At 40.2% G+C, this 139,894-nt stretch overlaps 12 protein-coding genes, 2 long non-coding RNA genes, 1 other non-coding gene and 3 pseudogenes across 26 annotated transcripts in view; 10 read left to right on the top strand and 8 right to left on the bottom strand.

The window, feature by feature from the left end:
- The window catches only part of LOC115755906 (NAC domain-containing protein 2-like), a 15,313-nt gene extending 1,238 nt beyond the window's left edge, over positions 1-14,075 (top strand). The window contains exons 2-4 of one of the 3 annotated variants that reach the window (XM_048271982.1): positions 12,664-12,788; positions 12,910-13,187; positions 13,299-14,075. In XM_048271982.1, the coding sequence (XP_048127939.1) occupies positions 12,664-12,788; positions 12,910-13,187; positions 13,299-13,742 (847 nt within the window). In that variant the 3' untranslated portion in view covers positions 13,743-14,075. Of the gene's footprint in view, positions 1-46; positions 360-12,513; positions 12,789-12,909; positions 13,188-13,298 lie in introns of those variants that run through there. The other 2 variants (XM_030695501.2, XM_048271983.1) reach the window with 2 other exon arrangements.
- A 5,050-nt stretch (positions 14,076-19,125) lies between these two features.
- LOC115755943 (ATP-citrate synthase beta chain protein 1-like) lies at positions 19,126-24,941 on the top strand. 2 transcript variants are annotated; one of them, XM_030695570.2, is made up of 17 exons: positions 19,126-19,285; positions 19,912-20,030; positions 20,149-20,251; positions 20,726-20,791; positions 20,877-21,000; positions 21,149-21,283; positions 21,490-21,550; positions 21,644-21,720; positions 21,950-22,105; positions 22,191-22,319; positions 22,487-22,619; positions 22,724-22,851; positions 23,052-23,157; positions 23,246-23,322; positions 23,424-23,494; positions 23,587-23,871; positions 24,444-24,941. In XM_030695570.2, the coding sequence occupies exons 2-17, from the start codon at positions 19,931-19,933 to the stop codon at positions 24,517-24,519; spliced, it is 1,827 nt and encodes a 608-aa protein (XP_030551430.1). In that variant the 5' UTR covers positions 19,126-19,285; positions 19,912-19,930; the 3' UTR covers positions 24,520-24,941. The 2 variants fall into 2 exon arrangements, with proteins under 2 accessions (XP_030551430.1, XP_030551429.1); XM_030695569.2 differs by having other exon boundaries at positions 19,192-19,285; positions 19,887-20,030.
- Positions 24,149-39,809, top strand: LOC115755942 (fatty acid amide hydrolase-like). Of its 5 annotated transcripts, none has more exons than XM_048272223.1 (21): positions 24,149-24,338; positions 32,654-32,773; positions 32,962-33,071; positions 34,592-34,652; positions 35,051-35,238; positions 35,536-35,665; positions 35,878-35,955; positions 36,044-36,191; positions 36,464-36,576; positions 36,848-36,923; positions 37,033-37,104; positions 37,215-37,266; positions 37,534-37,605; positions 37,754-37,834; positions 38,038-38,141; positions 38,236-38,328; positions 38,466-38,534; positions 38,618-38,682; positions 38,756-38,817; positions 38,919-39,014; positions 39,194-39,809. In XM_048272223.1, exons 2-21 carry the CDS (start codon positions 32,674-32,676, stop codon positions 39,254-39,256), a joined length of 1,833 nt encoding a protein of 610 aa, XP_048128180.1. In that variant the 5' UTR covers positions 24,149-24,338; positions 32,654-32,673; the 3' UTR covers positions 39,257-39,809. The 5 variants fall into 5 exon arrangements, with proteins under 5 accessions (XP_048128180.1, XP_048128181.1, XP_030551427.1 ...); XM_048272224.1 differs by having other exon boundaries at positions 24,149-24,340; positions 32,659-32,773; XM_030695567.2 differs by having other exon boundaries at positions 24,149-24,348; positions 32,655-32,773.
- LOC125312782 lies at positions 24,455-25,137 on the bottom strand. The gene is made up of 2 exons (XR_007196836.1): positions 24,635-25,137; positions 24,455-24,572 (listed from the first exon to the last, which is right to left on the bottom strand). It is a non-coding gene; the product is annotated as an uncharacterized LOC125312782 (long non-coding RNA).
- An 842-nt stretch (positions 39,810-40,651) lies between the features above and the next one.
- On the top strand, positions 40,652-40,737 carry TRNAM-CAU. Its single transcript is given in 2 exon segments — positions 40,652-40,689; positions 40,702-40,737. It is a non-coding gene; the product is annotated as a tRNA-Met (tRNA).
- Positions 40,738-41,513: 776 nt separating this feature from the next.
- LOC115755941 (far upstream element-binding protein 1-like) lies at positions 41,514-50,367 on the bottom strand. Its single transcript, XM_030695566.2, has 8 exons — positions 50,045-50,367; positions 49,395-49,726; positions 47,526-47,711; positions 46,394-46,495; positions 46,162-46,233; positions 45,933-46,049; positions 42,996-43,566; positions 41,514-42,271 (listed from the first exon to the last, which is right to left on the bottom strand). Exons 1-8 carry the CDS (start codon positions 50,232-50,234, stop codon positions 41,805-41,807), a joined length of 2,037 nt encoding a protein of 678 aa, XP_030551426.2. The 5' UTR covers positions 50,235-50,367; the 3' UTR covers positions 41,514-41,804.
- A 698-nt stretch (positions 50,368-51,065) lies between these two features.
- On the top strand, positions 51,066-58,668 carry LOC115755892. Its single transcript, XM_030695477.2, has 10 exons — positions 51,066-51,616; positions 52,180-52,300; positions 53,016-53,101; positions 53,914-54,298; positions 54,403-54,503; positions 55,253-55,319; positions 56,189-56,416; positions 56,906-57,367; positions 57,563-57,635; positions 58,324-58,668. Exons 1-10 carry the CDS (start codon positions 51,180-51,182, stop codon positions 58,566-58,568), a joined length of 2,205 nt encoding a protein of 734 aa, XP_030551337.1. The 5' UTR covers positions 51,066-51,179; the 3' UTR covers positions 58,569-58,668.
- Positions 58,669-58,672: 4 nt separating this feature from the next.
- On the bottom strand, positions 58,673-60,245 carry LOC115755918 (annotated as a pseudogene).
- Positions 60,246-65,712: 5,467 nt separating this feature from the next.
- Positions 65,713-70,149, bottom strand: LOC115755895 (magnesium transporter MRS2-F-like). The gene is given in 6 exon segments (XM_030695482.2): positions 65,713-66,184; positions 67,595-67,730; positions 67,923-68,068; positions 68,529-68,657; positions 68,947-69,057; positions 69,672-70,149. Coding segments are annotated over 6 exon segments (1,203 nt in total). The 5' UTR covers positions 70,071-70,149; the 3' UTR covers positions 65,713-65,902.
- Positions 70,150-74,194: 4,045 nt separating this feature from the next.
- On the top strand, positions 74,195-79,323 carry LOC115755893 (diacylglycerol kinase 2). The gene is made up of 8 exons (XM_030695479.2): positions 74,195-74,358; positions 74,985-76,154; positions 77,030-77,405; positions 77,489-77,565; positions 77,892-78,011; positions 78,096-78,260; positions 78,467-78,604; positions 78,892-79,323. The coding sequence occupies exons 2-8, from the start codon at positions 75,078-75,080 to the stop codon at positions 79,039-79,041; spliced, it is 2,103 nt and encodes a 700-aa protein (XP_030551339.1). The 5' UTR covers positions 74,195-74,358; positions 74,985-75,077; the 3' UTR covers positions 79,042-79,323.
- Positions 79,324-81,771: 2,448 nt separating this feature from the next.
- LOC115755894 (ultraviolet-B receptor UVR8) lies at positions 81,772-91,729 on the bottom strand. 2 transcript variants are annotated; one of them, XM_048272144.1, is made up of 15 exons: positions 91,282-91,729; positions 90,140-90,216; positions 89,035-89,113; positions 87,415-87,474; positions 86,489-86,590; positions 86,319-86,412; positions 85,391-85,433; positions 85,248-85,293; positions 85,085-85,131; positions 84,895-84,997; positions 84,035-84,097; positions 83,834-83,997; positions 83,703-83,739; positions 83,432-83,511; positions 81,772-82,232 (listed from the first exon to the last, which is right to left on the bottom strand). In XM_048272144.1, the coding sequence occupies exons 1-15, from the start codon at positions 91,541-91,543 to the stop codon at positions 82,107-82,109; spliced, it is 1,383 nt and encodes a 460-aa protein (XP_048128101.1). In that variant the 5' UTR covers positions 91,544-91,729; the 3' UTR covers positions 81,772-82,106. The 2 variants fall into 2 exon arrangements, with proteins under 2 accessions (XP_048128101.1, XP_030551341.1); XM_030695481.2 differs by having other exon boundaries at positions 83,834-83,900; positions 84,043-84,097; positions 91,282-91,727.
- A 9,999-nt stretch (positions 91,730-101,728) lies between these two features.
- On the bottom strand, positions 101,729-104,340 carry LOC125312812 (annotated as a pseudogene).
- Positions 104,341-104,982: 642 nt separating this feature from the next.
- On the bottom strand, positions 104,983-106,693 carry LOC115755944 (F-box protein At3g07870-like). The gene has a single exon (XM_048272778.1). The coding sequence runs from the start codon at positions 106,617-106,619 to the stop codon at positions 105,441-105,443; it is 1,179 nt and encodes a 392-aa protein (XP_048128735.1). The 5' UTR covers positions 106,620-106,693; the 3' UTR covers positions 104,983-105,440.
- Positions 106,694-107,864: 1,171 nt separating this feature from the next.
- Positions 107,865-109,994, bottom strand: LOC125312823 (annotated as a pseudogene).
- Positions 109,995-113,329: 3,335 nt separating this feature from the next.
- Positions 113,330-121,861, top strand: LOC115755914 (probable magnesium transporter NIPA6). 2 transcript variants are annotated; one of them, XM_030695516.2, is made up of 9 exons: positions 113,330-113,839; positions 113,938-113,994; positions 114,222-114,312; positions 114,431-114,591; positions 114,720-114,829; positions 114,968-115,105; positions 116,114-116,206; positions 116,314-116,431; positions 121,248-121,861. In XM_030695516.2, the coding sequence occupies exons 1-9, from the start codon at positions 113,719-113,721 to the stop codon at positions 121,376-121,378; spliced, it is 1,020 nt and encodes a 339-aa protein (XP_030551376.1). In that variant the 5' UTR covers positions 113,330-113,718; the 3' UTR covers positions 121,379-121,861. The 2 variants fall into 2 exon arrangements, with proteins under 2 accessions (XP_030551376.1, XP_030551375.1); XM_030695515.2 differs by having other exon boundaries at positions 113,332-113,839; positions 114,702-114,829.
- A 4,039-nt stretch (positions 121,862-125,900) lies between these two features.
- LOC115755917 (aspartic proteinase CDR1-like) lies at positions 125,901-127,289 on the top strand. Its single transcript, XM_030695520.2, has one exon. The coding sequence runs from the start codon at positions 125,901-125,903 to the stop codon at positions 127,287-127,289; it is 1,389 nt and encodes a 462-aa protein (XP_030551380.2).
- Positions 127,290-132,155: 4,866 nt separating this feature from the next.
- Positions 132,156-134,256, top strand: LOC115755913 (ammonium transporter 3 member 1-like). Of its 2 annotated transcripts, XM_030695514.2 has the most exons (4): positions 132,157-132,576; positions 132,607-132,889; positions 133,217-133,502; positions 133,646-134,253. In XM_030695514.2, the coding sequence occupies exons 1-4, from the start codon at positions 132,230-132,232 to the stop codon at positions 134,161-134,163; spliced, it is 1,434 nt and encodes a 477-aa protein (XP_030551374.1). In that variant the 5' UTR covers positions 132,157-132,229; the 3' UTR covers positions 134,164-134,253. The 2 variants fall into 2 exon arrangements, with proteins under 2 accessions (XP_030551373.1, XP_030551374.1); XM_030695513.2 differs by having other exon boundaries at positions 132,156-132,889; positions 133,646-134,256.
- Positions 134,257-138,569: 4,313 nt separating this feature from the next.
- Positions 138,570-139,206, top strand: LOC115755915. 2 transcript variants are annotated; one of them, XR_004017170.2, is made up of 4 exons: positions 138,570-138,583; positions 138,716-138,793; positions 138,901-138,960; positions 139,058-139,205. It is a non-coding gene; the product is annotated as an uncharacterized LOC115755915 (long non-coding RNA). The 2 variants fall into 2 exon arrangements; XR_004017169.2 differs by lacking the exon at positions 138,570-138,583 and adding an exon at positions 138,586-138,630 and having other exon boundaries at positions 139,058-139,206.
- Positions 139,207-139,894: the final 688 nt, after the last annotated feature.

Genomic DNA, 139,894 nt, shown 5'->3' with positions numbered 1-139,894 from the left:
GAAGCATTCCATTCACGATGATTCACATTGACATTGTATCACCAACTGGCACGGGGTGATCAGTCAAGACAATCTCTGTCTTGGACTAATTGCTGATGTGGGGCTACCGACAAGAGTTTAGTCCTAGGATTTTGCTTTGCTGGGTTTTGCCATGGAGAGAAGCAGAGCGTTGAGGTGCATCCAGCCGAAACAGCGAAAACCGTCTGTCCGGCTCTTCATTGGCAGAGCGACGATGCGGCGGTAGTGCCGCGATCTCGAGGGGTCTGTGGTGAACGGCACAGATGGTGTTTAGGATCGTGTCACCTTCTATGGCAACCTGTAAAAAATATCTGGTGAAAGTCTCCAGGGAAATTACAAGACGCAGGATTGTTGCCAATGATTCTGCTGCGGGGAGATCGTTGCAAGGGAATCCAAATTTGAGCCTGTCAATATATTCAGTTGGAACTACATTTATTTAAAAAACTTAAGCCAATAAGTTGTAGGTTTAACTTGCATATATTAAATGCTCAATATCGTATTAATTTTTCAATGTGAAACTTCTTTAGTGCATTTTAACAGATTCAATTGAATCGAGTTCAAAAGGAACAGTTTTGTGGTCCATGGAGAGACTAATTTTCAAGTCAAACGGGTGATAATTTCTTGTGTTTTTTTTCGAATTTCCTATATATGGAAATATCGTAATAAATATACGAGATTTACTCTTTATTTGATCCAGACTGTTATTGAGGGTCGGGAGGCTGCTGTCCAAGGCTCCTTCGAGGACACATGCATTCAAAAGTAACGGTGCAGAGGAGAAACCAGTTACATTTACGGGTCGAAAGCTAGAAAATTTTGTGCTCGTAAGTCGAGAGATTGCTCATAAACATTAGGGATAATGATGCGAAATGGTCCATAAATTTTGACTCAGTATGTAATATGATTTTTAAAATTTAATTTCTTCAATCCGATCATTGAACCGTAACTCAATGTACAATATAGTGCTTGAACTTTTAATTTTTTCAATATGATCTCCGAACTTTTGATACATGTTTAATTTAGCCTCTGAAACAATTTCAATATGAAATTGTTTCATGCCATTCTTCCATGAGTTCAAGTCCATAGATAACATTGAAGACATTCATATAGTTGAAGGACTAAACCGAACATGCACCAAAAGTCCAATGACCATATTGCATATTGGCCTACTTAAATAAATTATTTGTTCAGAAATGATATTGCATATTGAGCTAAAGTTTAAGCACTTTTGACCCCCCCAAAAAAAAAAAAAGGAGTTCAAACTTTGTTTGTGTGAGTTTCTCCGAAAATAGATAAGTAATGTGGGACAAGAAGAGAAATGTAAATAAATAAATAATCCATTATTTAAATAAAACACGCGTTTCATTTCACTTGGACACACCACACTTTTCAGTTTTCGCACAAAGATGAAATATATTAGTCTGCGATGATTTCTTTTTTGTTTTTTTTCTAAAAAAATACTTTTCTTACAATTCTATCAGAAATAGCGCAATCTTAACCGCAAATTCATATGTTATTATTGTATATTTTACATAAAGTATTCATTAATTAAAAAATCTTGTGATAAAAAATAATTAACAGTACGGCCCGGCCCACGTGTAAAATCTATTAACAGAAAGGTTAATAGCGGAATTCGAAATTTGGTACGCCACATGCACGGGTCATTAACATCATGCACGACGTCGCCTAGACAAGACAACGGTCCATTCCTAGCCGAATACGAAGCTTCCGTGGATACTTTTGCTTTGAGTGGAAATGAAAAATCATAGATTTGCTTTTTTTTTTCTTTTAATCTGATTAGGGTTTTGTTGTTATTAATGACGTGAGGCCCGAGCAATCGCTTTTTGCCATTTTGACCGGCTGCTCCCGCTTCCGTCGGCCTAATTGGACTAAGCTTGTGCTTACATCATAATTCATTTGTATTGAACCACGTGTCGTTATTATCTTTTGCTTTTTCATTACTCAAAATCTTACTATCCCCGCATTTTTTACTCTATTTTTATTAAATCCATGGCACTTGATTTTTCACAAAATTTGATTGTCGACCCTCATATTCAGGTGCATTTTTTTCTTTGATAATGTTCAGGAATTCGCATGCTATTTTTAAATTTTTCACTTAATCCCAAATAAATAGGATCATCATTCCTCTTTAACATAACTTTTTTTTTTCAAAATCGACTGTGACCTCACTAATTTCTTCAAGACATCATAATAAGAGATCTAGAATTCCCTAACTCACTACCGACTGAACTTAATGTATTCTGTCCCACCTAATTCAGCTATCAACGTTAAATAGATCAATCTTGCTAGTTTTAGTTCAATCGAGACGTTGATATGTTGACATTCATTCGCCTTAGACATACAGGATAGTCGTGGCTCTCTTTTGGTTCCAACGGCAATTACGACGCAATTGTGCGAAAAGATTTTGAATTCACTGAACTTCAAGGACGTGATTGTTTGAGAGGTTTCTTGATCAACCCTTCCCACAATTTGGCCAAGAAGGGAATTGCCCTTTTTGGTTTACTCTTCTTACTACTATGATACGTAATTTCGCTAGCTAACGACAGAGGTGACGTTGGCTTGCACACGTGTGCATTTGTGCCGAAACCGAACCTCGTTTCATCATTGATGAGGGTTGAGCCATTGCTTTGAATGTTTTCTAGAGTCACCTTAACATAATAGATCGCTTACGTTTCGAGCTACAAATGAATATTGTACACTACAAAATGCCTTATTCGAATATTCAGCTAGAATTTGTGCACTACTTTCATAAAATCATTGAGGGTGAGCATAGTTCCAGGTTGAACCTAAAACCGGACCAGTGAAAAACCCGTCCGATTTCAGATTTCAAAGTTTGCAAGGTAGGTTATAGGTTCCAAAAATTGAAAAACTTACTCGACGAGCAGCTTCCCCGCTTTAGGAACCTTGAACTTGAAACCAAGAACAAGTTTTTGTATTTTCCTTGGTATATATGTCTTCGCGTGATACTGCGATATTCTATGGCGTCCGATGATGAATGTGTAACTTGGAACCACTAGTGTGAGTTTCCATTGCCGACGATATTTATGATTAAGATTTTTATTTTGTTAATGTTTTATTTTATTTTTCGTGCGTTTAAATATGAGTTGTGGTCAAGCGGATTGTAATAACAAGTTGTAGTCGTTAAATGTGATAATCACCGCAATCATTCAATTAAGAATACAAGCGAAACCCGGGTAGACCCTAGAATCAACCTTGGAACCTATGATAGGATAGGTTCTAAGTTTCAGGATATGCATGGTAGGTTTCAAATTTCAAAAAATGATGAACCTTTTTAAATAGGTAGGCTTCAGATTTCGGGTGGAACCCGAACTCGAAATTTAGAACCACTCACCCCTGCAAATCATATGTACACTTCATGAGCCATGCCCGCCAATCAACTATGGCAATCCTGAAGGGTTCGGTATCACGTGGAAAAAAGTTACAATCATAGGTTGTAAGCCGAAAAAATTGGATATTACCTTGACCAACCTGCTACCCAACCTAGAGCCTTGAGCATTGTACAAGGACGTGCTATAGGAATAACCCGTTACCTTCTGGTCATTATTTTTGCCTATCATCTTTCATGCCCATCCCATAGGGCATAGGTCGAGTGATTCCTCATAAATATGATTATTAAAAGATGCTCAAGATATGGTTTATAAAATCGGTATACCAAACATTAGGACAATCTCCCATTGGGTAATTTAAATACGGAAAAAATAAAATGGACAAGCAAGGTGGAATGATGTGAGCAAAGATAATACATTAACATATACTGAGGATAAGGTGGAATAATGTGAGAAAAGGTAATTTAAAGCACATGGTTCATTTCACTTGGACCAAACCTCACTTTCGATATAAAGATAAAAAATTGTTGTTCGTAGATGTGATGTTGGCGGCAACCTTCACCATCCATTAACGTTGGTGTCTCCTTTTATTGGTTACATGAACAAGTGATTTCGACCGACTTCACCTGAAAATTACAGTGTTTTTCATTTTTGCGAAACCAAATTTCCACCATAAATGGACAATGTAAATTTGAATGGGTCACGTTCCTATGGAAGAAAGAGGCCATCTTTAGCTTCGATTGTCATATGTTAAATCTAAGGATAAGGGTTCTCCGTTCTGACCCGTGAGGTATAAGTCGTATTGATTCGCGCCCCTTGCGTGTCGCATCCGCTACACACATTTCGGTCTCCCAAAAAAATTTTTTTGCATGACTTGCTGGCGTGGTGCGACATGTCAATTTTATCGAGCACTTTTAGGTCCTACCATTTATGCCACGTCGGCCGGATAAAATAACGATTGCATCAATCATATCAATAGAGCCAATGGTACTAGAAAAAGTTGGATGCTCTACAAGACGTGGAATAAAAGCGTGTCTAACTCTTTTTTTTCTTTTTCAAAAAATTGAAACTTTACAAATTTATTGGTTACTCGAAATAAAAATATGAAAATTCATAAAATTTTAAGTGAAAACATCTTTCTTTCTTTTTTCGTCATTGTCGCTGGCTGGCGAAATAAGAGGAAATCACAAAAGTCGTGTGGGGGGTCCCATGATTACTAATAATCCACCCAAGTAATAGAAAATAGAAATCGGGCGACGAGGATCGATTGATTAATTAATCAATGAATTGTCGAATGGGAGAAGATTCAGATTCGATTCGACGAAAACGGTGTTCTTGTTTTGGGGGCCGCACAGCCGCCGGAATCCCGGGTGAAATGGACGTCCACGTCACGAGCCTGGTTAATCAACGTCATGCACGACGTCACTCAGACAAGACAAAAGGATTTCCTTCCATGCTTACAACATATGTCTTTGTTTGGACCAAAAAAAAAAAAAAAAACATGTGTCTTTGTTAACTTTTACTTCCCAATTTTACCGGCTTAACTATATTACAAGTGCCAAAACTTATATACGACGCTTACTTTAATACCAAAAATTTTAAAATAATCACTTAAATGCTAAATTTTTTGAAAAATAATTACTTCGGTATCAAAACTTTCAAAACGATTATATAATCGTCATTTTTTTTAAAAAAATCGCTTACTTCAGTGCCAATTCCGACAAGCCACGTCAACTCAAATCGAAATTGGCACCAAAGTGAGCATTTTTTTTTTTTAAATTTGGCACTTAAATGATTGTTTCGAAGGTTTTGACAGTAAAATGAGCGTCATATATAAGTTTTGGCACTTATAGTGTATTTTAACCCAATTTTATATGTACTTATTTATTTATTTAGTTAATCCAAAGTACTTAAATTTTCACGAAATATATACATATCTTGAAAGTAAATTATACATACAATTTCAGTCATTCCGGATAATACTTTTTGTTTTTGCCCAAGAAAATTGTACTCTTTACTTTCACTAAATCTTAAACAAATAAGCCTTTCATTCTTTACTACTCCGACCCTCGCCGGACCATTTCCGGCAATAATCTTTGATGATCGAAATGCCACCTTCATTCTTCCGGACCCAAAATCTCAATAATGACGAACATATACATAATACAAAAATTCAGGCAACGAAGTACATTATCGGAGATTTGACTAATACAGGAAAAAGGATACCTCAAGTATCAATATTTGTGTCTGACGCTCACTTTAGTGCCAATATTTTTTAAGAACGATTATTTGAGTGCCAATTTCAGTGAGCGCCCGTTGGAATTTCTCGTCGTTGGCACTAAAATAATCGTTTTTTTTAATCCAATTTGGCACTTAAGTGATAAAAAAAAAATATTGACACTAAAGTGAACGATATACACAAATATTATCATTTGAAGTGTCCTTTTGCCCATCCCAAACATATAAAAAAAAAATAGTCGTTGGATCTCTTGTGGTTCGGATGGCAGCTGCAACGCAATTGCTGACAAAGAGGATGGATTTCCCGAGTTCAAAGTTGGTACCTTTTTTGTTCTCTTATTTACAAGAGAATATTGTCCAAATAATTATATTTTCACGAGATAAACGTAGGCAAACTACATTCCTAGGTAAGCTTATCTCATGGAACACGTCAGTACCATCAACCTTCACAGGTCCTAGCAAGACAATGGCTTCCTTCAAATTTTTCTAGGATCGACAATAACTGGTCAAACCAGAAGTTTTGTACATCAATATTTCTTCTATACATTTTTTGTTTGTATTTATCTACTTCCTCGCATTCGATATATCTAATGTTGATTGACATCATAAAATGATACATACATGATCATATTAAAATATCTAATATAGTATTTGGGCCACGAAAGTATCAATTTTTCGCACTCGGTGACCACTATCAATTATTCCCAACGACGGTTGCAAAAAAATACATTATCCATCTGCTTCTATTATCTATAACACTTATCTAGAAGAAGTTACAACAATCATAAAATAGCGGCAACAAAAAAAAATCACGCACGGGGTATACTCACGTCTATTGCTCGTTGTCAATGTTGAGGACTTCGTCGATTAAGTTCTCTTCGAAAACTTGTGCCTCGATAACTTTTCTAGCGATTCGTCGATTCTTTTTAAGTTTTCGATAATTATGTTCATGAATTGGTGAAGTCTTGTATGTTCAGAAAATGTTAACACACAAAATTTCAAAGGTTTTAAATCAACGGGGAGATTTACTATTTAATTGAATCAATAGTTTCTAAAAATCCTTAGAAATGCGTGTTCGCAAATATCCTGTGGTCGCGGGGGTAGTTGCAAAAAAAATTGAGAAACCGGTTACAATCCTAGATCGAAAGCCGGAAAAATTGAATATTTCTTTGACCAAGGTCATTATTTTTGCCTATCTTGTTTCATGCCCATATGTCGAGTGATTCCTCATAAATATGATTATTCAAAATATGCTAAAGATGTGATTTATGGAATTGGTATACCAAACATTATGACAATCTCTCATTGGGTGATTTAAATATGGAAAAAAGAAAATGGATAAGGAAGGCGGAAAATTGTGAGAAAAGACAATAAATTAACTAGTAATATAAAGCACATGTGAACCATTTCACTTGGACCAAACCACACTTTCCGCGGAAGCATAAAAAATGTTGTCCGTGATGTGATGCTTGGTGGCAACTCTCATCATCCATTAGTGTCTCCTTTTATGGTTACATGAACAAGTGATTTCGACCGACTTCACCTGATAATTACAATATTCTTTTTTTTTGCGAAACCGATTTTCCATGATGGATGAATTATGTAACTTTAATTGGGTTGCGTTCCTATAGAAAAGAGATGATAAGTACACCATAAGTGCCATAACTTTTGTACGGCGCTTATTTGAGTGTCATAACTTTTTTTACTCACTTGAGTGCCATATTGGAGGAAAATCGTTCATTTGAGTACCACTTTCGGCAAATAGTCATATATGGATTGTCATATGTTAAACATTTCGATCTCTTGAATTTCTTTTTAATGAGATTTGCCGACATGATGCGACATATCAATCTTACAGAGTACGTTCACGTTCTATCATTCATGTTGAGTGAATCAATCAATCGGCTAAAAGGACAATTAACGACAAGAAGACTTGATCGCATCGATCGGTTCGATCCGGAGAGTCAAGGGCATTAGAAAAAAGTCTGATGTTTTACAAGACGTAGAATAAAAGAGGGCATAACCCTAGTTTTTACAAAAATTAAACTCTTTAAATTTATCAGCTATTCAAAATAAATATATGAAAATTTATGAAATTTTAAGTGATAACTAAAAAAAAAAAATGCGATGACTTGTCATTTTCGCTGGCTGGTGAAATAAAGGGGGTCCCATGATTCCTAATCATCCAAGCAAGTAGTAGAAGGTAGAAATGGAGTGATTTAGAATTATGATTAGTTAATTAATTATGGAATGGAAGGAGGTTCATATTCGATTCGACGAATACGGTGTTCTTGTTTCGAGGGGCAGCATCGAGGTAGCTTCCAAGGGAATGGGGCGTCCACGTCACGTGCATGGCTTCAACGTCATGCACGACGTCACTCAGACAAGACAAAAGGTCTTCCTTCGTTCCTAGCAGAACCCGAAAGCTTCCATGCTTACGTGATATGTCTTTATTAACTTTTTACTTCCCATTTTTATCTATCGAAATTTTGCGACTCCCACATATTTATTTGTCTTAATCCAAAGTACTTAAACTTTCACGAAATATATACTTGAATGCAAACTATACATATGATTTCTGTCATTTTGAATAATACTTTTTGTTTTTGTCCAAAAAAATTATACTCTTTACTTTCACCGAATCTTAAGCGAATAGGCATTTCATTCTTTATTTTTTGCCTAACTTTTTCCAAAAGAGGTGGTGATGTTGTCCATCTCTTCGTGACATCAGAACAAGAGGTCTTGAGTTCGCAATTCACCGACTATCGAATTTGACCATGTTTCATCTCGCCTAATTTGACTATAATCTTTAAATAAACTCGTCCCTCTTGATTTAGTTATCCGAGGTCCTAGTATATCATCATTCATTGACTCCACACGTGTCAAAAATGGTCGTTGGGTCTCTTGTGGCTCCTCGGATGGCAATTGCGAGAAAAGACAATAAATTCCTTGGACTTCAAAGTTTGTAGTCTTGCAACTAACCCTCCCTCCAATTTGGCCAAGAAGGAAATAGGGTTTTTGTTTACTATTCTTGCTAATTGCGAAATGTCGTTTTGCCGGCTAGTGACAGAGATGACGTTCATCTGCACACGTTTGCATTCGTGCCGAAACGGGACCCCGTTTCATCAAGACAGGGGTCAAAGCCAACGTGTTGAAACGTTTCTAGAGACAGCTTGAAACGGCTCCAACAAAATCATGTGGATTTGCTACTAGGGGCATAAAGGTCATTTGAGAAATAGGTCGCTTAAATTCGGGTTTCGAATTGCCGCATTCGCGCATTCTCTTAGAGCCGCCCCAAATAACATAGGCTTGAATTTAAATTATACACATAATAAAAGTACTATGTTAAATATTTTTTTTTTGGGGGAATAGTTCATCCCAAGAGGTTCACAACGCCTTACTTTTAATAAACCCTGATGTTTTAAAGTCTTAATTAATATCTATTCAACACCATTCTTGTTTATTATTCTTGCTATTACGGTATGCCATTTCGCTGGCTTGCGGTAGAGACGACGTTCATCTGCACACGTTTTCATCACGACAAAGGTCATACCCGCTGTGTTTAGAGGTTGAACGTGACATTTTGTTTTGCAACTAAGCCTCCCCCTCAATTTGGCCAAGAAGGAAAATATGATTTTTGCTTACTATTCTTGCTATTGCAAAATGTCCTTTCGCTGGCTAGCAACAGAAATGACGTTCATTTGCACACATTTGCATTTGTGCAGAAAACGGAACCCATTTCATCACGACAAGGGTCAAACCCAATGCGTTGAAAGGTTTCAGGAGACAGCTTGAAGTGGCTCCAACAAAATCATTTGGATTTGCTACTAGGGGCATAAAGGTCATTTGCAAAACACCTCACTTAACCTCTGGGCTAGAAACGCGTGCTTCAAAATGCCTTACTCATTTGAGCAAATATGCTACCATTTGAGGACTACTTTATAGATCATATGGTCGTGTTGCTACAGAAGTTCGAGAAATAACTTGAACATCGCCCGACGCCCTCAATCAACTATGAAAATCCCCGAGGGAATTGGTTGATACACCATTTCTACTTAAGCGATAAGTGTGTTTGTCTTTCTCGTTCAATATCTGAGTTCAACAAATTGCCGCATTCGCGCATTTTCCTAGAGCGACTCCAAATAACATAGGCTTGTGTGTCTTCGGTATTTTCTCAATGTGTTGGGGTGAAGAATCGTCGCATTTTTTAGAATTTGCTTGGGTGCTCAAAAAGTTTCAGATACCCATTAATGTAATAAATGTACTATGTTAAACAATTTTTTTTTTGGTGGGTAAGTTGAACAAAGTTTGAGGGTGTCGGGACAAACACCACGCCACTAATGAAGGGTTGTATTGCAAACCGATTCGGAATGATCTCACGGATAATAGAAGAAAAATAGACGTCGCACGGTTTACCCAGGTTCACTCCAGAATAGGGCTATGTCATGCAAAGAGATTTCACTATAATTTTAGGTTTACAGCCGCATAACTCGTTACAATGATCAGCAAAAAACGAGCATATATATATATATGTGTGTGTGTGTGTGTGTGTGTGTGTCCTAAACGGGCCCAAAACCTAATCTATCCGAAACTTCTTTAGTCCCTCAACAAATGGGCTAACTTAGACAAAAGTCCAAACTCGTTGAGGTTGGAACTCCCGTCCGCCGACCGGGCAATGGGACACTCGTGTCGGAGGCGCGGCCCCCGAACTCCCGCATTTAGTGCGCAGGGGTCACATATTGTCGGATCATATTTCAATTTTCCTAAGCTCACGTGGGCGTGCCCGATGTGAGAAACAAGGGTCCCCGAAGTATTCGCCAACTCCAACAACTAACACGTTGAATCTATCTAATAAAGCCATGGAATTTTAGAAATCGAATTTGCTCAACTAAAGAACTATTTTGGTCCCACAATGTGATAATAAAAAATGGCCATGGGGAAAATTAAAATAATGGAGTACTTGAGATATGATTTTATATATCTAGAATATCACAATATTTAATTGCCCGGCCAAATAAGGTTTTACCCGAGGACGATTGCTTCTCCGTGCGAACGAGAAGAGGGGAGTAAGAGTTCAATTGCTTTTTCTTCTTTAGGTAATACTGGGCACGATAAATTGCAGGAAAATAAAATGAACACAATCTAAGGCTCTGTTTGTTTCGCATAAAATGAATGATTTAGAAAACATATTTAAGAAAATAATTGCTTGAAATAATTAGTCAATTTTTTTTTTGCATTATCTACGACAATTATGTTTGAATATTTTCGCGAGACGATAAAAATTTATTAAAAAAAATATTTTTTTTAAATTATTACTTTTTTCACGAAACAAACAGAGTATAAATGGATTCTTCTCTAATGTTTATCCTCACTGTATTTGCACATTCCCATGGAAGCTTATCTCATGGAAGACGTCACTCACATCAACCTCCACTGGCCCCAGCCAGACAATGGCTTTCCTTTATATTTATAATATTAAATATTTACTGTATTGAATATTTTAATGTGCAACATTGGTCAAATGTAGTCTAAATCCCAACCCCTTGTACCTTTGTTTGACAATCCCCAGTTAATTCGCAGGAAAAACTGGAAAAAAAAAAAAATCTTCCTCCTTTGACTTCGATGCTGTCTATTGGGGTAGTTCATATAGCTCTATCTACTTTGATGATGAATGATCTCTGCTCATATAGCTGATTTGGCAAGACCTAGCGAAAAAAGACGATTGGTCGAAAATCGCGATGAGCATGAGATGGAAAAGAGAAAAAAGAAAAAAGAAAAGAACAAATGTGCAAATTCACTTTGCGGTTGTGAGTTATTGTTTTGATAAAGTTTGACTCGACAACGAAATACATTTCATCGAGAAGAGGAAAAATGTTATGCGACTATTCTAGACGGGAGTTATCACTATAGCACAAGGGAATCGATAAATATCTTTCAATGGAATTTATCCATCGTGCACGACATTTAATACTGTAATTCAATCAACAATTAAGATAACAAGAATATATTTTGTCAGAATTTAAACAAACATATGAAAACTATGGTTAAAACACATGCTGGACTATAATCGATAACGAAATATTTGAAAACTATAGTCACAAACTTACAGTACATGATTTGAAAGATAAAAAACTGTGTGTTTTTGCGAAGGTTTACAAATAGTACGATGTGGCTATTTACAACAATCGTCTTTAGAAAACTTATTTATAAGAAATTACAACAACAATAAAAATAGCGGCAATCGATGATTTCGTCGATAAGTTCTCGTCGATAATTTGTGTGACTTCTTTGGCGAGTTGTCGATTCTTTTCAAGTAACTGATAATTTTGTTTATAAAAAGCGAATTTTTGCTCTCATTGACTAAGTTCATAACTCATAGAAAATAACTAAAAGCTAACCATTTTTTTTTTTGGAGTAAATAGTTTATGTAAGTGAAAATTTTAAGCCGCAAATATTTATTTATTAGGTTTTTATGTTACCTTTTAAACATAGAAGGTTGGACTTTTTTTTTTTTTTTTTTGACGGGAAGGATGGACTTAATGAAGGGGCAAAAGGGCAAAGGTGGAGCGACGGTCAAGGAGGCCCAAGAGATGGATTAATTACCATTACTGCCACTCCCCTCCAACCCATTCAACGAGTAAAGACAAGCTAGCTGACGGACGCCATGACGTCACCACAAAGTCCTCCGACACCTGTCGGCCTGTGATTGACCAGTGGACTGAAACTTGTCTTGGCTGCGCTCACCACCTGCCGCTGAAGAAGCTTGAGACCCACGTTTTTGGATCCAGACACAATCCGTCCCGTCGTGGTGCGGGGATCTGTCCACCTCACGTGTCTGAATTACCCCACTTGGCAGTGTTCGTGTCTGTATATAAACCCCCTTGGTCGTCTCATTTCTCTGTGTGGATTCCAGTTCTAAAAGTTCGAAGCTTGGAATTGAAAAAGCACGGACCAGAGAGTTGCAGAAGAACAACAGGGTTGACAGAGTTGAGCAGAGAGAGAAGATGAAGAAGGCGCAATTGGGTTTACCAGCGGGGTTCAGGTTCCACCCCACGGACGAGGAGTTGGTGAACCATTACTTGATCCGCAAGTGCGCTTCTCACCCCGTCTCCGCCCCCATCATTGCCGAGATCGATCTCTACAAGTTCGACCCTTGGGACCTTCCAGGTACTTTGGCACAGCTTCCTCTGCTTCTCCAGGCTCTGTTCCTCAAGACTTTCTGTTTCTGCTCGTGTTCATTTTGGTGATTCTTCCTTGATTTCTGATGGAATTTGGGTTGGAATTGCAGAAATGGCTCTCTACGGTGAAAAAGAATGGTACTTTTTCTCTCCGAGGGACCGCAAGTACCCAAACGGGTCACGGCCGAACCGGGCAGCTGGAAATGGGTATTGGAAGGCGACCGGGGCGGATAAGCCAATCGGCCGCCCGAAGACGCTTGGCATAAAAAAGGCGCTAGTGTTTTACGCCGGGAAAGCTCCGAGAGGAGTGAAGACCAATTGGATCATGCACGAGTATCGCCTTGCCAATGTCGATCGATCTGCCGCCAAGAAGAAGAACAATTGGAGGGTAATTACTCTCTCTCTTCTTGTAACTGTTTTTGGTGTTACCGCACATGTAATTGGACGAGTTCATAAGGAAAACTCAATGATTAACATCGATCCTTGCTGTTTATTACAGCTTGATGATTGGGTTCTATGCCGGATATACAACAAGAAGGGCACCATAGAGAAGCATTTCCCCTCCACGCAAAATAAACAGGCAGAGTTCCCAGAAATGGAGACAAAGCCGCAGATTGTTATGCCGGTGGCGCTGAATCCATACACACCTCCCCAATACGGGCATTCGCCAATGACTACAGATCACATGTACATAGACTCGTCGGAGTCGATGCCAAGGCTGCACACGGATTCTAGCTGCTCGGAGCACGTGTTGTCTCCGGACTTGTCGTGCGAGAAGGAAGTGCAGAGCGAGGCGAAATGGGACGATTTGGAGAAGGCCCTCGATTTCCAGTTCAGTTCAATGGATAACTTCTTGGACGACGTGTTCGTGCAAGGACAATTCCAGTTGGATCAGTTCTCGCCTCTTCAGGATATGTCCATGTACTTGCGGAAGCCATTTTGAGCGAGTCCGTGGAGAAAACAGAAGTGGGTTTTCCTTTATGGCGACTAGAGAGTCAGTCCTAGGATTTTACTCGGTTTTGCCAGAGGGAGAAGCAAGTTTTCGGGTGCATCCGGCAGCGCAGTGAAAACAATTTGGGCGGCCCTTAATTGGCTGAGCTACGGACACGGTGGAAGGGCCGCGATCTGGGCGGTCTGTGGTGGTCGGTTTAGATAGTGTTTAGAAATTGCATTCCCTACAGTCATGTCCTGTAAATACCTGATGAGTCTCTAGGAAATCGTTTGCTGTAAGATCGTAGCAAAATTGTTTCAATACTTTATATAGTGAAGGTTATTTCCATTATCATTATTGCTTGAGATCCCTAGCCTCTCGATAACCGTTGGATGAAATAAAGAGTAGATCTGGCTTGTGGATCGTAAAATCTTTAAAATTCTGACCCGTATCGCATACTTCTTGAACAAGATCAAGCTCATCTGATGCTGTTGTTAATCATTTCCAGTTATTGCATTGTCCTCGACTCGTCCTCCCCGCATATCTTCCATATAATGCAATTAGTTTCTCTGCCCGCGCTCTGGCAACCATTAGCCAATGCGAGTTTGGCTAGTATTGGTCAAATGTCTGCGAAGGAGCAAGCTGATGCATTCATGCTGTAACTAGAGAATTATCGCTAACAGAATATGGAGATCACAATGAACAAAGAAAGCAGATAGGTGACAAGTAGCACCAACCGTATCGGGTTCTCAACAATCGACGTGCGAGCTGAAGAACCATCCAGTTGTTGAGTTTAAATAGGCTATAGCCAATAAACCAACACGCAACGGCCAATGAGGACGGGAGTGAGGTGAATTTCTTTAAGGAAAAAACTGATGAATACTACGGGGAGAGTTGTTCCCTTCTATAGCAACTGAACTTGTGGCGACCTCTGCTTAGAGTGAATTGAGACCCACCAGAGTCTTCTTAGGCAGTAGAAGAAAGGCGGCGAAGAGATATTTTCTTACGAAAGCAAAGAGGATCGGAACAGAGAGGCGGCCCGTGCAAGCAAAGAATAACAAGAAAGCCAAGTCTTCGACTTCTAGAACTTTTGGGAAGCTGCATGGCTTAACTGTCTGCTAACTTCTCAGTACTTCTGATGACTTTAGGAGCTAATCCAAATGCTTATGATAGCCAATACCACATAAAGGTCCTGGATTCTGGAAGGAACTACGTGATACCCTGCGTAACATTCCTGGAATGAGAAGGAAGGATTGTCATGAATTTACTGGGGGAGCACATATAACCCCGTATCGTTGAACAGCTCAATACCTCCGGTACGACCCATGATGTATCCAATTCTACACGGATGAAAACTAATACTACGAGGGAAAGGGGAAAAAGAAAAGGCATCAATCTTGCAGAAACATAGTGTTTTTCCTATTCATGGAGCTGAATTGAAAGCACAACAAGCGCGCTTGTATATTTGGAAAAAAGACGGTAGACTTGTAAACTTAGGACAGTTGAGAATGAATTCAGCAGCATCACTTTAAAAGTTTAACTCTACTGGGTACTTCAATAAAAGAATGCATTGCCATTTCTTGATACAGAACTACATGACCACTCATTCTTGCAGCACACTTCTTTGGAATTTAGTATCATCTACTTACTCAGGCATCAGTATGGCCATTAGAGCGCTTATCTTCCTGAATTTAGAATTTTCTTCATGCTGCTCGTCCGACTCTGGAATTTCAATATCAGTCCTAGCTGCTACATTCCCTAAAACAAAGTTAGGAGAAGATTACGGGGCACACACATGCCAGTTGAATACCAACAACAGATGCGTGGTGGGAGTCACACAACTGGCGAAGAAAGGCATGACTAGGACCTATAAAATTTCTGCATTTGTTTCTGCGACTTTAAGCACAAGATCGGGATCCATTTCGTAAACATGGACTCGGCCTTCTTGTGAAGTCTGCCGCTTCATTTCCAGGACTTCACACCTGCCAATGCAAAGTGGGAATGTCTGCTAGTTAAAATCAGAGTCATTTTTTTTTTTTTTTTGTTGTTACCTTTTCACGGCGCCGAGGTCGCATTCTCCATCTTGGAGATGACTCGTGCAGAGGTTTTTTTTTTCCTTTTCCCACTGATGGTGAAGAGAAGCATGACTGTGAGTTGTGCAGCAACTAATGCCTACCGTGTTCCGTGAATTGATGCTGAAGATGATTTTTGGATCCAAGATAACTGACATTCTTGTATTCCGCCTGTTTGCCCCTTTTCTTAGGGAGTTCCTTCCCGGAACAAATGGGCCTTTTCTATTGTTCAAGCCCAACAAACGAAGTCCATGAGATCCAATTCCCATCTCTTACACCCATGAAGCCCATGAAGCTGCATCTTCGAAGCCCAACAAACGAACTTCCTTCGACCTATTTACTATCGTTGTAGCTGGTCTGAGGGGAGAAAAAGACTAATAGAAGAGACGAATAGGCATACGGCCTTGTTAGTAAATGGATTGGAGGTAAGGATATTAGTGTCATAGGTGCGAGAACCGGCTCCCGCGCTCTTCAAAGAGGCAAAGCAAAAATCTGAGAACTGAAAGTTAGATATACGAAAGTCTCTTCCCTTATATCAGAGTTTGAGAATCAAATTTCTCTAGATAGGAAAGTCTCTTCCCTTTCATATAAGAGCTCGAGTATCGGATTTCTCTATAAAGGAACTCTCGTCAGATTCACAAATCCGTGCGTAATTGCTCGACCACGAATTAAATTTTCGTGCAATGATGAATAAAAACACAATCTCGATTGACGAAGGTCCATATTTATTAAATTAGATGCTTTCATGCAATTTTTATTTCCACATGGACGACAAAACAAAAAAAGAAAAAGAAAAAGAAAAAGGATGGCAATCCATCATGGGACACGGGCCGGTCAAATCTCCACATGCTGAGTGGGTAGTCAATAGTCAACCAAGAGGGGCTGCACCAACTCCATGCAAGCCAAAAACTTTGGGTATAACATCGTTGACCATTCGCAGCTGTCGATGTTTGAATGTGAAGGAAAAGAATTGATTTCTTGAAGGAATTAAAATAAACGACGTCGAAGCAAACCAAGCACGACTTTTTTGACAATTGAAAATGATTTGTACTATGGTTTTGCCTTCTGTCTTTGATTCAACTCTGATTTGGGTGGGAGAGGGTCGTACTGGTTCAGCTTGACTCCTCAAGAGTACCTTTTGAGTGAGTGAGTGAACAACCCATTTATTCAATTGACGGATTGATTGTATTCATTGACCATGAATCAGGCCTACGTATCCCACCTCGTTTGTCAACGGCAGGGGTGTGCATCGATCCCGATCCAACTCGGGAATCGGATCGGACCAGATCGACCTGTTTTATGTAGTTCTCAGGGGAGACGGTCCAGTTCCCGGTTCCACATAAGGAGTTGGACCGATCGGACCGCACCGACCAATCGACCAATATTTCTTAATTGTTTTTTGTTATGAAGAAAACTCTCATTAGTGAATTACTCTTTTCTTTTCTTTTCTTTTATTGTTGGAAAGCTCTCACCTGTAAGGAATAGAAGAAAAGGGAAAAAGAAGAAGAAATCACAGGTTCCGGATCTGACCCCGGAACCGTAATAGACCGAGACAGTTCCCGGTTCCAGAAGTCGAGAAACAATATTAGAACCAGAATTTGTTTCAGTCTATTTCGCGCACGGTTGTTAATCCGGCTTGCATGTGAGAAAGATACCCCCAAACAATTGGTTGCACTCCTATTACTAAATTTAGTCAACCAAGGTGTAGGAAAAGATGGCGCCCGCCTTCACAACTGGAGTCAATATATGGAAAACGGCACAAGTATATTCGAAAATACATTCAACTGAATTTATCATATATATATAGAGGGAGACAATTAATTCGATTGCATTGATGGAGAAAGTAGGCCGTCGTTGAACGACTTTGGTCCAAAGCACGACAAAAATGTGTGATATTGGACTCAAACCTAATAAGATTGAACACAAGTAAGAAGCACCTTTCAGAGCATTAATTTACGGACTTCGCAATTAACTTAATTCCTCCGTCGACGCAATGGGCCAGATAAGATGCAAGTCGGAATTTGATTGCTTTTCATATTGGAAGCATCGCGTTTCCGGGTATTTAAAAACAATGATAATAAGCGTAATGGAAATTCAATCTGCTCGAATATGTTTTTAGAAGAAACTAACAGCAGTTTACTTTAAAAAGGATGGAATTAAATTGAAACAACAAAAGAAGCATCATACCATACTAAAATTCTAAAATAATTAGCAAGAGTCAAGCCAATTAGACAATTATTAAAACATTCTTTGACAAATTAGATAACTCCCTTTGTTGTTTTTTCGGATAATTTCCTTAATCTCCACCTACTACTGTCAACTAGAATCCTCACATGTTCCTAAGGGGGGCTCGTAATCTGATTTAATGAAGAGTCGCATGGGCTACTGCTCTGGTTTACCCATAGCATCACCTCAAATTACGGCAAAAAATCAATTCCTTCTTTGAGGATGAAATTACAATCTTATCCTCATGGGCACTTTTGGACTTTCTCATGTTTGTACCCCCAAACCCGATGTTGGATTTCCACTATTAAATATTAGAAGGCGAATCGGCAAATTTCCGAAACTACGCCCCGCTCTTATTCATTTCCCATATGATAGGTTCGAATTTTTTCACCATTTACCGCCGGCAAGGGCTTGTCACCCTCAGCTGGAGCAGGCGGAGGCAAGGGCTAGGACAAGGGGGACCTCGCTCATTAGTAGCGCCTGACCTTCCCCATCACCTCGTTGCTCGCTCCAATCAATGGCGATGTTGCCACCCTCGTCCTTGCCCTCATCCTCCGATCCCCTCCTCCTCTCCTTTCATTTTGAATTTTCAATTCATTTCTTCCTTTTTTTTTATTTATTTTTTAGCACGAGGTGGTTTGAAATTTGAATGCACTTCGTAAGCTTATTAACAGTTATTTGGATGGAAAAATGACTATTAAAAAAATTATCACCTTGGACTCTTTCGTCCATTAAAGTTAGACCAATATAATGGAAGGACTAACAAAAAGGATGTCGACAAGTTTTAGGACTCAGACAGACACATGGAATGAAAGTCCAAGGATTCGAGTGCCGGATTGACACAAATTTTACAACTGCTAAATCGTGTAAGGTACTTTTACGGTTTTACCTATGCATATAGATTGTGTTAAATCCTCATTGCCAAAGTGAAAGTACATAAAAGGACATTCCTAGTCAACGAAATTACCGAAAAACCAAATTGGGTAAACTGGGTGGTGGTGGTAGGCTAACTCGCGTGCGCCACGTGCGTGACGCATCTCTCTCTCTCTCTCTCTCTCTAAGTGGTAGTTAGCTCTAGCTGCTGCTGCTGAGTCTCCGTCCTCCCTCTCTCTCCCTCCTGGTATTTAAATCCCGTCTCTCCCTCTCCTCCATTGCCATTCCTCCCTCCCGGACTGGAAGAGCAGCAGACTCGTTCGCGCTTCCCGTCTCTCTCTCGAGCTCGAGCTCTCTCGGCGAGTGAGTCCCCTGCGTATTCAGGTCACGATTCGCGCGCCCAGCTCTCGTTTCCTGGAATCTTCTGCACTCGTGTTTGATCCCGTTTCGGCTTGTTAGATCTGTCGTGGATTGCGTTCCTGTCGTCTGTATTCTGTTTCGTGTCCGATTGTTTCTTGTCCTTGATTCGTCGATGTTCCCGAGAGGCGTGATGCTCTCCGCCTGTCGTTTTGCGGGCGGGAGTCGCGGATTTATGTCCCGGGTTGGTTTAGTATATATTAAGCGGCGAAAGATCTTGCTTTTCTTGGTGTGGGATTCGTGGGTTGATTTTTCCTGCTGCGTTGCTCTCTCTGCCTAGCCGCGCTACTTGTCTCAAGATCCGGTGTCGTGAGTATGAGTCTAATGTTTAAGTTCTGCTTTTGAGAACGCTCGTGTGATCTCTGGATCAACCTCGACCTTGTTTTGGTAAATGATAATCTGCTGTGTGTAGGATTTGGAATCGCGTCTCTTTCGAAAAGAGGAAGTTAACCACACGCCTTTTTAGTATAGATTGCTTCTTTTGTCATGTTATACACTCAATCCATTTTGAGAAGTGCCTGTCCTTGTCGAAATCTTATTTTGACGTTTCAGTGGCTTGTTATTCTAGAGAGTGACGCCTGCAATTCACGCAGGTCTTGTTAATTCGACGCCATGGCCACTGGACAACTCTTCTCCAGCACCACTCAGGCTCTGTTCTACAATTACAAGCAACTGCCTATCCAGCGGATGCTCGACTTTGACTTCCTTTGCGGTGTGTAGGAAAACTCGAGCTGCTTTTTCCTAGATGTATTTTTTTCTCAGGATGCTCTCCAGGACATTCATTGTATGTAGCAGCTATTGATATTATTCCGGATTTCCTGTTTTGATAGGCCGGGAAACCCCATCAGTAGCCGGTATTATCAATCCTGGTTCTGAAGGATTTCAGAAACTGTTTTTCGGCCAGGAGGAAATTGCCATCCCAGTTCATTCGACGTACGCCATTCTCTTGCCCCCTTCTCTCTTTTCCCTCATAGGACCCAAAACTCTTGGAACAGGGTTTCATTTATATATATATATATATAAATGAAAGGAAGCAAATGAAAGAAACAAAGATCTTTTTTTTTTCCCATAGTAACTTGATTGTGCATTAAATGATGGAAAAACATACGTAGATTCTCTGGAAATAGTACATAACCTTACTAATCAGAACTACTAATTGCTGCTAATACTAAGCCTTTTTTACTTGAGCTTTTGCAAAAATGGAAGGTAAAAGTGGAACTTCATTTCCTTTGGCCTACAAGATCACATGCTTCTGCCCATCAAGCGGACCCTCCCAATCCATCACAATGGTTTAGAATGATTAGTTTAACATCCACGTAGAATGCATTTGATTATACATTTTAGCCCGAACACGATGACTGCATTTTCTCGAGTGTGCACCTTACAAATATCTTATCATTCTTGCAGTGTTGAAGCTGCCTGCGCAACACATCCTACTGCTGATGTTTTCATCAACTTCGCTTCATATAGGAGGTAGGTGCTGATTATCTAAGCTTTAACTCTGCTTGCTGGAATTCTTGTGTGGAGTCTAACCATTATCACCTTGTTGTGCCTTTAGCGCTGCTGCTTCATCAATGGCTGCACTAAAACAGCCAACTATTAGAGTTGTAGCCATAATAGCTGAAGGTGTTCCGGAGTCAGATACCAAACAGCTAATTGGATATGCACGTGCAAACAATAAGGTGAGAAAAAGCCTAAAACAGTTGGACCTTATGAGCGAGAAGGCAGCACGCACCTAGAATGTGAAAGCATCTGGAGACAATCTTGTGTTACATTTCAAATGATGCAAACGTTTAAATGGCTCAGCTTCTTATTCTTGTGGTGTTGCAGGTTGTTATTGGCCCTGCAACTGTTGGAGGCATTCAAGCTGGGGCTTTCAAAATTGGAGACACTGCCGGGACAATCGACAACATCATTCATTGCAAGCTGTACAGACCTGGATCTATTGGTTTTGTCTCTAAATCTGTATGTAGTCATGCCTTTTGCACTCTCCTTCATAATCACACTTCAGTCATCTTGAAGCAACATGTGGACATTATTTGCTTTATGAATAAATTCTCAAAGTGATGTCATATCCTATGAATTTTCGTGCAAAACTTATTGGGTAAATTGACTTATACTTATATTGATTGTTGGCAATTTTCAGCAATTGTTTGCTTCTTTATTTCCAGGGTGGCATGTCTAATGAACTTTACAACACTATTGCCCGAGTTACCGATGGAATTTATGAAGGTTTGGAGGAGATCTGCTTCTATCTTACATCGAATGTACTCTCAAGTGGATTGTCTTTAATTCAAAAGTTGACCGATCTCTGTCCTTCTCTAGGTATTGCTATTGGAGGAGATGTCTTCCCTGGTTCCACTCTCTCTGATCATGTTTTGAGGTTTAACAACATTCCCCAGGTATATGGTCTTTTATTTCGCTTCATAGGAGTTTTTTGCTTTATAGTTCCCTTGGATGATAGAGCAGTACATGTCATGTTCTGCGATTATTATTTCAAGACCACACTAATGATTGTGCACCCAGTTTGTTCAGCTTTTACTCGCATATTCAGCACATCGATAATGCTGTTTAAGCAATTCATAGCATTGCATGAGTTCATTCCCTCATATGTTCATCAATCTGTGTCAGGTTAAGATGATTGTTGTACTCGGGGAGCTTGGTGGCAGAGATGAGTACTCCTTAGTTGAAGCCTTAAAGCAGGGTAAAGTTACTAAACCAGTAGTGGCATGGGTTAGTGGAACTTGTGCGCGCCTCTTCAAGTCTGAAGTGCAGTTTGGTCATGCTGTAAGCGACTACATGGTTCCTGACCTGTCTTAATTCTGTAAATTTAATTGGATCAATCTTTCTTACTTTTTTTGTTTCATCTCAGGGGGCAAAAAGTGGGGGGGAGATGGAGTCGGCGCAAGCAAAGAATCAAGCACTAAGGGATGCTGGCGCCGTTGTTCCAACATCATATGAAGCCTTTGAGACTGCAATCAAGGAAACATTTGAGAAGCTGGTTAGTGTTCCGCTGTTTCTTGTAAATTATGCAGTAAATGTCAGGTCACTGCCATAGATTTTGCGAACCACGACAGCTGCATTCACACAATTCCTCGAGGCTAGAGCACTAAGAGCAGGCCACATAGATCTTGGCTTCCTTGATGCTTACTGCTGATCCTCTTTCAGGTTGAGGAAGGGAAGACCACACCAGTTAAGGAAACCACACCTCCTCAAATTCCTGAGGACCTTAACACAGCAATTAAGAGCGGGAAGGTTCGGGCTCCCACGCACGTTATTTCCACCATCTCCGACGATAGAGGTTGAACCATCGCTATTTACTAATTGAACAAAGTGTTTTAGGTGCTAAATGGAGCAAGAAATGAGTAATCACTTGCGCTATATTTATCTGTTATGCACTTGCAGGTGAAGAGCCATGCTATGCTGGCGTGCCTATGTCTTCCATTGTTGAACAGGGATTAGGCGTGGGTGATGTCATCTCTCTCTTGTGGTTTAAGCGCAGTCTTCCTCGATATTGCACAAAGTTCATTGAGGCAAGTTTCCTTATCCATGAATGTATTAGAAAAATACCCAACTTGTCAAGGTGTTGATGTTGTCCTGAGATTATCAGAAATTCTGTTTTCTCTTTTTGTTTAGCTTGTGCATTTTTCAACTGCAACTTGATGAATGACTAATAATTTGTGAGGCATATAAACGCTCCATCCTTTTGACTAATGCATCTGGCTATGGGCAGATATGCGTCATGTTGTGTGCTGACCATGGTCCCTGTGTCTCTGGGGCCCACAACACCATAGTTACGGCAAGAGCTGGGAAAGACCTTGTTTCCTGCCTCGTGTCGGGTGAGCATTATTGCCATTATTTTTCCGATTGCAATAGGTTCGTAATAGCTGCTTTTACTGAGCAGTAAATGATGAGCTCCTGAAATAGGTTTGCTCACAATTGGTCCTCGTTTTGGTGGAGCTGTTGATGATGCCGCCAGATACTTCAAGGATGCTTATGACAGGGTAAGATAGTTCAGATGGATTAAGGCGCCTTAGAACATGTAGCCTTCGTGAGTGCTTTGGTAGTTGTATACATGTGATGATTACATAGTATGTCTCTTCAGGGTCTCACTCCTTATGAGTTCGTTGAGTCGATGAAAAAGAAAGGAATCCGTGTGCCCGGAATTGGACATAGGTATGCAATGCCTCTAATTTTCAATATAAATGTCATGAATTTCTCCCTTTAAGCAACTAGTAATTGGAAGTTGTTGCTTCTTTATCAAAAAGGATCAAGAGAGGAGACAACAGAGATAAGAGAGTTGAGCTGCTCCAACTTTTTGCACGAACAAATTTCCCTTCAGTGAAGTACATGGAGTATGCTGTCCAAGTTGAAACTTACACCCTCTCTAAGGCAAACAATTTGGTCCTTAATGTAGATGGTGCTATCGGGACCCTCTTTTTAGATCTCCTTGCTGGAAGTGGAATGTTCACCAAGCAAGAGATTGACGAGATTGTTGAGATTGGATATTTGAACGGGCTGTTTGTGCTGGCACGTTCCATTGGTTTAATTGGGTAAGCAGGATTACTATTTTAAATAATTCTGTTCTGGCCTATATTTCATATGCTTGTCTAGGTGTGTCCTGTACAATGGGTCTGCATTGAGCATATCCTTTATAATTTTGTCGGCATCCATGACATGATTGAAACCTCTTGAACCAATCGAGGAAGGACATATTTGATGAAAAGGATGAAGGTAAAGTAGTAAGTTAGACACACAGGGCAGTTATCTCTGTCCTCCGCATGTTTTTTTTTTTGGTAAGGAGTCCTCCGCATGTTTAATGACCCTATTCTTTATATTTGCGATCTATTACTATTACTAGTGCTTATTGCTGCATCATTTTGATTCCTGATTTACTCCCGTCCATTTTTAAAGACAATTAAACCAAGCTTCATGGCCTTTTACTATCAAATGGTGTTGAATTCTCTTGCTCAGGCACTGACTATCCAATAGCTTTCGGATTGTAGAGAGAGAGAGAGAGAGATAAAGAGTTTTTGTATCTCGAATGTGCTTCTGTTTCATTTGTTAGTATCTTTATATTGTGTCATAGGGCTTAATCTAACCGAGAATCTTGCTTCAATCTCAGGCACACCTTCGACCAGAAGAGATTGAAACAGCCTCTCTACCGCCACCCATGGGAGGATGTTCTCTACACCAAGTGATGTAACATCAACCACCGGGTGCACTGACCAAACTGTCGTCTTCAAGCTACTTCCTTTCTCCAAAAAACGGTATTCAGTTGTTAGCTTATGGTTCGTAGGCAGTGGAAGGCTTCACACCCTTATTCTTGAGTTCCATCCAGAAGTCAATGGACAGTGAATTCTCTCTTGATTATTTTTGTCAATGTATGTCCATTTTTATGTTATTACTGATCATAAACGTATAGAGCACTCGGCCGAAGCGCATGCAAAAAAGTTCAACCTATGTAATAGCGTCTGGCGCAATATACTCATTTCTTGCTTTAAGTGGAAGGACATGAGGCTAAGTTCAGTTCAATAGAGCGTGCCATGATGTATTCGTGGTTGTAAGTTTTAAGCGATACTTGTGATTTGTCTGTTTATGTAAGCAAAGGGCTTTGTTCGGATGTGACTGCTTGGTAACAATAAAAAAAAATTTTATCCCTCGCACAATTTAATCTCAATGGTCTCTGAGTTAATGTGACTGTCCACTATCAACTTGCATGTTGGTGATTGAGGATGCAGAATTATGAGATGTCGGAAAAAATAATGTGTATTTTCTCACCTTTCTTACTCAAGGTCTTGGTACTTTTAGTTTGTCTAGCCGAGTCACGAGTGACGTGGATAAAATTTTGGATTCTCTAACTTGCCTACGTTGACTAAATTTTGCCCCGATGTTCATGTGGGCATATGCATATTTAACAATAATCATATTTCGGCATCGTCCTCTGGCCAGATCAGCTGATTTTGGTCATATTTGATGTGGGGAGGGGTATGATTAGAGCATCTGTGAAAGTGGAAGGACTTGAACAAATAAATAATCAAAATATGAAGACTTTGATTAGTAGAAAGACGAAAAGCAGAAATTTCTCTCTACATGTCCTTCAGACACAGCCAAATGGATTGTGATCGAACCTTGGTATCTTCGTCGAGATTCGGACAGGACGATGAAGGGATTCCTCCCGTTGTGCAGCCTTGTCTTTCCTCGACAGGAACCAGACATTCTGGTTCCTTTCTTCTCCTTGTATCATTTTTGTTATAAATAGTTTTGGTCCCACATCGTTGGCCCAATATTCCTCCAATTGATTCGATTGGACTCACCCTATCAGCAACCCAATTTGGTAGCCAAAATGAAACCTTTTGCTGATTGGTGTTAATCTTGCCTAGTTCCAAAATCCATGGCATCATGTGGCACCAAAAGATCATGCAGCGGAACAGTGGAAGTCAGCTTGACGGGAAAATTGTCCAAAAATTCATAAAGCTATTGCAATTTTGCCATTCCAATCCTAAAACTTTTGATACATTGTCTATTGAGTCAATCCGGCCAAATTTTGGCTGAAAATTGCTAATGTGGACGCAGACCGTCTTATCTGGAGAACCCAACACCGACGTGGACAATTTCAAATAATATTTTGCGAATTGTTTATTAATTTTTTCCTTTCTTTTTTCTAAAAATTTGGAAAAATATTAGAATATTATACATCAGCATCGGTCATGCCATGTAGGACGGTCGGCGTCCACGCTAGCAATTTCTAATAAAAAATGATCGGATGGACCCAATTGGTAAAAAGTGAAAATGTTTATGACTCAATTGATAAAAATGCAATAAATCTAGAATTTCTTGGACAATTTTTGCCTGACATGATGTGTATGAGGGGAGAGGCGAACTCAAAGTGTCCTAAGACATGGGGCACCCAGCCCACATCAAACTCAATGTCTGCCCCATGTCGGGAGGGCAAACGAGGGCAGTTAACAAATTAAGAAGAGTAGTTGGAGGAGGATGTGGATCGAAAAGCTTACGTGTTTGTGCAGGTGGGTTTGCATCTAAAACAAACCAAATCAACTTCAAAGGCTCCTCGTCTGCCTGTGATGAATGGCTTTGGTTGTCCATTAGAGCTGCGATTGATTTGATTGATTTGGTAGGGTTTGACCAAGACAGTTGTTGAAGGGAAGAAAAAGGGTTTGTGAAGATGATTGAATCGATGATGAGACTGGAGATCTCAACTTCCCGTCGTATTTGATTCTTGTGACTCGACTCGAAGACGGTATTTAAGTTTCGAGTTCGACTTCTTGCACTCTTTTTTAATCCATTTGCGCGTCTTCCTTTGTTTATATGTTTCGAGTTTCTACGAAGTATCAATACTAAAGTAGAATAAAATTGACATACGATATTAATTTAAGTGGTTAATTGGACATCTAAGCAAGCCGATTGTATTCAATTGCTCAATGTAGAGTGACCCCTGGCCACCGGCAAAAAGAAGAGGGGAGAAAAGAAAGGAAAAAAGAGAGAAAAATTTAGACAAAGTTAAAGCAAATACAAAAAAGTCCACGTTAGCCCCGACCATTGCTCGCAGGCCGGCTAATGTCCACGTCAACCATGTCCGATCAAAACCGATCGAAAGGATTAAATTGGCAAATGTTAAAAAATTTATAATTAAATTGACACAATTAAAAGGTTTAGAACTGAATTGGCTACTGTCACTGTCAGTCTCAACATCTTAATGTTGCGCATTCTATACGTTGCATTTTCTTTTTTATCTACTTATTTAAGCTTTTCGATTGGATTTATACATTATGGAATAACTTCAAATAATTGTTCGAGAGGGAAGTCTATCGTAATTGTAAAGCTTAGTGACCTATCGCTAACATGTCAAGTTTACTTGTCGACTAAAGAGGTCATAGCATATCGTGCAATTTTGTCCCTAAAACTTTTAATTTATTCAATATGATCTTTAGTCCAATATATGTACAATCTCATCCTTGAAATTTTAATTTGTGCAATGTGGTTTGTGAACCTTGGCCCATTGTACAATTTTGTCCCTAAAAATTTTAATTTATTCAATATGATCTTGAACTATTGAAAATATTTAAAAAAAGAAAATTCAAGGACCACCATTGAACATTGGATGAGGAACCACATTGAAGAAATTAAAAATTTAGGGACAACATTACATATTGGACCAAAGTTTAAGGACCACATTGAATAAATTAAAAATGTATAGATGGTATTGAATATTGGACCTTATTGAACAAATTAAAAACATATATACGACATTGCACATTAGACCAAAGTTTAGGGACCACATTATACAAATTAAAAGTTTAGGGACGACATAGCACATTAGATCAAAGTTCATCGATTACATTGCACAAATTAAAAGTTTAGAGACGATATAGTACATTGGATCAAAGTTTAAGGACAACATTGAACAAATTAAAAGTGTGAGAACGACATTGTATATTACATTAAACAAATTAAAAGTTCAGGATGACATTGCGCATTGGGCTAAAGGTCGGAAATCATTTGTGTTATTTTTTCTTGACTAAACTAGTCATTTGATCCTTTCCACGGGGTAACACGATCATAGAGATGTTCTTCTACTTCCTCACGACCTAGTTGAGCCCTGGCAACACACATGCTACCAGGAAGCGGACTATCCTATGCTAAACATGTCACAATCACAAAATGGAACCCCTTTGTATATCCAGACACATCTCAAGCTTTTGTCTTTTGCTGCATTTGTGTTAGCTAAGTAATGAATTCCCCTTAGATGAAGTTAAATCAGATTAGATTTGCTTGTTGGTGCACCAAACTCAGAAAACCCACACCTCCTTTCTCCAACATAAAATATTTGGAACCGTTGTTAAATTCCTGTTCTACTGATTGAGGAAACTTAAATCAGGACTCTCCCACCAAACCTCCCTCATTCTTTGTTTTGACTTGGGCTTAAATCAGACGAATGGGAGCACCGTGCAAGTTTAATGGTCAGTCATTCTGACCCTTTTCTATTGTCAGTGAGTATTGAGATGGTCTTGGAAGAAATCCCTTACTTGATCAACTAGGGTTTCCACAAGATTTTGAAATTTCTGGTAGTCTGTGCTTGCTTGGTTTCTTATGAGGGTTCATTCAGAGTCTTGTAAGACTAGACTGACTAGTAAGATGTCTAGGAATTCATGTCCGACATCCTTTATTGTTTATATCATGGTTTAACTTGTTTCCTTTTGATTGCTCTTCTTCTTCCACTGAGGTTCACCCATTAAATGAACTTAAAAAGTATATACATTATATGTATATAAAAGGGAGAAGGATATTAGAAGTGTCAAAAGTTGTGTACGGCGCCCCCATTTTAGTGCCAAAAGTTTTCGTCGGCTTACTTAAGTGCCTTCGACGAGAAATTCTGGCCAAAAAATACGTGGCATTTGCAATTAAAATTTTTTAAATGACATCAAAATTTAATTTTTTTTTCCTTTTTTGTAAGTGACATGTCAGTTAATACGTAGCCTTTCTCTTTATCTTTTTTTCTTTTATTTGTTTTTACCTTCTTCCTCTAGTCAATCGTCGGACCGACAACTAGCTATAGGAAGAAGTTAGAAAAAAAAGGAAAAAGAAAAGGAAAAAAAAGACTGGAGAAATATAATAAATGATGTCCTTTTAAGCTTTACATGCTGATTGGACCTGCGGCGAGCCACATCGGCTTCAGATTCTAATAAAAAAAAAAAGGCCACATCAGATTTCCGATCAAGCAGATCAGACTTGAAATTTAAGTTATCTTTTAAAAAATATTTAAAGACTAAGTGATCCAAAACAAATTTTTTTTAGTATTAAAGTGAGTGTCGTACGCAACTTTTGGCACTCTTGATGTTCTTCTCTCTATGTAAAAGATAAACAAAAAATTACGAAAAAAAAAAAGCGAAGAATGATGGGCCAAATTTGCTGTGAATGAAAATGAAGTGAGGGTAGCAATTAGTCCTCATCTTGAAGGGGACATTTCTCGAAACAAGGGTGGGCGCAACAATGTGCATTAATGCCTCGTGCATGGACAATAGACTTGGCCCCAAAAAATTGAAGTCAGCTGACATAATAATTCGCCGATGCTTTAGCTGCGTTTGATAAATCAAACTCTCTCAAATTTCACGAAGAAGTGTTGCGATGGGATGAAGTGGAAGCACACTTTTTCATCACCATTTGAGCAAGGAGGAAAAGAGACAACTCCTTTTGTTATTTTAGGGAGGAATGAGTCTTACGTTCATTGAGGCTAAGTTATTGGCCATGACTCCTCCCGTTTCCTTCCCAAAAGACCGACGAGCAATGAGACCCACGAGCCGAGTCTAATGATATCTCGTGACGGGGCACACAACAATTTAGTACGTAAATTTCAGACTGCTTACCAATTTAACTATACATTTTCGAAAACCAATGAGTTCAAGCTATATCGTACTGGGGAAGCACTGCAGAAGCCTAACACCTCTATAACGAGGACATCCTATCGAGAGCTCACAACTTGAATTGATTATATACTTAGTTGGATCGACTCGAGAGTTTAAGCCATTGAGTTGTGAATTAACTAGGTATTATCAATTGGTTTTTTTAGCTCTAGGTATCCAATGTAGGAACTTTTTTTTTCACACTACTCACGTCTGCACTCAATATATCCCGATAAGAGTAAAATTCACGTTTGAAGAGTGCAACATCAGCTTCCACAATAGTGCTTAGCCCTCTCCACTTGCAAAAAATAGTAAAATTTGCCATTAGAAGCAAGTTATGCTCTACTTATCCATGGCCTAGGCAATTCTCAAAGAATCTAGCTCAATTCCAAAAAGTTGTACTTGAGGCATATTTCCGACTATTTTAGAATACATGCATGAATTTAAAGAAATTTGTCGAAATCATCTCATATGTTGCACGAGATAATTGAGTCGGTGTCCTTCATGTCGATCGATCCGCCGGGTACATATAGCTTATGAAATTATATTCTAAAGTTTGTCTTCCTAAGAGGCCAAAAAAGTTAGGTCGTGTCGGGACTGGCATAAGTGGCAATGCGATCGGGCACAAACTGGAATGCTTGAAGACAAGCGATCCACCCCGTTGAGGAGGCAATTGCAGCGAGAGATTGGCAATTCAATTGGGCATAACAAAAGACAATCATCGACAAAGTCACTCTTGTATGCGTCTCCAACTATTCCATCATTGACCCCATTTTGGAATTAGTGGTGATATGTTCCGGAAAAAGTAGTAAACATTTCTAATCATATTGTATTGGTACCAATTCAGTTATAAACATTTTAATTAGCCCAATTCAGTCCTAAGTATTTTTACATTGGTACAAATTGAGTTCATCCGACTTATTTAGGCCGGAAATTACTGATGTGGATGCTGACCATCTTTTATGGTATGACTGACACTGATGTGGATAATTATTTAATTATTAAATATGTTTTTTAAGGTTTTTAGTAATTTTTTCTCTTCTTTTTCTTCCATGGATTGTGCCGACCACCGATACAGGCCATGGCAGGCGAGAATGGCCTCTCCCGAGTGAGGGTTGCCCTCGCCTAGGCAAGGTGCAGAGGCCGACCTTGGCTCGGGTGAGACTAGCCATCATCATCCATGGTTTGTGTTGGTGGGAAAAAAAAAACTTCAAAAAAATTATTAAAAATATCCACATCGGCGCCGGTTGTGTCATGTAGTACGGTTGACATCCATGTCACAAATTTTTAGCCTACATATGGACTCAATTTGTACCAATGTGAAAGTTTTAGGAATAAATTGGTCAAATTGAAAGATTTAGGACTGAATATGTATCGGTGCAATAGATGTAGGATTTTTTGGATACTTTTCCTGATTTGTTCCTAATATCAATGGTACCCTTTGGTTCAAATTGATATGACTTTCTTGTTGTGTGGTTCGACCACATTATGCAAAGAGAAGCATACTTTACGATTATGTACATGTATATGTACTCACTTATCTAGAGCTCTCATTTTACAAAAGAATATTCCGATTTCTATACTCTTAGTTGCGCATAACAACTCATACAAGTGCTCCGAGTTATTCGTTAATAACAAAAAGGAAAATAAAAATCAAAGTTAGGGACAAATTAAATTAGCATTATGACGTCGAGCTCATGCATTGTGGGTCTTGTGGTGTTATCATACCTACTCTCTATCGAACAAGCAAACGCCAGTGAACTTTATCTGACTCCCCCTCTCCATCTTTGACAAAGTTGGCAATGTTCATCATCTAGACACTTAAATGCGCAACTCCACCTTTTCCATCACCATGCTCATGCCGAATCCTCTAGTTCTATATAGAACATAAATGCGTAAATGGGCGCTTTTTCCACGCTCGTTTATGTTTAGACCAAAAGAAATTGTCCAATCGAATATTTCTCTCTCTCTCCGACGAGTTTCGGTAGGCCAAGCCAAATCATATTTCGCGAGGGAAACAATGGATATATTAGACTCATAGACACTCCTAGATCACAACTTTAATGAACATAGAATGCTATAAAACTTCTTCTTTCTTGGTAAATGACACAAAATGCTACGGCTTTCATGAAGCTCGACACATTGTCTTTTGAGGAGTTACCGGAACGGGAAGTTGCTTTCAGCTTCCTAGCAAACTGATCTTCTCATGTGGAACAACCAAGTGCTATGGAAACTGAGTTAGTGCTATGAATATGGATCGCGGCCATAGCCTTAACCGTGACCCTCACGGTTGTTGGCGAGGAATGTTGCGAGGGCTAATATCGGTGCATAAAGAACGGAAGTAAGAAGCATTAAAGGGCTGTCTTAGGGTTTGATCACGTGTGATTAGTTTGAGCAGCAGGTAATGGTCATTGAAGGGTTTCTTTCGGGATAGGTGAATTCATTTAATTTGATGAAAACGGACCCTAAAGCTTCTCTCCTCCAACTATCCATCCCTAAGCAGCAATGCCTTCGTGGTGACGGTGATAGAGCCGTCAGGAAAAGCCTCCGTCCCTCTCAAGCCCTTAGCTGCCCAAAGAGATGGTCTGAAAGCTCAAGAAATCTGTGAGCCTCTTGGAAGAAACGTCAACTTTTGTACTATTCTTGAGCTATAGAAGCTAACGTATACCATAACCCTACCAAACACCTCCACCACTTACTTTTATCGTGAAATTTTGGTTCTTCTTGTTCGATTGTTTCGTGGGTATTCGTTCATGATGGCGTTCTTGCCTTCTCCGCCTAACTCTTGTACTATAAAGGACCCAGCCTTTCGGTTGTTTCAGGACCCTTTTCTTGTGAACTTCACCCACACAAACACACTCACTCTCTCTGACCTTGTGCATCCTCTCTTCTCCTTCTGCAAATTCATAGAGACTAGAGAGAGAGAGAGAGAGAATGGGGTTGTTTAGAGACAAGGGAGTGGTTTACAAGGCGGTGGAGAAAGTTGATCTTGGCCCTCACAGTGATGAATTCTATCTCCAAGCCAATGTCAAAGGTTCGTTTCTTCTTCATCATCATCATCATCTCCATCATCTCTCTTCCATTATGAGAGCAGGAGACCTGATGAAGAGCACAAAAAATGGAAGAAAAAAGAGAGAATCTTGTCCGAAAGTTGGCTTTATACGTGTGTATGTTCTTACCATGCTGCCATACTTAGCCTTGTTTCTGCTTCATCACTTTAAGCTCCTCGCATGGCCGGACTCCTGGTGAAGATCTTCGTCTGGTTCTTGGAGTCTAGGATATTCGGACCGGTGCTGTTATTCTTCCTCAAGAAAAACAATCTCATTCACAAGGTACTTGCCCCCTTTCCTCTTCCTTTTCATCGTTTTTGGCCATCGGAATCTTTCCATAGAAACAGATGCAAACCCTCGCTAACCACTACCTTCATCCATTCCACTTCAAGTATTAAGGGGGACACTCTTTTTCCCAAGAAAGAATCACATCAACTTCGTCTCCGACCTTTCGCACTATCCCAAATGGGCGATGTCCCGAACTTTCTTCGGTTATACCGTGTCACCTACCTAAAGCGTTGCCTGTTCAAACGGCCTTCTTGAACACGAATCCGAGTTTTACACGCGCGATCTCCTCTTCTGGTAGCCGATCAAATTTGCGACACTGAAATTGGAGATTGGAGAAGAGGTTGCATTCCTAGGTTTCGACTGAACCACTGCATGCAATGGCTGCAATGTGTGTGGTTCCTCAAACTTTATGGAACAATTATTTTGGTCCGGCCATAAGTAGTATATATGCTGGAAAAAGTTACACATGGCCAGTTGAGTTTTCATATGGGGGTCTAATATTAAATTCCGTTGTGCAAAAAAAAATCTCCTTGTCCTGAATCCTGACAACTTTGGGAATATTGTACCTTGGACCTATGAAACAAACCATTAGAGCATTTGAAAATTTGCAGAGAGTTAATAAATTTTAAGAAATTGTCATATTAATGCTCGAAATTCACTGTGCTACCAACCAAGGATTATAATTGAGTTGCCAATTACCTACATGTTTCTATGTAGGCCCATGTTAATTTAATGCTGGTCATGTGGGGCTCGACCCACATTAATTCTTCGGAATATAGTGCAATTAGAAAAAATAAAATAAAATAAAATAAATCGAGATACGTGGCAATGAGTATTCCATTAGCGTGCTCCACGGTCATCTCCAGCTACACAACTTCATTAATTGTCTCAGCAGTAGCGACGGCGTTCTAAAAGGTGTAATGAGTCTCGCTGTTGAAGTTCGGGTTTTTTTTAATTAAAAAAATTAAAAATTTAAAGGGTCATAATTGAAACAAAACTATATACAGGCTGCGTAAAACATAAATTGAAGAAGTATTTGGGTCTTTTATCAAATGCCACAAAGTTTCGATTTTGGAAACTATTTCGTGCGTGCGTGTCGAAAAGATCCCTAGGAATTTTTGCGCAAGCCGTCTATAGCATGAAAAATCAACGAAAATGTCGAGGGATGGGAAAATGCAATCTCATTTACAGACCAATGTAGCAATTATAAAAAATAAAAAAAATGACCTGCCAATATTGAGGAAATGTGAAAATAATCAGGTACGGTGACTGGGATTTTTCTGCAATTTGTTTATGCTCAGCTTGAACTTCTTCCGGCTGAATTACTAAAAAGAAGAGGCAAACATAATTTTCTATTTTTTTTTTTTTTGCACAATTTGACTTTATTCTTCTATCCAGATCTCATGCATTCGAAAAAATTGATGTTATTACCATATGATTTCATAATGATTTGGGAGTTGTAAATCATATCTTGCACTAAGGTTACAAAGTTGTGATTTTTTCGAAATTTGCAGCTTGTTTCAAATGCAGAGATAGAGGAACCCCCAGTCTTTGTTCCCTTGCACCCATTTGAAGGTATGATCTTTGCACCTAATCATCAGACTAATTTGAGTTTACAGTAACGTCAAGCAAGTGGGTATCCGAAGACCGAGTTAGAAACTTCGTATGTTAATCAATTCGCAGAGTACAGGTACAGATTCGAACAAGCGAGCAATTTAGAATGCTCGGTAAGAGTCTGTGGCGTCACTTAGCGTGTCGATAAATTAGACTCGGTATCCCTCCATCACTCGATATGTACTTGCTCTCACTGAGCTCATGTAGACAGATTCCTGTTAAAAAGTTAAGGGATTGTTGATATTGATAGCTGTGATATGAATCCAAGTTATTTTGAGTGTTCTTACATTTCTAATCATGCCTCAAAAGAGCTGCAACAAGAAGAAGCTGTGACTGTTCCAGGTGACTTGTCTTTGCAGAACTGAACGAGCAAGAAGTGATTGAGATAGATCCTAATCTGTCCGTGCCGGAAAAGGTTCAGAAAGCAGTGAATGCAATAGCTCCGCCGGTTGAAAAATTAGTAGATAGCATGAAGCCTTCTTTCCGCCGATGGACTATAATGGACTACTCGAGAGCCTATAGCTCAGGAGTGCTAACTCCTCTCAAGGTAAATCATTCGATCAGCTTATATATAACCGGCTGAATTTCTTTTATCAGTGACGGAGCATGCCGATAGACGAGAACACGTGGATATTGTCCATCGTGGAACCCCGTATACAATATGTTTCTGGTTTTTTCCTCTCTGCCTTGCATGTTAAAACAATGCATGAGTGACCAAGGCCTAAGACTTTCGGCTAGATTGCACAAGCAAAACAAGTCAAAACTAAAATTTTGCTTCTTTCTACTGTCTGGACACGCACCCACCTTTGAAATTATTGAATCTAATCTCTCATATGTTTGGCAGGTGGCACAGAGATTTATAGCTGCTGTCAAAGAATCTTCCACTCGACCGTTGCCAATGGCCTTCTTCATCAACTGCGACTCCGAAGATATTCTGAGGCAAGCTAAAGAGTCGACCCTCCGTTATGAAAGAGGTAGCTTTGTTTGCCAAATGGTATAGATAACCTTTAACCTTGAATCAGAGCGTTACAAGTGTGCAAGCCTACAAATTAGTACGTATTGTATCTTAACTTTCGAAATAGTCTGATTGAGCTTCTTGCCTCTGAAATATGCTTGCTGTGACATTGTTGATCTAGCCAAGTATTCCTCTCCAACTATTTGTCGCAACCTGTATCTTCTTTACCAGGAGAGCCAATTTCTGCATTGGATGGAGTACCGGTCGCCGTCAAGGATGAGATAGATTGCTCTCCATACCCTACCACAGGTCATACAGAGTAAAGATCACGTTCTATCAGAGGTCTCTAATTCTCCGTGCTGAGTGCTTTCTCAGACCTATGGATTGGTTGTCACAGGCGGTACGAAGTGGTTGCACAAGTTCAGAACTTGTCAGGGGGACGCATGCTGCGTTATGCGCCTCAGGTCTTGCGGAGCTATACTTGTCGGTAAAACAAATATGCACGAGCTCGGCGCTGGAACAAGTGGGATAAATCCTCATTATGGGTAGGAGAACCTTTTACCTGCTCATCCTCCTTTCCTCTGAAATCTAACGAAAAATGCACATACGGAGATGGAACTAAATTGCCTCCAACATTGTCTCCCGGCAGCTATAGCTCTCTGATAGTTCTTCTCCAGGAAGAAATGCCTATTGATTTATGTGTGCCATGCTCTTGTTTCTCTTGAGCAATGCATGGTTGCTTCAGGAAATCATTATTGGCAGATGTTATAGCTTCAAAAGGACCTTTGACATCACTCTGCATTTTCATACTCTGTAGAACTGCTAGGAATCCATATGATAGCAAAAGGATCGCCGGAGGTTCTTCGAGTGGATCTGCTGCTGTGGTTTCTGCAGGATTGTGTCCTGTTGCTCTTGGCGTTGACGGGGGAGGTGAGCTCATGATTCTCTGATGTCATTTTCTTTTGGCATGTGAATGACATTGCAAAACCGGAAATCCAACCAAGAAGGAAAGTTTTGACTGGACGAAAGAGTTCAGCTGATAAACATCAACATAAAAAGTCAGGCATCACACAGAAAATCTTCGTGTATTAGACAAAGAGCATGTGACCAAGTCAAGATCATCCTCAACTATTTGACTAGATAATTCTTTTACTCTGGTAGTTTTTCTAATAAACCCAAGTCTTTTGCAATGTTTCTTCAGGATCCGTGCGGATGCCTGCAGCTCTTTGTGGCGTGGTTGGTTTAAAGCCGACTTTCGGACGTGTGCCACATGAGGGGTAAAAACCAGTTCGTCTGTACTTTATTCCCAATTGTGTCGAGCCTCAACGTGTTAGTCTCTTGAGCAGTTCTCAACGTCAGTGTTCTGGTTCTTGTTTCATTTTGCAGCGTTCTTCCTCTGAATTGGACAGTTGGGATGGTTGGTATACTTGCCGGAACAATCGAGGACGCTTTCATCACGTAAGTGGTATACTTTTAGAAGTCTCTGGCCTTGGTTTTTGTTCGTCGTCATACTTGGAGGAATCTTTGTCTTTCTATTAATGCAATTGCCCATTGGTTTGCTTTTCCAGTTATGCAGCAATAAGTGGCCAACCTGTTCCTCATAGTCCGACCCTCCCATCGGTAATGTCCCAGATTGATAGCAATACCAGCAATAATTTCTGTTCAGCATAATATGGAGTAGGCAAAGATTTGAAGAATTGCAACAACTCTGTTTTGAAGAATTTTCATTCTGGTCCCTTGTCTCTCTCGTTTTCATTCTGCCATATTCAATGCCTCTCATTTTTCTATCTTTCTAAAGAATGCATCTTCTGTCCTTGTGGACTGCATTGTCGACAAAGATTTCACAACTCCATCTGACTTGCAATCTTTGCTTTTCCGTATGAGTAGCCAAAAGAATACTATCCCTTATTGAAGCCCACTACGCCTATTTCCGGCATCAGATTGGCAAAGTACAGAAAGGTTGGTCACTGTTTTCTCCTCTCTCTTACTGTCACATGCGCCTTGTGAGCTTAATATACTGATTCAGTTAATGGTATTAGATGACTATCCGGAATATCATTGTCTAACTGCTTTTGTCCTTTTATGAACCACTAATTAATCCGATTAGTGGTTCGATGATTGCCGTGATGAAATCAAGAAATGTTGTTCACATGCATTGGACCAGCTTCACAAACAGTATGGTTGGGAGGTACTTGAAAAATTCCTACTCTTTGTTCCGATTCATAATTTATGTCATGCCTCCTTTGTTCTCGAACCATAACAGAATGATTCATGTTTTCATGCCACAAGTGCAAAAATTGAGAGACTACACCTGATAGTTGTCATCATCAGTTGAAGAATAGTGGGTGATTCCTTGCTAACTCGGCAAATTGTTTTTTTTTTCCTTTTAAGACTCTGGAGGTGACTATACCGGAGATAGAAGTGATGCGACTAGCACATTACACAACAATCGCGTCCGAGTGCCACACAGCACTCAGTCCATATCTAGAGAAACTGTATGTCTCCTGATCAAGCAGTAACGTCTGCTCCTAAGTAAGAGAATCCATTTGAGCAACTATAGATTCTGACATGACAACTTCGATGAGTTAGGGATGTCGCAGAGTTAGGATGGGATGCTAGGGTGGCACTCGGCGTATATGGTTCCTTCAGCAGCCAGGAGTATATTAAGGCCCAGAGAATTAGGTAAAGCCCCAGCCATTGTTGGTTCCCTCTATGTTCACTAAAGACCTTAAGGTTGTAGCAGTGAAAATGAACAGATCTTCTATCTATTTTTGTTTGGTCTTATTAGTCATCTAACTGGCTTGCTCATATATCTGCAGGAACCGGCAGCTGCAATTTCACAGGAAGATATTTGCTAAAGCAGATGTCATTGTGTCACCAACAATAGGGTAATTATTCCCAATTGAGTTATGTCTTCTTTGTTATAAAACAATAAAGAACAAAAATGACAAAGGATACTCAAATTTGACAGGGTAACTGCATATGAGATCTTCGATGATGCTCGCGAAACTGGTGAACTCGATTACATAAATGGAGGTACAGAAGACTGACCTAGTGTTGGTTTTCCAATTGTTGTGATGTACTAAACTGAGCAACCTCATTGTTTCAGCTGCACTTGTGCGTTATTCAATAGCAGGAAATTTTCTAGGATTGCCTACCATTACGATCCCGGTACGAGCACATACTTCTTAGCACCTCATAAATTTATTGTTGTTTCAAGCTGAGGTACTGAAAATTCAGCTAATCCGATAATGCTTTTCGTGGATCTATAGGTTGGATATGACAAATTGGGGTTGCCAATTGGCCTTCAGTTTATCGGAAGGCCGTGGTCTGAGCCGACATTGATCCATGTAGCGCATGCCATGCAGGTGATCCTCTTCCCTCTTCTGTTTGGCCTAGTCAGCCAAAATTCATGACACAAAATTTTCTATTTGAGGAATTCATTCTCCCAGGGTTCTGATAGGCAATAACTTATTATTACACAGTACTATGCAAGAAAATCTGTCATGAGGGTTCACTAACATAACATGAACTTACTTTGCTCTAGGCCCTGTGCATATCTGAGTGCGGAAAGCCAGAAGTATTCTATGATCTGCTCAAGGAGAACTAATTAATGGGCAGAGAGATCTTTATGCACCCGCTTGACGCTTCTGTATCTGAAATCAGCGGAAACAGTTTGGTTTTGGAATAAAAATTCCCTTGCACCTTTATTCGGCGATACACCATCGAAAACTTTCCCTTTGCCTTTCATAATTGCTGTTTACGTGATGAAATATTCCAGTCAGGGACCGGGAAGATGGAGTAAACTTAGCATGGCCCTCGAACACCCAACAAAAACAGTATGGCTTTTGCAAGTGACTAGATGTGTACAGAATTTTTTTTTTTTTTTGGCTGGCAAGAGTGACTTTGAAACCATCCAATGTCCTCATTTACAAAATGACTCCTCCATGCCGCAACTTTTCTAATGGATAGTTTGATTCAGACTATAAAAATGGAGAAGAGAACCAACAAGTACATGACAAGTTCCTGGATACGGGTCGGGTCATACCTACGTGCCCTCGATCCACCCTGTTCCGATAAAACATAATGTTCCTACAATTAACAAGCATAAATAGATACCTTCATGTAATCTTGATAGTTCTTTTATGAGATTATGACAGTTGATATTTACATGAGGCAAGCCTCTCTTCCTTTTCTTGCCCATGGAGTCCAAAATGGTCATAAAGGCTAACCGCACCAAAGAGAGCAAAAAACAGGAGCATTTGAAAGCAATATTTTTGAAGTTCCTTGTGAAGTGACACTATCAGGGTACCCTAATGAAGACCAAGATCTCTCTCATTGAGTGCGTTGCTTTTTACTTATGTTGATAATCCTTAGGCACAAATGACAATGATCGTCTTTATTTTGCATAACATTAAAACGACAGAAAAAAAAAAGCAGGCACAACAGAGTTCAAGGTATTCGGGATATATGAAATCGGAATCGTGTATTTCAAAGTGATCCGAAGAGATTGTAGGTACGCTTAGGCTCTGAAAGCCACATTGAAATCGTGCAAAGCCATACGACTAAATGTGTTGGGTTACGAGATTCATGTGCAAATATTGTTGGAACATTTACGAAAGGAGGAGAAAAACCAAAATTGATCAATCCATGGACCGGAAATGATCACGATCCATGTGAGACATGTCGCTAGTTTCAACAAAATGTAAGTGATTGGGTTACAAAGTAATACTAATATGAGAGCTCATGTCAAACATGGGATTGTTCTACTTATACTAGGATACACTCGAAACAATTTATAAGGTCCCGATTATGGATTTTCAATGAACATAAAAAAAAAAATGTCTGACTGATAAATAATTGAAAGTAGATGAGGTGTGAGGTGAGGTATTCTATTTTCTTTGCCATAAAAGAGATATATATCTTCTTCCTCCGCCAATTATGAAGATGGTAGATGCATGCTTAAAATTAATAAGTTTGCTCATGATTCGTCTATCTGCGCAGAGGGGTGGTGGCGCAGTTGGCTAGCGCGTAGGTCTCATAGCTTTGCGAGTTATCCTGAGGTCGAGAGTTCGAGCCTCTCTCACCCCATCATCCATTCTTTTTCTACTTTTATTTATTTATTTATTTATTATGATCAGAATTATTTTGACTGTAACTCAGGACGAGTTTCTTCCAACTCTCTTTCGGAGTCAATCCAATTCTGGTTGAGAACATTCTTTTGCCAGCTTCCTTGTCTTTAGGATTGACGAGAAGAATTTCACGAGACGCCAAGGGCTTTCTTTCTTTTTTTATGAGACTGACACAAGCAGACGAGAGAAGTAGAAAGCGCATAATTCCGATTATATATGTGACTACTAAGAGCTCAGCCGATCATGATGTCCAATAGGAGGATAACCAAATGCAGAAGACTCTTACAATAACTAAGCACGAATTTCGGATTAGAGTCCAATCTCGGTCTTAATTTCAATAACCTCTCCCTTTAATAAAGTGTGGGAGCATAACTTTAGGACATCTTATCTCTATTTATTTCACGAAAAACGAATGATCTAAAAAATATCTTCCGTAAAGAATATTTTTTGTTTCGGATGCCACGTATATCTAAGAATATTTAATGACCAAGTCCTGACAGACATACAAAAAAGTACCAATCGAAAACGGTATAGGGAACTCCGTAAGCAACAAGTGACTAACCATGGAGTGATTGACATAAAGCATTGGACATGCTCCAAGCTAGAGAGTAGAAGTTTAACCCAATCTCTCACAACTAGGGTTCCATATGCACTTTCCGTCCAGTACTACATGTAAAACCAAAGATGGTGATTTCATCATCATTTCTTCACTTGCGAGCGATTCTTGATTCCCGCAACCAAAAACAATTGAACTAGACAATGTTTGATAGCTACAAAATAAAGTTTAAGTAATTTCCATGTGATCACGCAGTTGTGTCATCTCATAACCAGTGCAGAGAAGGGAAAGATTTCCAAAAGCAAGAGAGAGCGCTACGCCTAAATCGAGACAACATAGCTGGGTCATCTTCAACTAAAGCCTAATCAAGTTGGTCTGTTCAGAAAGAACAAATAACCGATATAACTTTCCCCGTTACTAAAACGCTAGACATAACATACAATCGTCGAAAGACAAGAAGAAAACAGTATTCAGCGCGCACCATAGACCTGAGTAGAATCATACTGAGGATAACTGGCTTGAGCACTCACAGGAACACTACCATAACCACCTGACTGTGCAACTGATTGATCATAGCCCAGTTGGGCGGTTGGCTGTTGAATGTAGCCCGGCTGAGCCTGACTGCTCGGAGCGGCAGCATAAGCAGCACCTGCACCCCCACCATAACCAGCATCTTGTGGTGCTTGATATCCATATCCAGGATTGGCTGCAGCTGGCTGCTCGGTGTATGATCCATATGCCCCAGCAGTAGCAGGTTGACCATAGGCAGGAGGAGCTTGTACTTGCTGTGGATAGACAGCGCCAGGCTGACTTCCATCTGTGGTAGGTGCAGACGCATATGCGGGATATGTCTGCTGCACGGACCCACCTGCTGGGTATTGGTACACCTGCTGGGATGGCACACTTGAACCATACTGTTGGATTGGCTGACTGGACCCTGGATAAGGCATATCAGGTCGATTAGCTATCACTAAGGGGTGTTCATAAAACACCTAAAACTGACAAGCCGAGCCAACATACTGAACCACATAATAATTTCGGTTTACCGGTTTAATGGTTTGGTTGAAAAAAAATATTTATTGGTTCAATCATTTGGTTTTCGCTTATAACTTCGGAAACTGATAAAATCAAACCAAACCGACAAGTTCAATAAATAAATTCATCTTCCTTTTGACTAACAAAATTTTTAGTTTAGCCAAAACAAGTTCATATTATCTAAAATACCCCTAAACTATTAACCAAAAGATATCTGCATCTCAAGTTAGCCATTATTAATTGATTTTTAATATCAATTACTTACAAAAGCGATTTCTACGATCTTTTGTATATTTCTGTTAAGTTAAACTATATTTTTTAATGTTTCGATAATTTCATTTGATTTATTGTGATTATATTCCTTTTTCCTAATAAGTAAGTAGAAATAGGTGTTTTTATGTTAATTTTCCATTGCATGTTGAAGTTAGATAGCCTAGATATTAAACTTCACTTTTAAGTCGGCTTGATGCTTAATGGGTTGAAACCGACCCAAACCGATAACAAACCTAAGTTATTTGCATGGTTTGAGTATACCTCCAAACCAAACCATGGACACCCCCAGCTATTGGAGTGCCATGAGACTGACCATGCATTCCTAGTTGGGGTATCCTATGAAGGTGGCTCACCATATTGTTGTGCATAACCAGGTTGGGAAACAGCAGCAGCAGCAGCAGTTTGAGAGTAAACCGGCCCTGAGTTTTGACCTCCATATGAGGGGTGCACTGGAGCATTATCGTACTTGGTTTCGTCATATCCATGCCCGTAATTCTGCTGAGGGTTCCCGGCCTGAGAGTAAGGACCCGGATGCCCATAATTTGGACCTCTTTGCTGCCCGTAATTGTAACCTGCTAATGACTGCGGTGGGCCAGATTGGCCAGCAAAATGTCCCGAAATGGATCCTGAGTGAGGCATACTTGCTGGATGTCCTCCATATCCACCAAAAAAGTCATAGCTCCCACCACGAGGTGGCCTTTGCTCCCAACCAGGGCCAAAGCCACTCCTTGGAGAGGAATAACCACCATAGGCTGTAGGAGGATATTGTGCATTCTGAGATTGATATGGTCCTCTTTGTTGGTAATCATATTGCACTGGATGGGAAGAATAAGGAGCACGTGAACCCCACTGTGGACCCCCTGGCCCCACCGATCGATGAGTCTGCTGACTAAACCCACCAGACAGAGGTGAAGGTCTAGGAGTCTAGGTATAACAAAATACAAAAGAAAGGCTGTCAAAATGAGAAAGAAAATACTATGAGGAAGCAAGGTCATGCAAGTTGATTAAAAGTGCATATGAGGAAGCCACTCGGAATGAAACAACAAGAAAGAATCCTTACGTAAAAGCTTCCATAAACAACCAGTATAATATTCCGATTGAACCACGAAAATAGCAGAAGACATATCCATCATATCAGAATCAGCCAATAGGAATTCAAAACCACTACCAGAGGAAGAAAGTCAGCAATGATTGAAAAGGTATACAACCCTTAAACAAGAGATGATGCATACGACATTCACAACCCATAAGAAAACCAATGGAAACAGAAAATAGTTCCACGAAATCGACATTACCCACCATGTTAGACTTTTCCAGGCTAACGGTAGACAAAATTCTCCAAACCTACTTTCCTCTATTCATTTTCCTCCATTCATCGTCATATTCAGGAAAGATAAAATATAGGCAAGAACAGATGAAATCCTTAACAAGTGCTTCAAAGGATCTTATAACTTAGAGAAACGCGATGCTTTCTTCCTAAAGCAGTTTGAATAATCTCTTTCTTTATCCAAGAAACCAGAAAACAGAGGATGGGAGGTGCATCCCAAGACAGCAAAAATGAATGCTCACATAAATACCAAAATGGAGAAATGAATACATGTAAGATAAATAAATAAATAAACAAATAAGATAAGAAGCCAGAGAAAGTTCATCGACAGATATGTGATATGACATGAATCAAGATAATTCATTAATCAGTTATTAGCAAAGCAAACTCCACTTAAGCAGGAACTCCTGACAATAAAGTATTTATGAACGTAATTGAAATGATGATGACCATAGATATGTATACAATACTGTTGCCAATACTGCACCACAACATGCTAGTCATCTCACTTCACACTAATCATGTCTTATATACAACAGAAACCCTCCTGACCCAAGGATCTCTGCAAATCAGGCTGGAGGTACATAAACCACATGCTCCAATTGTTGCAGCTTGCTACCGAAAGAAGGTTTCAAAGCATGGCATGGTCGCACAGGAATTCAAACAAGTTTTATATGGAACATCCCAGTAACTGAAGATCACTAAGGTTAACAACTAAACATAGTATAGGCTCACTGCATCATTTTCGCTTTTGAGTCTCAAAGCAATCTTACCAACTATTAACATTCTGCCACCCCGAGATATAATGTCGGATACCTCTCTTCAATGGATGAGAGAATAGAGTGGTCGTATTTTGCTACACCAAGAAAGCAATGCGAACACCAAGGGAGAGGCAATAGCCCAATCTGCATTTTATAAGCCAACCAATTCGAAATTGGCACTTTCAACATTAAAAAAATGATGGCAAGTGGCAACCGACATCGACCTTGGCACTAATTGTCTTTCATTCATTAACATGGTAACTCTGATAATTGCATTCTTCACACTTCTTACTCCTTGATTTTTCTCACAATCCAGAAAAGGGATCAAAGAAGCAACCAGAGGTGATTCGAACAGGCAATCATGTTAAACTTCTGGATATAAGGACTAGAAAATCTGGAGGATACAGACGAAAATACTAAAGAAAGAAACAGTTTTTCTGCCCTGAAAAATTACATCAACTAGTTTTACAGATCTATACCCGTTCTTATAATCAACAGATTTCTCTTTACTTTGATCTAAACTTCAACAATTACAGTGTTAATGTTGTCATCTTTCTCTCCAAGGCATCAATCCATAAATCATAGTTGGATATGAATTAAAATGAATCGCAACCCCCAAAAAAACTGCCACAAATCCTGCATCCTGCTAATCAACAGATTTCTCTTTACTTTGATCTAAACTTCAACAATTACAGTGTTAATGTTGTCATCTTTCTCTCCAAGGCATCAATCCATAAATCATAGTTGGATATGAATTAAAATGAATCGCAACCCCCCAAAAAACTGCCACAAATCCTGCATCCTGCTACTAGAAACGTATAGAAGAGTCTACATCAAAACACAAAACACAAAAGGGCCCGGTCTATATTCATTCAAACTCAGGACCAAGGGCACATTAAAGTCTACAAATAGATGATTCAGCACATGGCGCCCAAAAAATTCATGAGAGCTGTAACTCCAGGAAATAAGCTGGAGGTTCAACAATAGACAAACGCTCCTCCATCTAATAATCGATTACTTACTTCAGATCAGGCCAATCCTAAAAGCCTACCACCACAATCATGAAGGAAGAGCAGTTCAACTACCATTACTGTAATCAGTCTAGGAAGGAAAACCAACAATCTAATCATAGATCCAATCCGAAGAATGCAATGAAGTAACAATTTTTTTTATTTTCCCAAATAAACAGATAACTAGCTGACCTGTTTCATAACTTCTTTTATCATCTGTGTGGCAACATCAATTTGCCTCTTATCACCAGTAATTCGGACAATTCTTTCCTTGGAATCATCTCCCTCAGGAAGATGCTGAGGTATTAACTACAGGAAAAACATATTTATTGGTGCTTGTAAGGCATGATACTTTACTATAATGTCCCAGAATTAGATGCGTATCTGGCAATGTAAGAATAAGGTACATGCTATCAAGCACCTGTATGCGGGCCCCAGATCTTGTCTGCAGACTTTTGATAGTATCTCCACCTCTGCCTATTAGTATACCGACCTGCACAAATAAATAACCATAAGACATGATAGGGAAGAAATTGTTCATTTGAAACAGTTAACATGTTTCCAGATGATATGGGTTTTTGCGAGAATGCTTCAACCAGACCAGTTTAATCATCAATTAATATAGATGACCAAATAAAGCCTCAAAGTATAACCTTCTCATTTGGCACTTTCAGTTCAATTTGTTCTGCAGACCCAGGAACCTGTGCAGTTGCAATGCCTTTGGCTACAAGGGAAGGGGAACCACCAGCATCAGCCTGCAACCAAATTCACCAAAGTAAGTGACTGTAACAGATAGTTTGAGATTCAGAGAACAATAATCTTGCTTCTAAAATAGATGAAGTTAAATCACGAAGTTGAAATCAGATCAAAAACAAAATCAAAACTGAACACATTCCCATGGGTTTCCACAGCCTAGACCTCGTAACCCTTTAGAAAATCTACAATTATACTCCTGTCAACAGGTGAATACGCATTTACACACTTTCGGTAGGATACGCATCAACACAAGAAACTCTGGAAGATCTTTAATGTCGCTTCCATCATAACCAAAGTGACATGTTATAAGTCTCTTGTCACGTCACCATTGGTTTATCTACTTCAACATTTTGATTATCTAAACTAGCAAATAGGCACACTGGTGCACTGATGCGTGTGCAAATTCAAAAAAACAGAGGAAGAGAGAGTATCGCAATTATAAAATGTAAAAGCATAAGTAGGGAATGACACTCTCACAATCTGTTTCGCTTGGAAGCTTACTCGCTCGCTCTCTCCCCCTCTTCCCCCACCCCCACGCAAAAAAAAAAAATCAAAATTGAAGTTTCTTCACACTTGCTACATCCTCATTCCATAGTCCCTCCCTCCCTCCCTCCCTCTCTTTGTGAAAAAAAGCAGTATACTTGGGGCACTCATGATGTTTTCCAGTGATCAAGTTGTATTGATGATTGGCTTGTGCTAAAGGCCTCGTCCCCACTAGAGGTTCAGATATTTGAGTTCATTCAATTTGCAAATTAACAATACAACCTCAAGGGATCAAAGAATCTTCTCCCTAAGTTTCTTAGATGCTGAATAATAAGGGAAAAAATTCTTCAAGAAAAACTATCCTCAATTCTCTTAATAAGAAGTAGACATAATTTAGGACATTGCCAGAGCTTACATCAGTGTAGACAATTCAAAGGAATAGTTCTATTAATTCAGCATATTAAATACTCCTCTAACCTCACAAAAGCAAACTAGGGCAAAAAGGACAAATAAAGAAAGTGACGTGCCAATAGAATCAATACAAACCTCTGCTATGACATCCCTAATAAGGTTCTCAGCCTTGCTAATATTCTCCTTTGTTCCTGTTAGTTCCACAGGTCTTGTTGCAGATGACAAATCAGCTTCAGCATCCCTCACGATCTGAATTTTCACCCCAGAATTGTACTGCAGGTACCTTATGGTATCTCCATTCTTACCAATAAGAACACCAACCTGCACATGTCAAACCCCAAACTTGTCTCTCAGCACATATTTTGATGAAAAAGAAAAACAAGAAGCACTATCCATGCAAAAGAAGCCGTAATCAGCTTTACTAGTCAAAATATGAAAGGTTCAGTGTTAGAAGCTGAAATCTATCTCTATATAGTTGATACCAGAAAGGACTTTTTCATAATGTTAAATTATGCATGCTTATGCTTCCATTTCCATATCACTTTTTTGTACATTGAATCAAGGGTTAATATCACGAAAAACCCCAAACTGGTATACCTGCGACAAATTCACCCCAAACTAATTTTCCGACGACAAAAAAATTCAAACCGGTACGCCAGTAACAAATTTACCCTCCACTAGTTTCGGTTAAATTAGGTTAATACCACGAAAAATCCCAAATTGGTATACTTATGACAAATAGAGGATAAAAATCCCAAATAGGTACACTCGTCAATTGCCATGTAAAATTGAGTTTAACACCACAAAAGATCCCAAACTAGCACACCTATTACAAACGGAGGGTAAAAACTCCAAACCAAGACACACGTCAATTGCCACATATCATCCAATTCAACAATTTGACGGTAAAATTTAACCGAAACTAAGGGAGGGTAAAATTGTCACAATCGTACCGGTTTGGATTTTTTCATGGTCAAAAAATTAGTTTCGAGTAAATTCGTCACAGGTGTACCAATTTGAGATTTTTTGCGGTATTAACCTTTGAATCAATCCGTATAACAATGCACTTTTGAGGTTGTGGATTTACATAAACCAAGATAATGTGATCCGATTACAGCTAATCACGCTTCTTCAAAACAATTCAAGCATTCTCTTAAATAGTTAATCATTGAAATTGGTATGTGGTACTTTTTACATACATACACACCGCTGGTGAAATAGAAGTGTTTCACAAGTTGCCTTCATCACAATCGTTATGTAAATTGGAAATACCCATAATCTTCACATCTTGAAGTATATAGGTTTCGGTTAACTGTTACATATACACTCACTATAACAAGAAATTTTCAAAATTCTCGCGTTAGTATACTACATTGTACATCAAAGTAAGAAGTTCGTTTTATGGTCTTGTATGTGAAATTTAGCCAAATCCATGCCCAAGCCCCACACAGATATAAATTATTGATTAATTATACTTTTTCAAAAGTACAAATCTGCAGTTTAGTCAGACAGGTATCAGTGGCTCCAGGATTCTCCACCAAGCATTTCTCTTCAAAGCCAAGCTTAGCAAACCCACCATCTATTGGACATGTGATTACTGGCAGAGTGCAACTAACAATGAGTTTTGACTAAGCTTAGGACTTTTTTTTATCTTCAGCCCTACGCAGTTCTCCATTACTTTAAAAAAAAGCAATTATAGTATTCCGTGCTAGCAGATGATATGGTTTTAAATTTTTGAACGTGTTAAATCATAATTACGGGTTAGTTCCAAGAATGGTAACACATATCACCATGTCACAAACATTCACAGGTATTGCTGTACGTGACTTGTCCCATTTGATTTATAGTATCCTATCCTTTTCCAATTAAATTGTATGATTGCCTTTATGGCACCTCGACAATCTTGGGTAGAAAAGTCATCCTAACCACCTTTGCTTTAATCAGGATAATTAGATGAACATGTAGTTTAACGAGTATTCCATACAAGCAATAGAGCAAACACACCTTACTGTTAGGAACTTGAATTTTGTGTGTCAAAGTATGACCATCATCAGATGCTTGCTGCTGTTGGGCAGAGATTTCCTGTTCATTAACGTCCATCGTCAGCACAACTTCTTCCTTGGAAGTTCCGTGGGCATTGTCCTGAGATTCCTTGTCAATATCTTCCGCACCATGATATTTCACGGGCGTTTTCTCGTCATCTGCAATTCGTTCACTCTCCTTTGACTGGCGTTGAGCCTCCTCAACCTCACTACTATCCAAAGTTGTTGCTATACCATTTTCCTGCCCAGGCTCATCTCCCTTCTCAACTTGGTATCCATTTCCATTAGCTATTTCTATCAAACAAATAACAATTCATTACGTGGAAATGATCGTTAACCCTGAAACTGAAATTGCAGGGCAAGACACATCTCCAATCACATTTCAATCACCCATTCACGTATTTAACCAAAACTTCACCATCAAGACATCAAATCCCCAGCTTATATGTTCAAAGGACACAGAAGGAACATAATTGAACAAAAGCCGCGAACTTAACGAATGAATCAATAACAACACCTCCTCTTCCTACTTTGACTACTCGTGGAACTCGAGGCAACACAAATAAGATCACAGAGAAGCCCTAGGTAAGATGATACTGAGGACTGAAGTACCCGAAACCTCGGGGTCGCCGTCGTGGCGAGGACGCTTCGCATCTGGTGCATCAGAAGCCGCCACAGGCGTGTAGTCATTGACAGCATAGGGTTCCTCAGCAGGTTCTAGGGTTTGTTCGGCCTCCACATCATCGAGCTTCCGCTTGTGATCCGAAGGCGGTGAGATCGCCACAACCTCTTCATCCGCCATTGTCGTTAAGAGGGAGCGAACGCGAAAGGCAAGGCCTCGCGATCAGTGCGAAGCAAATTGCTTCTTCCACAGAGAGAGAGAGCGAGGGAGAGAGAGAGAGAGAGAAAGTATGCGGAGAACAGGTGAGGGTTGAACTGAGAAAGAGATACGAGCGCCTTATGATATTTTTGCGGGGGTGCAAAACGGGTCGGGCTGAACCGGCGCGGCCCGGCCCGCTACATTGCCCCGGAAAGGAACTGTGGCGGGCCCTGCCTGGCCCATCCCAGACAGTGCCCCGTGTCGGTACAGCTCATCGAAAAACGAATCGTGCCGTGCTGTGCCGTGCTCGTGTCAGATTAACCAGCTCATGGAAAAGAGCAATTGCATGGCCATTTATCGGAAGCCTTTCTCCCAATCGCCGATCGAAACAAATCTATACAGTGTTTAGTGATAAATGATCAACCAAACTTTCTTCTTTATATTATTTTCTTTAGAATACCAGAAATCTCAGCACAATTTATGTTGTTCGGATGTCGGTCTCAATCATACAAATTCGATCCACCGTAGGCTTTAAAAATCAGTTTTGTGGTTACAAGGAGGGACGTAGGATTCTATTAAGACATGATATTCATTCGATGGACCATAGGCTTTAGAAATCCGTTTTGTGAGGTAGAGTATGAAAATTTAAGGATGGTGCTTGAAGTGACATAAAAGATCAAATAAAAAAAAAATTGCTGACCACAAATTTTCGATGAAATTACTGGAATGCCCCTTCGTCCTGGAAGCAGCGTGACCACCCATTTTCACTGTGCGGAAACGACAAAGCACGAGAGCGGGGAAAAAACGGGTGGCCAGAATTAACGGTCGAGCGCGGTGCTGTGAACTGAAACATACTCCCAGTCCTCCTCCTGCTCAATCTCGAGATTTTCGACTCCCACTCGGCACTCACTGAGTCGTCGAGTCGCCATGATCACCTGCAAACCATCCCAGCTCAACCTCGAAGCCCTCTCCAAACACCAGCTCGCCCGCCGCCCCAGAAGTAACGTTTCGTCTTCGCACCCCAACCACCCTGCTCTGCGCAGCCAATGCGCCGTCGTTTCGTCTTCACGACGGAGTAGCAACTCTGCTGGAGTTTGCAGCGTGAGGAACAGCAGCGGCAGCAGAGGGAAGAAAGAAGGTGGTGTTAATGGTGGTGGGTATTGCGAGAGCAGAGAGAGGGAGGGAGTGGAAGGAGGAGGAGGAGGAGGAGGAGAGAGAAAGGTGCATTGCGAGGTGGAGGTGATATCGTGGAGAGAGAGGAGGATCAGGGGTGAGATCTCGGTGAAGGCGGACGTTGAATCGGTTTGGAACGCTCTTACCGACTATGAGCGCCTCGCCGATTTCGTCCCCAATTTAGTCTGCAGGTGAAAATTGCATCTTTGAGTTGGGGTGGTTTGATGCTCAAGAAAGAGACAATGCTGGTTAATTGTTCTCGTATGGTATAGTTCTCTTGAATGTTTAATCTTTGAAATGTGATGGTTAATTGTACTTGTAGCCCACTTTTCTGAACGGTTCATCCCATCATTTTAGTCAATTAGTTCTTAGTACAAAGAGTTAATCATGCCTTTTGCTTTCTTTGTTAGAAGAAAGTTCCTTTTGGAGCACTTAGATTTCAGGGAGAACCGAAGCAAAATCGAGTGAAAATGGTGCAAAAGGAGTCATAGACCCGACCCAACTCGAATGGATGAGGCGTAGTTGTTTTAATTGTTGTTAATGTCATCAAGCATTGTTATCACAATACATAGCATTACTTGATGACGTACAGAGTGGTTAGAACTTACTCAGTGTACGGAGATGGACTAACTTTTTGGGTCATCCGGTCTTTTTGCAATACTTCATTTGAAGTTATGTGCCGTCCTTTTGTGTTTCATGGTTGGTGCTTGTCATCTGAACAAAGAGGCTTTTTTTTTTTTTTTTAATTGCGTAGTGGGAGAATCCCCTGCCCGCATCCTGGGCGGATATGGCTGGAGCAGAGAGGCCTGCAGAGGGCGTTATATTGGCATATTGAAGCTCGTGTTGTCTTGGACCTTCAGGAGTTTGCCAATTCAGTGAGCATGCTCAAACTTTCTTTTTTTCCATTTCTGTTTGTTTTAGTATGAATTTTCGTGCTTCTTGATTAAGTAGATCAAGGAAAGAGAAAAGTAGTGGATCAAGCTGAAAACCCGATAGCACCATTGTAAATTGTTTGGGTCCTAGTACGACAAATGCTACATGGATGATGATTCAACATCGACCCAGCTGAGATAACATGCTTCCTCTTTCTGCCTTGTCGTATTTGTGCATCTCCCAAAAAAGCCTTCACACATGTATATTCTATTTTGCTGAACTTCATTCATTGTATGTTGGACTGAAAAATTAGTTGACTGGCATTGTAGCTTTGCGATCATCACTGTCTAAATTTTCCTTTATATATATAACATGTGGCTCACTCTCCAACATGTGGCTTGCATGAAATGATATCAGAATATATGCCTTCTGTCAAATGAATGAATGGATATATTTGAAGACATTAACATAAGTTCTCTTCTGCTAGAGTATGTCCAGAACACACGAATTCCAAAAACTTTTATGATAACAGCAGTAGAGGATGGTGTCTCTCTCCTTTTAGCTACCATTAAATTTCTGAACAAGCAAGAAACTGAAACATGCATGTGGGGCTGTTGGACTCAATTACCTGTGTTGCATTAACATTACACTCGCAATAGATGGGTGGAGCTTCATCCATTACTGAGACTAAGTATTTGAAACAACCTTGTGGCGCAGGCTAATGAGCGTGAACTTCACTTTTCCATGGTTGATGGAGACTTTAAGAAGTTTGAAGGAAAATGGTCCCTAAAATCAGGGCCTAGGTGAGATTCTTAGTGCTTGTGTGCAAAACCTTGTTTAGGTGTCTTCATTCTGGCTCTAGACTTTTGTATCTGGAAAGCATTAGCCGTCAAGTTTCTATTTTCTTTAATAGGTAAGTTAACACCAAAAGTGTGGGTTGACGAGACACACTACAAGCCAATTGTACCAATGTAAACCATCAAACCAGCCGCATTAGCAGCGAATACATGAATGAATGTACATTGCCACAATCTGCAGCTGATAAAAATGAGCTCACCATGAGCTCTTATTAGTGGAACTCCATCAAATTTTCCCCTCCCTGAGTTATCAATCAAAAGAGTGCATCCAGTAATTTTCCTGTTTAAATAGATTTCCAATTTGCATGTTGTCAGTGATTTCAAATAACAGAGAATTCTTCTTTCTTTAACTGGGAAATTCTAAAAAGAGAAAAAGAAGGTACAAGTGCCACCGGAATAACAGCTATCATTATGCTGCGTCTTGGCCAGTCAGTCCTATCTATAGTTGCCTTCATAATCTCTCTCATTGTCTTACTTCAGTCCAAATGGTCAAGAAGCTACTTCTGTCTCATTACATATGTATACTATCTGGATAATTGGAGGATGAAGGACTCTCCAATCCGTCTGTTAAATGCTTTCAAGATTTATTATAATGACATCTGGGGGTTCAATGGTCTTATGCGACTAATAGGAATTATTCTTATATACTAGTAAACAGAGAAGAATGCTGTAACCTGCATTTGATCTTGTGCAACGTCTCTGCAATTAATCCTGTAGTAACCTACCTAATTTTCTCTTTTGATCTCTCTGCTATTCAGATCCTCAACAACTTTGTCATATGAGGTAAATGTGATACCACGCTTCAACTTCCCAGCTATTTTCTTAGAAAGGATCATCGGGTCAGATCTCCCAGTAAATCTTCAAGCCTTGGCATTCAGAGCTGAAAGAAATTTCGAGGGAAATCAGGAGTTGTCTTCAGCGATGAGTTATAGAGACAGAGCAATCAACGGTGCTGTTACTTCCATTGGCCCTGACCTGGACAATAAAGTGCAGCCTAAAGACATCAGCAGTGCTAATGCTAGTCAACTGCCTGCGTCATCGACTGAGCTGACTAGTAATTGGGGCGTGTTTGGCAAAGTTTGCAAGCTTGATCGGCCTTGTGTGGTGGATGAAGTTCATCTCCGTAGACTCGATGGCCTATTGGTAACTGAATGACAGTTTATATTAGAATATTCTGTATTGGGTTTTGTCTAGAAAGACTAATTTTGTTTAGGTGAATTCTGATAGAATGCTGTTTTGGGCTGAAGGAAAATGGGGGCGTCCACCGATGTGTCATCGCTAGCATAACAGTAAAAGCTCCTGTTCGCGAAGTCTGGAATGTCTTGACTAGTTATGAAAACCTTCCTGAGTATGTATCTCTTACTCATGCTTCTTATTAATTTAGTTGGATAAGGAATTTGACTCTTGTTCTCTCCTTTCTGATAGTACTTGTATGGTATCAGTGTTTTCACATTGCTTAAGCATTTAATGCAGGATTTTTTGTACGTCTGATTTGCATACTTAAAAGTTTATGAGGGAGTAATATTGTAGTTAGTTATCTTTCAGCCCCGAGTGAAAACCTAGAAATCCTTCATCACATAAACCATTAGCAAATCAAGATTCTAATTTTGAAATTTTTTTACACTTCATAAGCGGAGTGGACATGCATATGTGACTATGTCTTCAATTGGAAATTAATATGCACGAACAAATTTTTTGGACAGTTCAGTATCATTTCGTATATGTAGGTGCTTGGCAATCACTATTCCAGGGACAAATTCTGGCCTGATCTGAATGTAGTTCATATCAAACTTATTATTTGTAGTTTGCTGTCATTTAATTATCAATGTTCAACTGTCCAAAGAATAATATTTAACTAGCAATATGACAGTCGATGAGCTTACATGCATGATCACAAATGAAGATCCAGCAACAATAAGAAGATGAAAAAAAGAGAGAAATACAAATTCATGTATAGGACCAATGAAAAAACAAAACAAAAGTGGGAGAAATTAAATGGAATATATTTTATACAGTTATATACTTCTTTGTGCTCTAAGTACCCCTCTCAATACGGCATCAGCCTAAATTGTCTTCCTGTGCTCTACTTTATTACAGGATAGTTCCAAATTTGGCCATCAGCAAGATTTTATCCCGAGAAAACAACAAAGTTCGAATTCTTCAGGTACATAGAAGAAATCTTTTAGTCTATTTGGTTCAATAGGTAGAAAATTGATTTGGAAGCATATTCAACATTTCAAACGATGGATGTTCTGCCCCAGTTTGTAGTTGTTTCATGTTCAAACTACTTAATAATATCATTGATACTGTGTCCATATGACAAATGAAATCTGTCAAGTCTACTTCAAAAGGTTATGTGATGACACTAAGGTCCACGTATCGATAAAAGTGGACATGGTTATATTGGGTCTATTCTGATCCCTATAAAACTTAGCATTTCCAAGCTGGATATCTTTCTAATGAAAAACTAAAATCGTAGGCAAACTTTTTGAGCTGAAACTGTTACTGGTTATTTATATCTGTCTTTGATTGGTAGTAGACGCTAAAAATTAGCAGCCAAGATATGTCATCTGGATAGTATACATGCTTTGTGCTTAAAAAACGAGATGCAGAAAACAATTAATGTAAACTAGGACAGACATAATGACTTCAGGAAATTGTTGGTTTGAGGAATCACTTAGATAATCGATGGTTCAAGTGAGAAAACAGTTTTTTATGCATCATTCCTTTTAAGAAATTGTCTTTCTCTGATTTAATTCATCAAAGAAATGGATTGGGATACAAGGTTACATCATCAAGCCCCATAAAACACACAACATTCAAAAGGAACATAGACAATACCTACTAACAATTGAGACACTGCAAAGTATTAACTGGGTGACACTTTTGATATAGACATCTTCAACAGACCCTTCTCCAATGAGAATGTTGTGGCATGGTTGATACCTATAAATTCTGTTATAGCTTCCGTGTCATGTGCTTGGAATTACACGGCTTTCTGCTAAATGCAACTTTCCTTCTACATGAATGCAGGAAGGATGCAAAGGTCTGCTGTATATGGTGCTCCATGCCCGTGTTGTTCTGGATTTATGTGAACGTCTGGAACGAGAAATTAGTTTTGAGCAGGTCGAAGGGGACTTTGACGCCTTTCAGGGGAAATGGATCTTTGAGCAACTAGGAAATCAACATACGTTGCTGAAGTATACTGTAGAGTCAAAAATGCACAAGGATTCGTTTCTTTCCGAAGCTATTATGGAAGAGGTTTGATATTACTACAAATACTTCATTGCGTAGATGTTCTTTTTTCTTTGCCGAGATCGATAGATGGTCCAAAGCTACTGTATTATTTAAAGTTCTATGATTGCGGTGTCCTCCATTCTCAAAATTAGGGAAAACAAGTTCAGGGTGTTTGGTATGGTACCGTTCATTTTAGGAAGTCTTCTGAAGGAGCGAAAGCCTCATTTCTGAAAGCGGCTTTTACTTTCTTTCTGTCAAAGATTCGAATATGTGATTGTAATGCAACCACAGAAGATACTGAGACTAGAATAACCTTTTTTAATTAGAAACATTCACCAATCATCATTATCAACACAAACTTGCCATCAAAGAGAAAAAAATCTTTTGTTCTCTATCCAATGAACAGTTCTGTTGATGACTCATCCCCAGTTTGAGGGTCATATGTCTGTTGATACCGCCTTCCTCCTCAGAAGATGTGAAATGTACTAATATGCTGGTTTTCCAACTCCTTAGGTTATTTATGAAGATCTCCCTTCAAACCTATGTGCAATTCGGGATTACATTGAGAACAAAGGTGTAACAGCAGCTGACTCGGAAACAACTGGTGAAAGTAGGCTCTTCAGCGAGCAAACTGCTTCACCTAGTGTGGATGAAAACACTTCTTTCAGAGCTACAGCTGAGGACTTCTCCAACTATGATGATGACTTATCATCAGAAAGACCGAGAGTTCCGGGCCTGCAGAGAGACATTGAAGTTCTGAAAGCAGAAATTGTGAAATTCATTTCGGAGCATGGGCAAGAAGGATTTATGCCTATGAGGAAGCAACTTCGTTTGCATGGTAGGATCGATATCGAGAAAGCAATCACACGCATGGGTGGATTCAGAAGAATTGCATCATTGATGAATCTTTCCCTTGCTTATAAACATCGCAAACCGAAGGGATACTGGGACAACCTTGAAAACTTGGAAGAAGAGGTGGGTTAAGCTTGTCCTATATTCCATTAGCAGACTTCATTTCTTTCATTTGAGGTTAGGATTTTAGTTGTTGTAAGACGAACATTGTGAAGAACCGACTCTTTGTTTCCTAGGTTAGAGAAGATGCTTTGACTCACTTGTTAACTTCAAGATTATGCTACTAATTTGATTAGGATCACTTTCTTGTACTTGCAGGTACGTCGATTCCAGAGAAGCTGGGGAATGGATCCCTCATACATGCCTCGTAGAAAATCTTTTGAGCGCGCAGGTATGGACCGCAGAATGACTGATCTCTCATTATTTTTGCTGCATTTATCTGGAGATACCATCATACAAGCAAATTTATAGGTGCCATGAAAGTGCTAACTGATTTCTTCTTTTCTCTTGCAAGCTTTTATCTGTCTCCCCAATCTTTCCACATTAACCTAGTAAATTGAAACCATAGTCTGGTCATTAAAGCGTAAGGACCTCTTTGAGAACTAGTCAGATCAGCTGTAGTTCTTCTTCTTATTGCCATAGTTTAGGACTTCCAGTTATTTCTCTTTAAAGATAATGGATTTCCAGTTTCACCCATGACTTTTCCCATGGGGAGTTTTGAACAATAAATATCAAGATGACATGCTAACTAATAAAAGTGCATTCGAGGAAGTTTCTGGTTAGGTTAGATAGGTCTATGTATAAGAAACTGGTCGATCTTATAATCTGGTGAATACGGAAGAGCCAATCCGCTGGACGCTCGTAGAAAAGCTGCAAACAAGACTAGTGTCAAGTCATCTATACCCAGTAAAGTCATCGTGAATTATCAACACGGTGAACCGTGACGGCATTGCTCTATTCCGTGACTCATGGTAGTGAATTTCTATTATGTGGTGGTACAACTCTAGTGTACATTTAGATGCTGAATAAACTCGGATTATACCCTTCTCCCATCCTAACATGCTACAAATATTCTACAGGGAGATACGACATAGCACGCGCTCTAGAAAAATGGGGAGGCCTCCATGAAGTATCTCGTCTCTTGTCCCTGAAAGTTAGGCGCCCAAATAGACAACAGGGACTTGCCAAGGACAAGAGAGCGGATTCTGTAGCTGCTACTGATGTAGAGGTTGGGGATAGGACGATATCTAAACCCCACGTTTCGCAAGATACTCAGAAGTGGCTTTCTCAACTTAAATATCTGGACATTAACTGGGTTGAATGACAAGTGAACCTTGCCCCCGCTTTTAGTTTATCGAACCCGAAAACGGTTTTGGACAGCTCCATTTGATCTCCCATTATTTGACCTTCACCTTGTTTTCTTAGAGAGGTCGCTTACACTTTCTTCCTCAAATCCTCCGAGGAGCATATCAGCAATCTTTATACTAGTAGTTAATACAATGTGGAAGTACTCAAAGATCTAGCGACGCACAATGACACATTTCCCCCAAAAGCACTGATGGTTGAATGCACACTCAAGCACTTGATTCAAGGTTTGGCTTGGCTTCGCTATAGCTCATGACTTGGTATAGAGTCCATGTAGTAGTCGGCCTTCTCACCAGAAAGGCCTTTCATATAGTAGTTGGCCTTTCGAATGCCTCCTTCCTTACTTTTCTGAGAAGCCCTTTACGACGGTAAAGGACGGGGACTCACTCACATACTCAACAAGTTACTTGCTCTTTCTTTGTTACTTTGTCGGTGTTTAGCTATGGAGTGGATGGCGCGGTGATAGATCTCTTATTCCTTAGCGTAGCCTATGCAAAGAAAGCCTAGTCCCAGAAGACTAGGTTTGGTAACACCCAAAACAAATGAAAGGAGATGGTGGGTCCGCAAAGGAAAGGTAACCGGAGCCCCTGAGCTTCTTTGGAAAATTCCCTAGCGCCCGAAGCAAGGTAGGAATGTGACGGGGACCGAGGGTATTTCCCATTTAAGTTTACCATCCTATCATAGGCACGCTAGGAAAGGATTGGTCGAAAAGGCTTCACCAAAGACTTCATGGCCAAAGGAGAAAGCAAATGAGCAATCAAGCCAAGAGGCAACGAATAGCGATGCAAGTCTTCATCAAGATGAAATCATCTGTTTGCGACACAACGGGGGAAATGTTTGGAAGAAGTCTTCTACTGAGGGAAAGCCTATTGCGATATCACCTATGCCTTTATCGGGTGGTAAACACGAAGTTTCTTAATTTGTGATATGAAACTCTCCAATAATAAACATGAACACCGCGTTTTGGCTGTATTTGATGAACTCCTTCCAGTGCTTCCCAATGCTCATCTGCAAAGGGCTAGGCCAATGCAGGTAATGCCCGAGCGGGAGGAGGGGCGAAGATATTCGCCCGCTAGTATGCTGCTTGCCACTAAATGAACAGGAACTAGGGCTGGCTCGAAGAAGAAATTACCTGAGCAGCCTCATCTGAAGCATTTCTAGTCCATAGAGCTATCTTTTCTTGCTTAGCTCTGACAATGACAACTGCTCCGCAAATCTCATCTCCATGGTCGAACTGTTCACCAACCATTGCTAGCAACTGTTACACAGGAACAAAAGCATGTGTCAAACCGAGCCCACGCCTAAAGGAAAATTCAAACAGCTTCAGTCATTTGGGGGCAAAAGGGCATACCGTGCATAGCCAGGACACACCTGAATTCCCTCTGGAGAAAGTTGAGAAGCAGCTTCCCTCCGTTTGCACAGACAGGGTCCTCCCACTTTGGCTCCACTTTGTTCTTGAAACAGTGGAGGTCAGCTCCCACCACCAACTTGCTCGGGCGATGTAGGTCGTTGTAAATGCTGAATTCCAAACATCGTGAGTTCTTAAGATCTCAGAAAACTGTACAGCAAGCCTTAATTGTCATGGAGCATTAAGAAATGCACTCTATCGTCCTGGCATCATGCTATTACTCGGCATAGAATCTGAATACAAACTTCGTACTAGGATAACATCAGGCTACTAAAGTGGAAATTGCTTTGATGCAATAAACAAACATTGAGGCAAAGAAGACGGCGAGAGCAACTAGGACTCCGGCAACAGGTCCCACAAAGTTTGGGTCATACGAAAATTAGCTTGAATGAATAGATTGATGGGTTGGTCAGCTTGGCCAGGGACCTTGATCTTGTCCTCAACATCGTCATACTGTGACGCCGTGCATCCATACACGGTCCATACCACGAGACAGATCAAGTAGTACCACACCCACCACTTCGGAATCCTCTGCAAATAATCGAGACCAAATAGTGTCGTGTGGAAACACATGCCCTGATGGTCACAAGAGAGTTGAGATTTCGAGGACTAAAAGGAACTCACTGGTTTTGGGATGAAGAAGCTGGAAATAGTTTCATTTGCCGGGTGGCTCGATGGTTCTGCAAGTACACTGCAGTGGATACAATTAAGATTCTCTTCTAATTGATCATCAGGATTTTGCTTGTACTGATGATTGATTTTAATTGATCTTCTTCTCCACAACTGCACAATTTTTGCACCACCATGATCAAGGTCATCTCTAGCATCCTGTAGAAACTAGCCTCATCGGCTGTTGAAGAAATTCAACTGGCATGGGGCGTCAAGGATGACCAAGAGAAGCTCAAGAGCACACTAGAGATGATCCAGAAGGTGCTCGCCGATGTTGAGCAGAAGCAAACAAAAGAGGAAGCTGTGAGGCTTTGGCTGTCAGAGAGACTTCCGCTATGATGCCGAGGACGTGCTGGACGAATTGGAAGCCAGGGCTTTGAGGAGGCAGGCGAGGTCGGCCGAGCACTTGACCCTCGTAAGGAAGGTACGCTACTTGTCCTCGTGGATATCCTCTGAAGTTTAGATCAATGGGTTGTGAATGTCGTAGATATACAACAAGGTCCGCTACTTGTTTAAGAAAACCAATGGAAACAGAAAGATTGTCTCAGTTCTTTCATATTATGTGCCATCTTAAACTGGAAAATGAAGTTGGATATCCACGAGGACAAGTAGCGCACCTTCGAATTCGTCTAACACATCCTTGGCATCAGAGCAGAAGTCTTTAAGCTTCGACATCCAAAGCCTCAGAGCTGCTTTCTTTTGTTTGCTTCGGCTTAGCGTCGGCCAGCACCTCTGGATCATCTCAGCGTGTTCTTGAACTTCTCTCGGTCATCCTTGATGCCCCCATAGCAGTTAAATTGTTAAATTATGTCTCGAGTTGAGCTCGGATATCAGTTTGTTAAACTCAATCAGTTAAAAAGATAACAATTTCTAATGGACTACTTTCCTATTTTGGATTAGAATTCTTACCGTGAAGGACACGCGCGAATTAAGTGGGAAAGAAATAATAATATTCAGATTTGACCAAGTTGACTTCATGAACTTAATTGCAATTTTTTGGAAGTTTTAGGATTAAATTGCACTTGCATGACAAGTTTTAGGACTTCCAAAGTACTTATCTTCTCTCTTATTATCTTCTTAACTTCGAATTCTACTAGCACGGATAACCAAACTTTGTGATCAAAATGTTAGTTCACCCTATCATCATTGGATACCAATCTAGCGAGAGTCCAAGAATTGGAACGACTGCCATCGCTCCAGTTCCCCAATCATTTGATCTTATCAATAGCTTTATCATGCTTTCCTTTTCTTCGTTTCTTTCCAATCACATATGAAGGGGGCGCAAAACAATGAGTTTCCCTCAGCGAAACTATGGTCTTGTCATAAACGTCACTCGACAAGTTGAACTGAGTTGAGTGCTCGGTCGACCTCGCTCGTTTTTTTTCTAGACCGAGCCATGAAGTTTGTCATCGGGTTCGTGCTGCTACACCACAACACTTACTGCATTATTCACTAAATTCCTTTTTCGAGATATTCACTGTACACTAAAACAGATTGGGGGTCCACCAATCTATCATCGGCTCCGATATCATTTGTTAGAAGCACACAAGAGAAGTCCGATACCTTCATATAGGGAAATCGTCAATAGGGATCCCGGCTCCGAGCCCCTCAATATATCCAATTGAACCCACATTCACTTAAAAGATTAATCCAACGAGTTATGGGCCAACTAAAATATATTAATTGCTCAACATCATATAAATTCTAGGACTTTTCTAACACAACTTACACGTGCATCTCAACATTTAGTTGAAAATAAACAAGATGCCCACATTCATGCATATAATCATGTTTTCGAAAGGAAACTAACGGCAGAATGACACCAGAAGTGTCAAAGTTTGAGTATAGCGCTCATTTTGCTACCAATAATTTTTTTTAATCACCGAAGTGCCAATTTAAAAAAAAACGATTATTTGAGTGTCAACTTCGATGAGTTTTGCCGAAAATCTTACATGGCATTTTTTTATTAATAACCTAACCCTCCATGGCTCGCCGTAGGATCCCACCAAAGAATAAAAAAAAGCTTAAATTTAAATAAAATTAAAAAAGAAGCTAAAAATAGAAAAAAAAAAAAAGGAATGGAAGAGTTGCAGCGACGGGGGCTAGCGCCCCCCCTCCCCCCGGGGCCACCCCACCATCACTAGCAATAGCCAGCAAGGGTCGTCAAGCCTTGCTAGTGGCCGACGACCCCCGCCAATCACAGGTGAGGGATTGCGGACCCTCGCCTAGGTTCGTCAAAGGGCCACCACTAGCGGGGTCGCCGGCCATTGCCGGTGATGGTGGAGCGGTGGTGGCAAGGGCTGTGCAAGTCCTCACCACTGCAACCCTAAACCTTACCTTTTTTTTTTAGTTTTAACTTTTTACCTTATTTTTTTAATTTTGTTTGAAAAAAATGTAGCTTATTTTTAAGTTTAAAAGTTCATGTGGACTAAATTTTCAAAAAAAAAATTTGCCACATGGATTGCTTTTTTAGTTATAAATGCAATGTCGCGAAAATGTTTTAATTATAAATGCGACGCATATTTTTTTGGCCGAAATCTCTTGCCGTTGACACTTAAGTGATCATTTTTCTTGGATTTGGCACTTAAGTGAATCGGCTAAAAAATTTAGTATTAAAGTGAACGTTGTACATAAATTTTGGCACTATTGTTGTCCTTATGCCGGAAACTAACATTATAATCTAAGTGGGCAAGTGTTTAAAGTGGATGGTAAAGTGTTCATGAATTTTCATGTGATTTTCCACATGATTAAGATTTGAGCCTTTTGAATCGAGTATGAAAAGAGTATTAATGAGGGTGCGATTCAAATCTCTCTGGCCAATTCAATTTGATGTCCAAAGGCATTCCCCTCAGTCATCCACAAAGAACCTAGAGCAACAAGTAACTTCTAGATTTTTCCAAAAATTTAAAGGTTTCACAGTCTGACTTGAAAATGAACAATTACGTAGTTATATTAAATACTCTTATGAATGAACAGATGTATCTTTTCCTTCGAGAGATGTCTCTTAAGCATAATTGTGTCTGGTCATTAGGTTATAAGTCAGTATATGATATATTTTATCTTATCATGTGTTTGATAACTGTCTAGAATATGATAAAATGGGATATAGCTAGGATAAAAAAATCCTAAATAAAGGGGTGAGATAAATCATAATAGAATTTCTTAAAAGAGTAGACACAAGCGGAATTAGGTTTTCCCAACAGCCACCGCCTCTTCTCCGCATTGGCCCGACTCTCCACCAAGCCAAGATGACAACCATCAAGTGTGACGGGAGGCTGCCTCTCCGATCGTAGCAACCATCAAGTGTGGCCGCTTCTTTGGTAGCGCCAGGCTAAGGTCTCTGGCTGCAAAATCGGGTATCTTCATGATCTTATTATTTAATCGATTGTTTGGCGTGATATGAGATCACGTCCTTCGTTCGTTAACCGCTTGAACTTTTCTAACATTTCACATTTAAATACGTGAAACCCTTGTGTATCAACTTATATATCGATGTTTGCAAATAAGTTTAGACGTGTATAAAAGTGTCTTGTTGACATAAATAACACGTGTCTAGGAGCCTCCTAAACGGATTAAAAAGGTCAATCCCCACATGATGCTTTTATTATCGGTGTAAAAATGGGCTAATCCATTGTGACGTTAATCCGTTTTGCTAGGCTCGATGCGAACATCCTTAATTACGTGTCGTGTAAATCGATGGTGCCTAGAAGTAGAAGTTGCTATCCCCAGCATACACACTTCTCCCTCGGAGTGCTCCAAAAAATCGTATCTGCAACTTTTTCACTTGGTAATTAATGCAAGTTTAGAAGCACTTGAAAATCTTGCCATGCATCGACTGCACATCTCCCTTCGAAGGACCGATGGTTCCATGCCCATGAAGTACTAAATGCAATCGGATTTGGCTTTTGGTGTGAAAGTCAAAGAATGCTTTCCTGATATGCCGACGGCCCTCATTGATTGCACGGTCCTATGCTTTGGCCAAGGCATTTTGAACTCCAATTGTGAGAGCACTTGCCTGTCCCTAACTCAAATGACAGACAGATAAAAGCTATTAGTATCAACTTGACAAAAGCAAACTGAGTCGATTAAAATCGTGAACTTACCTTGCATGTTTATTTTACTCTCTTGTGTGTGCCTGTCGCTAAACTAACTTTGACAGAATATCTGATATTCCTTAACCATGAGAAAATGAGAAATCATTCTAACTGAATCTTACATGAAATTACTCGTAATCCGACCAATAAAGCTTATAGAACGGGTAACACATGTTGTTAGCCCACCAGCGAGGCCCACCTCGATTAGCCTTCTCCAGCCACCGGCAAGAACGAAAGCAAATAATAATAATAATAATAATAAATAAGCAGGAAGAAAAAGAAAATTTTAAAAAGTCATCCATATTAGCATCGGTACTTGACATAGGACGATCGGCCTTAACTAGATAGTGACCTTATCGTTTTCCGATCAAAATAGACGGGATAGACTCAATTAACAAAACGTGAAAAGATTTAGGACTCAATTGGGACAATAGAAAAGTTTAGAACTCAATTAACAAAACGTGAAAACATTTAGGACTCAATTGGCCAAAGTGCAATAGATTTTTGACTTCTTGGATAATTTTTCCGATCATCTACTCTAGCGCATAGTAAACCATATCTCCTTATTTTTTTTCAGATTGCTAAGATAGCTCCTTTGTTTTGTGAAAAATGCATGATTTTGATAACATTTTTCTAAAGTTGATAGCTTATATTGCTCTATATAATTAACCAATGAACAACATATTCATTATCAATAAAAATTTATGTCAAAACATTTGAGTTCATTCTTAGTTGAGTTTTGCTATCTAATCTAGCTTCAACCTTCCAACATTTGACCACAATTCTTCAAGATTTCCAATCGTTCTGTGCAATCCGCTGAAGTCTTGTGCATGGAGCTTACAAGCAATGTTGAAATTTATAGCCAACGAGTCCTCGATCATCAAGTGGAGCAGGTACACTCTCCGAAGAATCTAAAACATGTATCAGGTAAATCAGAGCAAACCCTAATACTTGCAGAAGAATCTAAAAACATGTAAGAAAGCAGTCTCGTATGGTCATTCTTCGGTCATTCCTTTTCAGTCAGTGCCATTTACAGACGACAGTGAAACAATCAAATGCCAAGTGCAAAACAGTATTCTAGCAAGATTAGATGTGGCAAGCTTCTGCTTGAAGGAGGGAGCTCTATAAGGCCAAAAGCTTTCTTTTCATACCCCACCCAACAGCTAACAGATAGACCGCAACACAACCTCCAATGGTGCCGATGGTAGTTTCCCAAAATTTAATGTAATGAGCATTGAAGATGTCGTTGTGTATGTTCATGCCAAACAATCCGACCACCACAATGCCCGCATTTATGATCATGTTTGCAGTAGAGAGCATCACTCCCATCTGCAGCAGCTGATTCTGCTTATCATCCAACATTATATTGATGCAATCCTCGGTATCATCCACGTCTTCATTCATCTACACAAACGGAAATATGTCTTGTTAGACATCGTATGTCCAGCAAATGTGTAACATCCAAAAGACATGAGAAAAGTATATGTGAAATCAGACGTTAATGCAGGAAAAACATGATCTTTCCCATATTCCCTCTTTCATTTCCATCGCTATTGACAGACTACATGGAAGGAACTGGACCGTCAATCCAACTTCATTGTCATAGAGAAATGGGCAGGCACAGTAAGGGCAATTTTGTGACAGCTACCCTTGCTTTTAAAGTATTGCTGTTAAGCCAATTCATCAAAAAGCCTACACAAGTTGCATAATTGATAAAACCTATCACGGAACTTGAATCAAAAGTAATATGCTTCCTTCATTTCATAAAATGGTAGAACAATTAAACTGATAAGAGTTAAATATGTTTTGTCCACTCAGCTATGAGCACAAAATTGTGAAGTCATGCATCCTACTTAATGTGCATTTTTCGGGATGGATTCCATTCGTGAGCTTCTTTTTCAACCAACATTCCAAACAGATAAAGGGTACTTCCCGAATGCTATTTCACAGTCAAGGTACCTCTCTCAGGAGGTAGCCTTGAGATCATTGCGTGTGCACATCACAACAGATTTATTAATTAATTTGTATGTAGTTTCATGACAGAGCCAACAGACTGATGTAAAAATAATTACATTCAGATGAAAAGGCTTGAAGAGGACTTTTATTACAATGTCTATGGAAATGCATTAAGACTTTCATCACTTAATTCATGTAATGGCTAAATGGAGGATTTAGCCTTCTAGTGTGTTATATTTAGGATAGGGAGATGCACAATATGTACTCGGATAGATAAAACAAGGTAAACACATTTTCACTGATGATGTTTTTACTTAGGAGGATTGGGCGTTCACTTGTGGGACTGATTTTATCCCAGAGAATTGTGTCTCCCCAAGTTTCAGCCGAAGGAATCGCTATTCCTCCGCCTTTTTGTTCACACATATTGAAGAATGTCCTCTCTTTTCTACTTCCTGCAGTTTATTCTAAAGAAAACATTGACATTTTGTTATTCCTCCACGTTATTTCTCTCTACAACCAAAGGAATTTGGATGCTCATTCTATTCCATGCCATTCCTCCTCCCATTCCATTCCTTCCTTTGTCTCATTTCATCATCAAACATAATTATGTAAATTTCAAATTATAAACAAAATGAGAAAACATTTCCTCGAGTTCTATTGGCTGTATGAATAGAATTTAACTTAAGGCAGAAAATCATAAAATTTCCAAAGTGAATTATCTTATTTAGATAACTATGATAGTCAGTGGTCGAATAACGAGGCACAATCATATATCGATGGTTAGAACATACTAGTGAGCTGAAAAAAATGACCCACCGAATTCAGCAATGCATGTTGGGAAAGCACATAAATACATACATCTGACAGTTTTTGCAGTGTGCCATCAATTTGGACAAAATATGCTTCTAAAAGCATCTCAAGCTCCTCGATGTTAGGCTTGCAGCTGGTCAAAACTACAGAATCTAATTCATCTTCTTTATCAGAATCTTCAGTGCTGTCATGGCATATCATTGCAGAGAATTAAACCATCACATTATACAAGAGAAGCTATAGACAAAATACAAACACAGGAATTGTGGATCGACACGACACATGTAAACTGGTATATTGTTGCCAGTGTGTAACAATCGAAGGGGCCGGACAGTACGAGTCAGTAGGCTTGTAGTTTTAAGTTGATGTCAGTCACCTTTTATCATCTATTTCAGGAGCGGCATTGTCTACTTCCTCTCAGATTGAAGCATTATCGAGTGAGCGAGCGAGAAGCTTTTCTGTCAAATACATCTCGGTCATATCATTATCGTCATCCAGCAAATGTTCAAGCTCATCTCTCACCTATGTTTAAGAAAACATACAAAGCTCATCAGGTAGAATCCATTGCTAAAGAAAACACATCATTATGCTAACCAAAAATAAAACACTAGACAAATAAAGTTTAACAAGCACAATTTTGAACATCAGATTAATGAGCAGAGTGCTTCTTATGGGTCTTCAAAAATTTGAAATGAAAGATGCAAGCCTCTTCTTAATTTCCTGTAGCACCTTTCACTGTTGTATGTATAAAAAAAGATTGTGAGGAGAAAGGGCGGACTCGATTAGTTATCTCCTAAATTTTAATTAGAAAAGATAAATGTTGGACGTGAGAACTGTAGCACTGAAGTTATCTGGAGAACTCTTAAGGATGAATAGCTTTGGATAATGAGTTTGTGCTTTTTTATGCTCGGATTGATTCAACCCTGAGAGCAGTCCCTCTGCCTTCCGCTGATGAGAAGAGCTGTGGCATAGTGTCAATTACCTTCTGTACTCGGCCAGAGATGGCAACTAGACGACTCTTTATTTGTCTAACACGGTCAAGGTTAAGTGTACTAATTTTGGAAGTTAGTTCATCTAAAGCTGGATATGCCTCATCCTCCAGAGTCTTGGTCTGACAATGTCACAAAGGAAAATCATTTCAGTTACAGTCCAACAGTAGTAAAAATTTGAAGCTAAAAGTAAAATGAAATGAGGAGAAATTTCAGAGAGGCAGTTCTTAATGATGGAACACAATACATCAACTTGTTATTGTTGTATACTAGGAAAGGGCTAGAAATTCCGGTTCTATATCATAACCAACTGTGTTTAGATATAAACTAGCCAGAGAAGGTACAACATCCTCAAGAATTGTTTCATTTTTCGAATTCACTAGATTCAACATACAAGTGCATCATGCATACCTCTGATTCAAGGCACCGGCAAGCAGATTCAAGACAAGATTCCAGTGCCCTGAATTCGAATGGCAATGTCTTGTGAACCCCACTAGCAGGCGATGTCTTGCCATCAACTTCCTTAGAAAGCAAAAATGCAACTATTAATCATGACAGGCTGACCAAATGGCGGGACAAGTTGCGCACTTGTCCATTTGCTAGAGCTCTATCAATAATATTCATTTACAACTACTACCCAAGGACAAATAAGGAGTAAACCAGTGAATGACAGTTAAAGTGATTTCATAAACAAACTGAGCTGATCAAGCAATTCAATGAAGCAATGACAGACAAATCAAATGCGGGGACAACTTCTTTCAGCAGGCACTTTGACATTAGGTAGAAATTCAATCAGATGATGCATACAATATAATTCATTTAACACTACTAGCAGAGGCCAAATAAAGAGCAAACCGGCAAATAACAGTTAACCGTGATTGACTTTATAAACAAACTGCACTTAACACGATGACCGAGCGCATTTACAATGAATCCCACAATACCAAAATACTTTGAAACCTCAAATGACGGTTGATTGATACTACTTGCAAATTTTAACAAATATTTCTTACAACCCATAAAATGTCATGGAGATTTTTCATATGTCCTTCAATTTCGCCCCCTAACTTAAGGTTTCTACAAAAGCCTCCGACCACACGGAATTGAAACCATCTCAACTCGGCCCAAAACCTTACCTGTTGAGACGCGCAATTTGAGCTAGAAACCCGGTGCTGGAGGTCTTGGACGAACTGATAAACCAAAGGACTGTTGGTATTGATCATCAAGACCTCCTTGGCAGTGATTATGGCCTTAATGTGCTCCAAGTTTACGACGATCGCCCGCTCTCGGCCAAGAATCGAGGACGGATACGATAGCACCGGATCGAGCACCCTGAGGTCGCGCGCGGGGAGGCCGGTCCTGCGCATGATGCAGTGCTTCTCGATCTCCTCGACGTGCGACTGGCCGGACTCGGATACGATCAGCCAAACCCTAGTTCCGATTCCCTTCCGCCTCGGCTGCTGCGCTTGGACCATCGCCGCCCTGCCGATTTCCTCCTCGCCCGTTCCATTCGGCAGCGGCGACAAAGACGCCATCGATGCGAGAGACTCCGTGGAAGAGAGACCACATTCACGAGCGAGCGACTCCTGTCACTGAAGAAATCTGGAGAAGGATGACGAATCGTTTTGTGTGAAGGAAGGTGAAGCATTCCCGCGGAAATCGGAAAGACGAGATGACGTGGCTAACCCCGGCTCAAAATTGTTTATATTTTTTCAAAAGGCGGCGCTATCTCCGCTCTCGTTTTGATTAAGGCATTCATCTTTTTAATCGATAGGTTGAAATACCCTTCTCTATATTCCCTCTCCAAGTTATTGTTTTTTTTTTTTTATCAATCTAACCAATATAACTGCCCTTATTTCTATTTTTCCTTTTAAATTTCAAATTCACAATATAAATGTCAAATTACACCTAATAAAAAATCATTATATAATGCATCATGTTATCACTTTCCTAGAGAAGTTCGTTATTCTTAATATTAGGGGTGTCAACGGGCCGGGTTTCGGCCCGACCCGAGTCGGCTCGAAACAGAATAGTACTGAGCTCGACCCAGCCCGACCTAGGCCTGGTCGGGTCAAGTCGGGCCGGATTTTGGTCCGATTCTTTTTTTTCCTCCTTTTTTGGAATTAAAATCAATTAACAAACACATCAAATGAAAGAATATAAAAAAAATTAAATTAAATTAAATTAAAAAGAAAATATTGGTGTTAAAAAAGGTAAACCGGTGGGCCGGCCCGAGTGCCAAACCCGACCCGAAATTAAGTGAGTTTTTGGGCCAGGTCGGCCCGTCCGGCGTAGGTCTTTTTGACACCCCCGCTTAATATATGATCTCATGCTTTTAATTAGAAAAGCTATATAAAATGTTAGAAATTTCTAATTATAACAACTTATGAACACACAATTAACTATCTATTTTTTATGAAATAGTTTGAGGGAACTTATTTCAAAGTTGAAATTTAAAATCCAATGTAACTATCAAGCAGATTTTGATCTTGTGAGTAACTTTCGAATAGACTTGTAAATTTCTAGAGTTACAAATTGCTTATTTGTGCTTTTTTTTTTTAGATTTCACATTTTAATATGAATTGCAAGATTGGGTTGAAATTTTGTTTACACATTTTGCACTTTTAAATTCACGAAAATTGATCCACTTGCTAGGAGATTGAATTTACAATCGATATTAATTCCTTTCTTTGTATCAAGAGTTAAACAACACTAAATTTCATTTTTTTTCTTTTATGTGTTTATCCTTTGTTAATACATATCTAAATACAAATATGTTCGACATTTTATAATGCTTTTAACAAATTAATCTTTTCTATTTTTTGATCAATTTTACTTTTCCATTTTTATCAAGATCGACTAAAAATAAAGGTAGATTTGTGGATTAGCATAGTAAAAAAAAAGAAACATTTAATTGAATAAAAAAGATGGTTTTTTAGTAAATTAACTATTAAAAATGAGTGTTTTAGTCAAAATGAGAGTGGAAATAATGCCGCTCTTTTTTAAAATGCCAATTTGCTATTTCGATATCGAAAATTGCAAATTCTATGAAATGTCGAATTTGCCCTTGATTTCTCTATTGATTAGTATTTATTTTCCCCAATTAATCCAAATTGCTTCAATTCACTCCCATGTGCGAGTCTCCTCTCGATAACATATTGTTTTTTGACTCCATTTGTTTAGTGAAAAATTAAAGATTTTAAAAATAGTTTTTAAAAAATAATTATTTGTCTTTTTTCAAATGATTAGTCAAAGAAAAATATTTTCAGTATCAATAACAATTTATAGCTAGATTTTTTCATGGAAGATGAAAATATTTTTCATTTATTTATATTTACAAGCAATACTAGCGATTATTTTTAAGAAACCGATTTTCCACAAAAACAAATAGAGCCTTTGTGAAAAGTAAATAACTTAGAAAACACTCACAAAATGAACGGACGAAAGACTACTTTCAATATCTTCGAAAATGTTTAGGCATAAATAGTTATCAATAATGAAAACATTCCTCATTAACTAATTATTTCAAGCGATACGAACAATCATTTTTAGGAAAATATTTTCTAAATTATTCATTTTTCGCGAAACAAACTAAGGCTTAACATTACTTGTATTTCACGTGATCAACAATCAACGTTGTGAATCAATTGCATCTATGGTTGATTGGTTCTCAATCCGGTCCGATTCTCGAACGATCCAATAGAACGGGTCAAAATATGCTTGAAATGCATATACACATTTTAAATGTGTAGAAATACCCTTAATAATTTAAGAGTTTTAATGCATTTTTCAAAGATTTTAAGAAATAAAATTTAAAACTAAAAAAAAATTGCCTGTCTAGTCCGAGCGTTTCCACCATTGGAATCAAGAACCGAACCCACAATTACTAGCTCCATTTTTAAGGAATTGAAAATTGGACTGGGGCTCCCGGGAACAGGACCAAATTTGTCGGTTTGGGCGGTTCCACTCCGGTCGGTTTTTTTTTTTTCTCACCCCTAATTGTATCTATCATATTCTACTTAAGTGCATACCTTGGACATTTATCAACCGGCAGTGATTTATTTTAAGTACCATCCATACTACTTACATCTTGAGTTTTTCACTTTAATATATCGAGTTACATCCTTACAACTCCACTTATCTACTAAGACCGTGATTTTCCCTCGCAAATTGCCCTTCCCAAAAAAAAAAAAATTGATAAATCCTAGCCTCCATTTTTCTCTCCTCTACTATCTCTCTCCTACTCGTCACCGACTAGCCGTTGCCTCTCCCCCTAGTTCCCCGCAAATTCGCCGACCTTGAACTCGAGGCAGGTGACGGTCACACCCCATGTTGTGGTCCAAATCAAGGTTGGGCGACCTGATTTGGATCGGCGAGCTTTGTCAATGAGCTTGCCCGAGCTTGTCGCTCGCACAAGCTCGACCTCTCTTGGCCTTGAGCCACGAGCTCTATGACAGAGAGGAGAGAGGGTGGGTCATTGAGGCGAGGGGCTCAAACAATTGGATTAGGGGCGGCATCGGCAATGGTGGAGAGAGAGAGAGAGAGAGAGAGAGAGAGGGCTTTGCATGGGTGACCGAGTGAGAAGGAGGGCGGAGGAAGAGAAAGGGAGAGGGGAAAGGATGCATGGCTTGGAAGTAACTGTTTCTTTTCAATTTGGATTAAAAGATAATAAATAGATTATAATCACTCATTTAGGCTTGCCAAATATTCGATTCAAGAATTTTTCAAATTTGAATTTGGCTCAAAGCTACCTAAACTCGAAAAGAATCAAGATAAGTTCGAGCAATATTTGAGTCAAACTCAAGTAAAATTGTATTTAACTTTACTCACACCCATATCACAAGTTAAAGCAACGCATTAAAGTAACTATCATTATCACAAGGGAGTTTTCTAAAAGAGAGAGAAAAAAAAAGCCAACTTTCCTTTAAGCCGAGGGATAAATTCGAGCACCATTAAATTTTGCTTATGTGGCGTCCAATTTGTCAAACGAAAAGATGATGTGGCCAGTGCAATTTGACTTTTGACTCTTAAGAACTCTCAAACCTAATGTTTGTAAATTCTTCCCTCTCTGGATGATGCCATTTTCTTGAAAATATAGGGCTATGTGGTTCTGAATGGGAATTTTCACCACGCTGGTCGACATGGCATTCGTCATCGGGCGACGTACGACACCGCTTAAGTAGAGTCTTGATGGCAAATCTAACCGTAGCTAAATTGCCTTTTTAGGAGACACTTTCGGGTAAATTTGTTTTCACGGAGGAAAATTGGGATCTTGTTCGGGCAAAGTAATGATCATTAATCTTCTTTTTAACGTTGATGTTTCGATTTACCCGGACAGAGATGCCTTGATTGTTGCTATTTACTTCTGATTTCCCCAAGGGAAAAGGAGAGAGAACGACAAGTGGAAGAATGAAAAAGATCCACCCCCCGGTCAGAATCTCCACGCGGAAAATCCCCAAAAAGGGGCGGCCAAGATCGCCTGCCGACGCCGCACGCCGTGGGCAGTACGGTAATTTCGCGAGCGCGTGAAACCCGAAGACATCGGAGCCCCAACACGGCTTGGTCGGGCATTCCGTGTTTCTCTTCGTGGGCCCCACAAGCCCCTCCCCCTCTCTCTCCTCCTTTCAAACTCTCTATGAGTCTTCACGTTGAAGAAAGAGAGAGAGCGGAGATCACCGCGGAGCGAGGGAAAGCGCTCTTGGATTTCTTCGTCCCCAATCCAAAGCTCATCCAGAAAAGCAACAATTCTTGGACCCCCTCCCTCGCTCTTCGATCCTCCTCTCTTTCCATCCGCTTGCTCAGATTCGTACCGTCGCCGTTCAGGTCAGTTTCGGTTCGTCGTTCGGCTCCATTGTTGACTCGTTCTTCTCGCCGATCTGGACATTTGGGGTTGTTCCCCGTGTAGTTTCGACCTTTCCGCACGTTTTTCCTCTCCTTTTGCTGGTTAGCCGTGCCGATTTTGGACGGAATGTGCGTAGGGTTGATGAGCGTGATTCGAGTCGCGGTTTTCCGTCGGATGACGTAGCTTGAATCGATAGGCTCTCGAGTTGTGCGCTTGAGGATGTGCTTCCCCACACCTTTTGGTGTTGTTTAGACGTCGGAAATGCCAAGGCATTCTTCCCTTGAGATTAATGAAGACAGTCTCTGGGGTTATTGGTCATGTATCTGTGTCGGTCTGTCTATTGATTTTCCGGCCGCCGGTGGATATCTCTCTTGTTGAGTTCAATTAATCAACAGAGTTAGCCACATTGCTTCGTGATTATAAGTTGAACAACTGAAAGTTAGCTCCTCATTTCTTGATGCATATGGAGTAATTAATTAATCTCATGTATGTTTGTATGTATGTAGTAATAGTATGTAATCATGGGAATGCGAAGTTGTGCTTCACAACGCATCGTAGTCTTGCGCTTCGTTATCCAGGGGTGTCATGTCTCTCTTTTGTTTTGCAGTTTTTGTCCACCTAACCCTTCCGGGGATTGAACGTCCAAAGATTCCATTTTCAAGAGGAGGGCTGCTGTTGAGAATGTTTGATTAGTTTTACAATGATCGAATTGGCTATATCACTTGCGAGGTTGCTTTCCAGCTCCAGTAGTTATGGCCCATTTATTTTAGGGTGGACGGTCACTTTTGCATTTGGGATTGTAGCTTTTGTGTATGCATTCCTCAAATGGCAGAAGACTACGTCGTTGCACTGGGTGCGAGCTGCTGCCAAGGCAAAGAAAAAAGTCTGGAAGAAGCTAAAAGTTCCTCTGTCATTTCATATGTGGGTAGAAGACTTTTCCTATGATGAACAGTCATCCACATGCTGTGTCTGTTTGGATTCACTAGTACCTCATACATTGGGCACAAAAGTGGCATCTTGTAGTCCTCTCCACAGGTGCTGTGTCTGTGGTGTTGCTGCTCATTCTGGTTGTTCTCAGCTTGCTACGAAGGGCTGCAAGTGTGTAGCTCAAGCTGGTTTCAGCCATGTGCAGCATCACTGGTCAGAAAGATGGGTTAACATGGACGAAGCTCTTGAAACCTCTGCCTTCTGTTTTTACTGTGATGAACCGTGTGGAGTTCCTTTCCTGGATACTTCTCCTATATGGCATTGCTTATGGTGTCAACGGCTTATACATGTCAAATGTCATGCCAAAATGTCGAATGAATCTGGGGATGTCTGTGATCTCGGTCCTCTTAGAAGGATTATCCTCTCCCCATTGTGTGTGAAAGAGGTCGATGAGGATGTTTCTGGGGGTGGAACACATGTAAGAAGAAGGCGCCACAGAGGTAAAAATGGGAGCGCTCGTTCTCTTAATGGTAAATTGCTTAATGCTGCTGAAAGTAATTCAGCCTTGGAGTATATGTTCAATGGGTTTGTTGGCTTGAAGAAGTTGAGTGGGGAGAAGAATGTCGATCCTTTCATTAAAAGGGATGGCCGGCTACTTGGTATGCGGGGGACATATAGCAGGTTGTCGCAGAAAAAAGGTGAAACCAACTATGGACAACTGAAGAAGTTTTCCCTTGTTGATCTGCCAATGGATGCACGACCTCTATTAGTCTTCATTAATGTAAAGAGTGGAGCACAATATGGGCCTTATCTTCGTAGGAGATTAAACATGCTTTTGAATCCTGTGCAGGTGAGCCATAGCTAGTCAGGTATATTATGAGAATTGATAGCACTATGGATTCTTTGACATCTAGGTTTTATGTCGTCAGTGAACAAAAGAAATGCTCTTGAACGGAAGTTTGACCGTTTTTTTTTTCTTTGCAAAACCTCAATTGCGTAGCTTCCCTCAATCAGTCCAGGTAATCGGAAGTAGGGGTGAGCAAGTTAGGCCTGCTTCCCAAATCGACCCTAGATTCCGCTAGATCCTAAGTGAATTGGTTCCCATTTCCAAACGCCGGAAATCGACTTTGACGGTTCACACTCTGCAACCCATTTCGAAACCGATCACCCCTAATAAGAAGTTATATTTCATTACCTCCCTCTCTTGTTTCACCAAAACCCACCACACGCACAGCCACACAAGTTAGATATATATTTTTTTTCTCTAGTCGGCAGTACTCATTACCATATTTGTCTGGAAAAATCAAAAGATCAGGTTGGAGTGCTATCCTTCCCCAGAGCCATTTTCCTTGGTGTTGATTTTTTCTTATTCGTTGGTGTTGCTTCCTAAGATGATTCGTGATATTTCTATGAGCAAGACAATTAGAAAATGGAGTATTAATGTATGAAATAGAATGCTAAATGGTAAGTTTTGCCTTAGTGTTTTTTAATCCTCTGCTTGTTTTGTGAGTGTTGTTCGTGTTCTGCCTGAGGATTGCTTTTGACTTGCATTTATGTTTTAGCAGGTGAAAATTATCTGTCATTTAACGGGGGAGAATTGATCTTACCCAGTAGAAAATGGCTCCTCTCCTGTAGTATTATGGAAGAAATCTAGGTTTCTCAGTACCCTATCCTGCAATGAAATGGCTTTTTGCTTATAACAAGTTGATTGATTTTTCTTTGCAGGTTTTTGAGCTGAGTGCTTCCCAGGGGCCTGAGGTTGGTTTGGAGTTATGTAGTAATTTGCCGAATTTTAGGGTTTTGGTCTGTGGAGGAGATGGAACAGTTGCGTGGATAATTGATGCAATTGAGAGACGGAATTTCGAATCCCCTTCTCCAGTGGCCATTCTTCCTCTTGGCACAGGAAATGATCTGTCAAGAGTTATGGGGTGGGGAAGAGGTTTCTCGCTTAGCGGTGGTCAAGGTGGCTTGAACACGCTTTTACATGACATTAATAGTGCAGCAATTACGATGTTGGATCGGTGGCAAGTGAACATTAGTCAAGAAAAACCTGATGGCAATTCTCATAAGGCCCATTCCAAGTTTATGTTGAATTACTTAGGTGCTTGACCAAACCTACCAGATTTTGCTGTTGATTACAGTTAATCTGATCTTCTTACTGAACACTGATTTCTCATAATTTAGGCATTGGATGTGATGCAAAGGTTGCATATGAGTTTCACGTGATGCGAGAAGAAAATCCAGAGAAGTTTTATAATCGGGTATGGATATACTTATTTTTCTTTGTTGTCTTATCAACTTGATGGTGGTCAAAGTTCAGAATGTATTTATTGTATATGAACAAACCAAGATTGTAATTTGCTTGAATATTTGGAGTTGTCTCGATGTGCTTTGATTTAATCTAGCTAGCTCATCAAAGTTCTATGCATTTGATTGATCTTGGTGCTTTCAATCATCTTTGCTAAACTTGGCTTGTGCATTTACTACTTGTGTTGAGCTCTATCCCGCCGTACCCTTTTCTTCTCTCTTTTCTACTCTTTGAAATTCATACTGCTTGGCATATTGACACCGTACCTTATGTGAACAGTTTGTCAACAAATTGCGTTATGCAAAAGAAGGTGCTAAAGATATCATGGACAGAACCTGTGCTGATTTGCCATGGCAGGTTTGGCTTGAAGTTGACGGTAAAGATATTCAGATACCTAAGGTATACTGTAATGATTCAGTTGGACTTGCTCGTCTATTGCCTTTGCTTTTGTTAGTCATTTACCAATCATTCCCTGCTTTCCAGGATTCTGAGGGATTAATTGTGCTAAATATCGGCAGCTACATGGGCGGAGTAGATCTTTGGCAAAATGAATATGAGCATGATGACGATTTTAGTCTTCAGAACATGCATGATAAAATGCTTGAGGTTGTGTGCATCAGTGGAGCGTGGCACCTTGGCAAACTTCAGGTGTGGCACCTGTCCGAGATTTTTTTCTCTCACTTTAGAGTACTCTTATCCTCTAAATGACTTTGAATTTCGAATGTGCACCTTTTATGACCGGACCTTAAGGAGAAGAACGAAATTAATTTGATGGAAAATTGCTGTTTATAGACACAAAAAGATGGCCGGCACAATTTTCTACGATTTTCATGCCATGAATGTTCTTGGTACAGGTTGGCCTATCGCAGGCAAGGAGACTGGCCCAGGGGAATGTCATAAGAATACATACTTCCAGTCCTTTCCCCGTTCAAATAGATGGAGAGCCATTTATCCAGCAACCTGGTTGCTTGGAAATAACACATCACGGGCAGGTATAGTTTGTTTTGTCTAACCGTATATCCTATGCTAGTTATGTAACTTATCCATTAAATCTAGTTGGCTGTGATTTAACCATAATAACTAACTAGTGCTTTAAGCATGGGACAAAGTGAATCCCGCATTTTCTAGCTTCTTGGTTCATACATGGGAAACAAAAGAGCTGTTATAACTTTATTAAGAACTATGTGTCGGAGCAACAAAGGGCTTTAAGGGTTATTCCTTGTACTTTCGGTATGCCGTCCTTCCTGTTTTTAAAATGCTAGAAGTTGCCTTTTTGTAGGTGTTCATGTTGAAAAGGGCCTCAGAGGAGCCCAGGGGTCCAGCAGCTGCAATTGTGACGGATGTTCTGGCTGATGCTGAATGTAAGGGCATTATCAATGCATCTCAGAGGAAAATACTTCTTCAGCAGGTGGCAATGCATCTGGCTTGACTCCCACCTTTCTGTTCCTGTCATTTCTCCCTTGTTAACCACATAGATGCAGGTATTTTGACCTTTGCCCCGTTATTTTCCTCGTGTAAATCTGGGCAACCGGTCTTCCCATACAAGTGTCAACTCTTTATAACTTTGTAGTGTCGTCTATCCTCATGAAGAGGAATTTTGTAAGCCAGAGAGAGAAAGAGAGATGTATAGGAGGGATTGCAGAATGCAGATGAGTGTTCCGTACATATTTGTTTCAGCTCGACTCTCAATTCTTTTTCTTTTGACTTCCAATTTGGACTCTTGAAACTTGATCGTGAACTAGGTCTCTGAACTCAGAATGAGAGGGGGTGGAGATGATTGAAAAGATAATGAATTATTTCGATAACTGTACAGTGAAATGGATAAGATAGATGCACATGGAGAGTTTCTGAAGAATCATTACGAGGAGGCACCCCTTTGCCCCTAGTAGGGCCAAGTGATTTTCCATATATGAAGGTCTCCTGGACAAAACCCATCTACATTGCCAATAACTCATCAAGAGTTTGGGACCTGTTGACTACTCCACGCTCAGATTGAGACTCCAACGGACAAATCACTTCAGGTATAAGATGGTTTTTGGATTGGCTTTCACGCCTCTCAATTAGGCCACGATCTCATCGGTCTAGTATTATGTTCGGGATTTTACTCTTAAGTGCTCTCAAACAAGGCTTAAACTCAAGACCACGAGGAGAGAGACAAAATCTATTGCAATCTAAGCCCACACGCTTCATTGGTACTTCAGAGAGTACTTTTTTTTTTTTTTTTTGGTCCAACTTCAAAGAGTACTTTATGCTTGATCATTGTTGTGAACTTGAATCCAGGGCAAATGTTCTTGAATACATGTGGATGGGCTTTTAAAGAATATACATTGCTCACTTTGCTGCCCTCATCTACAAAATATATCTAGTCCTATTTTGTCATGTTAACAAATGAGATCATTAGGTATATTAAGTGAACTCAGGAATAATGGCCCGAAGCCCTCTGGAATTTGGCGGCAATAATGAACTTTGAACTTTGATAAGTCACAAAGTACCCTCCCAAACTTATGGCATGTTGCAAAATAGCTCCCAAACCTTGAAAAGTTACAGATTAACCCTCCAGAACTTTAATTTTCATTCATCTTGGTAGTTTTCCGTCTACACGTTAATTAAACATTACCTGAAAGAGAATGTTCAATTTTTCTTGACTAAACGCTTACGCAAACTGAAAAACTAGTGACTGCAACAAAAATCAAATTTTATGGGCTAATCTTCAACTCCTCAGATTTGAAAGGTTACAATTTTCTGTTTTGTCCTCTTAGAGTAGATTGCATGCCGACAGTAAATACAAACAGGATATATGCTTTGACAAACATTTATCATTGTGAAGAAAGCTGTATTATAAATGACTTGGTGCCGGTGGTAAATGAAACACCTTTATCAAGATTGAAACTTGTAGCGAAATATGATCAACCAGTCATAAGCAAACTGTGGGTTTTGATCGAGAAACAGATTGAGAAGGCGAATCCATGATTGAATGACTCTTTAGATGGGAAAGTTACCAAAAAATTCCTAAACATATTATGATTGTGCCAATTTAGTTACACGCCTTTTATATTTGTGCCAATTAAGTCTCTCCGTCAACTTTGACCGGTCGACACCGATGTTGAAATTTTTTTAATGATATTTTAATATATTTTTTTCAATTTTTATTTATCTTTCTTCTACTTTCCTTTTTTTCTTTTCTTTTTTTCCTTCCCCTTCTTCCTCTAGCCGGACACTGCTGGATCGACGACCTACTAGAGGAAGAAGGAGAACAAAAAAAAAGGAAAACAAGATAAGAAAGAAAAATAATAAAAAAATTCGACAAAATATTAAAATTGTCCACATCGGTGCTGTTGTCAACAACAAGACCGGCCGGATAGACTAAATTAGCACAAATATAAAAAATTTAGGACTGAATGGAAAAAACAAGGTTTAAAATTGAATTATCACAATTGCAATAAGTTTTTTTTTTTGGTCATTATGAATTTTGTTTTTGGTTTAGTTTCCCCTCTTTGGACTGAAAGTAGTAGTTTCCCCAACCGAGAATATCTAAGGTCCAGTACGTTGGAAAAACAGCATGGAATATAGAACTTTTCCCTTTTCGACGAAGCTATGGATCCTCCCCCTTTCATGGGCAGCGGATGCCACCGTTTCCTCGAAGACAGTGCAAATAAAAGGTTGCTGGGGGATTTGCCTAGGATAATTAACCAAAGGTTTCTCCATTCAATCTACAAAGCACCTCAGAGCTCGAGCAGACCTTATCGATGTACGCATAGCATTATACAACTTGGGAAATGTTTAAATAGGGATAATGTTTAAATCGACGGTGACAAGGCAAGAGGACTCAAGAAAGTTATCAAAAACCAAATCTTTTCTCTAGTTGTAGGGGAGCATCACAACATCAATTTGAATTTAACTTGTGAAGACACGGTTAATCTAACTTAATGATAACGACAGCGGCAAAGGTTTGATGGAGAAGTAATGCTCCAGGTATCTTCACATGAGACAATGTCAACAGACCAAGGCAATGAGTTTCACTCTCTGGAGCTGACCCTGAATAAGAGCAACCACAGTTTAGCCCCAACTCAAATGAGCTTCTGGAGAGCAGAAAACCGAATGCACCTTTAATAGAGATGGAATGCTATAAATAACATACTAAAAGGCAAGATAGGCCACAAAAAAAGAGGAGGCTTGTTCATATACAAAATTTACTGTACAAGTTTTGTGCCTTATATCACTCGCAGGTATACTTATCAAAGAATATAATATACCGGTACAGGTCAATCATTACAAAGATTGTTTCTGCATTTGTACAGCTGTATGTTCCTCCAAAGGATCTTTTCTGCATGTGTCCCTGTGTCAGCCTGTCTACAACCACCTCCTCAATTACTTGCTCATTGTGTATATTGCCGGAGAAGTAAAAGCGTGTTATTATTCCTTGTGTGGTCAAATAATGCTATAGACATTATTATCGAGATCAAAGAGTTGGCAAAACTTGATCTCACGTAAGCCCTAAGCTTCGGCGAACTCAAATATTGCCCCAGTGTGGTTGAACCCGCATGATACAAGTACTGCTTTCACAGGCTCGGCAAAGTAGACCATTGCCGGTTTTATGTAGTCCACATCATCCCCATGGCCCTAAGCCACAAAGCACACATCATGCACAGTGCAAAAGCATTTAAAAGAGTAAAAGTCTTCAAATAAAACGACCATTAGGAAATTTTTGAGTACCCAACAATAAAACATGAAAGAAAGAAAGTAGAAGATTTTCTATTTTTGGTCAATTGCAAATGACCTGCTTGAAAACCACCAATATGGTGCTCATTAGGGCCAAACCAACTAAACAAAGCAGTTAAGAAAGATATTCTCATCTCATGGGGAATGGAGCATCGTGGTTCAGAGACTACTGCGCACTCTGGCTTATTAGATTATGCTACAACAAAAACCAGAACAGGAGTTTAAGCTGTTATTTATGCTTCTCCACTTAAGTCCATAACATATAAGATGGACAAGAGACGACTAAAAATAAAATACATCATTTGTTAAAACAATAATGCAAACAATATCTCAATTCTGCCAGGCATAGGAAACAATGGACGACCTTAGATCTGATATTCACAGGCACCCCAGGAAGCATATAAACCCTTAGGATAAATCTATCTCCAATGAACAAACTTCAAACTTCATCACAAGGTGCTTATAAAAGAATTGCCAGTAGAACGCTCCTCACAGGGAGCATGACTCCAGAAAAACTACAAACATGGGAAAAGAATTTATATCTGGACTTATGAAGCAAGGATAAGTAGTTTATAAAATGATAATTACTACCATGAAATATGGGTAGGATCTATTTTAGTTAAAAATTCATCATCGAATTATAGCTCTGAGGCAGCGACTTATAGTTTCTCCCAAACAATGGGAAAAGAAGGAAATGGTATGATTTTTGACATTATGTGCTGATATATGTAAACAGTTTGCCACTTGTTCTTCGATTGGAGAACACTGAGTATCCTTGAGATGATCGCCATTTCTCAGCATACCACATAATTTTTCAATTGCAAGGGAACCCATGTGACTCTGAGTTATATGGGGCCATCTCTTGGAATCCCTTAGTTGCATCAAGAGGCCATGATGAATATATTCTCGTTCTTTTTTAGAATTTCCTTTGAAAACTTGTTCCGGAATTTTGCAATGACTATAGTGCAATTGATGTCACTCCAATGCATAAACACATAACTTACGAATTGAACAAAGGCGAAGTTATGCATTCGTTCCCATTCTTCCCAATCATTTTAATGTGATCAGCAATGCAAACCACGGGAGATCTTCTTACATACCAGCTGTCCACCAGAAGAATGTCCATCTTCTGAAAAAGTCCCATGAGAACCTCCCCAACCCCAGGTGAAAACTTTGCCATCTGCATAAATACAAGCCACAATGCTAGAAGCATCAGTTCCATATGAGTTCCTAAAACAACTGAGTCAAAGCAGCAATTGGTTTGTCTAAATGCTCTCAACTTCACAATTAAAAAGGTTTTGGCACAGAAATTATAACTAGGAAGTTCAGATTGCATCCAGGTTTAACTTCATGAGTTGAATGATCTCTTACCAGAGATAGCAGCTGTATGCTTCCAACCACAGGATACCTGTACGCACAAAAGTGGCAAGGTTATCACATCTTGCTCTGAGACTTTCAATAGAACACTTTTTCAATGTCTACTGAATAAGGTGATGGCCCACCTTGCTAACAGGAGATTTGACAAAAGGACCCTCGACTCTCTCAGGTAAATGGAAGACATCTGTTGACCTGACCATAACAAGTTCAAAATCATCCCAATAAGAACACTGAGAGTAGCACTGGAAAAGAGAGGAGGTTTCATGCTGCATATTGATCTTAATAAGTCCATTATTTAGAGGGTAATTAAAAACAAACAGGAAGTCGCTTGTACCCATTTCCCAGACAGCCATTTTCATTCGAGCCCCATGTATAAAGCTCCCCACCACCTACAACATAAGCATGCAAATACAGCACTAAGTTCAAACAAGACAAAACATTGGATGAAAAGAGCAGTCTCTATCTAATTAAGACCAAAGAGTAGCCTCCAAAATACCGGTTGTTGAGACTATGAGTAAAAGTATAATAACCCTCAGCAGCTTGTTACTGATCAAAAGGGTACAAATCCAGAAAGGGGAACCATATAGAAGATCAACACAGCTGGCAGAATTCAAATAATTTGTCTTCCTTTGAGTAATTATAGAAATTTTGAAACATCTTCTGCAACTTTTTTCCGTTAATTGCTAATGTACAGTCCAATTTGTTTCCCACCAATCACGATCACTTTACTGTAGAACAAGTTGACCATGGATATCTGCGTGAGGGTATGCCATTTTAGCAGAATGGTGAGAATCAGCAGTTGTCAGTAACAGATAATTGATTAAACCATAGATAGCCGGATTGATTTCTCATGTTACTTTGTAGTTCCGAAATTTTAGAAGGGAAATGTCTTGTTCCCTTTCCTACTTGTGTTCATCAGTAATCTATCTTCATTGCTAACTTTAGCTGATTTATACCTATATCCAATCTCTATTAACTACCCTTCATGTCCTGGAACCTTATTCTGATTTTTTTCGGGGTTGAACCTTGATTCTGATTGAACTTGTTGAAATTTGGTTGACCGTTTCATGTTAGAATTCTTTTAAGAGTGATCCACTAAGAAGACTTATGTTGATGATGCCGTTTAACTTCTAAAGAAAATGATAAATAATAGCAAAAATCAAACATGATTAAAGATACTGTTTACATGTTATAACGCATGTGTGATAGCCACCACAAGCAACTTCTTCAGAGTACGGTAGCTCATCAATCATGGAAGGAGTTGTTGCATTTTTATCCCCTCCAAATCCCTGATACATAAAATCACAGTCATGCAATTGCTAATTCAACCATACTCTGGTTGTTATGCCAAATGAAGAGAGAAATGCAGCAGTTACCAGTTTTTGTAAAGCTTTCTCACCAAATAAGAACACAGATCCATTCTCTGCACAACTTGTGAATTTACTTGAGTTAATATTCAAAGTACAGAACAAAATGTCACAGATTGGATATGCACACACACATATAAAACAAAAGAAAAGCCTGAAGACTGGGGAATACCATCTATGCAAGCTGAATGCAGCAGCCCAGCAGCAATATTTTTAACCTAAAACATGAGAAAAATGAAGCCAAGAACCACAATGTGTATAAACCTATAAATGATAACATGAACTGGGAAAGCAGCACTTGCAGGTGAACACTACCTTCAGCCCCTCAAGCTTCTTGATGAGCCTTGGTGTGTATTCACTGCATCGAGAAATAAGGTTAAAGATAATGAGAAAAGGAATAGCATGTTTGAACAGTCATGCAGGGTTTTGCAATGGAGAAACCATCAGAAGTCATTTGACTTCTTATGACAATAACAATACGTGCTTACCTTCTTAGGATCATGCACAATGGCCCAGGGGGAAATACATAGGGAAACCAATTTCAGGTGGTTTAAACAATTAAAGCAGAGATATCGGGGGCATAAATAAGAAGCTATGATGGTGCCAAGAAGATACAAAACAGATCAATGGACGGCAAAACCTTATGTTTTGATCTAGAAGGGCTGCTGAGAAAAAAAAAGATACGAACTAGCATATTAGTTGATAAAACGTATCACTTAGGGCGGCAGGTACAAGATAATAACTACATTATGCAGTATCACTTTATAAATGCGGTTTAAAAAAGGCAGCAGGAGGCACAAGTAGCCATGAAAAAACTTCTGAAGGACCTTAATGGATTAAATAGATTACAAATCATTAGACAGGTATGTACCCTTCCCATTGTCAGCAATGCTTTTACGCCCAACTAAACTGTAATAGGATCTCTCAAAGGCACATGAAGATAGTCACATTTGTAACAGAACTAAGGTGCAAATTAACCCAAGATTGCATTTTGCATATATTGGACTTGTCCCAATGTCTACATTAAGATGTTATGGGTATCAACACTGGTCATAAACGATAGGGGGAGTAACCCTCCTTTACATAGCCAAACCAAAATTATCTTGGAGGAAAAAAAAAAAAAACACAAAGCACTGCTAATAATGATCACCCACTATCTGAAAAGTTTTTTTTTTGGGTCAGAGTAGATGAAGAGTATGAAAAGCCCAAGACTGGAAGCTTCTCTAAGACCATAGACACCAACCTGCTGCTTCCTAGAAACCCGAAAATGCTTGATTCATGTCCATGACCAAGTCTGCCAGATCCTCCATCTCCCCAGCTTAAAGCATCACCTTCATCTGACATTAACATGGGGTAGGGAGAGAGAGAGAGAGAGAGAGAGAGAATACACTCTCAGCAAGGGTAAATTCCTACCTGTGATAGCAATTGAATGCTCCGAGCCCAAAGCTGCCCTTTTTACAAACATTCCAGTCAAGCACTCCACTTTAGTTGGTACTGGGACAACTTTTGCAGATTCTGCATATGTTTCAAAGAAAGGATGCTTGAGCAAGTGTTAATCTAATAGTCACTTGACAAACACAACAAGTATCAAGTTGCGACTTAATGATCTGACCATAACAAGATGATCAATGGAAACAAGCTTGTTTAGTTAAGAGGTGCCTGCTGAAAAAGAAATTTTCACAATTGAGTAACACAGATGTTATCCTCCAAAACTATTAAAATGGAGCTAAGAGTAACATCTTTGTACAACTAATTTCCTAATTTTAATAATACCCAGGAACACGACATACAACCCCTCACTACTCAGATTACTTCCTTCTGTCGCCGATAAAAATACTATTGTATGATTATGAATGTAGAATGAGTGCATGAAGCCGCTGCACAACAGGTCAATAGAAGATAAACTACAGGTAAAAGTGGCTTCAATAAGCAGTTGCATTAAAAGAGTAAAAGTTTTCACATCAACTGTGCCAGGCAAAATTCTGCACCAATTACAACCAACAAGTAAACGTCAAGTTATAGACAAGGACATAAGGCCAAAAAAACCTGAAACTGTGAAACTTGTTTGTCTGATAAATATGTCATCCTTATCAAAGCTTCAAGCAGGACAGATGGCCAAAGAAGCTTAAGAACAAACAATAGATATTACTATCATTACACTTACTCCTCATAACAAACCAATAAATTGTGCACAATCTATGACCTCTCTACATTGTGAACTACAAGATGGAAATTTAGAAAATAGACCGAGTATCCATTGGTTGAATAATTAATCCCGCACAATCATAGTAATATATGAATTAGTTATTTAATAGCTTTTTTCTAATTCAGGAACTTACTTTTTCCGAGGCCAAGCTGTCCGCTTGAGTTATTCCCCCACATGTAGAGTTCTCCATCCACTGCAGAAGACCATAGAAAGTATTAGCTAACTCACAGAGAAAGGGTTTCAATAGTATTTAAAACTTAATGTGATTTTCACTGAAAATATTTCTAAGGACATGACAGATAAACATTCTACAAAGCAAGATAGATCCATTTTAGAGGATAGAGAAAAATGCAAAAACCTCCAAATAGCATCTTCAAAAGTCCATCACTTAAAAATGACACAAAGCTTAACCAAATATATGACGATATACTATACATTGCTAAAAGGGAGCCATTTATCATTTAAGCTCCTCCTTGATACAAAAAACAAAGAAAGACAATCTTCCTGATGAACAGAAGAGTTCCATGTAGCAAGCAAGTATTTAGAACGAGCCAACAGATCCGAAGAAATCATGCCCACCATAATGACAGAGACATGTAATCCAATCTAGTAAACATCGACCCAGCAATGCACTCCCCATGGAAAAACATCTTCCTCCTAATTCGACTTCATATGGCGAGATACAACCAAGAATAATCATCCCTTCGAATTTGAAGCCATTAGCCAAAAATCCAACTCTTGAAACGCTGCACAAGGATGTAGAACACAACCACATAGTACCAATCAATGTCATAAATAATGACTTGTCTTGGCCTTCAGAACGCACCACAGGAGGCAACAACCAATTGCAGACGTAAAAGAGAAAAGTTTACCTAATGCATCCTACATTAAAAACAAAGCGCATATATCACCGGAAAAAGAACAATGTAGGGAAGATTGGATAGGAGAGACATCAAATCAGATGGTGACTGAAAGACAAGCTTAGCTTGTCCAATAAAAGATTGCAACAGTGGTAAAACCAGTTCACAAAAATTTGGGCCAAAAAATTGCTCCTGCTAGGAGATTAGAAGCCCAAAACATCCAATACCACCAATTTTGCCTCCCAATCCTATATTTCATTTGCCCTCCTCCAATGGGCATCTTCTTGGAATTCTGATGAGACTGAGTTATGTATACCCCTTTAGCCACCTCATATTGACGTAACAAGTGCCAGAGAGAGACATGATTGCACCATAATAATAGTTTCCCATTATCTCTTCTTTTCTTGAACAAAGAATGTACTACATTGTACACAAAAGCGCTCGTAACACAGACCAGCCATATCAAGACAACTCCATTGCAGTTCTGCTCCCGAAGATTACTTACTTTCTTCTAAAAAACCGAATTCAACCATCAACTTCCCTTTCATCAGATCCATAATAAAAATGCTTGATTGATTGGTTCTAATCCTTTATTACCAAGTGAAAGTTCAAAGACCCGTAAAATCCAACAGAATCATGTTTCTGAGAAAGATCTATCTTGGAATTCTAAGTCTGCAAACAGAGGATGGATCACTGCTTCCCCAAGATAGGAACCAAAAGTTGGATCTTCAGCTTGCAAGTCAAATGGCCTTGACGCCTTCTACTTTATCACGTGGATGAAGAATTAAATCCTCCCGAGCTCCAAGAGCATCCCAAAACATAGATGATAATAAGGAATGTATAAAGAAATGAAATGCAGATTCATATACATCAAAGTAGGACTAACTCCTCACCTGTGATGGCACAAGAGTGATGGTAGCCAGCAGATATTTCAACAATTTCTTCGGGCAGTCCACAAACTTCTACAGGCTCCTGCGAGGATCAAAAGGTGTACTAATGAATTAACATATTCATGATATCTGCAAGAACCTTAACAGTTTACACCACAACTATGTGCATTTAGGATAACTCCCATAAGATAATCTAAAACTGAAGTTGAGAAAGCCTGAAAAATCTCACACATTAAATAGCAACGCTTCTGGGCAAAGATTACTCCATACTTTAAGTTTCATCCACTTATTGCCAAAGAAAGAATTATGATGCACCCACATTTATAAAGAAAAGATGATTATCAAATAAAATCAAGTGACATAAATGCCATGCACTTTCATAATAGTTCTGCTTCTCAAGAAATTAACATGGTGACAAAATCATATATTGCTATGCACGAATTTTGTATATCCATGCCAAATCAAAAGGAAATATATCACCTTAAGATGGATTTGAGACAAAAATGGACTATCCATCAAGGCTCAGCTTGAAATTTATATCATATTTAACATGACCAGGGTACCCACCAACAACCTATCCCCACCTCTAAACCTGGGAAACATCACCCCGCGTGAAGATTAAATTTGAACCCTACAAGAAGGAATGCCTGAATAAAGATCATGTTCATGCCCCAGTAAATAATAAGACACGGCACTTTTGTTTGAAATCAACATATGCCCATCATCTAGGTAGCATGGGGCAAGGTAGAATAGGCCACGAGGTAACAGTATATCTTATGGATTGACAAGCCATCAACAGGAATAAAAGGTTTCTAGTCAAATAATATGAAGACATATAAGACACACCGAGGCAGACACAGGCACGGGGTTATGATATGCATCAATAGATAGGAAGACAAAACTTGCAACCCAGAACTTTCAAGGACAAAAGAGTCATGCTTGAGAAGAGTGTCCTATTTCCTCTCAAATGTCGACCAAAAGAATCTAAGGAATAAAGTAGCGTAAAAAAACTAAAATTTAAAAATGCTAAATGGCGCCGGATTTGTATTATGAAATAGTATATTTGGACCAAAATATGCACTATGGAACAAGGTGAAGAGGATCATACAGTAGTATACATTTTATCATCTGAAATTCCAAGCTGTCCATGATCATTCAGACCAGTTGCATAAACTCGCCCAGATTCTGTTACATTAAAGAGACATTAATGAGCATCTACTGGAAACAACACGATTTCCACAAACTTTGCAAGGAATTTATAGATGACTAACTTTTAGTCTCCTAAATTTGGAGTTTAAGGAATAAAGAGACAAAGGATCTGTGCATGAAATAACATGATCCTAATAAGACAAACTATTGCCTGCCATTTGAAATGTTCAACACGTAGATAATGTGCATTGACAGGACTCCAAAATCAGTTATCCATGTGCCATTCCAAAGAAACACAGTAACACCACCGGAATTGAAGTAAATTGATCTGGACCGTGCCAAACAACCACAGTGCTTTATATTTGCAAAGTCTCGGATGATATGGGAAACAAGAGAGCAGAGAACAAGGACCTTCTATCATGGAAAACTATCTTTATGGTTTTTGTAATGTAAAAGTAGCAAGAGTGTTAAAAAACCACAAGAACCACAAAAAGCAAATGAAACCTCCAATCAAGACAATCACCATGACTGCAATTACCATGGATAACCCTCTTTCTAGACAAAGCAATTTCAACAATTACAGAGGATTCTTGGGATTGCTTTTCCAAAAATATTGCTGCATGATCCTTTTCTTGCAACAAGAACAGCTTTTATGTTTGCCATGAGAAACAAGAAATTGAGTGCAGAAAAATAGCTCACTGATCCAATAAGATACTTTTGCTCACAGACGACGCCATTTATCTCCATCTTGTCAATGCACTTTGCGAAGCATAGCCATCTTATCTTCATAAATTCGCGGGTTGTATACTTTTCTCACCCAACTCTCTTTCACTACTATAACAGATGTACAATTAATTACAGCGGTCATAGCAGGGTCATTGTTTCAGCTATCTTAGCTTGAAGGTTCGAACTAACGCTTATCTACTGGATTGCTCCTCATTCAATACGCACTTGCCGCTAACAAGACACAACTTAGACTTAAAATTTTTTAAAACCGAAACAGCATCAACAAACTAAAACTCGATGACCAAGGAAATTGGAACAGTGAACCCACAAAGCTCTTACAGTCAAAAAATCAAAATGGAGTAGAGACAGCGAAACCTGTTAAGAAGAGGGTGTGAGCTCCGCCGCAAGCGATGGACTTGAGACTTTGTTGCTTAAACCCTGAAAGGGCAACAGGCTTTGGCCTCCACTGCGACTCCAGATTGCCGTGCCCCAATCTCCCGTAATCCCCATTCCCCCACACTGCAGCGAACCTCCCTCCACTCGACGGCTCGACGGATGACGACGCCGACGACCACCTCCTGATCGCTCGATTCGCGATTTCTCTTCTCAACTTCGAATTCCCGATTCTGCTCCACATTTGGCCTCCGCTTCGACAAGCCAGTTCAACGTATGCGTCTCGAATTCAATTCACAATGCTGCATCGATACCACAAAGCGTATGATCCGTCTAGAGAGAGAGAGAGAGAGAGAGAGAGAGAGAGAGAGAGCTGGTGGCTTTGAGCAAGGCAACGTAAGACCATGCCTTGCTGGAGGAGTTCACTGGAAGAAGTTGGCAAAGTCGGTTATTTTCCTTTTCAGACCATTTTCCCCCATTTTTTGGCTAATTGCACTTTAACCCCCATCTGGACAAAATGAACTCGATTTGATCCAAATTTTACATATCTTTGTATTCGCCGTTTAAAATTAGAAGATGAGAACATCGAAATTACAAAAAATAATTACATATTGAATTAAAGAACGCTATGTAAAGCAAACTAAACATGTAAATTCTAATAGGAAGACTACCAAATTCATCCACACATACGAATCATTTTAATAGTTACTATGCCATCAATCGTGTGTGCATACTTTTTAAGATTTTGCAATCGACACAAACCAAGTGTTAAACATTGAAATTACAGAGTGAATAAGAAAAAAATCAAAATGCCAAAACACACAAGGAGTCATTCGACTTTCGACCAAACCCGATCCATAGACGGGTCGAGCCTAAAATTCCATATCCAAATCCAATCATGCTGATGAGAATTAATTTTTCACAGAAAATTAATCGACTTTACACTAGGCGAGCTTAAGAAGGGAATTACTTGCATATATCCGAGTCAAATGAGCCCGAGCAAACTTGATAGGTCACCATGTCCATGATGACCTCGAATTTGAACTTGCTATGGTTGGCTAATGAAAAAAGAAAAGTGAAGGGCAACAATGAGTAATTTGTAGGAAGCGTGCAGCACAAATTCGATAACTTTATCCAAGAAAATTACCAAGAGGGAGTCTAAGTGCGAGCCCATATGTAGTTGGACCCACCTTCACTAAAAAATTTAAACTGTAGGCTAACTTGCATAGATTAACCGTTACACATCTCTCTAACACAGCTAACATGTACATCTCAACAGTTTGCTATCAAAACTGATTTGGAGAACACTCACCATAGATTTTATATGGAGCTTCATCTCTTTTATTTTCCAAACGCTTAATCGCCGTATTAGGCAAGGCGATCCCCTTTCCCCTTATCTTTTCATCCTTTGCCTTGAAATTTTCTTAGTAACCTCATTGAGGAAAATTGCAATGCGGCCCGTGGGGCACTTGGATTCCCTTGAAACTTGGAAGGGCCGGCATGATTCGATCACGGTTTGCTTCGCAGACAATTTGATCATCTTCTGCAAAGCCGAAACAGATGTTTTTGCAGATCCATAAAACAGACCCTTTACACTTTCGGTGAACTTTTTTGGGCAGAAAATTAACTTCCACAAGCCGAAGCTTCTCCTTTCGAAGGATACCGAACCGGATAACATCAAGAACTTCCTCGGCGTTCAAACTGTTGAAGACATTGGAAGATGGCGGGAGGATTCTTCGAAGATGAATTTTATCAGAAGCGGGGCATATGAACTGTGCTCAAGCAAAGGTTCACGCATATGGAATGCTCTCACAACTGGGCGGGGTGTTTATGGAGAAAAGGAGTTGCTAAAATGGTCTCGCGATTGCTTTACTAAATGCCTTCTAGGGAAAATTCGAAGTTTATTTGTGCAATCCATATATTTTAGGCGTACAGACGGTTTTACGTCGCATGATCCAGAGTTGATTATTAGGAAATTGAATTTGAATCGCCGTGCCTGTGTTTCGAGTCGAGTTTGAGCTTGTTGCTGAATTTGCTCAATTCTCCGTTAGATAATTCGATTGAATGTTCACTAGAAAAGCACAAAAAAACCGTGCAAAAAAAGATTGTTCGAGTTGAGAAAAGCATGTTCTTTTATTTGAGCAAAGGTCAAAGTGCATGTTCTTCTGTTCGTATTAAGCTAAATGCCGGCTCCCGAACAACAAATTAATGGCGGGATCAATATCATGGAAAATGAATGAAGCGCTTTGGCACCGGGGTTCTTTTGTTTGTGTGCGCAACACAATGGAAAATGCAATCTTATTGGTTTTTCTTCGTGAAAGGGTTTTTCTCAAGCAACCATATTTGCAACTGAGATTTTGTAATGGCCCGAGTTTTCCGCCAATTTAAGTTACGAGTAGATTAGCGCTCGTCGGGCTTGAGTTAAGAGTAAACGAGCTCGGGAAAGATTATTGCTATGGTGGATCATTAATTTAAGGACACTATGTGTTTGATTTAGGTCCTATTGGGTCAAATATGTGCAAAATCGGGACAACCGGAGGCAAGAAGCACGACACGTCATGTCATGTGACATGTATCACTACCACAAGGACACGTGGCACCACGTGGTTGTCCGGGTGTTGACTCGTCTCTATCTTCGTTTCCTATAAATAAAATCTCTAACGTCCGTTCATTTCATCATTCGTTCATCAGAACAACCTCTCTCTCTCTCTCTCTCTCAACTCCCTTAGCGGAGGCACCGCCGTGCCGAAGCCTCGTCTCCGCTAGTGCCGTGTCGCCGCGCCGAAGTCATCAAGCGGACTCAAGGAGTGTGGCGCCAATCTATAGCAGCTAAGGCGAATCCAAGATCGTTAATCATTTCTACGTCATTTTCTCAAGTAATCGATGTAAGTAGATCTCTAGTCCTTATTACTAAGCTCTCTATGGTTCGTGATTGCGAGTGTTGAGCTCCAATCTGTCTTGATGACTTTGTGGTGGCATGATTCTAAGACAATGTCAGCCTGTCCTGGTTGTGATAATATTGTTGTGGTATAAATTTTGAGGTTCTATTGTATTTGATGATGGTTGAGTCTGCCTCTAATCTTACGATTCATTTCCAAATAGGGGTGAGCAAACCGGATCGGATCGGGAGGGTTGGTTCGGTCCTTGAGGGGGGCGGTCCGGTCCTCGGTTCTAGGTGGATGGGACCGGCCCGGATCGCTTGGACCGGACGACCTATCATATATATATATATATGAGTAAAAAAAAAAATAAAGCTTTCATTTATTTTCAATATTCGGTTCTCGAGCCATTTACATTGTTAGGCGGTACATTCTTGAAACTCGGACAGCCCCTCAATGTTATGAATGCAATATATCCTATTTATTATGGTCTTTTCCAGTGTATTGTGTAGTGAGTGTACGCTGGCGTGTTCTTTTTATAAAGAAATAATTCAATCAGTTCATTTAATATAGTGGTAGTAATTTTTTACTATTCATCCGTTTCGGTTGTTCATTTCAATGAGTAGTCCTGTATTTTGTTTTTGCACACTGCTTGGATGTGAAATTCATTTAGTGAACAACATCATTGTTAGTATGTCTTCGCCAGCTAGGTTTTTTCGATTCTGTCTTTTATATATCTCTATTGTGTCGCCAGTTAGACCAATGTCATTGTTAAGCCTACTATTTTGTGAAGACATGCCTTCATTATGAAGATGAGCAAATTGGACTAGCGTGTTTTTTTTATTCAGTCGGGGGTATAGATTATAAATTAACATGCAATCGAAGTATATCGTATTTCAAGGGTTAGATTTCTATACGCAGCTGATATTAACCATCCCACTGAGCCGAGACCGGGATCGGATCGGACCGCCGATCCCAGTCCGGTCCTTGGTCCCGAAAATTTTAGGACCGGGACTACCGGTCCGGTCCTCAATTCCATACCGAGATCGAGCTTGCCCGGATCATGCGCACCCCTAGTTGGAAATGAATTTGCTCCAAGAACCGACCGGCCGTCGCAATTCCCTTTTCACCTCTCCGTTTGCCACGTGACAACCACATGACATTGCACGATTTTGTCACGTGACTTCACACAAAAGTTATGCGACAGACGCTCCCCTAATGGCCTCCCGCACGAGGCCGGAAGTCGTTTATAATCAATCCTCGCTTACTATTCGTAATTCCACATTTACCCCTTTGTAACATAAAAACCCTTATTGCCTCTCTCTTCCCTCGCGCTCTCCTCTAACGAAAAGCAGTGATTCAAGTCGAGTTCAATGTGAATTGCTCTACAATTGATTATTAGGCAGTTGAATATCAATTGCTGTGCCAATGATTCGAGTCGAGTGCAAGATTGTTCCTGAATTTGCACGACTTTGTGTTAGATAATTCCGTTGAATGTTCACTAGAAAAGCACAAAAACCGAGCAAAAAAATTATTCGAGTTGAGAAGTGCATGTTCTTTGGAATCGGAATTCGTTTTTTTCTCCATGAAAAAATTCTACGATGCAATCATATCCGCAACTCGGGTGTTTTTTGACGGAAAAGAACGAACCCTTTGAATTCAATGGATGGAGAAAACCGACAATAGAGGCGGATTTGCCAAGGGGAAGCCTACCCATGTACCAAAAGAGTTGATAGTTGTAGATTTTCTCGTCTGTCTTAGGAATCAAGTTTTCTTCTGGCACCCAAATGTATAATTCACATATTTCGGAGACACAAGGTTCCTTGTCCTTCCTTTATTTCCTAGGTAGTTTCTTAGCTTATTCCCGTTGCGGAGCATGCGAGTTTAGACAATTACTTCTTATGAGTCCTGTTGTAGATTCAACTATTCCTTCGACGGGATCGGTTGGTTTTCGTTAGAACGGGGTTTACGCGATTTATTCTCTCGTAAGAACTCGCCTCTTGCTTCGGAGCTTCTTTTCTTTAATGGTTAGTACTGGGACTTATTGCCACCTTGTCCCTCCCCGCCCCGCCACATGAAAAATCAGTTCCATGGATGGCCCTCTGCTTATCTAATACCTCCCGTTAATAAAGCAACTATTATTAAGAACTGAACCGAATGTGCACCGAGTTGGATTGTTCCTTACGATTTTTCTAGACGTTGAGGGCTGAGCTGATTGCACCTTGCAGATAGATTACGTGCAAGAAGTTTTGATGTTCCCCTCTTTTCTTTTCTTTTTCTTCTCTTTTTGCATAATGAGGAAAAAAATAAACCTTAGATAGGTAAAATTCCGGACCCATGAAATACCCTGCTAACCCCATAGTTCAATTAAGATGTGAGCCAAAGCCCGGATGGGTAGCACTTTAACCCCCATCTGGACAAAATGAACTCGATTTGATCCAAATTTTACATATCTTTGTATTCGCCGTTTAAAATTAGAAGATGAGAACATCGAAATTACAAAAAATAATTACATATTGAATTAAAGAACGCTATGTAAAGCGAACTAAACACGTAAATTCTAATAGGAAGAGTACCAAATTCATCCACACATACGAATCATTTTAATAGTTACTATGCCATCAATCGTGTGTGTATACTTTTTAAGATTTTGCAATCGACACAAACCAAGTGTCAAACATTGAAATTACAGAGTGAATAAGAAAAAAATCAAAATGCCAAAACACACAAGGAGTCATTCGACTTTCGACCAAACCCGATCCATAGACGGGTCGAGCCTAAAATTCCATATCCAAATCCAATCATGCTGATGAGAATTAATTTTTCACAGAAAATTAATCGACTTTACACTAGGCGGGCTTAAGAAGGGAATTGCTTGCATATATCCGAGTCAAATGAGCCCGAGCAAACTTGATAGGTCACCATGTCCATGATGACCTCGAATTTGAACTTACTATGGTTGGCTAATGAAAAAAGAAAAGTGAAGGGCAACAATGAGTAATTTGTAGGAAGCATGCAGCACAAATTCGATAAGTTTATCCAAGAAAATTACTAAGAGGGAGTCGAAGTGCGAGCCCATATGCAGTTGGACCCACCTTCACTAAAAAATTTAAATTGTGGGCTAACTTGCATAGATTAACCGTTACACATCTCTCTAACACAGTTCGCATATGTATCTTAACAATTTGTTGTCAAAACTGATTTGGAGAAAACTTACCATAGATTTTATATGGAGCTTCACCTCTTTTATTTTCCAAATGCTTAACAGCGGTATTAGGCAAGGCGATCCCCTTTCCGCTTATCTTTTCGTCCTTTGCCATGAAATTTTCTTAGTAATCTCATTGAGGAAAAGTGCAACGTGGGGCACTTGGATTCCCTTGAAACTTGGAAGGGCCGGCATGAATTCGGTCACGGTTTGCTTCGCGGACAATTTGATCATCCTCTGCAAAGCCGAAACAGATGTTTGCGGATCCATAAAACAGACCCTTTACACTTTCGGTGAACTTCTTTGGGCAGAAAATTAACTTCCACAAGCCGAAGCTTCTCCTTTTGAAGGATACCGAACCGGATAACATCAAGAAGTTCCTCGGCGTTCAAACCGTTGAAGACATTGGAAGATGGCGGGAGGATTCTTCGAAGATGAATGTTATCAGAAGCGGGGCATATGAACTGTGCTCAAGCAAAGGTTCACGCATATGGAATGCTCTCACAGTTGGGCAGGGTGTTTATGGAGAAAAGGAGTTGCTAAAATGGTCTCGCGATTGCTTTACTAAATGCCTTCTAGGGAAAATTCGAAGTTTATTTGTGCAATCCATATATTTTAGCTGTACAGACGGTTTTCCGTCGCATGATCCAGAGTTTATTATTAGGAAATTGAATTTGAATCGCCGTGCCGGTGTTTCAAGTCGAGTTTGAGCTTGTTGCTGAATTTGCTCGATTCTCTGTTAGATAATTCGATTGAATGTTCACTAGAAAAGCACAAAAAAACCGTGCAAAAAAAGATTATTCGAGTTGAGAAAAGCATGTTCTTTTATTTGAGCAAAGGTCAAAGTGCATGTTCTTCTGTTCGTATTAAGCTAAATGCCGGCTCCCGAACAACAAATTAATGGCGGGATCAATATCATGGAAAATGAATGAAGCGCTTTGGAACCGGGGTTCTTTTGTTTATATGCGCAAGACAATGGAAAATGCAAGCTTATTAGTTTTTCTTCGTGAAAAGGTTTTTCCGAAGCAACCATATTTGAAATTTTGTAATGACCCGAGTTTTCCACCAACTTAAGTTACAAGCAGATTAGCGCTCGTCGGGCTCGGGTTAAGAGTAAACGAGCTCAAGAAAGATTATTGCTATGGTGGATCATTAATTTAGGGACACTATGTGTTTGATTTAGGTCCTTTTTTTTTTTTTTGGTTCAAATTTGATTTAGGTCTTTTCGAGTTAAATATGTGCAAAATCGGGACAACCGGAGGCGAGAAACACGACACGTCATGTCATGTGACATGTATCACTACCACGAGGACATGTGGCACCACGTGTTGGCACGCCCGTAGCACGTGTTAACACTTGTCACCGCATGGTCGTTCGGGACTCTGACTCGTCTCTATCTTCGTTTCCTATAAATAAAACCTCTAACGTCAATTCATTTCATCATTCGTTCGTTAGAACAACCTCTCTCTCTCTCTCTCTCTCTCTCTCTCTCTCCCTCTCTCTAAGCTCCCTTAGCAGCGCACCCGCCGTGCCGAAGCCTTGTCTCCGCTAGTGCCGTGTCGCGCCGCCGAAGTCATCAAGCCGACTCAAGGAGTGTGGGGCCAATCTATAGCAGCCAAGGCGAATCCAAGATCGTTAATCATTTCTATGTCATTTTCTCAAGTAATCGATGCAAGTAGATCTCTAGTCCTTATTACTAAGCTATCTATGGTTCATGATTGCGAGTGTTGAGCTCCAATCTGTTTTGATGACTTTGTGGTGGCATGATTATGAGAATGCGCCGACCTATCCTGGTTGTGATAATCTTGTTGTGGTATAAATTTTGAGGTTCTATTGTATTTGATGATGGTTGAGTCTGTCTCCAATCTTTTGATTTATTTCCAAATAAGGGTGAGCAAATTAGATCGGATAGGATCGGACCAAACCGGACCGGGTGGGTTGGTCCGGTCCTTGAGAGGGGCGGTCCGATCCTCGGTTCTAGGTGGATGGGACCGGCCCGGACCTTTTGGGCCGGACCACCCATAATATATATAAGTAAAAAAAAAAGAGAAGCTTTCATTTATTTTCAATGTTCATTTCTCGAGTTATTTCTATTGTTAGGCTATACATTCTTGAAACTTGAACGGTCCCTCAATGTTATGAATGCAATATATCCTATTTATTATAGTCTTTTCCAGTGTATTGTATGGTGATTCAATCGGTTCATTTAATATAATGATAGCAATTTTTTACTATTCATGCGTTTCGGTTGTTCATTTCAATGAGTAGTCCCGTATTTTGTTTTGCATACTTGTTTGGATGTGGAATCCATTTAGTGAACAACATCATTGTTAGTATGTTTTCGCCAGCTAGGTTTTTTTGATTCTGTCCTTTATATATCTCTATTGTGTCGGCGATTAGAGCAATACCATTGTTAAGCCTACCATTTTGTGAAGACACGCCTTCATTATGAAGGTGAGCAAATTGGATCGGCGTGTTTTTTTATTCAGCCGGGGGTATAGATTGTAAATTAACATGCAATCGAAGCATATCGTATTTCAAGGGTTAGATTTCTATAAGCGGCTGATATTAACCATTCCACTGGGCCGGGATCGGACCGAGTCGGTTGTCCCGATCTGGTCCGATCCGGATTGCTAGTCTCGGTCCGGTCCGAACCGCCGGTCCTGGTCCGATCCTTGATCCTAAAAATTTGGGGATCGGGACTACCGGTCCGGTCCTCGGTTCCATACCGAGATCGAACTTGCTCGGACCATGTGCACCCCTAGTTGGAAATGAATTTGCTGCAAGAACCTACCGGCTGTCGCAATTCCCTTTTCACCTCTCCGTTTGCCACGTGACGTTGCACGATTTTGTCACGTGACTTCACACAAAAGTTATGCGACGGACGCTCCCCTAATGGCCTCCCGCACGAGGCCGGAAGTCGTTTATAATCAATCCTCGCTTACTATTCGTAGTTCCACATTTACCCCTTTGTAACATAAAAACCCTTATTGCCTCTCTCTTCCCTCGCGCTCTCCTCTAACGAAAAGCAGTGATTCAAGTCGAGTTCAATATGAATTGCTCTACAATTGATTATTAGGCGGTTGAATATCGATTGCTGTGCCAATGATTCGAGTCGAGTGCAAGATTGTTCCTGAATTTGCACGACTTTATGTTAGATAATTCCGTTGAATGTTCACTAGAAAAGCACAAAAACTGAGCAAAAAGATTATTCGAGTTGAGAAGTGCATGTTCTTTGGAATCGAAATTCGTTTTCTTCTCCATGAAAAAGTTCTCCGATGCAATCATATCTGCAAATTAGATTTCTTACAGAAAAGAACGAACCCCTCGAATTCAATGGATGGAGAAAACCGGCAATAGGGGTGGATTTGCCAAGGGGAAGCCTAGCCATGTACCAAAGGAGTTGATACTTGTTGATTTTCTCGTCTGTCTAAGGAATCAAGTTTTCTTCTGGCACCCAAGTGTATAATTCACATATTTCAAAGATACAAGGTTCCTTCCTTGTCCTTCCTTTATTTCCTTGATTCCTACGTAGTTTCTTAGCTTATTCCTGTTGCGGAGCATGTGAGTTTAGACAATTACTTCTTATGAGTCCTTGTAGATTCAACTATTCCTTCGAGGGGATCGGTTGGTTTTCGTTACGACGGGGTTTACGCGATTTATTCTTTGCAAGAACTCTGCCTCTTTCTTCCGAGCTTCTTTTCTTTAATGGTTAGTACTGGGACTTATTGCCACCTTGTCCCTCCCCGCACTGCCACATGAAAAATCAGTTCCATGGCCCTCTGCTTATCTAATACCTCCTGTTAATAAAGCAACTGTTATTAAGAACTGAACTGAATGTGCACCGAGTTGGATTGTTCCTTACTATTTTTCTAGACGTTGAGGGCTGAGCTGATTGCACCTTGCAGATAGATTCTGTGTAAGATTTCTTTTTTTTTTTGCATAACGAGGAAAAAAATAAACCTTAGATAGGTAAAACTCCGGACCCATGAAATACCCTGCTAACCCCATAGTTCAATTAAGATGTGAGCCAAAGCGCGGATGGGAAGCCTGAACATGGAGCTGATTGCGCTTGGCTGTGTTAGCTTCGACCGAAACCTCTTCTGTTTTTTTAATGCTTCGGATCAAATGCAATGTGGATTCAATCAAGGAGTCGTAACATGGGAAGCAGAAGAAGAAGAAGGCCATCTAAATTTCTTTAGATATTAATTATACAATATTCATAACCACGAGTTAAAAATTGGTGAAGTTGCTGCAAAGTTAAGCCTTGAGTTCCATAAAAAAACTAGAAACGAGTGTTCTGAAATTGGATTATCATCACTGATTATACTGCTTCTCTTATTGAATTTTTATTGAATCTCTCTCTCGAAACTACTTGATAGATATTAAAGTAGCTCGCGCCGAAGAACGATGCTCGATTTTCTTCTGTCTTACTAGACCAGCTTTCCTTTAGTCGGTAGTGCTCCGTCCGAGCAGAACAAACCTGATGCTGTTTTCTCTCATGGACTCAAAGATAGACGACTCTTCGCGCTTCTGGGCAAACGAGTTGAAGAGCTCCTCTAACATCTCGTCCCCAAATTGCACTTGCTCCTTCAAGAGTCCCGCCAGAGCTGCTCTCCAGTGAGAAGCTCTCATTTTCCATCATTAGAGGATGGCCCCCTGCTGATTCTTCAACTAGCTCCGCCATCTTCTTGATGCTGAAGCGCCCATTCCTTTCTACTGCTTCTTACATTTCTTGGGGGGACGCATAATACATCGGCAGGTTAACTCGTCCATTCTCTCTTCACTTATAATTCCCTACACCGGGAAGTTGAAGAAGGATATTGTGAAGGCTCATTCGTTTCGCTGAAGTCTAATTCCTAGTATTCTAACTGAGACGGTTTTGTTATTCGAACGCGGGGAATCTTGGAAAATGAACAAGTAGTTTACAGTAGTAAAGAGAATTGCAAGGCGAACTTGGCTAACACAATTTGCTTTACCTTCTTGACCACCATGTCCACAAGGCAAGAATCCAACAAAATCACGGACCTGTTGACAAAAACTTGAGAATGAGGAGCTCCGCCTGGACGGGTGACAATGATAAGTGCCATTAGTCCTCTGGGAACAACTTCTTGAGCTCTAGCACAGAGGAAAACCTCCAGGTCCTTATCGAACTGCGCAGCATACGCTTCAATGACTTTGTTGTTTGCATTGGGGTAGAATATCCAGACTTTCTGCAAGGCATGGAGAGCTCGTCCTGAACTTCTTTTGGAACTCTGGAAAGTAAATAAAGAATGAAGGTAGACCAAAAAAAGTGGAGACAGCTTTTCAGGTATAAGCGGCTGTAGAATGAACGCGGCACTCAGGCTGCATGATATTGCCGTGTCGTGGGAGTGATCTGAAGAGGGTGTTGAAATCTTTCTGCACATGATCAATGAAGAATACTTGGAATTCCAGGATTTGAGAGTTGAGTCCTAGGGATTTGCACTTCGGCTCCACTGCTTGAAGGAGGTTGCCCACAGCCTAGAATGTGTTAGGCCAGACCGAACAACCGAGATGGGCGATGAGAAAAGCTCTGGAGGAAGGGAATGCTTCTGTGCCGAGATGTTCAGCTACTGCTATGTATTTGCGGGCACTGTCTAAGAACATTCTCTGCTGGCAAAACATTGCATTGACGTTGGTATATGTCATTTGTGCGGCCTTTGGCTTAAGCCGAATTCTAAATGAAAGAAGATACTAAAGTGATGCTACACAATGTCACACATTTAGGAAGAATGATAGGGGAAAAAAAAAAAATAGAACACGAACTTTGGCGACACACATTCAAAAACATCCTGGTTTGAGGTATTCTCAAAACTCTTGGGTTGGTTTCTCAAATCAGTCAGACATGGAAAATAACTGAAACCACTTATCAACATGGCACGGCCTAACCTACCTGGCCAGAGGAGGTTCTGGAGTAGCTGTGAAGGCCTTCTCCACCTTTCATCGGATATCCTATAGAGGGTCCGCCCATCGTTGTTGTCATATCTCTCTCTCTGTCCCTCGCTCTCTCTACGAATGCGCACCTGGGCGACATAGATCAGCTGGTCAATCTGATATTGTATTGGGCACTCGGACCTAAGCTTCAAATCAAGCTCAAGCTTATCAAGTACTTTGTTTGAGTCGAACACGGGCACGGAGTTAATGAATCGCACCATGATATAAACAATTTAACGTGCTCACTCAATACAACCCAGACAACGTCCTAGACAAAGTTTGAAAAGTTGTTTCGTGGCCACTGCCGTTGATCCTCGGAATATGTAAGTAGAAGATCAAAAAGTAATAATACTGGAACATTGTGATTAATGTGAAAACTTGCAGTTGGTAATCTCAAGCATCATCAGCATCTTTCTGTCATTTCATCAATTTGCATGCACAATTGGGTGTGGGATGCTCCCACGAGGAATCCAATTCATGGTCCCTTGACTCAAGAGGAGCACAACATGATCGCGGCTGAGTGTGTGGATGCAGTGGTCATTGGAATTTTGACAAGTCATCTGTTGCCTACCAAGCGACACTAAGATGGCCGTGGAAGCTGAGTTCATAGTGGGAAAACATCCGGCGATGATGTTCCAAAGTGGACGCTTTCTAGTGATGGAGATTTCTGCACAAAAGTCGGCATAAGACTTGACTACTGGCGGGGACCCCAAGAGAGAAATCCCGAAACGACTGGTCTTTATACCAACAGGAACTCAAATCCTTTCACTAGAATTGTTGATTCAAACGTATGCTGGAAACCGCTCAAAGAAGGTTGGTTCAGGCTCAAGACGGATGGATCGGTGAGAGGCAATCGAGGTCCAGAGAGAGGAGGCGGCTTGCTAAAAGACCAATGCGGAAATTCAATGGTTGGTTTCTCCGGTTAACAGGGGATCACAACTGTTCCAATGGCAAAGTTATGGACTCTCTATGAAGGGCTAAAACTGGCCCTGCAATTCCATATGTTACTTATTCACATGGAGCTTGATGCAAACCTATTATCCAAATGCTCAAAGCCGATAATCGCAATAAATGTGAACTTGAGGCTGCTGTTTGTTTGTTTTTTTTTTTAATCGGGGTTGACAACTGATTGTTCAAGTAATTTAGAGCCGATTGAAATTTCTCAAAACCAAAATGTCCAGTGGTTTGAGTTGAAATATAGTCCTGACCAAACCACAAGCAGGCCTAATACAGATTGATCATGAGGGTGACCCTTTTCGAGGATCGACAGCTGATTCTTCAAGTAGTTTAGAGCCGAACGAAATTTCTCTAAATTAAAATGTGTGATTTGATTTGACATATGGTCCAAAGCGAACCACACGCAGGCCTAATGCCATCGAGCACAAGGGTGACCTTTTTCACTGGGACGGCAGTCAAAACAACAGAGATGAAGGCAGAATAATCCATTGCGAGTTTCCTTTTTCTTGATTTTATTTTTACTGCCCCAGTCATTAAGTTATTCAAGTAATTACTCAGCCGCACCACCCCCAGTGCGAGCCACCCGAGAAGAGCAAGCTATTACAGCCAGCGACCGAAGCAGTAGGGAGCCGAGGAGCAAGGCGCTCCACCCTCCATCACTTACTAGGAAACGGAGAGCTCATGACCATGCCTATGCATATGTGATTCGGGAGTGGGGTGCTCTCAGCAAAATCAAATTAGGTTTCCTTCTCGGGGTTTTGATCGGTTTTGATTTGGGCTACTAAAATGCAGAGTACTTCTGAGAACACACACTTCGCCTTATCTAAAGAAAAACCCAATGTAAAAATGGATATGCATTCTAAAGCTTGCAAGAAGTACGAAATATAGATGAGAGCCAGCTTATTTCTTCTGCCTGTCATGTGCCTAATCTAAAGAAAAACTCAAAATGTATAACTAGATATGCATTCTAAAGCTTGCAAGAAGTACGAAATGGAGATGAGAGCCACCTCACTTCTTCTGCCTGTCATGTTGTCAGAGCGGATATGTATAAGACGACTTCTTCTAAATTCAGATGTCTCTTTCCACTTTTCCGTGAGCAGAACCAATCTGTCCTATCAGTAAATGTGATAGCAACCAAGTGATCTCTAAAGCGACACAAGGCTCTCTACTACGGTGACCAAATCGCATTGCTTCGATATTGGAATATTTGCGTATTGGCCCGTGATTGGATTCCAAAAAACTCGTTCTTTATCATCTATTTCCATCACAAGCTTGCCATTCCTCGTGAAGCCATCAATTTGTAATACTTCTCCCAAAGCCTCTTCTCCCGAAGTCTCGGAAGAATACAGCTTGGTCCAAGTCTCAGGCACACCGTATTCCCTCATAACCCAAACCCGAACAGAACAAACGAAATGTGGTTCAGGATCGTCAACTGTGCCGCTGACACTAATGATCACAGCCAGCAAGTCATTTAGTACTGCCACAGACATTATTAAATTATCGAGACCATCTTCGTGAGACATCTCCTCCGGCGGAGCCATTTCATCAAACACCTCACCTGCAACATCGAACAAGACTATGGATCCGTATCCAACCTCATTCCCCAGATCATCGAACTTGTAAGCAAACCAGTGCAGATTCCCATTCAAGAAGACCGCTCGATCGCCACGGCGGAGCGTAGGAACCTCACACTCCAAACTTCTCCAGGAATCTGTACTGAGTGAATAAATCTCGACTTGAGGTTGAGGCGTTGTCCTTTTTTTCTTTTTCTTGGGTAGAAATCCACCATTATATTTTAAAACATAGAAAATCCTCACAATCTTATAGTCATTTGACCTAGCGTCGAAGCCAAACCCCACGGAAACGGAAAGAGATCGATGCTCCAGACCGGATCGAGGAACCTCCTTGTGCTTTCTCGTGAATAAATTCCACAAATACATCGTCTTAATCTCAGGACAGCCATGTCTGAAAATTTCTGTGATGCAGATCAAACCATTACACGAACCATCAACACCACCGTAACAGTAGGGAAGAGTAACAAACGGAATTTCGATTTGTGATTTGGGAGGCAGGGTAAGAGACTCGTTGGAAAACAGAGAGCACAGCCTCTGGACAGGATCCCACAAATTCACACACAGGAGATACCAATTGGAGGCGTCGAGAGCGGAGTGGTTCAAGTGGAGGGCCACGAAACGAGGGTCGTCGATGGCGGAACGCCATGATCGGGAAACGCACCTGAATCGGAGGAGAGACTCCACCGGCAACCGCTTCAGGATCTCGACGATGACGTCTTGAGGGAGCTTCGGTTCGTCGGAGGAACTCATGGTAAGGGTTCGAGAAGAAGAGCGAACATGAACTGGAAGTAGAAAGCTGGAAGGAATTTGCCGCAGTACCCTACCGGCCGTCGAAAATCCCTTTTTAAACCTCTCTGCTTGTCACGTGACAACCACGTGACGTTGCACGATTTTGTCACGTGACTTGACACAAAGGTTATGAGACGTACGCTCCCCTATTGCCACTCTAAATCAGTTTTTCGGGCACGGCAAGGAAATCTTCTGATTTTGCACAAGTCTTTTATAATCTTACCCTCCCTTACTATTCATAATTCCACATTTACCCATTTTTAAACATAAAAACTCTTAGATCTGTCGCCTCTCTCTTCCTTCGCCTCTCTTCACTTGCGTGCTCGTCTAACGAATTGCGGTGATTTGAATCAAGTTCAATATGAATTACTTCACGGTTGATTATTAGGAAGTTGAATATGGATTGTTGGGCGCGAGTACAAGCTTGTTCCTAAATTTGCTCGACTTTACGTTAGATAATTCAATTGGATTTTCACTTAAAAAAGAAAAGCACAAAAATTGTAGAAAAGATTATTCAAGTTGAGAAGTACATGTTCTTTGGAATTGGGGATTTCTTTTGATAATATACGTGAGACAACGGAAAATGCAATCTTATGAGTTTTTCTCTCCGCGAAAAAAGTTCTCCGACGCAACCATAGCTGCAACTGAGATTTTTCACCGAAAAGAGCGAACCCCTTGAATTCGACGGACATAGAAAACCGACCATAGAAGCCGATTTGCCACCATGTACCAAAAGAGTTGATAGCTGTACATTTTCTTGTCTGTCTTATGTGGATTGAATCATGGAGTCATAATAAGAGAGACGAAGACCATCTAAAAATATTGATTGTACATACATAACCACGAGTTAGTACTCGGTGAAGTTGCTGCAAAGTTAAGCCTTAAGTTCCATTTCGGAGAAACTGCAGACAGAGTGTTCTGAAATTGGATCGTCATCATTGATTATACTGCTGCTCTTATTCAGTATTTATTGAATCTCCCTGTTGAAGTAGCTCGCGCCGAAGCTCCGCAGAACAAACCTGGTGCTTCTTCCTCTCACGGACTCTAAGGTAGGCGACTCTTCGCGCCTCCAGGCAAACGAGTCGAAGTGCTCATCTAACATCTCCTCCCCAATTTGAATTTGTTCCTTCAAGAGTCCTGCCAGAGCTGTCTCTCCAGTGAGAAGCTCTCATTTTCGTCGTTAGAGGATGGCCTTCTGCTGATTCTTCAACTAGCTCCGCCGTCTTCTTGATGCTGAAGCGCCCTTTCCTTTCTACTGCTTCCTACATTTCTTGGTCTCTCTTCACTTGTAGTTCCCTACAGCAGAAAATTGAAGAAGGATACTATTAAAATATGTCTCGAGTTTGAGTCCGAAGTAAAATTGTGAATATTCCGAATCGAATATTTTATGGACAATTGAAATCGAGCAAAACACAATATGCATGCGTTTGATATCTTTTGGGAAGATTGGATGAAGTTTGTTTGAAGTCTAAAGATATCTACTGTATCTTGGAGTAGGAGTTTGATCCTGAGAAAGAAAAAAAAGATAAGGTCAACAACTAAAGGCTATCAAGATAACAACAAAAGAGGAAAAGTTTAAGATAAGCTTTTCTTCTTGGACCGGTCAAACAGGAACCTTTTCATTGACCCATCTTGGACTCCTTCTGGTGGTGGGTTTAATAATATATATTGTGGGTTTTGCGTTTCTTAAAGATAGAAGCAGAAGGTCTTGAAGCACGGGTTTTTTTTCTCAGAGTGCCGTGGTTAAGTCCATAGGTGCTGGGTGCTTGCACGTCCAGAGAAAACGAAGGAGACTTCTTGAAGCGCCGGTTTCTAAGCGAGTGCTTGACATTGGGATTTTGTTTTGTTCGTGGAATTACATCAAGAATTCAAGTGTCGAAGCCGATTAAATTTTGAGGTTAGATTTGTGTAATTCGATTGAGAAATTATTTCGTTAGGAATTGGAGGCTAAATACTATATGTGTTCTTGGATGTAATTGGGGCTTGGAAAACACCGAAAGTGTTTGAGTGACTGGAATGTAGTCTGTAATCTCCGTGTATCGCTCGTTCTAGAGTGAAATTCGTTGCCGCTCTCCCCGTGGACGTAGGTCTCTACGACCGAACCACGTACATCCGGTGTCTAATTTATTTTCTTATTTTGTCTATTTTATCGTTCGATCGCTTGTTACACGCAACGGATACTGTCAAGGCTTATTCGTTTCGCTGAAGTCTAATTCCTGGTATTCTAACTGCGAAGGTTTTCTTATTTGACAGAAATATTCGAGGGGAATATTGGAATATGAACAAGTACTTTGCAGTATTGAAGAGAACTGCAAGCCGGACTGGGCTAACATAATTTTCTTTTTACCTTCTTGACCACCAATTCCACAACGCAAGAATACAACAAATCCGCGGACCTTTTGGCGAAAACTTGAGAATGAGGAGCTCCGTCTGGACCGGTGACAATGATAAGTGCCATTAGTCCTCCGGGAACGACTTCTTGTGCTCTAGCACAGAGGAAAACCCCCATGTCCTTGTCGAACGGCGCTGCATATGTTTCAATGACTCATTAGTTTGCATGGGGCTAAAATAGCTCTTGTCCGGAACTTCTTTTGGAACTCCAGAAAGCCAATGAAGAGTGAAGGAAGACCGAACAAAGTGGAGACAGCTTTTCGGGAATAAGCGGCCGTAGAATGAACCCAGCACGTCGACTGTATGGTATCTGCTGGTCTGGTGGGAGTTATCTGAAGAGGGTGGTGAAGTCGTTCTCCTCATGGTCGTTGAAGAATACTTGGAATTCCAGGATTTGAGAGTTGAGTCCTAGGGATTGGCACTTCTGCTCCGCTGCTTGAAGGACGTTGCCCACAGCCTAGGATATGTCAGGCCTGACCGACTAACCGAGATCGGCCTTGACAAGAAAAGCTCTGGAGGAAGAGAATGCTTCTGTGTCGAGATGTTCGGCTACTGCTTCCTCGATGAGTTTGCGGGCACTGTCTGTGAACATTCTCTGCGGCAAAACAATGCATTGAAGTTGGTATATGTCATTTTTACGGCCTTTGGCTGGAATTCTAAATGAAAGAAGATACTAAAGTGATGCCGCACGATGCCACACATTTACGAAGCATGTGACCAAAAAGAAAAAGAACACGAACTTTCGCAACACACATTCAAAAACATCCTGGTTTGAGGTATTCTCAAAATTCTTGGGTTGGTTTCTCAAATCAGTCAGACACGGAAAATAACTGAAATCACATGTCAACCTGGCGCTGCCTAACCCACCTGGCCAGCGGAGTTTCTGGAGTAGCTGTGAAGCCCTTCTCCACCATTCATCGGGTATCCTTTAGAGGGTCCGTCCATAGTTGTCATCTCTCTCTCTCTTTGTCCCTCGCGATCTCGTTCTCTCGGCAAGCATGCACCTGAGAGACATAGATCGGCTGGTCAATCTTATATCTTATTCGGTATTCGGACCTAAGCTTCAAATCAAGCTCAAGCTTATCAAGTACTTTGTTCGAGTCGAACACGGGCACGGAGTTATTGAATTCGCACCATGATTTAAACAATTTAACGTGCTTACTCAATACACCCACGCAACGTCCTAGACAAAGTTTGAAAAGGCTTTTCGCGGCCACTGCCATTGATCCTCGGAATATGCATGTAAGTAGAAGATCAAAAAGTTAAAAAACTGGAAAACTGTGATCAATGTAAAAACTCTTGCAGTACGTATTCTCAAGCATCATCAGCATCTTTCTGTCAGTTCATCACTTTGCAGGGATCCAAATCATGGTCCCTTGACTCAAGAGGAGGATAACATAACCGTGTCCAAGTATGTGGATGCAGGTGGTAATCGGAATTGCTGATTCAAACGTATGCTGGAAGCCGCTCAAGGAAGGTTGGTCTAGGCTCAACACGGATGGATCGGTTGGGAGGGAATCGAGGACTGGAGAGAGGTGGCGGTTTGCTACGCGACTAATCCGGAATTCGATGGTTGGTTTCTCCGGATACATACGGGGGAATCACAATTATTCCAATGGCAGAGTTATGGGCTCTCTGTGAAGGGATAGAAATGGCCCTGCAGTACCATATCTTATCCGTATTGCAATAATGTTCATAGCTGATAATTGCAATAAAGTGAACTTGAGGCCGCTGTTTCTTTAAGGCAGGACTCTCCTAAGCAGATTTTCGAGCTGTTGGATGGAGCACGTACGTAGAAAGGACGAGCGCGAAGGCGGAGAATATGAGTTTTTGAAGAACCTCCGCCGGAATTCTGCAAAACTTACACTTGGATTTCACTGTCTTCTCAGACAAGCTAGGATAACCGGTCGTTTTGTTTTTAGGACTTGGTCATCTCTTGTTTTACAAAAGTAAAATAGGAAAAGAAAATTGATAAATGCGTTGGTACTCCTAAAACTTGTCGCGAAAGTGCAATTCAGTTTTAAAGCTTTCAAAATGTGTAATTAAATCATAAAACTTGTCAAATTGGCGAAATTAAGTCATTATGTTGATTGCACTTTTTAAAAGTTTGAGGACCGATTAGGCTATCGTGACAAGTTTGAGGACTTGATTGCACATTTTGATAGTTACTCCGATTGCACTTTTGTGATAAGTTTTAAGACTTTCAGTGCATTTATCCCAAAAGAAAATTTGAGAAGAAAATCACGTTTGATCTTTGATGATTTTTCTTGTTTTATTTTGCCTTATATTAATATTAAAAGTGGAGAGGGCAAATTCCATCATTGCAAAAATTCATATGCGGGACATTCACTTACAAAGAAACTTATCCCAAGGATTTCTCTTTTTATTTTCAGTATTTGAGAAATTACTCAAGACTCGGAAATTTTACTAGTAATTAACTATAAATTATCTCTAAGATGGAAAGCTACTACTTGCTAAAATATACTAATACCTAACAAGAGAAATTTATACTCTAACCGAAAAAACGACGATGGTTATGAAATGTTACTTGTCATATATTTCAATTTACTTAATTTGTTTATATAATACTAACTAATTTCGGATAATTGCTTTTTTCTTTTTGTGAGAGAAGGGGCAAAACCCAAGTATTACATTAACACTTGCCTAACAAAGATCAAACTAGATTGATGTCCTATCACTAGGGGAATTAAACTTATTTGTGGCCTATCTAGCGCCGCAAGGCCGAATGATCTAATTCACTAACGAATTCGCACATAAATTTCTTTCCCCAAAAGTATGAAGAATTTTTACTTGCTAGAAGTACTTCAACAAATTCCGAATTCAAAAGAAGAGGATGTTGCCAAAACAATGAGTGGTAATTGGTTTTCGAAACGGTGCGGGCAATTGCTGCTTACAAGTTCGCCTCCACAATAACTCTAGGAATGCCTAGAGAAATTGCCAGTTTGAGGCCCGAAAGGATACCCCAAAGCTCAGCCTTTAACAAAGTGCGCAATCCTATTTTTGGGCAAAACCAGCAAATCGAATGTGCTTTGTAGCGTTTTAATATAGGAAAGTAGCAAATCGAAAGAGGTTGGTTAGTGGCTTTTCTTTTACTAGTAATATCCCTATATGATTAGTGATTTTAATTTAATTCAAAATTTTCTTTAAGTGTTTATACAGAAGAGTAAAATGTGTAATATTGTTAGTAACTTTTTATTTACTTGTGACATTCATATCTTGTTGGTAATTTTTGTATACATCGAAATGACTTTCCATACGCTTAGGTATGTTTGACAACGATTCTGATTCTTTGATTTTGTTCTCCGAAACAAAAAGAATCGAGAAGAATATTTGGTAATGTAAATAATTATGATTCTCATTCTGTTCTCAGAAATAGTTTTAGAACAAAAACAAAAAATAAAAAAAATTTAATTTTGGAAAGAAAAAAAAAAGAATCTACAAACTCCCAGTTCTTTTGATAAGATTAAGTAAACGTGGACTTCTGAACTTTAAAAAAAATTAAAATCAAAATTGAAAATTTACTAACAACTAAAGTTTTTAAATACATTCTTTTTAAAATTAAATTTAAAAATAATTGTTAAAATTTAACAAAAAAAGTTAAAATTTTTTAAAGAGGGGTGATTGAAAATTAAAATATTTTAAAAAATAAAAATAAAAAAATACATAAAAATGGGGGTGAGATTAAAAAAATTATAAAAACTTTAAAAAGTTGAAAATTTTAAAAAAATTTAAAATTTAAAAAGAAAGATGAAAAATTTTAAGAAAAGAATTCTCGCTACCCGATTGTTCCCGGAAACATAAATTTTGCATAGTTACAAAAAGCATTTCTGTTCCGAAAATAGAAATTTTGTACAGATCATCAAAAGCATTCGATTCTCTAAAAATTATCTATGGAACAGAATCGGAAAATATGATTATAATCAGAATTACTTTTTCGGATCAAAATTATTGCCAAATAGACCCTTAGTAATTGGTGCACTTAGTAAACTTTTTTTTTTTTTTGGGTCCAAGTGCACGTAGTAACTTCTTATTTTGTGTAAGATTGATATGTGATTGGTAATTTTGGTGTTTATATATATATATATATATATATATATATATATATATATATAAAAATCGTATATATCTTATTTTAGAGACTTTTTACGGGCAATGAAAAAATTCGGACAGGAAGACGGAGACAGCGGAGAGACCTGAGCTTGTCTTTTTCGTTTTCGGTTTTGCTTGCCAGGGAAAAAAGGACCACGCCTCCGAAGTGGACTGGCAGGTGAGTCCTGTAACGACCCACCTCTCTTTTGCCCTCTCCCCTTTCACCTTTCATCTGAACAAACATCAACTCCACGAAGAAGAAGGCTACCCCGCCTGAAAGGATCGTGAAAAGATTGCTTCTTTTGTCAATCTCTTTCAGAATCAAAAGAAACCCAGAAGAGAACTGGAAGCTTGTGCTGTGGTGTTCATTCTTTACCCTTTGCTGCGTTTCCTTCTGAGAGCAAAGTCTAGCTTATTCCACACTGTTGAGTGGTACCCACATCAGATTTCTCTGAGCTTCCCCTGAGCACCATGATCATTCTACTCGGGGACTGAAGTCAAGAGCAAGAGGAAGAGACACACATGTATGTGCAGATCCAATTGCGTGTGAATAGATTACATGTACTCGAGCAATTTGATAGGGTTCATACTGGCACTGGTGTCCAGTGCCTTCATTGGCTCCAGCTTTATCATCAAGAAGAAGGGTCTTCGCAGAGCCGGCGTCAATGGGCCTAGTGCGAGTATGCCTTCTCTTTTCTGATATTTGTCTGTTTCATGGTGGTGAATTTTCATGTTGTGGCTGATTGGGTGACGTAATGTACCTGCAAATTGATTGAAGGTGTTGGAGGCTACGGTTACTTGTTGGAGCCACTGTGGTGGATTGGCATGATCACTAGTAAGCCACTAATTACTCTGCTTCTGCTACATTGCAAGTCTTTTTGTTCTTGGAGGGACAGTTTTTCTTTATGCTTTTACCTTGATTCTGGAATCAATTTGATTCGCCCTTCCTAAATTGTCTGATGGAAGAAAATGGGAATCTCTTTATGAATGATGTCCTTTAAATTTTTCTATTACTATGACGAAGTTATGTGTCTGCTTAACTGTTATTTTGATATCTGGCAGTGGTTGTGGGAGAAATAGCAAATTTTGTAGCATACATATATGCCCCTGCTGTGCTCGTGACTCCACTAGGCGCTTTGAGTATCATTGTTAGGTACATTTTGAGTTCTTGTGCGGTTCTACTGTTTGGCGCTTGTCCATGCAATTTTATTGGTTTGTAACGCGTCGACTTTCCTGACCAAGTTTGGTTTATATCTGAATAATGTGGTCAGTGCTGTTTTAGCGCATTTCTTGTTGAATGAGAAGCTACAGAGAATGGGGATGTTGGGTTGTCTTCTTTGTATTGTGGGTTCTACAATAATTGTGCTTCACGCACCTGAAGAAATGTCTGTCACTTCTGTGGAAGAAATATGGGAGTTAGCAACTCAACCAGGTTTGTCACTAGAAGATTGCTAAATTCATTCTAGTGCTAGATGCTAACAACCTTCTATTTCCCATCCCGTTTCCTTTTACTGATTAAGTTGATTTTGTTGATGCTTTCAGCTTTCCTTTTGTATACAGCGTCAGTAGTTGCAGTAGCATTGGTACTGATTCTATATTGCGCTCCTCGCTATGGTCAGACAAACATCTTGGTTTATGTAGGAATTTGCTCTACTATTGGATCATTAACGGTAACGAAGTTGCCTCTTTAGCTCAATTTTCTGAGTATTAATTGAGGGCTAAGTTATTCTTGATCGATGCATATTAGATCTTTCAGTTCCCAACACTTTCACAAACTCCTAAAGTGATCCAGACCTGGTATCTTTCAGGTTATGAGTATAAAAGCGATCGGCATTGCAATCGAACTCACTTTAGAGGGCTCAAATCAGGCTGTGTACTTTCAGACGTGGATTTTTGCGATGGTTGCGGTGACTTGTATTATCACTCAGTTGAACTATCTAAACATGGTATGAACTTTTGGTATGGTTATAACTTCGATAAAGTTTATTGGTCCAGAAGTGTCAGAAGGCTGCTCTGTTCTTCTTATCTTGAAGCTTTTCTGTGGTTTAGCAACAATTCTAGTTTGAATACATTTAGTTTTCCTCTCTGTTGGGGTTGGAGAAGACTAATCATAGTGTTCTTGAGCTCTTTAATCCTGTTTACCTATCTAACAGTGGTTATAGCTTTCTATGTCGATCGTTATGCACTCTCAGCTCTCCATAATGGTTTTTCTGATGTAGTTTTCATGTTTGCATGCTTGTACCTGTAGAGCATTTCAGGTTAAAACTCTGTTTGGCCAATTTCTGATTGTGTTTACATTTGCTGGAATACGTATACATAGGTGGCACAAATTGTGTTAGAGTTGTTTCCATTAATTAGGACCTCTACCTAATCTCCAATGCAAATTCAGTTGCTTCTCTATAACTAAGGGGTTTTTTTTTTTTTTGGGTCAAACTCTATAACTAAGTCCTCAAGTAGGGATTTCGAGTAATATTACACATTGCTCTGATATTCTTCTTTATCAATCCTATCTGATGTTTGTTGTCATTGGTTGTTTGTAGCCTTTTCCCAATGTTCTTGCCTGCTTACATTTCCCTTTCCATGCCTTGCATCTGTAGCCCGGTTTTCTTCTTGAATGTATATGACTGTGTGTGCACACACTATCCTGATATAGGACAAGAAATAGTCTCTGTCTTACCTGTGTAATTAACTAAACGTTTGTGCTTAAAATTGTTGTTGAGGTTTCATTTTCTCTTTCTTTTTCTTTTTATTAACCCTGCTAAATGTCCTTAATAAAATACCCAAGAAATGAAAATTGTAAGAACCGACAGAAGATTGTCTAGACTGTGTTGCTGAAATCAGCAAGTTTCCAGGGTAATTAAGGAACTCTTTTTTACCAAATAGACAATTGTGTTTAAAAAATTTGATTGTCATTGTACTCCAAAATCTCACCTAATTCCTTGGCATCACTGCAGGCATTGGATACTTTCAACACAACTGTCGTTTCTCCAATTTATTACGCCATGTTCACAGCTTTTACAATCTTAGCCAGTGCAATAATGTTTAAGGTATAGAAATACGATGACTCAGTGATTTTTTTCATTCCTTGGATTCTTTAATTGGTAAAGGGAAGAGATAGGAAATGATTTCTAATTTAGATGCATGAAATGTGAAGGATTATTCTGGTCAAAGTGCGAGCAGCATAGCATCAGAGCTTTGTGGGTTCATCACCGTGTTATCGGGGACAGCTGTACTGCATAGTACAAGAGACCCCGATCCTCCAGTACTTACAGGTATACATCTCAAATATGTTAATCGGAACCTCATGAAAGATATACGTTGCTCATATCATTGCGATACGTTGGACTATTTCTCATTCGCTTCACATGGTATAGGTGGGGCTTCTTTGCAAAACTGTCATGATTGAGCAAAGATCAAACTTAATTTTCACACGAGATGTGTTTTAATAGTTTTCTAATAACTAAGATGGAGATGAAAAAACAATTTCAGTAGAGAGCTATACATGCCAAAAAAATATTTAAGCTAGCAAAAAGGCCACACAAAGCTGCACGAACTTCTCTCTCTCTCTCTCTCTCTCTCTCTCTAAGCATGAAAACAGGGCTATTGCTCATCGGAGTCAAATCATTAGTGGAATTTGTTTTAAGTTGATGAAAGAAACAGACATGGTAATAGAGTGGAAGCAAAAGAACACAAAAGAAGGGAGAGAAAAAAATCAGTCAACACCATTTTAGAGAATAAAGAGTATGTTTTTCATTTCTAACATTATACATAGGACTTGACTCCCAAAAAAAAAAAAAAAAAAAATTCAAGCAGAAAAGAGAGTCCAGATATCATGTTAACTATTTCTTTGCCATATTATTTGGACATAGCGCTTAGAGCCCCTTCTACTGAAAATGACCCTCCACTGCAAATTATGTATTCACCCTGGGAAATCTCCATGACCACTTTCAGAGAAGAACTCGATAGGACAAAAAAATGTCATTAATTCCATTGCTCCAGCCTGGAAGGGCTTGTGTGTAGATTTCCAGCTTATATAATTTCGATTCTCCACTACAATTTTTCCTCTATCTTGTTGAACATTGGCACCCTCACCAAGTTGGCTAGATGAGAACAGTCTTCAATCAATTGGAGGAAACTGTGGATCACGACTTAATCAAGCTGTCTATGAGACTTCTTTAGTATCTTCATCTCCAACAGTACCTAGGCTTTCTAAAATTTTTCCAGATTCTGAACCTCTTGAAGAGATTTGATAAAATTTTGTCCTAAAGTCTTCTGGCAAGCCTTGAGAAAGCATTCTTGCTGCAATTTATACTGCATCCTCCTCCACTTCTCTAACTGACTAAAAGTAGACTCCTGAAGCTTACACTCTGCCCTGTTAGCATGAGAAATCAACAGCCTCCAGCAAAGACGTTTGAGAAGATTCTCTGAAAGCTCTTCTAAAAAATCTGTCACTCCACTTCTAATATCAGCTGGTAGTCAAGAATTTCATCATCCATCACCAATCTGCAAATCTGGTTGTGTCTCCCTTTCGGTTGTGGATATTTGAAAGAGTGTTATGGCGTTGTTGCATTCTTAAGTCTATTGATATTTTCAATAACCTTGGGTTTGTACTAGAGATCCTTGTAGCTATTTATTAGATGCCCTTAAAGTTGAGAACCCCAAAGATCTCCCTGTAATGGAAGACCAATAAGTTTCAAATTATTCAATTACCTTCAATAAGATTCAAATTACTCACTTACCTTCAATCTCATCACTTCTCAATGCTTCATAGGCCACATATACGTTTATTCTTTATGATAACAGTTCACTAATGGGCACCAAGGGAGTGCCAATTCATTAATAGAAATAACTCAATGCCAAAAGAGAGCTCATTTACAAGATAAGATCCCCAGTATCAATCAAAGCATTTACATCCGATAGTATATCAATGCACCAGAAGTGTAAAACGTTGCACCAATTCCCAATGAATTCTTCAATGGAAGAGAATTCTCCCTTCAAAAGCTCTGTTATTAGATTCTTTGTCACCAACCAAAAAGCAGGAAGAGGAGCTTAAGAAAACCATTTTATGCTATGAGAAAGGATTTGAATACCCTGCGAAAAGGATTTGAATACCCTGCGAGGCCCACTGCTTTATGGACCCCACTATAACCCCACTTAACCCAGTAGAAGCTTAAGAGGAAGTCCAAAAGTTTTGCATCCTCGGACAATGTAGAGGGAGATAAGTTTATTTGAGAGAGGGCTATGCTTAGGTCAGTTCCTTCAGTAAACTTCTTTTGTAAATCAGAAGTGACCTTCGTTATTACAACCGTCTTTTTTTATGTCAAAGACCAGAAGCTATGCGCACTTTCTTCCTGTTCTTTTGGCAAAGGAAGCACCTCCTGTCCAATACTGTACCTCTCTTTTCAGATTATCCAAAGTGAATACATTCCCGACAAGCTTCTTAACCAAAAAAAGGCAACCAAGGTGGAACCTTTACTTTCCAGATAGCTTTCCAAGCAAAAGATAGTCTAGTACCATCATAAACCTTCACCATCATCCAACAGAATGATCCAACAGAAACTTTTCCATCTTAGACATCATTTCAAAACAACAGATTGTCAAATTTAGGAGCAATGCTCGAGTCATACAGCAAATAGAAAAAGACAGCAAAGTCTTCAGCTCCCAGTCATGGGTTTGTCTTGAAAAGTCAATCAGCTTACCTGAGAGGTTCCACCAAGATCTTCAGCTTGAATACTACTTTGTGAGATATTGTCACATTTGGCCTCTAAGACCTGGAACAACCTCCGATGTACCTCAGATTAGACTGTTTCTCTTTATAAGGATCTAGAAAGCCTGAGTTTGGCTTATGCTAAGCTTGTAAACCTCTGGTAAACTTAGGATGCTGTCAAGGATCCAAATTATTTTGGTGTCTAGAATGCTATAAAGTAAATTGATGCGTCTTCACACATTGAGGCTTTTAAGCTGGGAGAGGTGGACCTGATCACGGTAGGAATGATTTAATTACGCAGCCCATGCTTTGGTCAACTGGGTAGCTGGATTTGCAAATATTTGTGGATCCAATGCAACCTGGTTTATTCTCTTTCGAAATTAGGCTTGTCTCGTATGCAAGGTATGAAATCCCTTATCGAAATTGAGCTAGGCTTGCTTTCTAGATTTTGCTGAAATAGTTTTAATAATTATTGATATTGATGACAAGTAGACTCAATCATTGGCGCTGGGGGTCTACCTTCTCCAAACGGGTAAGGGGCTGACCATATAGCTGCCTACTTGTTACACCCTTTCACTTGACTGGTGCTGCTAGTTTAAACCAAAATAAAAAATAAAAAGTTGCTCTGGTTGGGGCTTGTTTTAGTCAGTACAAGAGTACTCCTGTCCTCCTGTGTGTGACGAATGCTTCCTATTGATTCTGCTATCTTTTATTGGAAGCAGTAGTTTCCAGAAGTCGCACATACACAGTTTATAATCTCCAAGTATCAAAATCTTTTTCAATTTTTGTTTTTCAGGCTGTATTGGTTTATAATATGAAATGACAATCCACCTCTATATGCTTATTTCGCTCATGAAACACTGAACTGTTAGCAATGGAAATTGCGGATTGATTACCACAATGGAGAGTAGATGATCCAGTCATAGGCAGTCCAATCTCAGCCAACAGCTTATGAACCCATTGAAGCTCACCTATAACATTAGCCATAGCATGATACTCGGCCTCTGCACTAGATCGAGAAACAACGAATTGTTTCTTACTTTTCCATGACACGAGATTATGTCCAAGGAAGACATAGGATCCCAAAGTAGACCGGCAATTCACAAACCAAGAATAAAATAACACAAGCTACTACAGCACCACTGAGAGCACTGTAGGGTGAGATTCAAAAGAAACTTTTGCTTTTCTGACTTACTGTTAGTCGACTACTGGGAATGACTAGTCAGGAACCACATGACAAAAAACACCACGAACATACACGAATCTCGCCCAAGCCACCACAAATTATGATCAAATTATCACATCACCACAAACAACTCAACACCAATCAAAACACACCTTGAAGAGACAAACTCGAGGGAATGGTGGCGGAGACCAAAGAAATCGCTTGGAGTTGTGGGCACGGTTGCCGGTGCTCGCAGCAAGGGAAGAAACCCTAGTGGCGGCGGTGTAGTCGTTGCAGCAAGGGAAGGAACCCTAACAGCGGCAGTGTGGTCTTATGTCTTCTCTCACGTTGGAAGGTTGTGCTCTGATATTGGTAAAAGAGAGAATTATTATTGTTGAGATCAAAAGAAGTGTTTATAGCCTTAGGTTTAAGCCTTGTACAATTACATAAATAACCTCAACTTGCTAACGCTATAGAATAATGAGTAATAAACCCAACAAACCTTACAGATTTCGAGTATCTTAAATTGTGGGAGAAGGCTTTGGTGTTGTTGTTATTTTATGATATGGACATTTTGGAGTATGATCAATTGATCTTTTCCTTCATATGATGTACTTTTTTCTCACTTACACTTCATCAGATGAAGCAAAACACTTCATTTTACTCTGTAAGGCCATTATGTCTTGCATATCTTTCTTTACATATCCTGTCATATATACTTGACTGTAAAGGTGGATGGGGAGTGTAATTGGTCATGTGAAAAAGAGAAAGCAATCTTATTGAGAATGTGAGGTCTTATTCCATAACTCTTGGGGAGCCAACCAAGAAACTCTATGAGACAAAAGCCTTCTTTCCTCCATCAGAATGTGAAGTCGATGGGCTCCTCTCTCTCTCTCTCTCTCTCTCTCTCTCATATAAACATGCAGATCTGACTTATGGCTAGAATGGGAAACTTGGGTTGGTTTACCTATGCCTTCTTCTATTTGAGAAGATAACCATACATGCTTTGTTTGGAGAGTGCGTAGTGTGACATATACAGCAGTTTTCAGACGAATAGATTCTATCATCTCTGTTAGAAGTGTGCCTCTTTCTAGATTTCCTTTTCTTGGTGATGGAACGTCATTTATCGAGCTGTCTGATGATTTGAAATCCTTGTGCCTTACTGCCCTTAATTGGCTTAACACTGCAGTTTTTTGATAACCTCAACGCCTTGCAGATTTATACACGCCATTATCTCCAAAAGTATCGTGGTACATACAAGGAAATGGCGAAGTTTGGAAGCAGAAGGATGAAGACGGCTCGTCCCCTAGTTTCATAACAATCCTTCGGCAGGACTATTTTAAGTGAAGGTGTAACCAGACATGCTTAGAGGAGAGACATTTGGAGGAAATCAACAGTATTGACCCACTACTTGAGAGAATTGATACGTGACTCACCATGACCTCCAAGTATTCAAAAGACGCAGTGAAGTTCAACTTGTGACTTGCCGAATCTCTTGTTTCCCTGCTCAGCATGGCAAATCAAGCCACGTAATGGAAGTGCCATCAGGTGAAAACATTATCCTTGCCTTCATTTCTTCGGATTTGTCCAACAAATGAGTTCAGCTGCATAGTGTTTTGAGCCTTTAGGCCACAATTATTTGTTTGTTTGAGCCCTGGGATTCACTGAAACTTGTTATTTGATTACACACAGAATATGCATTTGTACATTATTTGTCGCTGCTGGTTCTCCTGGTGTACATTGCTTGTTTACGAAGCCTTGCGGGGTGTATTTTTCTCAAGTTTGTTACATGGAAACTTAGATCAGTGAAAAATAAAAATTTATTGGTGACAGAGTCTATTATATAGTATAAAGATTTTGGATATTTATGCTCTTTCAACATCTTTGGCTTCAGCAGTCCATATTATAGAGCAGAAGTTCTTTTATCTTCCCGTTTCTTTTGTGACTTATCTCCAAATTACATCGATGGCATGGAAAACAGTTTGGGATATGCTATTTCTGTAACTTTTCTCCAGTAGTAAGGAAAACTTTCATGCTCATAGAGGTTAGATTATCGGAGTATCAACTATTTGTGCCCAATCGGCGTAACTTTTTAATTGACTAGGACCTTGCTCATTTGTCTTGGCACCATTTGTGTTATTCAAAGACATTATGCTGGATTTACTGCAAGTAATGACCTCAGTCAGGTTGCTTGCAAGAACAGGACTTGTCTTTGTAACGACATGAACACTCGGCAAAAATTTGTGTCAGCGCATAACAACATTAGGTTAATCTGCAGCAAATACAAGTGGATGATGATATGATGTTCATGCATGTCTTTTAGCAAGATTTGTAAATTGCTCTTTAAAATTGAATCGTGATTTCTTCTTTTTCCTTTTGTTCTAACCATGTAAAATTTCAATTCTTGGTATATTTCATACACTGTCACCTTCCTCAGGAAGTAAACTAAGAGAACCACATCCACCAGAAAACATGATTAACAAGAGACCAAGAGCGTACTAACAGATCTTAAGATTTAATTACAAGATAGGAAATTGATATAATTGGCTCATCCTCATTGGATGGAAACAACCAATGACAGACAGTGTTGCATTAGGGTTTTATTTTCGATCTCAGCCACAATAGAAGACATAAGAAAAGAAGACAGCAAGTAAAGGAACCCTAAAGATTGTCCTTGACAAAATTTCCTGAGAGCAACAATTACAAAAGCCCTCAATTTAAAGGGGAAGTGGACCTGACTGGAGAGTTACTAAATCTCATATGCAGTTTCATCCCATGACTTGGTACGTGCACAAAATATAAGACAACTAGTGCGATCTAGCGGTCACTAGCTCAATTGCTTTCGAATTGGGAAATTGTCCAAAATGTCTTTAAACAAATCGAACTTTTGCTAGGTCCGTCCTAAGGCGTTCAATTTGCCAATTGCGTCCTAAACTTTTTGACAATTTGTCAATTGAGTCCATTCGGTATACTTACCCCAGAAAATGCTTACATGAATACTCAGTCAACACCATACATCCTACGTGGCCTGATTGGCAGCGGCGGCACTGACATTGATATCAAAGATCAAATTGGTGCTGTTTTCATCAATTAAAAAAGCCCTCGTTGTTCTACGTTGTCGCTTTTCTCCTTTCTTGCCTAAATCATCGAACGCTAACCCATTGAAGAACCCTAGCTAAGATTATTGAGATCTCGCTCAAATTTGTTCAATCTCAACTCAAATCGAATAATTTCGCTCAAGCCGAGTTGTTCTTTCGTCATATCGGCTCCCCTATTCATCCTGACACCTTCATCCGTATGAATCCCACATTCGCTTGTCTAAATTGCAGTCCCGATTCACCCATACCCAGTCGTGACCCGATTCGACATTGAGATTCTGCAGCGAACACGACAGTGTGTAGTCCTCATTTTCTTGTGTTGTCATTACGCGGCGAACATGACATAGGTAGGCTCTCCTTTTTACTCTCCCACTTTGCAATGCGGTCTTTTTCAGCTCTTGTACACGCGAATAGAGCCCGAGCTCTACAGTTTTGTTTGTGTGAAAATCAATCACGAATGAGGCTACTCTGATAAATTGTGCTCGTGCTATTCCTGATTGTGATACTCTGAACTGAAGCATCGGTCTAGTATCGCATATAGGATCGTTATCCCAGTAATATTCAACCTGTTCGATAAAATGCCTAAGTGATGGCAGAATGTTCAATAGTAATATCATTCAATGTGAAACTTCACATGATTAAATCAGTGTCATTCGAGGTATTCACGTTTTCCGTTCATGCTTGATCCGAAAGCTATTGGCACGTCAATCTAATTAGAACTTGGCTTCTACAAGTCTGTCGTGATCGATTCAATTCATTATATCCATCAATCAAGTTAGGAAAAAGTATAGCGGATAATACTTTGAAATTCACTGTTATGGTAACTCTATGATGCGTCTTCTCATCTTTGATATGGTAGGACATTTATCCTTACTTCAGGGAAAAGTGTCAAAAAAGTTCTAAACCTATTACATTTGTGTCAATTCGGCTTTAAACATTTTAATTGTATCAATTTAGTCCTAAACCTTTTGCATTTGTACACATTGAGAACATCCGGCCAATTTTGGTCGAAAATGGCTGATGTGGACGCCAATCTTCCAACGTAGCAAGGCCTGCACCGACATGGAGATTTTTTTGAATGTTCATCTATTATGTAAATACTATTTTTTGGTTTTTTATTTTCTATTTTTATTTAGGGCCGGCTATCCTCGCCTGGCCTAGATCCGGCGAGGGCGTCACGACTCTCGTCCCGAGCCGACGAGGGCCACGACTCCCTTGTCGACCCCCTCGCCCAATGCTAGCAAGGGTCGCCGGCCGACCCCATGCGATGTCCAACAACCCTCGCCGACCCTCAATAAATAAATAAAAAAAAGTAAAGCAAAGAAAAGCAAAAAAATTGAAAAAATTATTCAAAATAAAAAAAAATATTAAAAAAAATATTCACTTTAGCATCGGTCATGCCACGTAAAACAATCAGAATCCACGCTAGCGATTTTCTGTCAAAATTAGCCGGATGGACTCAATTGGCACAGATGCAAATTATTTATGACTAAAGTCGCACAATTAAAATGTTGATGACTAAACTGATACTAATGAAATAGATTTAAAATTTTCTTTTTTTTACTCTATTCCCTAGTTTCTTCAAGACATGGATAAGCTTCAGCCGTGGGCCGCGTCATCTAGATGGCGTGGGGTTACCGGTTGGCATGAGTGTGGTTTGCTGTTTTCCTCTTCCTTCTTCGTTGAATTCCTGAAGGACGATTCTATCGATCTGTGGCATCATTAGAGACTAGAGTCATCGCTACACGTCATTTCATCGAGAAACTTCTACCACAATTTCCTGAAATGCAAGCACACAATCTTTCCAGACGTGCATAGTTGTCATCTTTTTTTTTTTTTTTTTTTTTTTCTGGGAGCTATTATTATTCATAAGGTGGTCTGTGGGAGGATAATTACCCAAAAAAAAGTCTAAAATAATTTAATTTCACCAATATAATCCTATGCAACAAGATCAAATTGGTAAGGACTGAAAAATTCCTTTCCGTATCAGTGGGATTATTGACATTACATTTTTTTTTTTTGGAGAATGTTAATAAATTTCGAAATCGGCGATTTGCCAATGTAGTTATTTCGATCAATTTTGGCAGGAAATTGTTGACATGTCGATTTAGTCAACGTCGGCCTTCCTACATGGCCAGCTCTGACGTGGGCAATTTTTTTAATTTTTAATTTTCTAATTTTTTTAAAAAATCTATTTCCCTCCATCAATTGCCAAGCCCCAACGATGATCTAGTGAGGGCAACCCTCATTGGTGCCCGGCGAGCGTCCTAGCCCTGATGACCAACAAAGAGAAATACAAAATGAAAGGAAAGAAAAGAAAAACAATTTAGAATTTTTTTTTTTAAATTGCAAAAATCATTCACATCGATACCGGTTGTGCTACTTAGACGTTCACGGAATGGCGGGCATCACGGTCGGCATTTTCCTCCCAAAAGTAGCCGGAAGGGCTACATCAGCAAATTGTCAAAAGTGTTAGGACTAAATTGGTCAAATTAAAAGGTTTAAAACTAAATCGGCATCTAAATAGTAGGTTTAGAATTTTCTAGGTAATCCGGCTCTTACTTGGATGGGCAACTAAGTTAATGCCAATGCAATGAATATCAAGAAGAAAAATAGGAATAATGCTAAGGTTCCTCTCTCTTCCGAACAACAATTTGCCACAAAAAGACACCCATGCATTAATTGCAACTCCATTAAGCACACGAATATAAAGCAAGCCTGCTCTTTCAATACAATTCCAACCTCGTTTAAGAGAAGAAGGAATCTCCCAAATGGCTCTTAAACCGACATTGCCCTGTGCTGTCTTCCTTCTGGTATGCCTAATCAATATCATCTCCTCATCATCACCGTTAACTAATGGCGCTTCCAAGACCAACCCCATGAAACCTCCGCGACTTGCCGTGACACTCATCCACCCTGATTCTATTCGCTCTCCTTATTACAATCGAAACGCCAGCTCCTATGATTTAGTTGAACGTGCCATCGATGGTTCGATTGCGCGCATTCGCTCCCTGAGCAAACGAGTTGCTGTTCCGAATGACTACTCCTTCCGTGCCGGTCTCATTGCGGATATTAGAGGAGTTGCGTTCCTCGTGAAAATATCCGTCGGCACGCCGCCGGCACCACAGCTCTTACTTATCGACACCGGAAGTGACCTCTTCTGGTTTCAGTGCGTACCCTGCATCTCCTGCTTCAAACAATCTCTTCCTCTCTTCGATCCCGCCAAATCCTCATCGTATTCCAATATCCGTTGTAACTCCGCCGCGTGTACTCTTTCGACAAGAGAGTGTGATAGAGATAAAGGATATTGTACTTATAATTATACATACGTCGATGGATCCGGCACACGCGGTAATCTTGCATCTGAAAACGTAACTTTCGAGACATCTGACGAGGGAACAATGGTAATACCAATTAGAGTGGTCGGGTGCGGTCATGAGAATAGTGGCAGCGTCGATGGGCAGCTAACCGGCATATTAGGGTTGAGTTACCATCCTTACTTGTCTCTTATTCAACAGGTGGGTTCCAAATTTTCCATCTGCATAGGCGACATACATGACCCGCAGTATCAGTACAATCAACTGGTCCTCGGGGATGATTCAGTGCTCGAAGGCGATTCCACAACTCTGGACGTGTATGGGGGTCACTATTACGTGAACCTCCAAGGCATAAGCGTCGGAGATACAAGGCTGAAGATCGATCCCGAAGCGTTCAAAAGAGCGCCTTCCGGACAGGGCGGAGTTGTCTTGGACTCAGGATCAGGACTGACATGGCTGAGGGGAGATGGGTATGTCCCACTGCAGAACGAAGTTCGAAGATTGCTGGAACCCCGCCTACGTCGGGCTAAATACGGGCATGATGTGGAGTTCTTGTGCTATGTGGGGACGGTGCAAACGGATCTACAACGGTTTCCAGTCGTGACGTTCCATTTAGAGGACGGGGCCGAACTAGTCCTCGACATCGACAACATGTTCTTCCAAGTAAAGCCAAACATGTTTTGCATGACAGTGGTTCAATCGGATCTCAAACTTCAGGGTTTGTCTCTAATTGGAGTGCTGGCACAACAGTACCACAATATCGGGTATGACATTTCACAAAAGAAGCTCTTCATTCAAAGGATAGATTGTGACCTTCTGGATCGAGACAGTGCTTTCTCGTGATTTATGCTGAGAAAGAACCGTCACTAATTCATTAATGTTTAGATTAGGATGAACGTCCCTGTTTGATTATATAATCAATTGTGACTTTTTACTTGGAGGTTCGTGTAAAATAATCGGTCAAAGGTAGAAACGACGAGCATAACTCATGGTATTGCGAACCATCTATCGATAAATCACCCACATTACATCCACTAATCTCCATTCGGATTGTATGCACGTATGTTGTATCTATACCTATACAAAGTCGCAAATCAGGTTCTACAAAAGTTGGAACTCAACAAGCGAGAAGAAAGGAAGCAACTTTACAAAATTTATGAAGTCAAAATGGAGTAGTGGAAGGGAGATCCGTTAGGTTTGAATCAGGTCGAAATTGGTTTGACTCAAAATGATTCATTTAATCCACAATGACCCATTTTATACAATATAATTTTAGCTACTCATGCTGGACCCAATGGGAGCTCAATTGTTAACAACCATTCACCTTAAATTGTTTCTTTGAAAAATAGACGAGACCGACTCGTCGAGTTGGTAAGGGAGCTCTGACGTGGACAAGCAATAACAATATTTTAATATTTCATGAATTTTTTTTATTTTAATATTGATATTTTCTTTTCTTTTCTTTTCTTTTTCTTTCCTTTTTCCTCCTTCCTTCTCCGCCGGTCGAGGCCCGGCGACTAACCAAAGGCAATTACCGGTGAGGGTCACTTTCGCCGGTCTCGGGTATGGTCACCCTCGCTGGGATCCGGCTAGGGCAACCTCACCAAAGGCCGGCGAGGGCCGGCCTCGCAGCTCTAGGTGAGACTTGACCATGCAGGATCTAGTGAGAGCAAGCCTCACTTGAGGTCGACCCTCACTGGCCTTCGACGAGGGCGACCCTCATTGGCCTTAGGTGAGGATGAGTCTCGATCGAAGCTGGCGAGGCCAACCCTCACCCAATCTAGTGACGGCAAGCCTCGCCCCACGCAATAGTGAAGAAAGTTTACAGCACTAGTTAGGAGTTGCCACGATGCAAGGCGTCGGAAAGGCTAGAGTGCGAGAATTGGATAGAGGTTCTGTTGACGACTTCTGACACTGCAGAAATTTCGTCGTGGCTTGGGATTGGAACGGCACAAACGAATATCACCTACAATTTTGGCTTTGGCGTTGGGCAACACCGTGGGACACGATGGAGCAAATGGAGTGGCAGTGTGAGCACCGTGAAGCACAAAAACACATGTAGTGTTAGCGAGATACACTTGCCAAGTTAAGATAAGATTGAGGAATAAGGTCCAATAGATAATAGACGTATATACCATAAAAATCATAGGCTATGTTTAGCAACTATGATGTACTTTTCTTTATGTAAAGAGAATGAATCCCCCCAAGAAGCTAAGAAATATGGAGATTTATACGGTGGATATAGGCTTCCAAGGTATTTTTTCTTAGTTAACCGAACCGCGTAAAACCTTTGTTGATCTTCTCTTTTCTTTGTCTCTTCCATCTTCATATTAACTTGCTATGCGGTATCAGAGAAAACAAGATTGACATCAAGCTCCTGCGCTTCCTAATACTTCATTGGGTATTGCAGCTTGTCTTTATAATCAATTATGGTTTCTCATTTTTGTTCATTTTGCACAATGGCCAGCACCTCTTTCACCATTCATTGTTTGGCTCGAATGAAGTGAGCACTTGACTCACATCCATCCTTTTTTATGGTCACAATTACCTCCTCTGGTCTCGAGTGCTCTTGGAGGCAGATCAGAGTTGGAGCATGTTAATAACTTGATCAAACCTCTTCCTATCACTATTCCTAAATATGCCGAGTGGCAAGCTACTGACAATCTTGTCATGTCATGGATTTTTAACTCCATGGATCTTCAGAGCTATTAAGTTTTTGCGTACTCTGAGATTGCAAAGCCCTATGGGACTCGCTTCATGATATGTATGGACATCAAGATAATACTTTCCGGATTTTTGAATTGCAACAGGAGATTGCCCATACTAAGCAAGCCTCTTGCCAATCTTTCATTGAACATCTTGGCAATCTTGAACGGAAATGGGACGAACTTCAATAGTATCATCCCCCAGTTCAATCTATGAGGTGCATACTCAGCGAGAAGAACAAGATCGCATATTGTAGTTACTTGCTAGTATTCAACCTAAATATGATGATGTTAAGAGGCAGATTCTAAAGAGTGCTAGTCTACATTCATTTACTAACGTCTGCGCCACTATTCAATGAGAAGAAACACATTGAAAGGTAATGAATATTGAGCCCAAACCAAGGGGAGAACTAACAGAGAGTTCAGCTAATGCAGCTAATGTTGGCAACCCAACTAGTACTAACACTTGTTTTAATGGCAGCAAGGGGAAAGGCCGCAGCTACAATACTAAGTTTCATTGTTTCCATTGTAGCTAAGATGTGCATACACAGAATCGTTGTTGGGATCTCCAAGCTCATTTGCAACCCAATAAGGACAATGCTACAAACAAGAGTACAAATCCTATAGCTGCCAATTAGGTCACTACTACAGATCTTCAAACATCTCTGAAATAAATAGTCTTGCAACTCCAATGACTACTGTCCTCCGGCAATGCGTCTCAGGCTAGTTCTGACTTGAGAAACATGGCTCAAACTTCTGATGATGTCTTTGTCCTATTGGCATCCTTAGGCAGTGTGGCTCAGGCGTGTTCTGACCCTAGAAACATGGCTCGAACTTCTAATAATGTCTTTGCCCTATTTGCAGGTTTGTAACTTTTCAACAATGGTAAAGAAAATCTTCATGCTCGTAGAGATTCGGTTGTCGGAGTATCCCCTACTTGCATCCGATCAGCGTAGCTTTTTAATTGATTCAGACCTTGACACATTTGTCAAATGGTCTTTGAAATTGAATCGTGCACTCTTCTTTCTCCTCTTGTTATGAACCATGCAAAATTTTCAACCCTTGGTATATTTCATACACTACTGCTAAGTAAACTAAGAGAACCACATTCACCAGAAAACATGATTAACAAGAGACCAAGAGCATACTAACACATCATAAGATTCAATTAGAAGATAGGAAATTGGTATAATTGGCTCATCCTCGTTGGATAAAAACAAGCAATGGGCGATGGGGCCATTAGGGTTTTATTATGGATCTGGGCCACAAAGGAAGACATGACCATAAGAAAATAAGACAGCCAGAAATGGAACCCTAAATTTTGTCGTTGACAACAAGTCCGGAAGAGCAACCATTACAAGAGCTCTTCAATTAGGCTCCGTTTGTTTCACAAAAAATGAGTCATTTCTGGAAAATATTTTCCAAGAAGTCAATTTCCAAGAAAATGGCTATATTTTCCGGTGTTTCGTTGAAATATGAAAAAGATCGGGAAAATATTTTCTGTTCTTTGGGATGGGAAATTGGATTTAATTTTCCTCCATGCACTTAAGGAAAAAATGACTTTATTTTTTAAAATCAAATTCTAATATTTTTAATTTTTTTTTCCTTTTTTCTCCTTCCTCTTTTCTTTTTTTCTTTTTAATGTTTTTTTCTTTTTTCAATTACATTTTTTGCCGGTCGCCAGCCACGACGACGGCCGGCGACCGGCCAAAAGCAACACCTTGCGCAAGGCCGGCAACCGCCGGCCTGGGCTCACGCGAGGCCGGCGATGGTTCTCCTGGCCTCACCCGATTTGGCCAGGTTTGGCCTTTATCGAGGCCGGTGGTGGCTGGCTTGATCCGGCAAGGCCGGCGATGACTCGCCTAGCCTCACTCGAGGCCGGCGACACCTAGCCGGGCCTTGCTCAAGGCCGGCGACACCAGGCCTCAACTAGCCAACCATCGGCGAAGAAGGAATACTAAAAAAAAGAAAGAAAGAAAGATGAAAAGAGGAAAAAAAAATAAAGAAAGTAACTAAAAAAAATTAATCCGAAAAATAAAAAATATAATTTTCAAATTTTGAAAAAATAAATAAAAAAAGAAAATAAAGCAAAAAAAAAATTGAAAAGAAAAAAATAGTTGAAAGAGAGGATGAATGAAAATTGTGAAAAATGTTTTCCTCTTCTCAAAAAGAGGAAATCATTTTCATTAGTTTTATAAGGTTTTTTTGTTGACCGGAAAATATTTTCCGTTGACCGCACATTCTCCGCCCCCCAAACACCAAAAATTGGGAAAAATATTTTCCATGAAACAAATGAGAAGTGGACCTGACTGGAGGGTCGTTAAATGTCATATGCTGTTTCATCTCATGACTTGGTGTGTGCATAGAACATCGACACAAGACAAATAAGTACACATTCTACCGATCGCGTTATCGTAGTCACTTTCGAAGAATATTAAACCCCGTAACATCATTGGATCATGACCGATTGATGAAGAAATAAACAGACAAGTAGATCGTGGAATAAATTGCACAAACAAGCGGAGAATCATATGCAATTCAATTCGAAACTTCAAGTAGGGCATTAGGATTGGGAAATCTGATAGTGATGGACAGCTAGGGTTTTAAGCTTGGGAGCTGTCTATCCACATGACCTGGTTATTGATCAGAAAAAGTCCTCTAAGTTGTTACAAATGTGCCTCTGCTGATAACCCTCCACACAAACTAATTAGGCGCCCTGATCCCAAAAAAACAAAATCATGTATGAAAATTCATAAGTAAATTTACCTCGACTTTTACGAAATTGAAATTTTTTGGGCAATAATAGGGAATGGAATCTTGGGAAATTTTTCTTTATAGGAATTCGAATTTTGTGAGAATGTTGTAATCGCCAATTGGGAGTCCTCAGGAACTTGTCGTGCTGTCACTGGTCATCCGGACCAGTCGGACAAGATATGAACTAGAACGAAATGTTAACATCATCAACAAAAGCTTTCACTTTTGTATATACATGGAACGGAATCTTCATCGCACACTTCAACGTCATTTCTTTCTCTAATCTGTTTGCCATACTGCTCTCTCTAGCTATACTGATTAACAATGGTCGCTCCTCCCCCGAACCCCGTGCCGGTAGCATACCAGGGCGGCGCGCCGGCAGTGCCCGACTGGCTGAACAAGGGGGACAACGCGTGGCAGATGATCGCCGCCACGCTGGTGGGCATCCAGAGCGTCCCCGGCCTCGTGATCCTGTACGGGAGCATCGTCAAGAAGAAGTGGGCGGTGAACTCGGCCTTCATGGCGCTGTACGCCTTCGCGGCGGTGGTCATATGCTGGGTCACCTGGGCCTACAAGATGTCGTTCGGGGACAAGCTCCTGCCCTTCTGGGGCAAGGCCGGCCCCGCGCTCGGCCAGAAGTTCCTCATAGAGAAGGCTGTGCTCCCCGCGTCAACGCACTACCACAAGAACGGGGATGTGGAGACGCCAATGATCGCGCCGTTCTATCCGATGGCGTCGATGGTGTGGTTCCAGTGCGTGTTCGCGGCGATCACGGTGATACTGCTCGGGGGGTCGGTGCTGGGGAGGATGAACTTCCGGGCGTGGATGATGTTCGTGCCCCTGTGGCTGACGTTCAGCTACACGGTCGGCGCCTTCAGCCTGTGGGGCGGCGGCTTCCTGTTCCAGTGGGGCGTCATGGACTACTCCGGCGGCTGCGTCATCCACCTCTCCTCGGGGATCGCCGGCTTGACTACCGCTTTTTGGGTCAGCTGAATCCCTCTCTTTATCTCAGGGAAATTTCACTAACCTACTATCCATTTTTATCTACGCTGTTGATTTTTATATACATACATAATTCTCTACGCTGTTGACTTTTATATAGGCTTTGCTTCATATTCGAGATACTGAGATCATCATCTTTGACAAACGAGAAGCAAAACCCATTTAATTTATCTGATTTTCAGACTTGCTAATTGAAAAATCAATCCTCTTCCCACCCAAAAAATCTCCATCTGAAGTATGTACATAAATTTTTATGCGTTGTATTTGTTAAAAATCATTTACGATATATCGCGTCGTTTTTTTATACAGGTGGGACCCAGATCGATCAAGGACAGAGAGAGGTTTCCGCCCAATAATGTGCTGTTGATGCTGGCGGGAGCGGGATTGCTGTGGCTGGGGTGGGCGGGGTTCAACGGGGGCGACCCTTACACGGCCAACACCGACTCGTCCATGGCCGTTCTCAACACCAACATCTGCGCGGCCACCAGCCTTCTGGTGTGGACGTGGCTCGACGTCATCTTCTTCAAGAAGCCCTCCGTCATCGGAGCCGTCCAGGGCATGATCACTGGCCTCGTCTGCATCACCCCCGGGGCAGGTACTTACGTCGGCGATCACTTGTTAAGCAGCTAAATTAAGAAAATCTGTAACCCGTTAAGCAGCTACATCGATTATGCGACCTTTCACGTTGTAATCGAACTGTGTTAATTTTTGCTTTCCGCTACCTTTCACATTGAACAGGGCTGGTCCAAGGGTGGGCGGCGATAGTGATGGGAATCCTCTCCGGGAGCGTCCCGTGGTTCACCATGATGATCGTGCACAAGAGGTGGACGTTGCTGCAAAAGATCGACGACACGCTCGGCGTCTTCCACACCCATGCCGTGGCCGGATATCTAGGCATAATCCTCACGGGCCTCTTCGCTGAGCCCACCCTGTGCTCGCTCTTCCTCCCCGTCACGAACTCCAGGGGAGGAGTCTACGGGGGCTCGGGCAGGGTTCAGATCGGGAAGCAGCTGGCCGGCGGCGCTTTCATCATCGGGTGGAACCTTGTGGTCACGTCCATCATATGCGTCGCAATCAGCCTGGTGATCCCTCTACGGATGCCAGAGGACGAGCTTCTAATCGGGGACGACGCAGTGCACGGAGAGGAGGCTTACGCGTTGTGGGGCGACGGAGAGAAGTATGAGATAACGAAGCACGACACAGACGATGTGACGCATCACAAGACACCGCCCAGCGGGGAGACTCAAGTGGTGTAGGTAGCGAATGCGTCAGATGTTATTAATTGCAATCTTATGAATGTTTCGATTTCAATGCATGATTTAGGTGAGTAATGTGCATGATCCGGTAAACTTACATGTGTTCATAAATCTTTGTTCAATCCTTTGATTTATCTGTCTAATAATATTTAGATTTAGAAATGTGAGAGAGACAGAGATGGTCCTAAATCCTATTTGGGTCCGATTAAGACATCAAGATCCAAGCCCAACCAAAAGCGTCATTTCCAAGCGCAGGTTCTTGGTATTGAGAATTTCTTCCTCGGACCCGAGCCTGATGGCCCGAATCGAAACTCGGGATCTCAAAAAAAAAAAATTAAAATCAATGGCTGGAATAGATTCGGTCCGACGAAACCCTAAGCCAACCAAGAAAAGTGCCATCACATGGGGGTGAGCCAGATGATGACGATGATGATGATACATTGCATGCATAATTCGGCACTTTTGCGAGTACGTGCAATCATCACCTTGTGAGATTACTTTTACGAAATATCAAAAGCTTCCCCATGATGCTCTCAACAGTGAAACTTGCCTTAGAAGTGAGGGCCTATCATGATGCCAGTGTGGCACTGGTGCTTACGTGGCCCTGGTGCTTACGTGGCCCTCTTGTTACTTCTAATCACAATTAAATTAAGATTATATATATTTGTTTATGTATGTTGCAGAGATTATCCATGAATTGTTAGGTATGTTAGGCCACTGGATCATCACAAATTGACATATCCACGGCCCACGTGTCGCCTTTCCATTTGATATTTCACAGGATAAAAAAACTTCAGATTTACAATAAGCTCCCGAGTCCCTGACATTTGTTTAATCGGGTCCTCCCATGTGATAAATGACCTAGCATCCCACCAAAAACAATAAACTTGAAATAATCGACGCTTGAGTGATTATAGTTCAAATCCTAACGAAAGATGCACTTTTTGGAATAGCAGAGACGTGTTTATTTTTTGGATTAACACCAGTAAAAACCTCAAATCGGTCTATTGGAGTCATATGTACTCTAAACTAATTTTTATATCATAAAAAAAAATAATCCCAAATCGCCCGAATTGATAAAATGCGAGGTAAAGGTCCAACGTATCGTTAGCTTGGTTTGCTACAATAGAGGGCAAATGTCAAACAACATCCTTATTTTTGCACTTATGTTACTGGGCATAATCTCTCTTTTTCGGATTTATAATCCTCATTCAATGCATAATTTCACTCGTTACTATCGATTCGAGGTTGCTGGCCTCAAAACAACTAATAGGGCATAGTCATCTAAATAGTTAAATTACGGCGATATCTTTTCAATTGAATTATTACGTGGATGGAATGTTAAGGATGATGTCGGTTCGTGAATATGACACCGCAACGTCCGAGAATACGTCGTTTTATAAATGTAATACGGTAACTTTCCAGCTCGCGCTTAAAATAGTAAAAATTTGTATTACACATGGTGTTCGGCCTATACTCATTATTGATTTTTTTTTTTTTAAGGAGCATTTATGGGAATTGGGGGGGTTTATATCGTGGAGGAGGAGGCGATGTTTAATCATGAGAAAACATCCCATAAAAAACAAAGTCAAGCATTTTAGCACAGAAGAGAGAGAGAGAGAGAGAGAGACGGTTGTTATTGTTATTAAGCAGAGAGAGTCTTTTATGTCTTTTCTCTGCACGCGAGCTGAAGAGCGGACTGGGAGGGAGACGATGTGTTGTTCTTCATCGATCTTGCCGTGTCCACCGGGCTTCCATTGGCGATCTCAATCCTTTCGCCGCAGCTCCTGATTCTGCGCTTCCGCCCTCGTTAGGGGTTGGTGCGGCGCGAGCTGGAATCGCAGGAATCGTGGGGCGTAGCTCGGCTCCCGTAGAAGCCCTAGAAGCAGGGACCCGATTGGTTGAAGTGGAGCTGAGCTCCCGTTGATTTTGCGGGTTTCTGGGTCTAACCCTGTTGATTGAGCTTGCGCCGAAGATGGACAACGGCTTTGATGGGAAATTGGCTGATAAGTTCTCTGGAATGGCGCTTAACGATGCTTCTTCCAATATCAACTCCAACAATTATAACTTGTTCCAGGTCATGAAAGCCGTCGAAGCTGCCGAAGCCACTATTAAACAGCAGGTTCCTCTCTCTCTCTCTCTCTCTCTCTCTCTCTCTCTCTCTCTCTCTCTCTCTCTCTCTCTCTCTCTTCCCCTTCCTCTCCCACCCCTTAGATAGTTCATTTGATACCCAATTCAAAAGCATAAGGTAGCTCAAGCATCTACCAGCCTATGTAGTGGCAGCCAAGTTCCAAGAAACCGCACTACAGAAGATTTTTGGCCAACTGGGAACCATCATTTACCACCCATGTCCTTTCATGATTGAACTAGTTGTGAACCCTCATACTGTGTGGACATGCAGGAAGGGGCGTGGGGTATCTGAACTTTACCCGCTAATTATGTACCCAATAGGCCTTTTCTTTTGGATGCGTAAATGCAATTCATTGATGAGCACCAAAGGGGTACTGAATAGATGGTCGATTTGGCGACCTTGCTGGTTCCTGAAACTCTAATAAGTACGACTCTTTGCTTTTCACTAGTACGATGGGAACATGTATGTCATTCAGATACTTTGCATCGTACAGGTCACTGTCTTTGATTGTAGACGAGGTGTATGAAGAGTACTAGTTTGACTACATCTGGGTGGAAATATAGGTGGTTATACTTCGAAATGGAAGAGATTGTTTGGCAAGGACCTACGTTTTGTGGGAAATGGCTCACATGATGTATTGTATAGATCCTTCTGCATGCCAAAAACCATCTTCTATAAGAGAACCCCCACCCCCAACCTTCTCCAACGAGGAGCATCTTCCACAGAGAACCTCCATGACATCTGCAGCCCAACACCCATACCCCCACGACTAAGCAGTGAACAAGCAGTTTTCAAGTTATTCAGGGTTTGGCTTTTTCAGTTGCATGTGCTGCATTACTTGGTCAATTCTTTCTTGCTCCCATTCTTTTGCAACTTCCTAATTGACAACTGAAGGAGTGAGGAATTATCCTCCTAGTTCACCATTGTGGATGTCACGCTCAGTTATCAGGTGGACATAAAAGTTTATCTTGCACAGGAGTTGGGCATTGCCTGGTGCCTTTTTCCGTAACTTTTACTTATCGCAAGTAAATGATGTGCTTGACTATGAACTCATAGCTTGCACTTTCATGTCTCGTGATGTTCTGCGAAAAACCTGCATGTTGCTAGCTGAATTTAATTACACGCTTTTAAGTTAGAGTTGCTGCTGTAGGCTGCAATCTGTAACATTATGATCTTAATTTTCCATGTCACTTTTGACAGGTGGAGGAGAATGTTCGGCTGAGGACCGAGCTGCAGGAAAAAATGCAGGAACTGGAAAGATATGTAAGTAGTAGGTACTTTTGTTAGTGCAGAATATTTTAATTTTACATATGTTTGAACTGAAAATGTACATTATTTAAATGTATAATACCTGTACATATAGACATGCATCTGGTGGGCTTCGCACTTATCTATTTATTCTAAGTTAGTGTTATGATGTTCTACTTCTGTCTTGATAGCCAAAAGAGTTGTAGTTTGGACCTCGAGGGTGGTTCATTCTGAACATAACAAGAATATTTCCTTATATGGCCCTAGCTTTTATGCTCTCTCTCTATCATTAAAATTGTAGCCTGACCATGTGTAGCAGTTGTTGAGTCTGTCTTATGTTTTGCTTTTGGAGCGCTTGAATTCTTCTATTGAAGTAAGGGTTAGTGTTTGGCAAACACTTAGGAATTAGAAGCATGTGAACTGTTGGTGCACCCTGATAGTGGGTCATCATGTATACAACAGTTTTACGAGAGCGTGCATCCAACTTCTTTGGTATAGTGAGCATGTGAAGGAAGTAACCATCTACTCTTTTCAAGCACTATTGCCGCCATGCTTGCGACCAGGTACGTTTAGGACTGAATAAGCTTGGCTACATAGTCGCTTGACACTGTAATAATTAATTCCATCTTTGGATCCATTTTTGTGAAGGAAATGTAGTTGAACTATAGGAGTTCTCGACCCTGGAGGAAGGCAATGAGGTTAGCGAGGAGGGAAGAGATTTCGAGGGATTCAGCTAGGGCTTCAAATTGGCTAGTCCAGTGAGCCAGCTTGGTACGCAATGAATTTCACTAGTCTGTCCGAAGATGATGTCCTAATAAGTAGGGTGGTCACAACCCAGAACTTTAGCTAAAGGCCAAGAAGGCTTTTGAGAAAGATGTTGTTAATATACAGATGTATGTCTCATTGCAACTCTCATACAACTTGTGAGGGGTTTTTTTACTCGACACTGGACTTGAGCCACTGTAGATTTTTTGGTGTTCTGTTCTTCAGGTTCTTTGAAATTATGTCAAATCAGTCCACTTTATCAGCCTCCAGAAACAGGTATGTAGATGGCTGAAGTCAATAATTCTAGCAGCCTCCAGAAACAGGTTGCTGTGAGATAATTCCACAAATTCCTTTTTTCTTCTGATATTTGTGTTGACTGCATTTTTATGAAGAAAATGATATTTGTAGGATCTCATTCATAAGGTTCAGGAACAGGAACAAGAGATTGTACAGTTAAGGAGACATTTGTCAGATTATCCAGTGAGGGTAGGAGTGATATCTGGTGGTCTCTTGTATGACTGAGTGGGCTTTTACTTGAGTCTGCTTCTGGACTAAGTAGTGTTTGGGAGTGATACAAATTAATCTTGCTGTAGGAAGCACAAGTATGAAACGAAAAGTATGTCTTGGAGAAGCGAATTGCTTATATGCGTATGGTACGGAACCTTTGATCGGTCATTACTCTATTTCTTCAATTCTGGTTTGCCTTTCATTATCCACACAATGGTTTGCCCTCTGTTTTTGGAAATGTAGGCCTTTGATCAGCAGCAGCAGGACCTTGTTGATGCTGCATCTAAAGCTCTGTCATACAGGCAAGACATAATGGAGGAAAATATTCGTTTATCATACCAATTGCAGGTATGCTTTTCTTGTCCTAGGATTTTTTTTTTTTTTAAATAATGGTAAACTTGCATGCTTTTAGGGCCTTACTGAAATATCTCTCATTATGGGCTTAATTCTCTCTTTATTTCATGAAGAACGCCTTTTTTTTCTCTAATATTGCAGCTTAGTGAAAGAAATTTTGATGTGTATGGTATGGAAATGCATTCACATTGTAGGCGGCCGACTTTCTGTGGGTTCTCATTAACTTGTCTCAAAGGAAAGTTCGACAAAAATGCAACAATGCTCCTTGCCTCTCCTATTCACTTTTTTCTGGGTACTTGCTCCTTATATAGGCACCAGCGGACCTGGGGGCGGAGATTTGCCACCATCCCCACTGAACTTAGAGAATAATATATATGGGACCAGTCTTTAATTGTGTGAGGTCTGCCCCCTCTAATGGTGGCTTTCTTGTCCATACTTCTAAAGGTCTTGCCACTAGTAAGTAACTACTAATAATTCCCATAATGGGTGATCCATAGTCTTGTAAATAGTACACAATTCCATACAGAATACAAGAAATTTCAATTTTAGGAAAAATAAAATCAGAAATTTGGTAAGATAACAGTTATATAATATCTTTGAGCCAATAGTTATTCTTTATTCGAAATTTTTTTATATCAACAAAACTATGAATTGAATTATGTGCACATGTTGCATTGCATCGACATTCTCTAGGTTTGCTTATGCATGGATATGTAATAGCCATCA

This window comes from Rhodamnia argentea, chromosome 11, assembly GCF_020921035.1.
Source record: "Rhodamnia argentea isolate NSW1041297 chromosome 11, ASM2092103v1, whole genome shotgun sequence".
Classification (NCBI taxonomy): domain Eukaryota; kingdom Viridiplantae; phylum Streptophyta; class Magnoliopsida; order Myrtales; family Myrtaceae; genus Rhodamnia; species Rhodamnia argentea.
The sequence above is the reverse complement of the archived record's forward strand: the minus strand, read 5'-3'. Positions and strand labels throughout refer to the sequence as shown.

Coding starts and splice junctions, on each gene's coding strand:
- LOC115755943 (XM_030695570.2), top strand. CDS start 19,931: ATGGCCACTGGACAACTCTTCTCCAGCACCACTCAGGCTCTGTTCTAC. Junction 23,323..23,423: donor TCAAGGATGCTTATGACAGG/GTAAGATAGTTC, acceptor ATGTCTCTTCAG/GGTCTCACTCCTTATGAGTT. Junction 23,495..23,586: donor GTGCCCGGAATTGGACATAG/GTATGCAATGCC, acceptor TTTATCAAAAAG/GATCAAGAGAGGAGACAACA.
- LOC115755942 (XM_048272223.1), top strand. CDS start 32,674: ATGGGGTTGTTTAGAGACAAGGGAGTGGTTTACAAGGCGGTGGAGAAA. Junction 37,606..37,753: donor GATTGGCAAAGTACAGAAAG/GTTGGTCACTGT, acceptor TAATCCGATTAG/TGGTTCGATGATTGCCGTGA. Junction 38,329..38,465: donor ATTAAGGCCCAGAGAATTAG/GTAAAGCCCCAG, acceptor ATATATCTGCAG/GAACCGGCAGCTGCAATTTC.
- LOC115755941 (XM_030695566.2), bottom strand. CDS start 50,234: ATGGCGGATGAAGAGGTTGTGGCGATCTCACCGCCTTCGGATCACAAG. Junction 49,727..50,044: donor CGGCGACCCCGAGGTTTCGG/GTACTTCAGTCC, acceptor TTTGTTTGATAG/AAATAGCTAATGGAAATGGA. Junction 42,272..42,995: donor TGGTTATGCACAACAATATG/GTGAGCCACCTT, acceptor TGCCTTATCCAG/GGTCCAGTCAGCCAATCCAA.
- LOC115755892 (XM_030695477.2), top strand. CDS start 51,180: ATGATCACCTGCAAACCATCCCAGCTCAACCTCGAAGCCCTCTCCAAA. Junction 51,617..52,179: donor GTCCCCAATTTAGTCTGCAG/GTGAAAATTGCA, acceptor TTAATTGCGTAG/TGGGAGAATCCCCTGCCCGC. Junction 55,320..56,188: donor ACAAAGTTCGAATTCTTCAG/GTACATAGAAGA, acceptor ACATGAATGCAG/GAAGGATGCAAAGGTCTGCT.
- LOC115755893 (XM_030695479.2), top strand. CDS start 75,078: ATGATCGAATTGGCTATATCACTTGCGAGGTTGCTTTCCAGCTCCAGT. Junction 77,406..77,488: donor GTTTATGTTGAATTACTTAG/GTGCTTGACCAA, acceptor CTCATAATTTAG/GCATTGGATGTGATGCAAAG. Junction 77,566..77,891: donor CAGAGAAGTTTTATAATCGG/GTATGGATATAC, acceptor TTATGTGAACAG/TTTGTCAACAAATTGCGTTA.
- LOC115755894 (XM_048272144.1), bottom strand. CDS start 91,543: ATGTGGAGCAGAATCGGGAATTCGAAGTTGAGAAGAGAAATCGCGAAT. Junction 83,740..83,833: donor TCAAATCTCCTGTTAGCAAG/GTGGGCCATCAC, acceptor TTGTGCGTACAG/GTATCCTGTGGTTGGAAGCA. Junction 82,233..83,431: donor ATTCTTCTGGTGGACAGCTG/GTATGTAAGAAG, acceptor TTTGTGGCTTAG/GGCCATGGGGATGATGTGGA.
- LOC115755944 (XM_048272778.1), bottom strand. CDS start 106,619: ATGAGTTCCTCCGACGAACCGAAGCTCCCTCAAGACGTCATCGTCGAG.
- LOC115755914 (XM_030695515.2), top strand. CDS start 113,719: ATGTACTCGAGCAATTTGATAGGGTTCATACTGGCACTGGTGTCCAGT. Junction 113,840..113,937: donor CGTCAATGGGCCTAGTGCGA/GTATGCCTTCTC, acceptor AATTGATTGAAG/GTGTTGGAGGCTACGGTTAC. Junction 114,592..114,701: donor GGAGTTAGCAACTCAACCAG/GTTTGTCACTAG, acceptor TGATGCTTTCAG/CTTTCCTTTTGTATACAGCG.
- LOC115755917 (XM_030695520.2), top strand. CDS start 125,901: ATGGCTCTTAAACCGACATTGCCCTGTGCTGTCTTCCTTCTGGTATGC.
- LOC115755913 (XM_030695513.2), top strand. CDS start 132,230: ATGGTCGCTCCTCCCCCGAACCCCGTGCCGGTAGCATACCAGGGCGGC. Junction 132,890..133,216: donor GCTTGACTACCGCTTTTTGG/GTCAGCTGAATC, acceptor TTTTTTATACAG/GTGGGACCCAGATCGATCAA. Junction 133,503..133,645: donor CTGCATCACCCCCGGGGCAG/GTACTTACGTCG, acceptor CACATTGAACAG/GGCTGGTCCAAGGGTGGGCG.